At 41.0% G+C, this 123,478-nt stretch overlaps 1 protein-coding gene across 3 annotated transcripts; it reads right to left on the bottom strand.

The window, feature by feature from the left end:
- Positions 1 to 25,106: 25,106 nt before the first annotated feature.
- lhpp (phospholysine phosphohistidine inorganic pyrophosphate phosphatase) lies at positions 25,107 to 122,029 on the bottom strand. Of its 3 annotated transcripts, none has more exons than XM_068002726.1 (7): positions 121,889 to 122,029; positions 101,472 to 101,659; positions 97,592 to 97,745; positions 91,774 to 91,837; positions 87,381 to 87,473; positions 69,284 to 69,375; positions 25,107 to 25,520 (listed from the first exon to the last, which is right to left on the bottom strand). In XM_068002726.1, the coding sequence occupies exons 1-7, from the start codon at positions 122,014 to 122,016 to the stop codon at positions 25,424 to 25,426; spliced, it is 816 nt and encodes a 271-aa protein (XP_067858827.1). In that variant the 5' UTR covers positions 122,017 to 122,029; the 3' UTR covers positions 25,107 to 25,423. The 3 variants fall into 3 exon arrangements, with proteins under 3 accessions (XP_067858827.1, XP_067858828.1, XP_067858829.1); XM_068002727.1 differs by having other exon boundaries at positions 69,294 to 69,375; XM_068002728.1 differs by lacking the exon at positions 69,284 to 69,375 and having other exon boundaries at positions 25,429 to 25,520.
- Positions 122,030 to 123,478: the final 1,449 nt, after the last annotated feature.

The following is a 123,478-nucleotide window of genomic DNA, read 5'->3' as shown; positions in this document are numbered from 1 at the left end:
TACTTCTAATTTTACTTTCGGGTTTCGGGTTTCGGGTCTCCAATGTGCGACAGCGGGCGCGTTGCGAACCTGCATGACGCGATCTCAACTTGACTCTTTAAAGGCCCAATTCAATGATAGAATTTGGACGAGTTAGAAGTTTGTGCAAAGAGACGCCGAAGTCTAAAGATGGGCTCAGGACGGGCTGTGCCCTGGTTTAACGTAGCATCACCTGATGTACTGCTGGGGGCAGTGAGGAGCATGAAGGAGATAATCTTCCCCAGCAACAGGAGGAAGAAACCTGCTGCTGTCACCAAGAAGGCATGGTTGGAGGTGGCTGAGGAGTGAGCAGCAGGAGCACGGTGTCCAGGTCTTAGATGCAGTGCAGAAAGCGGCTTAATGACCTAACCACGTCAGGAAAATTGAGTACAGTTGCTGATTCACCTACATCCTGTAGTGCACACAACCACCCACCTCTCACTCTGTCTTGTCAAGCGTACTTCATCACATCACTCCTCACAGCCACTTAAGTTTCAAAAGCACCCATCGTTCACTTCCTATGCACTTTCTCACATCCCCAATTAGCCAATTCATCACTGCCACTCACCCCAATCCTTATGGATAATCACCCTCACCGAATGCACTGGATCCATTGGGTAAACACACGCCTTACAGGCACTCATAGGTGTGTTGTTTCCCTCGTTGCAGGAGAAGTGAGCACAAAACACAAGGGAGAGGAAGAGGACTGGAGGTGGCCTGCCATGGATTGTGCATCTGACAGGTGCAGAGGAAGAGGCCATCAGTGGCAGATCAGTGGCATTTCTGCAGCCCTAACCAACGGAGATGGAGAGACTGGGACTTCGCAGCTACTTGGTGACAGAATTAAATATCTCTGACCCACATTTCATACAAGACTATGTCATGTTGATTTGATCTCAGCAATGAGTGAAATATGATAAGCATAATTATGCTGAGTGGCAATATTCTTACATTGCCAGTATTAATTCTTTCTTCCATGGCCTTCATGCGTAGAGCAGTAGTCCACGGACTTTCCTGACGACAATTCCTCAGAGGCCGGGGGATGTGATAATTAACTGAACCTTTGATCTATTAGGGCATCACTGGCATCCCGAGCAGCAATGTGAGCAGCTGGTCTGGCGTTGGGTGCCCCATCTTCATCTTCCTCCTCCTCCTCTTCATTGGAATGGTCATCGGATGATGAGTGATGAGCGCCTTGTTCCTCCTCCAACTCTAGTCCTCGGTGTCAAATTTTGTTTGATAACGCTCCTGTGACGTGCCTTGCGATGTTTTACTACGTTAAAGGTGCTATATAAATGCAAGTTATTGTTGTTGATCTCCTCTCTGTTGCTCTCCTCTCTGTTGTCCAGCTGCAGTTCCCACCACAGCACGACCTTGCTGCCATGGATGCTGAGTGTCTTCCTCCAAACTAAAGCAGCCATGATGCCACCCATCCTAATGTTCTCTGTGTGAACACCTCCAAACTTTACCAATACGTCTGAAACCACATGAACTCTCAGCGAACCGTTTACCAGAGGGAACTGAGAAAGCAGCTGTGAGCACTGAGCTTTTATTCATATCGGGACTCCTGACCTTTAACCATCCCCAAGTGCTGCTCAATCTCGCCTCTGTTTTTCTCAAGCCCCGGAAAACCTGTACTGGGGGTGTTAATTTCAAATCGCTGCCAAAATCTCGTGAACATACTCTGATTAACATATTATAATCACTGACCTGCAAGTTACTTGGCCCATACCCAAACCCGTCTTGGTTAAACCTGAAGTGGGAGGTGGGTTGGTTTGGGTTTCCCATTTTTGAAATTTTAACCTACCCACCAGCCACTAACCCGCCCATCGTGGGTGGTTAAAATTCCCCCTTTAACACTGGCCTCTTACCCATCCCCCTCTCCCTCCCTTCAAGCCAATATTGGTGGTTGTGCCTTCAGCCATCTAGGCCCTAAGCTCTGGAATTCCCTCCCTAAACCTCTCTCTCCTTGTTTAAGCTTCTCCTTAAAACCTACCTCTTTGACCAAGTTTTTAGTTTCTTTAATATCTCCTTTGGCTCCGTGTCAATTTTTGTCTGATTACGCTTCTATGAAACATAGAAACATAGAAAATAGGAGCAACAGTAGGCCATTCGGCCCTTTGGGCCTGCTTCGCCATTCAAAATGATCATGTCTGATCGTCTAACTCAGTACCCTGTTCCCGCTTTTTCCCCATATCCCTTGATCCCTTTAGCGTGAAATGCCTTGGGATATTTTCCTGTGTTAAAGGCGCTATATAAACGCAAGCTGTTGTTGTTCTTAAGGTTTGGAAGCACTGGGAAGTAGGGTTGAATGACCTGGGAACATTGGTAGAAGGTCCAAGTGTCTGGGAACATTGGTGGGAGGAATCAAGGATTCTGGTCGCACTGGGAGGTTGATCCCTGGATTTGGGTTCAGTGTGAAGGAAGTCCAAAGGTCTGAGAGAATTGAAACAGGTGCAGGGATATGGCAGCATTGGGGTGGGGCAGGTCCAGAACAATGTGGCTCAACCTGCCTCCAATCCGATCCTGGTATTTGACTTGGGTTCTGGACTGAAACCGGTTTGTAAGTGCTAAATCCACCGATATTGTAAATACCAACTGTATGCCAGCATTAAATCAACAAATATAGTACTTAAGGTAGCTTTCACCATTAAACTAGGTTCAAGCCAGGATACAGACTGTCAGCCCAGGATCTCACGGGGAGGTGGGAGGAGGGAAGGGGAGCATCTGATACAGAGGAACAAGCTTGAGGGGCATTGGGAGGAGGAGGGTTGGGGGGAGGGGAGGTTGGTTGGAATGGATCAGGCATCTATGGGTTGGGATCCTATTGGGAGTGGGGAAGGGGGATGGTGGTGATAAGAGTCTGACATGTGGAAACAGATTGCAATAGGTCACACTCTTTTTCTTGCAAGCACGCACACTCACGTGCGCGCACACACTGTCCAACCCACTATCAGTGTCAACCTCTTTCTCTCTTCCTGTATCAGTCTTTCTCTGATCTCCTTCCTTTGTGTGTCTTTCTCTTCTATTTCTCTGCCTTTTTTATTTTCTCTCTATCCTCTTCTGCCTCTCTCTGTTCTCTTCTGCTTCTCTCCATTTTCTTACCTTTCCCTGTACTCTTTGGGTCACAGGGAGTAGAATGGAAGCTGGACATTGCAGCACACAGGAACAATCATAGGTATGGGGATCAGGCCAAGGGTGCACGTCAGTGGCACTAGAACGTAATGGACAGTGGGAAGATTGTGGTTAGAGTGGCAAGCCAATGTGGAAGGGAACTCTGAGTGGTTGTGGCCACTTATTCGTTGGGCAGAACAGTTATAAAAAAAAATTTAAATTAAAAAGGAAGGGATTCTGGAGGGAGTTGGAAGAAGTGAGACAACCCATTTCAGTAGGCCTCAGGCAGGTGCATGGCACCATCTATCTTGGATCTGGGAGAACTAAATCATAGGTAAGGATAGTTTAGACATGACTGGCAGGCATTACAGATGGAATTAGCATGACAGAAATAACATGATAGAAAAAACATGATGGAAATAGATGTGACAGGGAAAGTATTACAGGAAGTAAGTGCACCACTTACAGGAAGTGAGCACATACAGGACTTTGAACATGTAGATATGTAGATTATGTGCTAGTCCCAACAATATCAGTCCCTCCCTAGTTATATGGGCACAGTCTGTTCATGGGTGTTCAGAAGTTATATTTGCTGTAAGCACAGAGAAATTATCAGAGCTTTTGTTTCTTACACATTGACATTTACTAATAAGAACATAAGAAATAGGAGCAGGAGTAGGCCATACGGCCCCTCGAGCCTGCTCCGCCATTCAATCAGATCATTGGTGATCTTCAACCTCAACTCCACTTTCCTGCCCGATCCCCATATCCCTTGATCCCCCTAGAGTCCAAAAATCTATCTATCTCAGCCTTGAATATATTCAATGACTCAGCATCCACAGCCCTCTGGGGTAGAGAATTCCAATGATTCACAACCCTCTGAGTGAATAATTCCTCCTCATCTCAGTCTTAAATGGCCGACCCCTTATCCTGAGACTATGCCCCCTCATTCTAGACTTTCCAGCCAGGGGAAACAACCTCCCAGCATCTACCCTGTCAAGTCCCCTCAGAATCTTATAAGTTTCCTGAGATCTCCTCTCATTCTTCTAAACTCCAGAGAGTATAGGCCCATTCTACTCAACCTCTCCTCATAGGACAACCCTCTCATCTCAGGAATGAATCTAGTGAACCTTCATTGCACCGCCTCTTACACAAGTATATCCTTCCTTAGATAAGGAGACCAAAACTGTACACAGTACACCAGGTGAGGTCTCACCAAAGCCCTGTACAATTGTAGTAAGACTTCCTTACTCTTGAACTCCAACCCCTTTGCAATAAAGGTCAACATGCCATTTGCATTCCTAATTGCCTGCTGTACCTGCATGCTAACTTTCTGTGTTTCTTGTACCAGAACACCCAAGTCTCTCTGGACACCAACATTTAATAGTTTCTCATCATTTAAAAAATATTCTGTTTTTCTATTCTTCCTGCCAAAGTGAATAACCTCACATTTCCCCACATTATACTCCATCTGTCACCTTCTTGCCCACACACTTACCCTCTTTATATTCCTTTGCAGATTCGTTGTGTCCTCCTCATAGCTTACTTTCCCACCTAGCTTTGTATCGTCAGCAAACTTGGATACATTACATTCAGTCTCTTCATCTAAGTCATTAATGTAGATTGTAAATAGCTGAGGCCCAGCACCGATCCTTGCGGCACCCCACTAGTTACAGCCTGCCAACCTGAAAATGTCCCGTTTATCCCTACTCTCTGTTTTTTGTCCATTAGCCAATCCTCTATCCATACTAATATATTACCCTCAACCCATGCTCTCTTATGTTGTGTAACAACCTTTTATGTGGTATCTTATCGAATTTATTGTACTATCTTTATTGTACATGCATTTCATGTAAAACTGGTACTTTCCTTTCAGAGTCTATGGGCTCGATTTTCAGATGTCCGAGCAGGTGCGTTCGTGGCGGGAGGGGGGGCTCCAAAAATTGGGGATTTTCAGGGCGGGTCCGGAGCCCGGCTCCAACCCGCCCACTTCTGGGTTCCCCAATGACGCACTTTGATGCACGGGCAGCCCCCACATGCGGGACTCCCGCCGGCTGATCCCACTTAAAGCAATTAATTTGATTCTTCAAGTCATTAGGAGACCTGATTTGGAGGATATTTTAGGAGGGGTGGGATTTTCATCCAAACTGAGCGTCTTTCCCGTACTGGGTGAAACACTCCCAGTTGAAATGGACGTGTTATAGCCACCAGCCTGTGGCAGCTGCAAAGGTCCATTTGACAGGTGGGGGTTGAGACCCTCACACATTGCAGGAGGCTACTCTGTCACTTTGGACAAAGTTTGGCCTCCACCACCCTCCTCCTAACACAAAAAAATCACCAACTTGCAACCTCAACCCCGGTGTGCAGACACATTTACCTACCTTGTGGACCCCCTCAAACGTACATCTTCTGGATGGGGGCCGCCATAGCTGTAGTCATGACCTCCTCGGAGGACGAACTGCATCACCAGCCTCGCCGTCCACCTCTGGAGCTCCACAACACAGTACTGTGACAAATCCACCTGCACAGCAGGAGGGAGGGCAAATGCAGAGAGAGATGCATCGCAGAAGGCACTACCCTCGCCACAGGGTCCACAGACCAAAGCTCAGCTTCCTGGACCTCTCTGAGGAGCAGTGCACACGGAGGCTTAGAGTCACTAGACATGTAGTCTGCAGCCTCCTTGATGCCGAGCTGCTCCCGGCTGTCCCGAGCACCATCTTCTTACCTGTCGCTGTCAAAGTCACCACTGCCCTCAACAACTTCTCCTCCAGATCCTTCCAGGGTGCCACCAGGTCATCGCCGGCATCTCAGTCATCTGCACAAAAGAGCCCTGCAAATACACCTGCACCCACTCTGCAGTGACACAATGGGTGGCATCAGGTGTGGGTCTTCATAGTGATCCTCAGGAAAGGGCATTATTGCACAAGCCAGTCAAGAATGGCCAAGACGTGGCAGTAGTGGTGACAATATAATATGTAATGTGAGTTGATCAGAAATCAAATTTAAGTAAAAACCATGACAAACCCTCAAACACCCTTGTGCATCCCCTTCATGCTCACGACACATTTGCCTTATGCTTCCTACTACACATACGTGATGCATGCCCTGTGGCTGCAGCACAGGTAGTGGCAGATGGGGTGAGGCTGACCATGAAAGAAATGCATCAGAGGGTGAGTATGAGATAGAGCCATGAGATTGTATGAGGATTGGGTTGAGTGGTAGTGGCGGGATGAGTACTGGCGAGGTGAGTAAGTGCAGGTAAGATGAGGATGAGGGTTCAGTGGGTGTGAGGAGTGATGTGATAGAGTAGTGTTTGCAGTGCAGAAGGAGATGTGGGGTGGGGGCAGTGATGTGGCAGACGGAGTGTAGGGTAATGAGTAAGTGTACTCTCTTCAGCCGACCTACCTAGGTCATTGCAGCGCCTCCTGCACTGTATGCAGGTGTGTGATATGTTGGTGGTGCAGGTCACCTCCTCTGCCACCTCGAGCCAGGCCTTCTTGGTGGCAGAGGCAGGCCACTTCCTCCCGTCCACCGGGGAGGAGATCTCTGTCCTCCCCCTCCTCCTCACCCCATTGAGTAGAACCTGGAGTGAGGCATCATTAAACCTGGGAGCAGCCTTCCCCCTGGGCTGCTCCATGCTGTAATTTTGGCTCCTTTCTGCAGCATCACTCAGTGGAGGACTGCCCCTTTAAATAGGGCTCCTCCAGCTGACAGCCTGTGATGCGGGTGCGCAGTCCGCCCGCTGCGCAGCTTTCCAGCGGGAAACCCGGAAGCCAAGGCTTCAATTTACTTGCGATCGTGTGCGGAACACCCCGGATTCACTGGGCGGGTTACCCAAGCGCCCAGTCGACCCCCCGCTGCCAACCCGCCTCCCTCCTAATATCGGGCCCCATGTCATAGTACAGGTTCTAAGTATCTTAAAGCAGTGACACTCTTGGAGGGAAGGAAGCGTGGATCATAAATATTTTAGAAATATGTTTCAGAGGTGCCATTAAACATGCAAATGTATGGTAATTCCATGTAGAGTGAACTACATTTTAAATATATCCCCACATAAAGATAAGTTATTAATTCATTTTTGTCCTTCTCTTTAGACCCTACATACATTAGATTATTTCCCAGCCAGCAAGTGGGCAAATGACTTGCTCCCAGGCATTTCTCTTTGTTAGTGTCTTGGAGATGACTTGCTTTACTTGGCCTCCAGTTTTCTCTCCCTACCTCCCTCCAGAAAAGTGGCTTTCCTCTGCTTAACGATTAGCCCGAGTAGCTTGGTGGAGATTGGGAATTTTTCTTATGGTGTAATCTTAGACGCAAACCTGCAAGACAGACCAACACTTTAGGTTTCCATACTTGTTTCACTTAATCTGAATAAAGGAGGAAACAGGGATATCCAATGCCTGGAGTAGACTGGCAGTGAGATTGTGAAATGTAAGCAGCCATATTATACGTAATTCTACAGTCTAATAGGCATTTAGATATTCACTGTTTGAATACTGCAACATTTTGATTTGTGTCTAGACTACTGACTAGGGCCTGACTGAAATTATAAGGTTATTTCTTAGGCAAAGAATGAAATTGCAGCAGAATTTTGTTGGGCCACATAGACTCAAATCTAGAGTTGGAAGACAAGATGGTGAAAGTCTGAATTATATTTGTAAATTCTGGCTTCAGCAAGTTTATAGATCATCCATTTACATGCTGAATGGAAGTGATATGACTCAAATACAATCGAACCCGTTCAAAGTACAGTCTGATTACCATGGTAGTGAACTCAGGGACTGTACTGAAATTATATTGATACAGTTTACACGTATAGGGCATTGTGAGCACTAGTACCCATCATGATAAGAACAAAGGCTATTAATTGGTTTGATTTGCATCACATTTGTATTTAAGCTAATTTAATAACAAAAAAAAGACCAAAGAACTCATAAAGGTTCATTCTTAATTTGGATATCATCTGAACAAAGATAAGTTCCAAACTATCTGGTTAGATAATATTCACTCATTAAACAAATGCAGCTACAGAGTGGCATGTTGGCACCATATACTGGAGCTCCAGCTGTGGAATGGGAGAAAGTGGGTTTGCTTTGATCATCCTTCCCACACTGAGTTCCCAACTCAGCTTCTCCATTGTGGTGAGATAGCGAGTGGAGGAGACGGTTGTCTCTGCATAGGGAGGGTCAGATAGATCTGCCTGAAAGGCATCCTTGGATGTTCTCATACAGCCTTCAAACTCCAGAGCCCTATTCTGCTGCTCTCAGATGTCCATGGGGAAAGTGATGAAAGGATTTGCTGTATTAAACATGGCATCAGTCACCTACTTCAGTGTTGGCACTTCAGAGTGTTGCTGATGTCCCCTGTGGCAGCCTGAATGGAAGGGAGACAAAGAAGTTCAGAACTGCAGTGACTTTGACTGTGACAGGCAATGATGTGCTAGCTGTGGCAGTTGTTTGCAGGTCTTCTTACAGGAGATGAGACAATTCTGTGACAGCCTCCCTAGAGATGCGTAGGCTTCTTATGTACTGCTCCTCTGAGAACTGCAAGTATGCTGTACTGGGCCTGTACACTCTGTTAGGAAGGTAAGGATTTCTGCAGGCAAACCTCCTTCTATTTTCTCTTTGCAGCTTTGTTTGTCCTTTCCCCTCCTGCTGCACCTCCTTCTCCTCCTCTTACCAGAGTGGAATTGCCAGAAGGACCGCCATGAAGAATAAAGTGCGTTGCCAGAAGCAAAGTTGAGAACGATCTACAACCACTAAAAGCACTTGGAAATGGTCAAAATCCACAGTGTCATACAAGCAAAATTTCTCCCAAACTTTCCAATGTTTTACCAGGGAGCAGCTGAGGATCCCTTTAAACACATTGGGGATCTTGACAACATCATTTGCCCCCGATTTACATATAGTCATTAGGCCCCTTCCTGTTTAGGAGCTTTGGCCGCCTAAATTGAAGTCCGCCTGAAAATCAGAACGGGTGGATAACAACAATAACAACTTGCACTTATATAGCACCTTTAACATAGTAAACCATCCCAAGGTACTTCACAGGAGTGTTAACAGACAAAATTTGACACTGAGCCACAAAGAGATATTAGGACAGGTGACCAAACGAGGTAGGTTTGAAGGGCCGTCTAAAAGGAGGAGAGAGAGAGGTATAGAGGATGAGAGGTTTAAGGAGGGAATTCCAGAGCTTAGGGCCCAGGCAGCTAAAGGCATAGTCGGCAATGGTGGGGTGATGAAAATCGGGGATACACAAGAGGCCAGAATTGGAGGAACACAGAGATCTCGGAAGGTTGTAGGTAAGTTGGTGGGTCCATTATCCATGCGATTTTCATCTCACTACCACCCCATGTTTAAGTGTAAAGGGGTGGTAGTGAGATGAAAAGCTCCCCCGTGGTTTACATCCCTCTCCCTCAAAAACAACTGTCTCTCTTCTCTCCTCATTTCCTGTGCCCTTTCTGAAATCTATGTTCCCAGCCTTCGGCCTGTTTACAGCCTGCTGTTCTATAAACAAAGTTCAAAAGTAGTTGAAAAATACAAGTTTTGTTAATAAAAATGGAACATATGACAAAATGAATGCAATAAAAATATAACAGTCAAATCATAGCAAATAATTTCTGTATTTTCCAACTAGTTTAATATTTTCTTTCTGATTTCCATATTCTAGGTTCTCTTTCCCTTCTTCCTCTATTTCTAGTTTCTGTATTATTTTCTTCTTTATTGTTTCTCTATCCCTCTCTACAGTTTCTGTAATAATTTCTCTCTCTTTCTCCAGGTGCCTGTTTTGATCCCTCTTTCTGCAGATTCTGTGATGTTTACTCTCCTCTCCCTGGTTTCTATGTTGTTCTCTAATCCCTGTCACTTTATGCATTCAATCCCTGTAACTCCTTATTTCCTCTGTCTCTGTCTAACTGTAACTCACTACTGCTCTCCCTCCCTTCCAGACTCCTTCCCACCAGTCCCGCTGCTCGAGTACAATAAATTAAAAAGAAAAAAACCCCTGTCACTTCTATCCACTGTCTCACCTGCTAAAGGCACACGTTTTCAATCAAATGTCTCTCTCCTGCCAGTCTCTGCCTGAAATAAATAATGTTGTGAGTTCAGTCATTGGAGAAGCACATAACAGGTTCATTGTTGGTTATATGAAGAATGAAGCACATTCCTTTGCACGCATTTGAACCTTGGCAGCATGGTGGCATCTGGGAATTAGAGGGGATGCCTTTCTTGGCCCCCTCTTCCTTGGCTCTGAACAGGCAAGTGTACTTTAGGGATGCTGTGAAATCCTAGAGCTACATAAAGTGGACAAAGACCCAATGTAACGGGTCCCCACCCCCTTTTTCCTGACCTTTGCACCCAATGAACTGATGATCCCTGAGGACAAAGGCCAGGAAAATCGGCCCCATAGTCTTTTACATTTGAAATGGACTCCTATGATTGCACATTGTGGCCACTGCATCAAACCTCTGAATGTGGAGAGTCAGCTGGTTGGCTGGTGATTGTGATTTATGGGTGGAGGGGAGGAAGGTGTATCTGTAGTCCAGGATGTTCAGAGGCCCAGCTGGATGCATCATACTGTTTGTAGAAGGAGGGGGAAGTTATTTGTACCAAGTGTATGCTAAGTTTGAGATTATTTCATGAATATTTTTAGGGACCTTTATAATCAGTTTTAACTGATTTCCACTGATAAATTATTGGATTTTTTTTTGGATGGTGAATTAGTTCAAGATGATTTCTTTCTGACTTTGAGGTTTAGTGATTTTCTCTGAATCTACCCTGGTTTTTGGGCTCTAATTTTTCCACCTGTTTTTCTCTCAGTTTTTGATACAAAAAGTAAAAACTTGAAAAACACCTGAAAAGAGCTGAGTTTTAAAATCTGACTTTAAGGGCCCTTAAATATTTTTTGCTTGTTATGTGGTAGATGTTATTTTTAGAGATATATAATAGGGTAAGTGACACAATTTTTTTTCTGGAAATTCATTGGTTTAGCCACAAAAACAGCCAATCAGAAAGTACATTACAGAAATGATTGTGAGATCTGATTGGTTGAAGGAACAGTGGTCTCTGGGATTGATTAGTCAAAGTTTGTGATTTTTAAAAAAGGGTTAAGAACAAAAGAACATAAGAAATAGAAGCAGGAGTAGGCCATACGGCCCCTCAAGCCTGTGGCGCCATTCAGTAAGATCATGGCTGATTTTCAACCTCAGCTCCACTTTCCTGCCTGATCCCCATAGTCCTTGATTCCCCCACAGTCCAAAAATCTGTCTATCACAGCACTGAACATATTCAACGACTCAGCATCCACAGCCTCTGGGGTAGAGAATTCCAAAGATACACAACCCTCTGAGTCAAGAAATTGCTTTTCATCTCAGTCTTAAATGGCCGACCCCTTATCCTGAGACTATGCCCCCTAATTCTAGACTCTCCAGCTAGGGGAAATAACTTCACAGCATCTACCCTTTCAAACTCCCTCAGAATCTTATATGTTTCAATGAAATCACCTCTCATTCTTCTAAATTCCAGAGAGTATAGGCCCATTCTACTCAATCTCTCCTCATAGGACAACCCTCTCACCCCAGGAATTAATCTAATGAACCTTTGTTGCACCGCCTCTAAAGCAAGTATATCCTTCCTTAGATAAGGAGACCAAAACTGTACACAGTACTCCAGGTGTGGTCTCACCAAAGCCCTGTACAATTGTAGTAAGACTTCTTTACTCTTGTACTCCAACCCCCTTGCAATAAAGGCCAACATGCCATTTGCTTTCCTAATTGCCTGCTGTACCTGCATGCTTTTTGTGTTTCTGGTACGAGGACACCCAAATCCCTTTGAACACCAACATTTAATAGTTTTGCACCATTTAAAAATATTCTGTTTTTTTATTCTTCCTACCAAAGTGAATAACCTCACATTTCCCCACATTATACTCCATCTGCCACCTTCTTGCCCATTCACCTAACCTGTCAATATCCCTTTGCAGGCTCTTTGTGTCCTCCTCACTGCTTACTTTCCCACCTAGCATTGTATCATCAGCAAACTTGGATACATTACACTCAGTCCCTTCATCTAAGTCATTAACATAGATTGTAAATAGCTGAGGCCCAAGCACCGATCCTTGCGGCACCCCACTAGTTACAGCCTGCCAACCTGAAAATGACCCGTTTATTCCTACTCTGTTTTCTGTCCGTTAAGCAATCCTCTATCCATGCTAATATATTACCCCCAACCCCATGAGCCCTTATCTTCGTAACAACCATTTATGTGCCACCTTATCGAATGCCTTTTAAAATTCCAAATAAACTACTTGCCAGCACTTTAGCATAGGTTTTATAATCTATATTGTAGAGGTAAACTGATCTATATTTAGCATAGGTGGCAGCTGTTTCTTATGAATAATGGATATGGATTAATGTTGATGCAATTTTTTTCTGTTCTCCTTTTTGGATAAATCTCAATATCTCTAAAAGTAGTGGATAATGGTTTGTCGACAGTCTAGTGGTGCAACGCTTTTGCGTGCTGTGCTATACCATAGAGGGGCAGAATGTAAGTTTGCACTTATGATTCCCCGGAGTTCATCACTCAGCCGGCCTGCTGGGCAAGTGCTAAATGAAGGCAAGACAGGCATGAAGGGAAAGTTAAAGTATAAGTCAGCTCTCATCACTCTTGCACACCTCCCAGCGATCCCTTCAAGAGTTAGAACAGAGCCGTGAGCTGGGAGAAGGTCACCTGCCCACTCTCTAACCAAATTAATCATAATTCAGGGGGGTAGGGCAGCCTCCACACAGAAAAAATGGGAACATTTATATTATTAAAAGATTTTGTCTGTTTAAATGCAATAAATAATATGATAGAGTCCCTTTGACAAATCAGATTGCAGATGTTTAAAATTGTATACATATTAAGTGGTCTTTGATGCAAATAGGTTTTTGTTTTATTGTATCCAAAAGTACGGCTTCTAAATGTCAGCTACTTGGCAGTTGATCTGGGTGTGTCCATGACAACTCTCTGACCCTCCAAACAGAGAAAGCTCTTGACAGCGTAGAGTGGAAATATTTGTTTCACACTAACTGTAGATTTGATCTTGGTCTTTCCATCATAAAATGGATATCTATCGTATATAGTGAACACTCTGCGGCACTTATTTTTCAATCATACAGAAGAAAACTAAGTTATCCAACATCACCCTCATTTGTCCAAAACTGAGATAGACAGATAATAGTGGGGTCAAGGGATTTACTTTTTGTTACTAATATCCAGCTCACAGTCCTGTATCTTTTAATTCTCCTCTGCACTCGAGATACTGAATTAATTGGACAAATTGAATTAATTGACCTGATGCATCTTAATTATTGCTCAGCCTTGGTTAACCATTTAGCAATTACATAGGCCCACGAGTTAATGAGATGTCATGGTACATTGTTTCTTTTGGACCTAAAATACGACCCAGATCAATTTCTGGAGCAAAGATGAAAAAGTAAGATGGTTTTTTTAAACTTGAAAGCTTAGTGATCAAACAGTTAACGCATAAAAATTACCACTTTTTCTAAAGTTTGTTATTTATTTACTAAATATGCTTCAAAAATCCCTACTTATATGGCTCAGTGAATGTATTCAGTGAGTAGCTGAGAAGGGCCCCAGGTTTGATCCCTGGTCTGTGCTGAGTTCAGCTAGTGTGGGAGTAAAGGCAATATAATTGACCTCACCATCCCTAAGTTAGGGAAGAGAAAATTTGCCAGAGGTTCTGTTCCCGATCATATCTAGTGACACCTACTGGAAGCGCACATATGTGGATCTTGGATGAAGACAGGATCAGATTCACATGTGATGCCTCCTGCAGTCGAATAGCTTGACAACACTCATCATGAGGTAAAATAGTTTGCTAACACACACCATCAAGGCTTATACATGAATAATAGCCACTTGGGCAAATAAGCAGCATGTCCCCAACACCTTTACCCAATCAAGGAGTCAACTTCTTCAGGAGAGAAGAGAAAATTGGTAGAGAAAATTAATGAACAGAAGAACTAAAAAAAAAGCTGTTTACTATTCATTTGTGAAAACAAATGACCACATTTTATGCTGGATGCTGCCTAAAGATAGAGGTTGCTTACAGTACCCAGTTTAGATTGTTATCACTTAATATTTCCAACCCAACGAATGGTCCTGTGGTTACAACCAACCCAAAGCCTCTTACATACATGGGGACATAGGAACAGAGGCTTCTGTTCAAATATATTGGCCCAGAATTTGCTGGAGTGGGGCATCTCGTGGCATGCCCAGTTTGTTAGATTTTTTTCCTCACCCCTCATCTTGAAAATTTTTTGCGCCGCAAATTGCTGGAAATGTGAGCTAAGAACGGTCAACAGGACATCTGGGACCTTGGTGAACATCGGGATCAACTGTCTATCTCCTTAACCAATGAGATTTAAGGATAAAGAAACAGAGGAATGACAGAGAAGGAAACGGAGACTTAGAGTCAAATTTGGTACAGAAAGAGAAATAAAGAGAGGAAAAGAAAGATTGGATTAAGAGAGAGGAAAAAGAGACAGAAAGGAAAAGTAAGAAAACAATTTAAAAAATGAAAGTTTATAATTTTAAAAACCTCTAGGGGTCAATTTACTACCTGCAGGAATGAGACTCCACAGTTTCAATTATTCTCTTTCTGGGCCGGAGAGGTTGAGTGGCATTGCAGGAATATCAATCTCGTCATTAAAAGGGTCCTTACGTTATTAAGTACCAGCCCTAAGTTTCTGTGGCGAGTTTAATTCGTTTTTACAGTGCAAATGCAGCAACTCACAGCGTACCTCTTCCTCGCCACAAATCGCTGGGTTATTTACACACTAATAATGGTGTGCGCATTAAACTCGCTGTTATTTTCCCAGCAAATTCTGGGCCAACATTGTTTCCCTCTCAGTCATTAGGAGCGGTGTAATGAAGTCTCATAATGAACTAAGATGGGAAAATAGTTTTAGGATGACAGGAGATAGGTTTGTTCCTCGGATTTGAAGTCCATAAATACATCACATTGTTTTGAAAATTAAGCTATAATGCTCCTACATGTAGGGTATTGATGATCATTTTATATCTTCTGATCTAAAATATCAATAATATTGTATAAATGGAAGAGTTACTGTGAGCAGCCAAGTTTTCATAACTGACTGGAATATTACAAAAGAAATCAGGTTGGAACAGCATGCACCTGTAAAAATAAAAACTTGTTTAAGATAACGTTGACTCTGTCGAGCTCCCAGAATGCTGACTCAGCAGGTTTAACATAGATCTGTGTTGGTATTGTAAATCAGACATGACCATTGTAAATCATGTATGGCACTCTTGAATATTTTCTGGACATGCCCTGTGACAGGTATTTGTTTTTAAACGATTGTGTTAAGGTCTGCTGATTTTCAGATCCCTGCAGACCCATTGTTTGCCATCGCAGGTGATCTACTGCATAGGTTTACAAACTGGGGTCCTGTCCAAGCTTAGCCGATTTCTTCCCACAAAGCTGCCAGTGAAACTAAATAATGGCGGACCTCATTGAGAAGTGCTGCCAACTATGAATGAAAAGCGCTGCGGAATGTGGAAGGCGCTGAATGTAAAAGACATCTTTCACGGTCTTTTACATTCTGCAGGGCTTCTCGGCTCTCCAGGGATGCATCTGTTCCAGTTCTCTCCTCACACGGAAAACAAGTCGCACATCACCGTAACCATCCACGTAGGGGGAAAAAGCAGTAAGATCGGAGGAAGAGATTGAGAGAGATGAATAAAAAACAGGAGCAGAGTCAGCGACAGAGAAAATAGAGGGGCAATGGGAGAAGCAAGAGACAGTGTGATCAGAAAGACTGCAGCAGTGAGCGGCGCAAATGGCAGTCGATACACCCCAGAGTTCACAAGTATTTGCAATGCTCCTGCAACATCCTTCTTCCCAGCTGTCGACCCTGCCTCAATGGAGACTGGGGCTACATGTTCCTTCCGTCCACTTTTCCCAGGTCCCCCGACCTGTCAGATGTAGCTGGCGGGACGACCAGGTGTTGCCAGCTCCTCATGCCGTTGTCTACGACTGAGGAGGCGGGTGTGCCTGCTGCAGAGTGGGAGTTGGCAATAAGGCTGTGCTCACAGATGGGGAGCAAGGAAGGATGCTCTGGTTTCCCCGGTCTTCCACTTTAGCATCCTCACAGTGCCGTGTGGGGCTGGGAAGGCCTGTGTCCCTTCTTGCGAATTCCCTCTGGGCCACTCCACCTCCTCATCCTCCTCCCCGTCCTCCTCTTCCTCATTCTCCTGCTCTATCTCACACATAATGCCCTCTCCCCTCGTCTCCTCTGACCAGTGTGGGAAGGAAAGACAACAGGTTAGAATGGTGCAGCGTATAAGAACATAAAAAGAACATAAGAAATAGGAGAAGGAGTAGGCCATATGACCCCTCGAGCCTGCTCCGCCATTCAAGAGGATCATGGCTGATCTTCGATCTCGACTTCACTTTCCCGCCTGATCCCCATATCCTTTGATTCCCCTATAGTCCAAAAATCTATCGATCTTAGCCTTGAATATACTCAACGACTGAGCATCCACAGTCCTCTGGGGTACAGAATTCCAAAGATTCACAACCCTCTGAGTGAAGAAATTTCTCCTCATCTCAGTCCTAAATGGCCGACCCATTATCCTGAGACTATGCCCCCTAGTTCTAGACTCTCCAGCCAAGGGGAATAGCCACTCGCAATCTTACATGTTTCAATGAGATCACCTCTCATTCTTCTAAACTCCAGAGAGTATAGGCCCATTCCACTCAATCTCTCCTCAAGGACATGTCTCTCATCCCAGAAATCAATCTAGTGAACCTTTGTTGCACCGCCTCGAAGGCAAGTATATCTTTCCTTAGGTAAGGAGACCAAAACTGTGCACAGTACTCCAGGTGTGTCTCACCAAAGGCCTGTACAATTGTAGTAAGACTTCTTTACTCTTGTACTCCAACCCTCTTGCAATAAAGGCCAACATACCATTTGCCTTCTTGATTGCTTGCTGTACCCGCATGTTAACTTTCTGTGTTTCGTGTACCAGGACACCCAAATCTCTCAGAACTCCAACATTTAATAGTTTCTCACCATTTAAAAAATATTCTGCTTTTCTATTCTTCCTTCCAAAGTGAATAACCTCACATTTCCCCACATTACACTCCATCTGCCACCTTCTTGCCCACTCACTTGAACCACTCACTTTGCAGACTCTTTGTCCTCACAGCTTACTTTCCCACCTAGCTTTGTATCGTCAGCAAACTTGGATACATTACACATATCCAAGTCATTAATATAGATTGTAAACAGCTGAGGCCCAAGCACTGATCCTTGCGACACCCCACTAGTTACATCCTGCCAACCTGAAAATGAAAATATCCATCCTCAGATGCAGTCTTGGGGCGGTTGGGGACAAAACAAGGGCCTGTTTAACGCAGATGCCAGATACCTTGGCGCTTACACAGACAGGGCACCGTGGTATCATAGATTCGTAGAATTATATAGCACAAAAGGAGGCCATTCGGCCCATCATGGTCTTTGACGAGCTATTCAAATAGTCCAACTACCCTGCTCATTCACCATAGCCCTGCAAATTTCTTCTTTTCATATATATATCCAATTCCCTTTTGAAAGTTACCATTGAATCGGCTTCTACCACTTTCTTAGGTAATGCATTCCAGACCATATCAACTCGCTGCATAAAAAAGTTTCTCCACATCTCCCCCAGTTCTTTTGTCAATTATCTTCAATCTGCATTCTCTGGTTACTGACCCTCCTGCCAGTGGAAAAATTTTCTTCTTATCTACTCCATCAAAACCTTTCATAATTTTGAACACCACTATTAAATCTCCCCTTAACTTTCTCTGCTCTATGGAGAACAATCTCAACTTCTCTAGTCTCTCCGCATATCTGAAGTCCCTCATCCTGGTGCTTGAAGGCTATTTACTCGTGCTTTAAGAAAGACAGATTCTCCCCCACGCCACCCACCCCTCTTGTTTTCACGTGCTCACGCGCATTATGCACCAATTTACCCTACAAAGTGAAAATTGAACGTAGATAAGGTGCCCTGAACATTGACTTGGCGTGCACCAGTTGCAGGTATCAAAGTGCCAGCTTGCTTGGGGGTTTTGCTACTCATTTGCTGCTTTCTGAGAAGACTTTGCAGGCATTTCAATATGCCCTTGAGTGGAGACCTGAAGCTGCCTAATTCATCTGTAGCCCACTTTAAAAAACCTGTCTCCCCCAGCAACAGAGATACTAAAAGTTTGTCAGCATAGAGTTTGGACCTGAGTAAACAAATACATCGGAGCCTGAAAGCAGCTGCACCCACAACAAGATTCATGAATCTTCCACTGACTGATTAAGTATTCAGAACTGAGTTGTGTCTCAAAACATTGGAGCTGTTAAAGAACTCTGTGCCTTTAAATAGCGTGAAACAACACCGCAATATGCTGGAAACACACAGGAAAACAGGCGGCAACTGCAAAGACAGGAAAATCTACAGTCTTCTGATTTTGTTCCCTTTTATCCTTTGAGAGCATATGCTGAGCTTCTTACCTTGCCTACACTGTTCAGCTCATTGTACTTTTTGACCCACAGCGTCAGTGATAAGCAGCCCGCTTGATTGGCACCCCATCCACCACCCTAAACATTCACTCCCTTCACCACCGGCGCACTGTGGCTGCAGTGTGCACCATCCACAGGATGCACTGCAGCAACTCGCCAAGGCTTCTTCGACAGCACCTCCCAAACCCGCGACCTCTACCACCTAGAAGGACAAGGGCAGCAGGCGCATGGGAACAACACCACCTGCACGTTCCCCTCCAAGTCACACACCATCCCGACTTGGAAATATATCGCCGTTCCTTCATTGTCGCTGGGTCAAAATCCTGGAACTCCCTTCCTAACAGCACTGTGGGAGAACCGTCACCACACGGACTGCAGCGGTTCAAGAAGGCGGCTCACCACCACCTTCTCAAGGGCAATTAGGGATGGGCAATAAATGCCGGCCTTGCCAGCGACGCCCACATCCCGTGAACGAATTTTAAAAAAAGGTGGTGCTCAGGGCTGCTGCCATCTCCTTCCACGCTGCCTTGCTGACCTTGTGGGGAGCCTTCCCCCATCCCATCTCCAGCAGGCGCTCTCACTGCCATTCGACTTCATAAGGTGAGCCCTCAGGTCCTCGTCCCTGAAGTTCAAGGTCCTCTTTTTGGATTCTTCTTGCGACATATTTGTGGAAGTGGGGATGTGCAGGCACTGGAAATGACTATTAACAGGGTTTTACAGCAACTTGTAACTAAAATAAACCATTTTTAAGTGCTTTAAAATTATTTCAGACCAGACAGATAAATTATCTTGGCACTTACCTCCCAATGCCAAGCGTCACTCTGAGCTTTAGCATCTGCTCTGAGCTATTATAGTGCCACATGATTGGTTTGCAGGATAAGCTATTGGGTGCATTGATTCTGAGGTGCCTGATTCGCCATTAAGCTCACTACAGTCTATTCAAATAACTTTTCCAGGACATTTTGGCAACACAAGGATTGGAGGGTGCAATGGAGTAATTACCTATTTGCGCTATTCCAAGAAATTCCGGGTCATCAGTTTCTGTTGGTTGTGTGTAGCAAGATCCTACAAACAGCAATTAGTATGTGGTGTTGATTAAGGAAGGAATGGGCAGATCATTGGATGACTTTCCTCATGCCATGGGATTGTTAATGTTCACCTGAAAAGGGGCCTCAGTTTAAATATCTCATCCAAAGGATGACACCACTAACAGCAGGTATTTGCTCATAATACACTGGAGGATCAGAGGCGAGAGTACAATGATAGCTTGCATTTATATAGCGTAGGAAAATATCCCAAGGTTCTTCACAGAAGTGTAATCAGACAAAAATTGACATCGAGACAAAGGAGGAGATATTCGGAGGGGTCAATAAAAGCTTGCTCAAAGAGGTACGTTTTAAGGAGGGTCTTAAAGGATGAGAGAGAGATGGAGAGATATAAAGACAAGTAAAGGGATACAAAGAAAGTGTAAGAGCTTCAAAAAGGGAATACGAGAAAAAATTTGCGAGGTATATCAAGGTTGAAAATAAAAATTTTTACAACTATATTAAGAGAAAGAGCGTGGCTAAGGGTAATGTGGGCCCCTTAGAGATAGACGCAGGTGATATTGTAATTGAAAATAAGGAAATGGCAGACTTGCTAAATGATTACTTTGTATCGGTCTTCACAGTAGAGGAAGAGGATAAAGTACCAGAGTTACGAGGAAAACTAAAAATAAGGTGAGGAACTTACTAGATTTAATATATGTAAAAAAAATAATAATGGAGAAAATAATGAGACTGAAGATAGATAAATCTCAAGAACCTGATGGCTTCCACCTCAGGGTATTAAAAGAAGTAGGTGAGGAAATAGTAGATGCTTTAGTCATGATCATCCAAAACTCTCGATTCAGGAATTGTCACTTCATTATTTAAGAAGGATAGGAGAGATAAACCAGGAAATTATAGACCTATTAGTCTAACATCTGTTGTGGGGAAGTTATGAGATTATTAGGAAAAGAGTGCCGAGCACTTGAACAAATATGATCTGATTAGAGAGAGCCAGCATAGATTTGTAAAGGGTAGGTCATGTCTAACGAATCTAATTGAATTTTTTGAGGAAGTAACTAAAGTAGTAGACAGGGGAATGTCTATGGATGTAGTTTACATGGACTTCCAGAAGGCATTCGATAAAGTTCCACATAAGAGACTGTTAACTAAAATTAGAGCTCATGCAATTGAAGGCAAATTATTGACCTGGTTAGGAGATTGGTTGGGTGGTAGAAGACAGAATAGGGATAACGGGTATGTACGTGAATTGGAAGGAAGTGACCAGTGGTGTCCCACAAGGATCTGTGCTGGGGCATCAACTATTCACTATATTTATTGATGACTTAGATAACACAATAGAGAGTCATATATCCAAGTTTGCCTAAGACATAAAGATTGGTGGCGTACTAAGTAGTGTAGATGGGAGCACAAAATTACAAAGTGACATTGATAGATTAAGAGAGTGGGCAAAACTATGGCAGATGGATTTCAACGCAGGTAAGTGAGAGGGCATCTATTTTGGACCAAAAAAGGTTAGATCCAAGTATTTTTTAAATGGTGAAAAGCTAGGAACAGTCGAGGTCCAAAGAGATTTAGGGGTCTATGTACACAGATCACTAAAATGTAGTAGTCAGGTATAAAAAATAATCAAAAAGGCTAATGGAATGTTAGTTTTTATATCGAAAGGGCTAGAATATAAAAGGGAGGAAGTTTTGCTTCAGTTATACAAAGCCCTGGTTAGATCACATCTGGAATACTGTGTACAGTTCTGGGCACCGCACCTTAGAAAGGATATATTGGCCCTAGAAAGAGTGCAGCGCAGATTCACTGGAATGTTACCAGGGCTCTAAGGGTTAAATTATGAGGAGATTACATAAACAAGGCTTGTATTCTCTGAAATATGAAAGGTTAAGGGATGATTTGATTGAGGTTTTTTGGATTTTTAAACGATGGATAGGATAGATAGAGAGAATCTATTTCCTCTGGTGGGAGAGTCTAGGACAAGGGGACATAACCTTAAAATCAGAGCCAGGCCATTCAGGAGAGAAGCTCGGAAACACTTCTTCACACAATGGGTGATAGAAGTGTGGAACTCTCTCCCACAAAAAGCAGTAGATGCTGGCTCAATTAATAATTTTGAATCTGAGATCGATAGATTTTTGCCAGCCATGGGTATTAAGGGATATGGAGCCAAGGCAGGTAAATGGAGTTAGGATACAGATCAGCCATGATCTCACTGAATGGTAGAACTGGCTCGAGGCGCTGAATGGCTTACGTCTGTTCCTATGCCTAATGAACCTAGTTGAATTTTTGAGGAGGTCACTAACATGGTAGATAAGAGAGTGTCTATGGATGTTATTTATATCGACTTTCAGAAGGCATTCAATAAGGTTCCACATAAGAGACCACTAGGAAAAATGGAAGCACACGGAGCAACCTTTTGACAGGGGTAGGGAATTGGTTAGGAAGTAGGAGACAGAGAGTAGGGATAATGGGCATGTACTCTAATTGGCAGGATGAGACTAGTGGTGTCCCCCAGGGATCTGTACTGGGGGCCTCAGCTTTTCACTATATTTATAATTGACTTAGATGAAGGAATAGAGAGCCGTATATCCAAGTTTGCTGACGACACTAAGTTAGGTGGCACAGTAAGTAGTGTAGATGGGAGCAGAAAGTTGCAAATGGACATTGATAGATTAAGTGAGTGGGCAAAACTATGGCAGATGGAGTTCAACGTGAGGAACTGCGAGGTCATTCACTTTGGACCCAAGAAAGATAGATCAGAGTATTTTCTAAATGGTGAGAAGCTAGGAACTGTGGAGGAGCAGAGATTTAGGGGTCCATGTACAGAAATCACTAAAACTAGTGGACGGGTACAAAAAATAATTTAAAAGGCTAATGGAATGTTAGCCGTCATCTCAAGAGGGCTGGAATACAAAGCGGTAGAGGTTATGCTAGTTATATAAAGCTCCGAATGTAAATCTAACGTATTACACCCAGTCCGTTATGCAGTAAGCAATTTTTTAGGCACTGGATCAATTGAACTAATTGAAGCTATTAGCATGAAATCTCTCATGAATAATTTCCTAGCGCACAATGGGTTATTGGGTATGAAAGTGAATTGTCGGTACCAGCAGGCAGTAACTCAGAAGCTGCAAACTCTCACACTGTTACAAGACCCCTCCATCTTGGAGGTGGACTTGTTTGGATGTGTTAAGTGTTTGGGATGGTGTTGAAGAAACTATGAAGAATGACTTTACCAAAATAGTAACAGGCTAACACTTCTGAATGTGTATTATGATGGGTTCTCAACGGCAGTTCAATGTTATGGCCCCTCCACCTTCTATTTTTAGCTGTTATTGCTGGAGCATGACACATTCAGATTGTTACAAATTAAGGGATCAGTGTGTTTTCAATCCAGATCTTCAAACAGAGCGCCTGTATAGCTAAAACAAATTAGATCATATACAGTAATCTTTCTGCTGCAAATTTGCATTTGAAACTTTGGATTTCAGACTTGGAACAGTCAGTGTTGTGGAGTGACTCAACTCAAAAGAGTTGTTCATGTGCCAAAATCTTAATTTGAAAAAGGGCATGGGACAGAAAAGTGCATAATCAAACATAAACTACCATGTCATTGTATATGCATGTGTTTTTCTCTGAATATTCCCAGCATAGGGTGTGTTATGCAGTGAAAGGTCATGCATGGTCAGTTGGAATTTACAGTAACTGTTGATCATTATTCTCCCTTTACACTAGTTCAAAGACATCCTTAAATAACTGTGTATGGTTTTGAATATATAAATAAAAGCTTCTGTTTGAACACTACAATTGTACTGTTTTTGTTCTAAAGTATTTGTTTATTGCCATGGTACTATGCAAATCAAATGCCTGTGTGTGTATTCAAACAGATGACATAGACATTCCCACCACTGCTGATAGGAAAAGGCAGGGCAGTTATTTGGGGATTTAATTATCAAATACAGCCGTGGAAATCTTATCGTCTTGACAGCTGGTTAGAAAAACTTGAGCTAAATTCTACATATTTCCATAATTTATTCTAAACCAGACAACGTTATAAGTGAGTTAAAGCCATTTAATGATTGGAACTAATCAAATTACAAGGCTGTTGTTTAATAACCTATCTATAACACTAGCTTTAGAAGGATAATGTACTGTCCAGCTGCAGATTAAATTCGTGCAGATGGCCCTGAAATTCCACAGGGGTTCTTCCTGTCTCCCACTGAAGTTATGATGGGAGACCCATCGTGGATGGATGGTCTCCCTTTATGGAACATTATTCATATGGGGGGGGGGGGGGAGGGGGAGGGTGGCATAGAAGGTGGTGTAAAGTTGAGGTATGTCAGGGAAACCTATTGTGATATAGGGGAGGTTGTGGCTAGGCCAGTGGTAGCCAGGTTGGTGTTGCCTGTTTTTTTTTTTAACGGCTGCAGTGAAATCATAGGCCTAATTTTTGTAAATAAATTTCACTTGGGGTAGTTTTAATCTGTAAGTGTCCCTCTTAGAATTATAGACTGGTTACATCACAGAAGGAGGCCATTCGGCCCATCGAGCCCATGCCGGCTCTTCATAAGAGCAATCAAGTTAGTCCCATTCCCCTGCTCTTTCCCCGTAGCCCTGCAAATGTTTTCCTTTCAAGTATTTATCCAATTCCTTTTTGAAAGCCATGATTGAATCTGCTTCCACCACTCTTTCAGGCAGCGCATTCCAGCACTTCTCCTTCTGCTAGAGATCAAGAATGCCTGGCGAGCACCCCAATTGACACTGCCAGTCCAGTTCAGCAAACCACTAGTATTTAAGATTATACCACATCTAATGGTACTGGACTGGCAATGTTCAGGGTAATTCTACAACTTATAGTTTCAGTAATGTTTAAGTTAACATTCAAAATTACTACCTTGTAGCTTTACTTTGTATATTGAAGCTGAATATATGAAAATGAACAGATACAAATCCAAGCTGCACTAATGTCACTCATTCTAGCCCAGGGACATGGGCCTTCCGTACGAGATTGTGTGGTAAATTTAGTTTTGAGATTTGTGTATTCATGTTCCCTGGGGACTGGATTAGATTTTAACAAACTGAGTTTGTGATTCTTTTCTTCATCGTGTATCAACTTTTAGAGAGGGAATATAGTTATTCTAACTAGCTAGGCATAACTCAAAATGAGATCCACAAGTGAAATGACCCTGTTCTGGATCATACAGTGGCACTGAGCTCATGACACCACAGTATAATGGAAATCTTCAAAATAAATTTATACTTTCTCATTACTTTTACCATTTGACCTGATAGCAAGCTGTGGGTAATGTTCAGTGTATGAGAAAATCCTATTCAAATGACAAATCTCAATGTCAGATTTAAATTATGTTTATTCAAAGTATTGCAGTCTGATTTACAGGTAACCTGAGTTCGTCAGTGTCTACATAACTATACATAAGTACATTATTTAGGTTTATGTTAATAGTAAACAAACTTTCCACAATTCTTTAATCCAGTAACTACTGCTTTATAACAATCTACAAATCATAAAGAACAGTGCTAATTTTGAGAGGCCATGTAACCTCAAGGATTACAACCCACCTTAGCAGCCAGAGAGTCATTTGTAAATTTCTAATGACCTCACATCCTTTGTTCATCACCGTGTGTTTCTTAGATACCAATGTTCAGGTTATTGGTGTAGATGTTCTAGAAGGATTTTGGCTGCTTGTGCTAAATTGTCCACACACCCATCTGCCTTCACTGTTGGGTGCTTTTCATCACAGGGTCTGAAAATAAAGTCACAGAAAAATAATCCACTGACTGGACACATTGTCCCTTCAAAAATGACCCATCAGGCTTATATGGTTAATCATATGTTATATTCAGAATCCAAAATAGGCTATACTTGTTGATGGAGGTAAATCACAGCTAAGCAGGTAAGGGCTGAATTTTACAAAGCCAGTTTTACATCAAATACCATTATTTCTTTTTATTTGTTCATAAGGAAAGGAACTGTATCTCCAAATGAAATTTTACTATCCCTAGACTTTGTACAAAATGTTGCGAGAACTTTCTCCCAGGATTCTGCCAATGTGGTTCTGAGCCAGCCTCTAGAAGCCATGCAAGAGCTCTCTAAGATGACTCACTGGATTTTCCCTCTTTCTCTCCTCTCTTCCCTCCTTCCCCCACCTCCCCCCAACTGCCTGCAAATCAGGGAAGCATGTGCTTTCCAATTGACCTTTTCCTACAGCAACTGAAAGAAATTGGGAACTCAGCAGTGTGATGAAATCGGAAGCACAAATCCACATAAATAGTGCCACATATCAGTGCTCCAACACACCGCTAATATATGACATCTGCAATTTAGAAAAATCCAAGAGCACCCAAGATGTTGTGACAGCGGTGTATTCTCAACATATGCAGAGGTCTGGGACAACTTGTCTGCATGCTCGCTCAGCCTAGGTTCGCAGTTTGATGTGGGGAAATCTAAAGGTGAGGCAGCGGGCAGGGGAAATTAAAGAACACAAACAAAATGAGCATTCACATTGAGCAGTATGACAGGTGTTTGTTGGTGGAAGCAACTGTTGTCTTAAAAAGGCAAGTGAGTTTTAAATAAAAACTTTCTTTTTATAGAATTTGTTTCCATTTTCCTGACATGGTTAATCCTTAGTCTGGTGTGGCAGAAAACAAGAGAATTGCATGCTCATTCCATGAAGGGCTAACAGTGGTGTGCAAAGCTGTGCGAATGTGTTTCAGCCATTAGTATAAGTAATGGTCTTCACGCTGCTAGTATTTGAGATCTGGACACTCCTGCATAAGTGGCACTAAACACACAACCAGAGTTTGTGAAGAGAGTACAGGGAGCTTTACCTTGTACCTCAGATGCTAAAATGTATGAAGTTTCATTCTCCAGTTTTTTAAAACCAAAGACATGCAAAACAAAAATCCACCCATTCATAGTCAATGGGCACAAAATCTAGCCCCAATTACTGAGCAAAACTGAGCGAGGACGATTTAAAAAAATCATGGAAACAGTGTCATCTTTTAAGGAAGGAAGCACTGTCCTTGGAAATAGAATTCAACCTAATCTTTTAGCTGAATACCACACACAAGAACTTAAGTAACAATACAATTTTTTGTATATCGTAATCTACAATGGGTTGTACAGTAAATACTCATTACTGTGAGCACACTGCTGACTTAGTTCCACCACTTCAGAGAACTGAACATGTATCGAACACAGTGAGTGGTGAAGAGCTGCCAATTTGGTTCAACAACAAAAACTACCAGAAAGTGACAGTTTCGAGAAAACCAGCCAGATGGTAAAGGGAACCACAAAATGATACTATCTCAGAACATAATTAGCTCTCTTCTTACTTCCTTAAACAGTTAAATTGTAGATTAACACACAGTCTTACAAGCAGCACCATCTGTATACACCGTTACCAAATATCAGATAACAGAGTCTGGAATGGAATGCCAGTCAGCGACACATTGGAAGAGTTGAGATGACATTGCATGCCCCAAGAGCAAGCATCACACCACTTCCACTCTAAATAGTTGCACAACCAATTCCATTTGGAAAACAAATGCTGTGCCCATTTTACACCACCTTTCACTGTACAATTTCTTGGCCAACAGGGCAGATGCGCAACCAGACCTCTGACCATGCCTGTCATTTGACGAGCGCTTGGCAGTGCTTGTGAGGGCATGTTGGAGTCACTTCATTTACCTCCGTGTAGGAAGGCATTTGATAAAGTACCACATAATAGACTTGTTAGCAAAATTAAAGCTCATGAGATTAAAGGGATAGTGGCAGCGTGGATACAAAATTGGCTAAGGGAAAGAAAGCAGAGCGTATTGGTGAGCAGTTGTTTTTCAGAATAAAGTATACACCAGTGTTCCCCAAGGGTCAGTATTGGGACTACTGCTCTTTTTGATCAAAATTAATGATCTGGACTTGGGTACATAGGGCTTAATTTCAAAGTATGTAGATGACATGAAACTTGGAAATGTAGTAAACAATGTTAAGGAGAGTAACAGACTTCAGGAGGATACAGGCTAGTGAAATGGGCAGACACATGGCAGATGAAATTTAATGCAGAGAAGTGTGAAGTGGTGCATTTTGGTAGGAAGAATGAGAAGAGGCAATGTAAACTAAATGATGCAATTTTAAAGGGAGTGAAGGAACGGAGAGACCTGGGAGTGAATGAATCTTTGAAGGTGGCAGGCCAAGTTGAGAAGGCTGTTAAAAAAGCATATGAGATCCTTGGCTTTATTGATAGAGGCATAGAGTACAATAGAAAGGAAGTTATGCTAAACCTTTATAAAACACTGAGTAGGCCTGAGCTATTTAGGCCGTAACGCATTGTGTTCAATTCTGGGCACCATACTTTAGGAAGGATGTCAAGAACTTAGAGAGGGTGCAGAAGAGATTTACTAGAATGGTACCAGGCATAAGGGACTTCAGTTATGTGAAGAAATTGGAGAAATTGGGGTTGTTCTCCTTAGAGCAGAGAAGGTTAAGAGTTGTTCAAAATCATGAACGGTTTTGATAGCGTAAATAAGGAGAAACTGTTTCCAATGGCAGAAGGCTTGGTACTGGATACAGATTTAAGGTGATTGGCAAAAGAACCAGAGGCGACATAAGGGAACATTTTTTACGCAGTGAGTTGTTATGATCTGGAATGCACTGCCTGAAAGAGTGATGGAAGCAGATTCAATAATAACTTTCAAAAGGGAATTGGACAAATACTTGAAGGGAAAAAAATTACAGGGCTATGGGGAAAGAGCATGGGAGTGGGACTAATTCAATCGCTCTTTCAAAGAGCCAGCACAGGCACGATGGGCTGAATGGCCTCCTCCTGTGCTGTAGTATACTATGAAATGCCTGTTCTCCACAGTCAATGTAGGAAACCCTCTGTAAGGAGCCACAAATGCAAATTTCCAGCCTGCTTTTTGGTGGCATTGCATTTTGGTGCACCAGTCTTCAGCACCACTGCACTGCCATAATTAGGGTTGCCAACTCTGGTTGGATGTATACCTGGAGATTTTAATCACATGACCTCTCATTTCCAATCAAACAGCCTTTTTTCCCATCTCCAATATTTTTATAAGTAATAAATGAAAGTGTTCAAAGAAAATGCTCCTATGATTTTTTTTCCTGGATTGCTCACCAAAGTGTCCAGGAGATTAAACTTTAATTATTGGAGACTCTGGGAAATCTTGGGGGGTTAGCAACCTTAGCCACATTTCAACTTTACAGCCCAATAATGGGCGGGGGTGAAAAAGTTAAAGAAAGATCAGAGATTATGAGGGTTATATTGGGTAACCCCCGTAACCGGGCTACCTGCGCTGTTGAGTGGCTGCTCACCAGTAGGGGGCCCTCATATCGCGAGTGGCTAGTACCACTTAGAGGCAGCCTGCACCTCTTGAAAGGAAGGTGCATTGTGGCTGCAGGAAGTGGGGGAAGTCAATTGGGAAGTGAATCTGTGCTGCAATATAGTGCAGCTCGGTGATGATGGGAACTCTGGAATTTTTAACGAGCATGAACATTTTCAATGTTTGCGGGACTCTGATATTTGCAAAATATAAGATACAGCTCCGCACGGAGATCAGACATCAACACAGATGCAGGTCCCGTCCCTATGTTTACAAACTGTTGAGTTATTTTAAAACATTGAATAAAGGTTGCACACTACTAAATCCCACATAATTCAATCCGCACACTAGACCCCACTAATCTGCCGATCTGAGTTTGTACCGGGCCTGAGAGCGTGCACTATGGTTCTCTGATGATGCGCTCGAGGCCTTGGTGCAAAAGGTGGACAGAAGAAGTGGCACCCTATATCCGCAGTGGGGGGCAAGAGGCCCTCCAGACATATGCGACCGAGGCAGTGGGGGGCAGTAGGGGACGATGTCAATGCCAGGCGCATAGCAACACAAATATGGTTGAAGTGCAGGAAGAAGTTCAATGCTTTGACACGAATGATCAAGGTGAATGAGGTCAACTGTCAAGTGGCCTCTCCTACCAACTGCACCACTAGCCTCATCCACTGTTCAATGCACTACACTCCCCCATCACCCACATACCAACAAACTCTTTCAATCAGTACTTAGCTCTTACAATCAGATGCTTTCTCTCACCCTCACACATTACCACTATTGCAAGCCGCACACCCACAACTCACAGGTCACACATACTGGCAGCTATTCAATCATGACAGCCAAATCACCCAAACATCTTGCAGGACACTCACTGATACATGTCTCGCTTTCTTGCAGGAGCAAGTGGCAGTGGCTCCATGGAACATGAACCTGCTGTCCTCTCTTAGGGTGACAGAATTCCTGTCCCACCCCTGCCACTCTGCCAGTGCCCTTGCTGCTGCCTGTCAGCTAGTCAGCCCACTCCCCGTAGAGTATTGAAACTTTATTATAGGAACATAGGAACAGGAGTAGGCCATTTAGCCCCTCGAGCCTGTTCTGCCATTCAATGAGATCATGGCTGATCTGTGACCTAACTCCATATACCCTCCTTAACCAAAGGTATAAAGGGATATATGGAGCTAACAAAAATCTATCAATCTCAGATTTAAAATTAACAATTGAGCATCAACTGCCATTTGTGGAAAGGAGTTCCAAACTTCTACCACCCTTTGCATGTAGAAATATTTCCTAACTTCACTCCTGCAAGTCCTAGCTCTAATTTTTAGGCTACGTCCCCTCGTCCTAATATTCAAGTATAGGGGACCTCCAAAACAGGTACAAATGCATCAGCAGCCAGAAGCAATAATCCAGCAACTAACCTGCAACTCCTGCATGATCACTTTAAATAGCGCTGGTAGGGGGTCTGCCATGGTGTTTAAGACCTGTTCAGCTGTGTGAGGTTAAGACAGTGCGTTGGCTGGAGCATTGAGTTCCAAAATCGCATCTGTCCCTTTAAATTAGCATTGCACACTGACCTACTGCATTTTCTCCCTACTTAACATGGTGCCGGCGATCATTATCTGTGCGTGTGCGAATACCTTTACCAATATGGCATCCGGTGCACAGCACGCCAGAAGTGCACGCGTGCATCCTGGATGCCGTTTTGGGTTTTTAGGAGTCCGCGTAGCGCCTACATAACGGGTGCAACAGGGCCCTATTAAGACCCCCATTGATCTTGTGAACACTAATTGCAGTGTATGTATGTCACACCTTCCCAGCATCACCTGTCTCACACATGCTTGATTTACATAGGCACACGGGACAAGCTTCAGATCCACTGTCAAATCTGGGCTACCTGGAATCAGATCACTGCCAGGAAAGACAAAATTTGTTTTAAATTGAGTTATCTCTTATAGCATTAGAGGAAGAAAAATTATACTACTTGGACAGAACAAAAGTTACTCCAGGGCAGATTGCTTGCACACTGTAGTAATCCTTGGTCTTTAAATAACTCACTTCTGTCATCAGCACATTTCCCCCCAGCCACTCCATGCAAGTAGATGTAATGCTGTTTGTGCAATATCTTACCAAACTTGTACTTACAGTACCTGCATTGTGTTAACATATAATTTAGTTAAACCTAACCCTTTGTTTCCTGCTCACCAGCTGACTTTCTATCCATGCTTCTATATTTTCCCTTAATCTATTCACCTGAATGTTTGTGACAAACCTGCCGAGGCACACCTTATCGAATGCCTTCTGAAAATACATATATAATAAATCTACTGCATTCCCTTTATCTACATAATCCATCACCTCAGATAATTTAAATTTGTGAAATACAATTTGCCTTTAACAACCATGCTGGCTGTCCTTCACCAACCCATGCATCTCTACATGCTAACTAATTTTATTTCAAATTATGGATTCTAAGAATTTATCCTTAAATGTCTTTGGAATAACTGGTTTATAATGACCTGATCCATCTCTCTCACTTCTTGAGGGTTGTTACGCTGACTACCCTCTAGTCCCCTGGCACAATTTGGGAATTTGAGGATTGAAAAATTGTGCCATCTCTTCTCTGACTTGCTTCAACAGCCTTGGGTGCAAATCATCAGGACCTGGTGACATATCTACAATGAGTTTGGCTACTTGGTTCCATGACCAATCCCTTTTCTACAGTTATCTCTAACAATTGTTCTTCTAGTACACCTACATTCTCACTTCCATCATTTGGAAAAACATGCAAAACATTTAATATCTTCACTGTAACTTCATCCTCCAAAACTAAATACTCCCCTCATCCTAACCTCTAACTACTCTTTCAATTTTTATATGCTTTATAAAAGGAAATATGGATTTTTATCTGCTAATCTTTTCACATATTCCTTTTAGCTCGTCTGATTTCCTTTTTTCACCTCCCCAATACACTTTCTATATTTTTCCTGCTTATTTTTTAGTATTGTTAGCCCTAATTTTAACATTTGGCTCTATTTTAAATTTAGGTTCAATTTTAATCTCCACTCAACCAAGGAATTCTATACATTGAAGCACCCTATTTTCACCTTATAGGAATATATTTATTTTGTACATTATTCATTTAAAATTCCCCACTGCTAATCCATCACCCTGTTTGCTAACTTTTCCGCCCACTTTATTTGGGTCAGATCCCTTCTTATCTCACTGAACTTGGCTTTTTTCTGGTCTGGTATCCTAATTTTTGATACTTTATTATCCTGTTCCATTTTCATACTGAACCAAACAATGTTAGAACATAAGAAATAGGAGCAGGAGTAGGCCATATGGCCCTCAAGCCTGCTCCACCATTCAATCAGATCATGGCTGATCTTCAACCTCAACTCCACTTTCCTGCCCATTCTCCATGTCCCTTGATTTCCCCTAGAGTCCAAAAAACGATCTATCTCAGCCTTGTACATATTCAATGACTCAGCATCCACAGCCCTCTGGGGTAGAGAATTCCAAAGATTCACAACCCAATGAGTGAAGAAATTCCTCCTCATCTCAGTCTTAAATGGCCGACCCCTTATCCTGCGATTATGCCCTCTAGATATAGATTTTCCGGCCAGGGGAAACAACCTCTCAGCCTCTACCCTATCAAGCCCTCTCAGAATCTTATATGTTTCAATGAGATGTTGTGGTCACTGTTTTCCAACTGTTCTCTTCTCATCAATTAGTTGTTCCACTTTCTTTTCTGTTGGATGAAGAATATACTGATCTAGGAAACAGACTAAACCCCATATCCTCTCCATCAGAAAGATAGCTTACTTCCACCTCTACAACAATGCCCATTTCTGTCCCTACTTCATCCCCTCTGCCACTGAAACCTTCATACTGCCACTGAACCCCTACCCAAACAGACAAATTGCAGCAGTGACCAGAGCACAGGACAAGCCCACCTCAACATCTGGGACTAAATTTTAACCCCACGAGTGGGTGGGTTGGGGGAGAGTGGGAAGGTAAAAATTGTAAAAAACTAAAACCCGACCCCGAGTCGCCTCTAACCTGCCCACTCCCGGTTTTAACGGGACGAGGGGTGGGCGACCAACCTGCTCTTAGGAGGCAGGTCAGTCAGTGAAAGCTTTCAAGGAGGCTGCAGGCTTCCATTTTGACAGCTTTTTTATTTTCAACTCCTGGGGGCCGGGGTTCCTGGGCCTTCTGCTTCATGCCACATGAGAGGAGGAGGCAAGAAGGCCCAAAACAGCAGGTGAGTGCTTTTATCTCACTGCTTGTGGGCCCGGAGGAGCAGGAGTGCTTCCCTCAGGCCCAACAAGCCTACCTGCAGCGACCCCACCACCCCAACGACCTCTGACCCCACGATCTCCGACCACCCTGATTACTCCCGACCCCTCCGAGGACCAACCCCCCCCCCCAAATCTAAGACTTACCTTCTCGCATCTGCTTCTGTCCTCTTCTCTCGTCCGACTGACAGCTGGCCTGTCAATCAGGCTGGCCTGGTGGATGGGAACTCGACAAAAAAACACGTCTTTATGTCAAAATCGCAAGGACATCCGGGAAACCCGTACTTCTGGGTTTTCCATCAGGAATTTCCTCCCCACGGCCCCTCACCACCGGGTTAAAATTTACCCCGGGAGTTATCCGTGACATCAAACCTTCGTGTCCTACTCTGCTGTATCCGTAACCCGGTCTGGTACTCGATCCCTATAGCTAGACCAGAGTCCCTGGATCCACCTCTCTGTTGGCAAATGGCCAGCCCCAAATAAAACAGACTTTATAAAAAGGCACTTAGCCCCATCCTCCAAGCTTTTGTAGAATTTTATGAGGCACCCCCTACTTTCCATCATGGGTGGCCCTGTGGCTACTGAGGTTGAGGTGGGGGGGGGGGATTAAAAAGATAGAGGGGAGGAAGTTAATGGTGTTGGGGGTCATTCATCAGGCAGCCTGCACCCTTTTTTCTGCTTTACGACTTTCCTGCTCAGCTTCAAATTTTAAATGGGAAGGGAGGATGGGGGAGGCAAGAAATACACAAACCCCTGGGAGGGAGAGGCCAGGGTCTGATCACTGACTTACTGAGGCCAGGTACAGCAATTGCGAAAGGAGACTTTCATTTCTGCATTTCAATCAATTTGAATCAAGGTCCCAGAGCTGAAAGGACAATATTTTAACTCTCGCTGCCAGTCACCAATATTTGCTTAAACTGCAAAAGGCACATCAGTGGAATTACAACGCTGTTCTCTGGGACTGTAAATGGTAATGGCGTGTGCAGAGAAAAGTCTGCCCAGCAAGCACACATTCCTTTACCTTTGTCACCAAAAGGAAGATTCAGTTTGGGGCCGACATGGATTTACCATGGCTAAAACCAGAGACAAATCTGCTACCGTCTGCCCAGGGAAAAGTCACACCTACTGTCTCCTAAATCCTAAATGCAATACAACAAAGCAGCAATACATCTGAATACAAAGAGCTCATTTGTACAAAGAAATGTTACATACGAGTGAAATAGGAGGACACCACATACAGAGCTGAGATCATAGCCACATTCACAGCAGTGTGCCGCTTCGTCAGTTTTAGTTGCAGGCCAAAATAAGCTTTCCAACGGCTTTTATTCGCAGAAAGATGTCAACCGCATTTCAATTCACTGTACCACAGCATTTCAATTCTTTGAAAGTAAAACTGTCCAATCAGCCTTTAATTTGATTTACTTTATGTTCTCGGTGTTTATGAATTTCAACATACGATGATGCAACCCACAAGGTGTTTTCCATCCTGACAAACACATTCCATACTGTATATTTAAGAGAATGGCACAATGCCCAGCTTTGTCCTAGAGTCTAAGGTATTTGTGCCTGCACTCAATCATGAATTGACATTTTAATTGTCAATTTAAAGACAGATCAGTCACACCATGATGGTGGCACCTCACAAAAGTCAAATTAAAATGGCACTTTGAGAATGAAGATCAGATGAATGGATAGGACAACCTTTTCAAAAGTAAAACAGGAGCCCTATGTCCAAACTTGGTTATTATGCCAATTTACACAACCAGTTGAAAAATTAATAAGGGAATAATGCAGAATAACTCATGCCTGACTACATTTCTCCGCTCGAATTGCTAAGAAAAATCAGGTTATACAAATGTTTTATGTGAGGTGTGAGCCACTAGTAAAATGTAAGTAGGTTGGAGATTAGTTTGCCATTTTGTGCAGTCCATCTGCACGTGATTCTATTTACCCCGTGTTATTCTGTTGTGAAGAGAAATAAAGTGTATTTAGTTATTTCAACAATGATAAGTGTAGAAGCACATACTTAGGCAGCAAAGATAAATCTTTTACCTTGAATTGGGAACAATGAAAACTTTTAAAATATTATCATACCACAAGGTAGATAATGAGACATGTTTGAGTCACCTTACTGCCGTACTATGATTGGCTGTAGAGGACTGAACCCGAGATGGAGCTTAAGGTGAAATTAATAACTTGGATCTAGAGCCCTCTGGTCTGGAGTCCAACACCATTACCAGAACTACCAGGTTGACTCGTGATTTTGGTGGGGGGAGTTGTACAGAGCAAGACTCCTTCTACTGTACTGGGCAGAAATGCTTCAAAATGCCAAAAATGTGGACACAGCTTTGAAAAAGGAGTTTTTCAATCAATCCATGTTGTTTCATAAATAGTCACACTTTGCAGATAAGTATTCGTAACATAATTTGCCATTACTGGATAAAACACACTGCCATTGGGAAGATGCAACAGTTGCACGGTGACACATCATGTAGGTTCACCAACTTGAGGCATGAAGGGAGTACCAGGATGCAGGTTCAGTCTCCTGGCCAGCTCAGAATGGCAATGAAAACTTAAGAGTAGATTGTACACCAGGCTGGCAGAGCTGTCGACAGGTGAGATTTTCAGCTGTGAGTCAGCCAAATACTGGAGGCATCGCCTTGTGGCAAAAACAAATGGTTAAATGTGGCAAACTGCATCATCACATACATTTTAGGTGACGGCTTGTTTTCCTCCCCCACTCACCTTTCTTCCCCCCCCACCAATTTTCTCTCCGTTTGCTAGCAGTCTGGATGCCCTTCACTCAAGTGACCGTTCATCATTACATGTTATCGGGGTTTAAGTAGACAGTTTGCCTACATAACAGTCACTGAACCTCAAAGTAAACATTTGTATTTGAGGTGCTTTGAGATGTTTGTGGCGCATAGCAAAATGCTACAATGCGAACCCTTCTTTCTATGCATGCCCCGGGTATCTTTAAATTAGTGTTAGAATTATTAAAGTTCTAACATTAATCTAGTACCAATTGCCCCTCTGTCCACAAAAGCCCACCAACAACTTTGGATGCTATCAGGTTCCAGGGGTTTGGCAGACTCCTTCCTGTGTTAATGCATAAAAGCAGTAGGATGCAGTCATATACTTGCCAAGTTTGGCTTTTTCATTGGTTGGAGTCACAGACTTTATAGCTGGCATTAGGCCAATAGAAAACCCAAATTTTCTAAACTTTAATGGTGGGAAGGAGAAAAAAAGTAATTGAATAGTTTTTTTTCTGAAACAAGGTAGGATAGATCAGGCAGAAAAATTAAAGCTAATAAATATAGATTAGAACTGGGAAGGAGAGAGAACGGCACAAAAGAGGGTTGTTCCATCAGACACTTTTTTTTAAAGATTGTTAAAATTGTGTTTTGAATATAGGCTAGCTCGATAAGATTATTATATTAATAAAGCTGCTCTTGATTACAACAGCTGAGATACCGTAAGTGCTTGCTCGAGCATTGCAGTGTATGAACTAAAAACTAAACCAATCTGCCCTGGGATTTCCCTGGACCTGTCGGCAACCTTAGGGTTGAAGTGAAACAGCAAAAGAAAAAACCAACGCTGCTGAACGAAACAACAAAATGCAATTTCAGGGGATAGGGACAACGCTGATGAATTGGAAAACTTACATAAAGTCCAACATTTCTTTTATAGTTTCAAATGAAAATAAGAGATACTGAAAATACAGGATAGCAGCAGGTTCCAACAAAAGCACAAGCTTGGCAACATCATAGATTTTCTGGTTCTTCTCACGCATTAACTGAAAATACTATCAAGCTTTAGAACCACACCTGGCTGCCAATGACATGGAAATCTTCGCAGTTGAAAGATGAGAACCGTGAGCATTTAATCAGAACATCCATTTCATTTCATCCATTATTCAAACAAAAGTTGACTGGCAGTAATTTGTCTTTTTACTCGTAACATTGATAATTTGTTGAATATTGAAGTGCCAAGAAGCTCCTGGCAGTATTGTGATAAGCATCTCCCATTTATTACTTTCTCCCCTCTCCATCTACAAGTTGTACTTATACTGTGCCTTTAATGTAGAAAAGATGTTGCAAGATGCACAAAGGAAAAAAAATTGGAGGCGAAGCCAAAGGAAACATTAGGAGTGATCAAAAGTGGGATTTATGACAGGTTTTAAAGGGAGAGAGGGAGGTGGAGATGCAGAAGGGGTTTAGGGAGGGAATTCAGAGCATGGGACCAAGGTGGCTAAAGGAATAAGTACCAATGATGGGGCAGAGAGGGGTGGGGTTGCACAATAGGTTGGATTCAGGAATGAAAACATTTAGGGGGTGTGGTTGTAGAGCTGGAGGAGGTTAGAGATAGGGAGAGGCAAGGCCATGGAGGGGTTTAAATACTAGGAGGAGAATTTTAAATTTATGGGGTGGGGGAAGCCAATGTATGACAGTGAGGACATGAGTGATGGGGAAGAACAACAGAGTTGAAATTAATGCAAGGTGGAGGATGGGAGGCTGTCCAGGAGAGCACAGGCCTAGTCATGACAAAGGCGTGGATGAGGGCTTCAGCAGCAGATGAGCTAAGCATTCTTTGCAATAGAGGGGATATGGGTTTGGAAACTCAATTTGGAAATGAATAGGACTCCAAGGTTACGGACAGTTTGGTTCCCCCGAGACAGTAGCCAAGGAGGAGGATGGAGTCAGTGGCAATTACACAGAGTTTATAATGGGGGCTGAAGGCAATGGCTTTGGTCTTCCCAATGTTTAACTGGAGGAAATTAAGGTTCATCCAAGACTGGATGTCACAAAACCCCTCTGGGCCAACAGACAGGCCGACTAATGTTTCTGCATTTGTCATGTGATTCACGTGCAATTATCCACCCTTTCTGCCTCAGGTTTGTGATCTAATATATGCACTATGTTGGCAGTTCCAGATGCTTCTTTTGCTAGACCTTGACCACACCATCAACTCAGTAGTTGTGGCCCAGTTAGAGCGACGTTTGATTTGTTGTTTGTATAATTTGATTTTCAAATTGCATTTATGTAATACGATCACAAATACAGCACCAAATCCTTGTATAATATGGACATATGAAAGAGTCTGTCTGAGGTCTGCAACCATTCTACATTACACTGTCGCACATTCATCTAGTTGGAAATTCGATCATCACAAAGCAGGACTCAATCCAGCAGCAAAAATTTTTAAAATTAAAAAATACACAATATTTCCCAATATTGGGACTTATGTAAAAAATGTGTGATCAAATGTAAATTACCCCCTTCATCTGATAAATGGTCATATCCGAAACCCTTGCACAGGACCAGTTGCAGCAGTCCTCTTGTTACCATTCCAACTTCATGTCTGTACCATTTTTTCTTCTTGCCAATAGTCCCTTTTTGTAATTGCCCATTTCTCTGTAAGTTGCCTCCTCCTTGTCCGATAAAACTGACCTCTGCTCTGTTCCCACCATAAAGCTACGCTTTCTAAGCTATTGGAGCAGTAATTACCACCTGGATTGAAGTACTTGGGATCAAAATATGGCCATGATGAGCAGAATAGCCAGTGTTGCAGGTATTTTAATTAAATGAGTGAGTTTCGCGACCAAGGGTGGGGAGGCATTGTAGGGAGAGAAACGTCACATTGTGTGACTTTGTTACTGTGATTATTGTCAGTTTATGTGGAAAAAAGGGGCTTGTGAGAGGGGCCAAACCACTCAATTCAAATACACATATTCTGAGGGATTTCTCCAAGTATGTGTTTGAATGGCCGCTCTTTTTGAACTTATCATTTAAATTCATGAGGTCCTAGTAGTTATTCTGAGGGCATTAAAATGAGCGAGTCTATCTAGAGCCTTTTTGTCTATACTCTGCAAAGTGATTCTGCTTGTAAGAGCTAAGACAGAAATTCTGAAATTGATGAAAAAAAAATCTCAGCATCTAAAAATTATTTATAGTAGAGTCTTGGCATAGAAGTTGGAAACTATTATTTTCTACTATATGAAGAGTTAGCTAAGCTTACTGACTACTACAGAAATGTTGTATTTCTGCTACTATTCACTTACTCTGTTATAGTTTAATAAATGTATTTGGCAGTTAAAGGCTAACCATTCTAATCCCCTTTGAAAACAAAGAGAATTCTCATGAAGGCACAACACAGAACCAATAGTTGACATAGTGTGAAAAAGGGTTTCCTATTGATTTCCTGGGCACACAATGGGTTTTACCCAGGTATCAGGGCAAGTGAAAACACTCTCTAGAATGAAGGAGGCTGGATTCATTCAGCAGCATAGTCTGAAACACATTGCAAAATTATTTAGAGTAAAAAGAATAAAACGAAAAATGTAACAAATACCATTAAAATGTCTTGAGATTAAAGAGAATAGTTGCAATTTATCAACTTCATTATAACGATTATTCTTAAAAATGTTAGAAGTCTAGTTATATAGACAACCAAAATCTACACTGAGCAGGGTGTAACGAACATCAGAGTAAATAAAAAGGCATTACAGTGAAAAGGCATTTCTGTGTATGTGAAAGGGGATATTTCTGTAGGCCCAGTTGTAGAGAGCTGAAACAGGTATCAAGTTAATAAGTCTCAGCATGTCAGAACTTGAATTCAGCACAAACATGAAATAACGATGCTATAAATTCATCCTAGGCTGGTGTTAACACACCAACTAACAGACGACATCTGTGCTGAACACAACTGCTGTCCCCTTAATCTGGTTTATCAATTTAACAGGTTCAGTCCAAACACTGAGTTTAATTTTTAATTTTAGCCTCATGACTAATCTCTATCTCAAACTGTACTAATTTGAAAAAGTTCATAGTATTTGAATCAGTAAACAAGGATACCTTCCCTCAAAAATAAAATGGCAGTTTGAGTTGTTCTTACAATTAATCAGCTTTTTTAGAAAAATGCAAAAAAATACACAATATTGAGCAGTGCTCCTAGGAAGATGTTTATAGGCTGTAGCCAGATATGTTCCCTGCAGACATCAAACTCCATAACTCTGCTCCATAGCTGCAGCACAGGCTTACACACTGAAACCTTCAGAACCACACAGCTTAAGGCTTCTTTCAACAGAGAGGAACTGCAAACATTTGGTACAGCCTGCAGCACGTGGTTAGTTGAAACGTTCTACCAGCCCTCCACTTCTAAGGAGGGTGAAGGGTTTGTTTTTGCAGTGACTCTCAATAAAAAAGATGAAGACTGATGAGATTATTTTGGGGAAAATGAACGATCACACCAGGGATTAGTTTGATAAGGGCAAGCCTTGCTGAAGTAAACAAAGTACACTTCTAGAAGGAGCATTTCAAAATAACTGTACGGCCTGTTTTTCTAGGACCACACTTTGTGCCACTGCATTCTTTAAACTATATAGAAACATTTTATTTACTGTTACACTGAGCCCTTTAGAAGATGCTCTCTGATAACATCATGCCTTTCTTAAACTATATTTTTAAAGGGATACCATCTTTATACTGAGATTTATTTACATAACCGAGTGGATTCTTTATTTCTTCAGTTCACTTTATTCTGAATGCTTGCCATCTTAAGACCAGTGTTTAGAAATACACAGAACTCAATATTGTATTTAAGCAGAGTGTTACAGAGCTGTTTCTAACTGGTTATACTCAACTCCTTCAAGTCAATAACCTATTTGACTGCTAGATAACACACAATACCAGAGTATAGTGATCTTTATTCTATGTGTTATGCAATTATACCGAAGTCTTTACAGTCTTCATGAAAATGCTTGGAATTAAATTGGAAAGATTTGCGAAACACACAATGCTATTGTGTAAATTATATCGAATGCCTCGTGCATCATTTGTGTGTGAGGAGATTGGGGAGAAGAACCTTGCATCATATTGGTCACCAAAAATGGCTCACCAAACATTTTTTCACGAAGACAGTGGGATTTAACCTGTAATGGACATGACCATTTTCTTTTCTGATCAAATTTGACCACAGCTGAACTGGAGATGATTAGTATTTCCATGCTATCTACTGTCAGATTCTTGGAGGGGAGTATGGAAGCAGAAGAAGTGGGGGTTGACAGGAGGCTGAACTTGAACACTGAGTTGAAGACTGTTATATTTCAGCAGCCAATCCCACAAACACTGAAAAAATTGGCTACTTATTAGTAAACAGCAAGATATCACTTTAGATACTTTTACCTTAATAATCAGGCCCCAGAACAGCAATGCTCAAATGGAGAACTGCGTCCTCCATGTACACCAAACCCAATTTATATTGCAATCTGTCACTGACGTGGTCAATTTGCAAGAGATTTGGATGATGTACTGATATCAGTGTACAGCTGCAGACTACAGGCCAGGGGGGTAATTTTGACTTAGTGTGATTCATTGATGAAAATAAAAAAAAAAAATCGGGAGAGGTGTAAAATAGGCTGCCAATTCGTTATCACCTGTTTTACACTATTGCACAAAGTCAAAGTTACCCCCCAGGGATGCAATAATTTAAACTTTTCTGCACATGCATCATCATGGCAAGATCTAGGAACTGACAGAGCAGTTGTGTTTTTGTATGTTTGCATCAAGACACAAGTGTGCAGATGCACATCATCAGCTCTGGATGTTTAGCAAAGACAGGAAGCACTTAATCCGACAGATCACAAGACCCACAAAAATCTGGAGTTCCAGTGCCATCAGGGCTCCAGAGGTCAAGTCCTTTATATTGGTGAATGTCATCAACAGGAGGAAAGCCACATATCATCTCACAGTGGAACAGAGCCACTATGAGATGATCCTGTTGCGCATTAGTACCTGACTGCAGTCTGGCACTGATTATAATGGGAGTACCTGTGTGGAGATCAAGACCATAGGCTGATTACTGCTTTGTTAGTTATACCAACTCTATAAAGGCATGGATCTCAGTGGGAATAACTACTATTCTACTAATATCTGATAGCATTAAATACTACACAAATTGTTTTAGATTTGTGAAACTGACCAGAAATGGACATGTAGCCAGCCTATTGGAAACTGTAGCTCTAAAGGGGAAGGTAACCCTAAGGGTTGAGTAACATAACAGATAATTACTTCAACTATGGATTTATTTCCTGATCACTGCTAAATTATCTTCATTTACTGGATCCTTCATGGACATTTTTCAGGCAGCCAAAATGGAAGAGATATTTTGAGGTAACATCAACTAGGAATCTCTTTCACCAATCCTGTGGACTCATTTAAAAAAGAAGTCTTCAGTCCTTTTGATTCCTACGAATGATGCCAAAATTGATCAGGTGGCAGAGGCAGTAGGGTATATGCTTTCAGGCCTCTGTGCACTATCCACGAGGTGAGCAAGAGCAGTATGGGATAAACTGCACTCCAATTTTTTTCTTCTGCCTTAGGAGATAATTAGTTATTTAGATTTTTTTTAAAGCTTAGTCATAGAATGCGATTTTGGTAGGATAACGTCTTTGATACACATTTGTGCAAAATACAGTTCGTGGCTAGAGAGAGTAACAAATCTTCATAGGTCACTGGAATTAATTGGGCTTGACTTAAAATCTAATCACTGATAAGGATGAAGTAATAAGCATGGCAAAGGGTTAATATACTTGATTTAATGCATCTGTTTCATTTTTACACTGCAGGGTTTCACTGTATTTACAAGTGACACTTAAACTGAACTGAAAGGATTAAAGACAAGAGTGTGGTCTGCTGGCTCAGTCTATAAAAGTAATGGGTTGAAAGTAAAGGTCAGGATTGGTGACTCACTGTCTTTTGAAATCTTTTCCAATCGAGTTGAATCTTTTGTTTTTAGAATATACAACACACAAAAAAGTTGCTCGGCCTTCAGGATGTGGCAAAGCACCCCTTATTTGGTTATAATGTGTCCAAAAACAAGGCAGCTCGTTTATTTTCTTTATGTAGCATAGACCTCAACAAATTTGAAATAACCTCATTAAACTAGTCATAATTTCCCAAACTTATTTCCAGTGGCATGTTGAGTGGGTTGTGATAAATCGCAATATATTAGGTCTTTAAAGGAAACTTTATATACTCAGGACCCATAATACACTAAGATTCAGGAAACAACGGAAATAAGTATTAAAACTAGAGACTAAGCTTTCAAATGCTGATTGCAGCTTAGTTAAATTCATGATGCCATTAAATAAAAAAGTAAACAGAGCAGTGTTGAAACCAAGTCTATGACTGGGTTATTAAAAAAAAGCAATCCATTTCATATGATCCAAAACAGAACCACCATCCTTTTTACTCAGACTCGCAGATATCAGACCTCTGAACAAAGCTTCTGTTCTTTTCCCTGCTTTATTGATAGCAATCCATATGTCTAACACCGTATGTCTTTGTAAAAACAGCCAATCTCGCTGAAGATGGTAGCACAGCCTCGAGTGTTCTAGGCACCCTTTATTAAATTAAATGGCACATGGCCCAAAATCAGCACTGTGGTGTTGATTACATATGTTCTTACAAATAAAGAACATATAACAAATTGAAATCCATTTGCCACAGTTGTGCCCATTCACTTAATCTATTACTATCTCTCTGTAATTTTATGCTTCCATCTAGACTGCTTACAATGCTGCCTATCTTTGTCTCATCGGCAAACTTGGATATGTAGCTCTCTATCCTGTCATCTAAGTCGTTAATAAATACAGTGAATAGTTGAAGCTCCAACACAGATCCCGATGGGACACCACTAGTCACATCCTGCCAATTTGAGTACCTGCCCATAATCCCTACTCTCTGTCTCCTGCCGCTCAGCCAATTTCCTAACGCGGTCAATAATTTCCCCTCAATTCCATGAGCTTCAGTGTTAGCTGACAGTCTTTTATGAGGGACTTTATTGAATGCCTTCTGGAAGTCTATATAAACGATATCCATAGACACTCCCCGGTCCACTACTTTAGTCACCTCTCCAAAAAATTCCACCAGGTTCGCCAGGCATGACCTACCCTTTAAAATCCATGCTGGCTCTCTCCGATCAGCTGAAAATTTTCAAGGTGTTCAGTCATTCTATCCTTAATTATAGACTCTAATAATTTCCCGACAACAGATGTTAGGCTAACTGGTCTATAATTCCCTGGTTTCCCGCTCTCTCCTTTCTATAAATGTTTTTTTCAATAGCTTTGCAATATTTTTGGAATGGGGGTTAACTTTTTTTAACTTTATTTTCCATTTTCTGTTGACGTTCGTTCATTTTGATTTTACTCTTTTCTTCTGGTATATTCCGAAATATTTTGTCCTGAATGATTTTTCATTCTCCATTTGTTCCATATTTGTCTGTGTCAGTTTCCTTTCTCCCTGCCTTTATTCTTTCATTCCACTTACTATTTATTTCTAAAAAGTTGCAATTAATTGACAATAAATGTCCTATGATCGTAGACAAATTTCCCCCTCCCCCATTTTCTCCACTCACTGGTTTCCCCTCTGACAACACACCTCCTGCATATAAAGAATGGCATATAGTCTGATCAAACTGTCCATGAATCCACTCACAACCAGCTGCCAAGTGACATGTGCAACAGCATCCCAGTGGCACCTCACCATCACGATGTCCATTTCCTTGCAGAGCTATGCCAGTCATTTGACTTGGTATCTTTCCATGAAGTGATGAGATTGGAAATTCAGTGGTGTGGGAATTGAACCTGAATCTCACCATTTTATGGCACTGTGCACTTGCGTTCCAATGTGCACCACCCAGTCAATCCTACACTGATTTTTCTTTCTATTGAAGACTCTCACCGAGATGTTCCATTGCAATATCTGCACTTGCTAATCAAAGGTGTTTTAAGAAAAGAGATTATACTATATTAGGGCCTAGTTAAGACCTGCTCAAGGAAGCAATCAATGAGTAATTTATCTCCTTCAAGATGCTCTTGATGCATAGCCTGGTAGAAGAAATAGGAACACTGAAAGCGTGATTACATGAAAAGTTAGTTTCATTAAATTTATTGCCAGTGTACATCCAAAAACTAACCCTGAAATGCTGAGTCTAATTCACTATTACAGATTTATTCCATTTTGCACTCATGCCATGTAATGAAGCATATAGTCATAAGATCATAGGAATGTAGGGTATTTTCCAAACTTTCAGATTAGCCAAATGGACTACATTACTTAAAGTACTGAAATAATCATTAAAGTTTACTGGCCAGAACTAGTTCTCCTCCTCCCTCCCCCTCCCCCAACAGCTATTTGTAATATCTGAAATCCCCCCATGTAAAGATATCCCCCTACTTTAGGTTTAAATGTTCTTATCATAACCCAAGTCTGATAGCACTATCTTCTCAAGCCACAACAGAGTTCACAGAAAAAAAAGGTCAAAGATTAAAACGGAGTTTAAGACTATAATGGAATATAAAACACAAACTTTATTAGAAATCTTTGTTATTGATTGATGGTCTGTGCTTTTCATATCTGGGCTTCATTTGTTATTGTAAAGACCAGTACCCCTCATTGCTGTGGTTGGAACATCAATGTTTGATTTTTGACTATGCCAGCTGCACAATCTTGCCTTAAAGTTTCCCCTTATTAAGTTTCACAGCCATATTCTAACTGAAGGCTCAGATGACGACACGAGAAAATGCCGAGAAAAACAAAAGTGGTTTACATTATACAGCAGAGGACAAAACAATGAAAGACTCAAGTTATGGAAAAGAACGTTTAAACCTAAAGTAGGGAGATACCCTTACCTAGAAGAATTTCAAATATTACAAACAGCGATTTGGGGGGAGGGACTAGTCCTAGTTAGCAAAATATTCCATGGAAAAACATCAATTTTTTCCACACAAGTATTGCAAAAGGTCATCGGAGGTTAGATTACAATCTCCCCTGCCCCCCACCCCCCAAAACAATATGTGGCACTTCCATTTCTAATCACATTTTGATAACTTTTATTATGGCAGGGGAGAGGAGATATAGGGAAGGAGAATATTTTTGGTTGAGGGTTTCCTCCCATAGGATGCTCTTTTTGATATATATTAATGTCCTGGACTTGGGTTTACAGGGCATAATTTCAAAACTTGCAGATGACACAAAACTCAGAAATGTAGTAAACAATGAGGAGGATAATAATAGACTTCAGGAGGACATAGATTTCATCTGCCATGTGTCTGTCTAACGCAGAGAAGTGTGAAGTGATGCATTTTGGTAGGAAGAATGTGAAGAGGCAATATAAGCTAAATGGTACAATTTTAAAGGGGGTGCAGGAACAGAGAGATCTGGGGGTGTATGTACACAAATCTTTGAAAGTGACAGGACAAGTTGAGAAGGCGGTTAAAAAAGCATATGGGGTCCTTGGCTTAATAAATTTGAGTACAATAACAAGGAAGTTATGCTAAACCTTTATAAAACACTGGTTAGGCTCCAGCTGGAGTATTGTGTCCAATTCTGGGCACCACACTTTAGGATGGATGTCAAGGCCTTAGAGAGGATGCAGAAGAGATTTACAAGAATGGTACCAGGGATGAGGGACTTCAGTTACTTGGAGAGACTGGAGAAGCTGGGGACGTTTTCCTTAGAACAGAGAAGGTTAAGAGGAGATTTGGTAGAGTAAGTAAGGAGAAACTGTTTCCAGTGACAGAAGGGTTGGTAACCAGAGGACACAGATTTAAGGTAATTGGCAAAAGAACCAGAGGCGACATGAGGAAAAAAATGTTTACGCAGCGAATTGTTATGATCTGGAATGCCTAAAAGGGTGTGTGGAAGCAGATTAAATAGTAATCTTCAAAAGGGAACTGGACACATACTTGAAGGGGAAACATTTGCAGGGCTATGGGGAAAGAGCAGGGGTGCAGGACTAATTGGATAGCTCTTTCAAAGAGCTGGCACAGGCACGACAGGTCGAATAGACTCCTGCACTGTATCATTCTGTGATTCTATAACTGAACGAAAGAGAAATCCTCATTGATGGATTGAGCAGTTTTAGAGAAATCAGTTTTTAAAGTTACTTTGACAAGTTAAAAGAAAAATTCCCAAGTTGGCACATGTAAATGCACACTGTGGATTCTAGGAGTTGTAGTCTATTAGCAATTACAAGGTTTACTTGATAAAAAGTTACAATAATAACTTGTATTTATATAGCTTCTTTAACATACAAAAATGTCCCAAAAGCTTCACAAAGGCGCAATCAGACAAAAAGGGACACCAAGCCAAAAGAAGAGATACATGCATCCACTTCCTGGCAGGATAAGGTAGTATTGCACAATCGTAGCTACATTTCCATCGCTTACAAAATGTCATGCCCAGTATAGTCTCTACATCCTTCCTTTACTGATATGTTGCTGACAAATAAGTTTGCCCCCCAGATACTGCAGCTGAGGAACATTCTTTTCCATCTCATTCTCTTCTATCTCTCTTTTGCAGATGTATATCCCACTCTTTTTGCTCTCTGTCCCAAAAGTTCCACACACTATCTACAACTCCTGATCTCTCCAGTTTTCTCTCTTTCTCTCTCCTTGCCCTATTTAACTTATTTCTCTTTCTAATCAGTCTAACTGCCAGATCTTCAGTCATGACCATTTCCCCTACAACTAATTACCCAAAGCAGGAAACTGAGGTCTGATCAGTGTGCCTTATCAGGGCTGTATCAAATATCAGGTGTTTCTATACATCACACTTTCATCTTCAACATGTGCTGTTGAACCCACTGTGTAACACACAAGATATTCTAATAATAATGGACGTTTTCTCTGTATTTCTCTGTTCTGTCTTAAATTCTACTTTTCTGTCCTCGTGGTTTTTATACATAGTGGATTCTGTTTTGAATACAATTGCTACATTCCAGAGATGCTGTAAACTAGATTATAAAATAAAAACTTTTTCCCTCCTCAGACTTTCCTGATCCAAACATTATTTCCTAGACAAGAGGGCAGGCTGGTGACCTGTATTCAAGTGTCTGTTTCTCAAGTTTGCCTGTAGGATGTATGAGAATAATCTGCCCTCTAACCTCCATTCCTCCTGGAATACAGCTGGCCTCCGGTTGAACACATGAAACGAAAGGTGAGAAAAGATCAGTCAGGTCAATCCAAGCTCAACTTAAGATGGTGCAACCTCCCCAACTGCTAATAATAATTCTGGGAAGGCAAAAGAAACAGAACACCTGTAGCCAATTTCAGGAAAATCTCTGGGAAATTTCATCCTGGCAATCAAGTCAACGGGCCAGAAATCGCGCAGAACAGCAAGGCAACGCTTGCTGCAGCGCCTGCGAATTTACTGTGGGCTCTGTGGCGTCGAATTGCTTGAATTTGAACTTTAAACAAAATGTGTGCTCTCAACCCAGTCTTTCCGCAGCATGAGTTGCCATGTGGCTGGAGATGTTTGTGAGGAGAAGACATGCCCACAAAATCTGACAGGAAGAGAAGTCACGCCCACAGATTCAGGCTGCATTGCTCAGGCAGACAAGCAGACTTCATTCAGTTAAAGTTAGTATTCTGTATGTCATTGTAAATAAAAAATATAATTTTCTTTTAATAAAAAACCAAAGAAATAATTGAATTAAATTAAAGAGACAGAGGGAAAGTAAAGAAAAAGTTAAATTTTTAAATTTTTAATATAGTGGCCAAGAACTATTAAAATAAGGAGTAATATGAGACTCCACATTTTTAAAAGTTAATTTTTAGTTGTTTGACAGTTATTAAGACTTAAGAGTTAAAACTTAGTTTAGACCTGGTAAAGAAAGAAAGACTTGCATTTATATATCGCCTTTCATGACCTCAGGACGTTCTAAAGTGCTTTACAAACAATGAAGTACTTTTGAAGTGTAGTCATTGTTGTAGGAAATGTGGCAGCCAATTTACACACAGCAAGGTCCCACAATCAGCAATGTGATAATGACCAGATAATCTGTTTTAGTGACTTCTTTCAATTTAGTATACTGTATTCGCTGCTCACAATGCAGTCTCCTCTACACTGGGGAGACCAAACGCAGAGGGTGATCGCTTTGCTGAACACCTCCGCTCAATCCGGAAGCGTGACCTTGACCTGCCGGTCGCTTGCCATATTAATTCCCCGTCCCACTCCCACTCTGACCTCTCTGTCCTCGGCCTCTTACACTGTTCCAATGAAGCTCAATGTAAGCTTGAAGAACAGCACCTCATCTTTCGTTTAGGCACTTTACAACCTTCCGGGCTCAACACTGATTTCAATAACTTCAGATCAAAAACCACTGCTCCCATTTTTTCAGACAGCAAGTGCTGGTAATGGTTCTGCTGTTGCCATTCACAGTTACTCCTGACCAATCTTTTGCTTCTTAACCTGTTCCATTACCACCTTCCTTGCCTTGCACCATCATCCCTTTTGTCATTTAATCACTCCTACCCTCTACTCTATCACAGACCTTCTCTTTTGTTCTTTCCTCCCCTCCCTCTCCCCCTCTCCCCCTCCCCCCCCTTCCCCTGGCTCTGTACTTGCTTAAAAACTTTAACTCTTTAACATCTTCCAATTCTGATGAAAGGTCTTCGATCTGAAACGTTAATCCTGTTTCTTTCTCCGCAGATGCTGCCTCACTTGCTGAGCTTCTCCAGCATTTTCTGTTTTTATTTCAGATTTCCAGCATCTGCAGTATTTTGCTTTTGATCTGTTTTTAGTGATGTTAGTTGAGGGATAAATATTGGCCAGGACACTAGGGAGAACTCCCCTGATCTTCTTCAAGTAGTGCCATGGGATCTTTTATGTCCACCTGAGAAGGTAGACAGGGCCTCGGTATAACGTCTCATCCGAAAGACGGCACCTCTGACAGTCTAGCGCTGGAGTATCAGCCTGCATAATGTGCTCAAGTCTCTGGAGTGGGACTTGAACCCACAACCTTCTGACTCAGAGGCGAGAGTGCTACCAACTGAGCCCCAGCTGACAAAAAGCATACCTGTTTGGTGGCGTAATGAGTTACTTCCCAGCTGGGCGGATAAGCAAGTTTGCGCTTTTTCAATGATTTCTCTGATTGCAGCGTGCCATCGCCCTTTAATTTGAAGCTGTCATATTGCTGGTGAACCACTAGGAGTAAATTCATGATTGCCACCGTTTACTGAGCATGTGCAAACATGGGAACTTGCTCCATCAATTCACCGCTAAAAACTGAGTGCGCTGTTGAGCTCCTTCGTTATTTCGGGAGCGATTTCTGGCCCAACCTCCAGAAGACCTTGGTTACCTCTGCCACATGACTAACCCCATTCTCTCCCCCAGATGTCCAATTTATTTAGGAATGTAGACTACAGAGGACCAGAAATGTTCTTCTCCAGCCATCCATCACACTGATCCCAAATGTCACAGACCTTTTATCTCATTTTACCTCCGACAGCCCTGTCTGCCAAAATTAATCCATCACCATCTCAAAATATATATCCTCCACTTCCACAGCATTCCTGGGTTGGCTAATCTATACGTTTACCCCCCCCCCCCCCCGCCCAACCTTTATATGAAGAAGTTGTACCATAACTGTGTATTCAACTTTTCACAGCTGCAGATCAGAGTGGGACCTTGAATGGATTTCATGTCTCCTCCCAGAGAGTGGATAAATATTTTCTGATGGTCTTTATGGGGAGGAATGAGGGAAATGTACCTCTTTATACATACAAACAAATGAAAATGGCAGAAAATTGTAACTGACCTCTTTGCTGAAGCAACAGTTAAAGTCACATTTTAAGACTCCTTATGCTCAGTCTTGTTACCGGTGTGGCAATAACATTTTTCATCTTTACTATTATTTGGGTAATGGTGTTCAGTAAATGCTTAAGACAATCAATTTAAATGAATTGGTCAGTGTGACACATTTAGTGACTTGTTAAAACTTGGAATGCACATTAACCACTTTTTACAATTTTTGATTTGTTGCTTAAATAATTATAATAACTGAAAAGTTTAAGCTTAGCAGGCACAGCTTCAGTTAAATTGTTGAAAACAGAATTCTGCAATCAGGATACAGCTGCCATACCACCTTTAAATAAAAGATCTAATTCATCATCTGTCAGCTCTTTGCTAATACTTTCCAAAATAGCAGTCTTTATATTTACATTTTTAATTTGACAAGGGGCTTACTATTAAAAGTATAAAACATCATGGGAAAGGAGTCAGATTAAACGAAGTTTTCCAGATTGCACTGATCTGGGAGCAAACATTTCAGAAAAAAAATGCCTTAGTGTTGCTGTGATTGAAAGGACGGGTGGGTGGGTGGGGGTACTTTCTGTATAACGGTACTCCTCTCATGTGAAAAAAAACAAAAAGTAAATTTTCCGCTGTTTACTAATTTTAGAGAAAAGAAAACACAAATACAAAGTGGGTTCCATACTCGGTACCAGAGATAACTATTTTGTTTAAATTAACGGATGGTAGAAAATGTACTCCAAAAAACCTCCGACCTGTTAAAAGCTGTCTCGATTTAAGTGATATATTTGTGTCTCCAACCTTTGGTGTTTTGCTACCAAGGATTGAGTGCCTCAGAACCAACCTAAATCAGCAATTCTCATTAAAAATTAATTGAGCTGCTAGAATGGCTCAGCTGAGGAAGGAGGTAGCCTCCGAAAGCTTGTGAATTTAAAATAAAATTGCTGGACTATAACTTGGTGTTGTAAAATTGTTTACAATTGTCAACTCCAGTCCATCACCGGCATCTCCACATCATATCTGACATCAATAGAGCAATTTAGGACACAAGTGGAGAACCAAAATACAAAAGGCCTACATGAGGTCAAAATTACAAAACTTAATTCCGATATCCATTAAGTCATTTAAAAACAGAAAATAATGTACTTGTAGCTTTGTCTTCTCTTGTGAGGAGCATCCTGGGACATTTTATTACATTAAACAGCGCCATAAGGGGGGAATTTAGACTTTGTGCGATAGTTACCATGAGTGATAGCGAATCGACAGCCCGTTTTACATCTCTCATGATCAACGGAAAGAAAAAGATCAGGAGAGAAGTAAAACAGGCTGCTGATTCACTATCACCCATTTTATATTATTGCACAAAGTCAAAATTACCCCCAACTAGTTAATGTTATTATTAACAATACTACAACCTCTGACCTAGGTTTGGATCCAGCCCAGAGTAAATCAGATGAAAATTTCCCATCTCTAAGGGAGGAAAACAGTTCTACAGGAAAGAAGCTTGGGTATTTCAGTGTCTAGTGGACAAAGCTCAAAGCACACAGCACAATTTCACCGGAGTCAGCACAATTTTGCAGTCTTATTCAGAGATACCACATGGGTGTCTAGATTGGGAGGTATGTGAAATAGAGAAGTCACATCGCTGTGATAGTGGGTTTATGGCGTACCGAGGAGGCAGGGTAACAGGACCTCTATACCAGGCAATGAGTGCTTCATGCTAACATGAGTTGGAGGGGTGAATTAATTTTCTGAGTATGCACTGGTGGCGAAGAACCTCACCCTGTGACATGTGTTGAAACATCATCCGCATACTGCTTGCAATTTTCGGTTCACTGATTTTCACATGTATTTGGGAAGTTACCCCCAAGTATCAAAACTGAGGAAGTGTTCATTTCCCAGCATTGGCATCCCTGAACTTGACCAGCTCAAAAATTCAGCCAACACAGAACAGCTTTTCCCTCACTTAAGAAGGTGATCTGCGTTGTATTGACACCAGCAGATTCACAGTCTGAACCAGCAGGTTTTCTTGTGTTGTGAAACCTAGCTCTCAAGTCAAAAGAAAAAAATTCCACAATCAGGATTTCAGCAGAGTGCAGAAAATTCCACTCACCAATTATTTTCCAGTCTTGGTGAGCTAAGAAACAAAGCAATTGGCCAGTTTGGCAAACCCTAGTGTGTTATTCTCTGACCTTAAATGCTTCTCTCACTGCTTTCCTGCCACCCCTTATTTCCTGCTGCCCTGCCATCTTCAATATCCATCATAAATCCAGTGTACATTAATATTCAGGTTAAAGATTTTAGCAAACACCCAATTTTTTGTTTCATGAAGCAGGGAGCAACTTGCAAAGCAGCATTGTAGTACAGGAACAGTGCGGGCCGAGGGAGGGTAGGCAAGATGGCAGGGTTTGCACTGTGTTCCCACCCTCCCACCATTTGTAGTCACCTGACTTCAGGCATGGGAAGGCTGCCCTTCACAGAGGATTGGGGCCTAATTTAAATGGCAGTGTCACGTGTCGATGACTTCCTCGGGACGCGCGTGCCATTTTAACAGAGGGCCCGACTACAGCCAGCATGGTCTCTGGCCTGCCAGCGAAAGCTGGCAGCAGCAAGGTTCCAGGCCCAGGCAAGTGTTCTTTATAAAAACATTTTTTTTTTAAAAAAGGTTCCTTTTGGCCTAGGAGGAGCAGGCCCTTTAGCATTTTAAAATAATGACAAACGCTGACAGCACTGCGGAGCCAACAAAATGTTCCCACATATATAACTATCAAATCAGACATGGCTGAGTCAGGAATATTTCTAAATGCAAGTAACCAGAAACCCATTTGGCTTGATGTTATTGCAAATATACAAAGTATTTGAAGTCAGATTTCAATTTGATGTTATTGTAGGCTTTGATAGAAAGACTTGTTCGTAGCGTGGGAGGATACGAATAGCAAACAAAAAATAGTCACATTAAAATCTCAAGAGACGCCCCCAGAAAAAAAGCTAATTCTTATAAACTGCAAGCAAAATTCGATCACAATTACGACGGCTTATAGGCCAAGACTTCCATCCACCGTCCCCTGCCCTCTAATTGCCATATCTTTTGTGATTGAACCACCTTGGCTCAGATGACAAATTGTATTATATATTCTTTCTGTTATTCTTTAATTACATAATGCATACAGAATAGGTGAATGATTTTTTTCTCAACTGGCAAGTTAAAACTTGATGAAAACATCTATTGCCCTTTGAAACCACTAGCTAACAACAAAGCCACACTTGTTACAGAGCCAGGCCAAATGGTTTAATTTGGCAATTGGCCAGATAAGGAGATACCATGTTTGTATGATGAGGCAGGCGCATCTCATGTTAACATTAGCATTTCCTGATGGCTACACACATTGCTCGTCACTGCTCATTATCATTCCATTCTACCATTGTATCTTTGATTTTAATAGTCAGTTCCATTGCCAGAAGCTGCTTAAACCTGGGAATAAATATTACTACTGCTGGCAATTACTTTAGATCCAATAATTCAACAGTTTAGCTTCATATCACAAAGGTGAGCCAGTATTCCATGGTGCTTAGAGACCATTTTTTACTTATAACTTCAGTTAAAGAATTCTGATAAACGGACTCAAATGATCCACTATGTTGGACTCAAGATTAATAAACTTGCACATTAAAAAAAAAATTCATTCATTCATGGGACCTGGGCGTCGCTGGCAAGGCCAGCATTTATTGCCCATCCCTAATTGCCCTTGAGAAGGTGGTGGTGAGCCGCCTTCTTGAACCGCTGCAGTCCATGTGGTGAAGGTACTTCCACAGTGCTGTTAGGTAGGGAGTTCCAGGATTTCGACCCAGCAACAATGAAGCCTGGATGCTGTCCAGGTCTTGATGCATGTGGGCACTGATGTATAATCTACCTTAATCAATTTTTGTTTTTGTGTAATTTTACTTCTTAATAAACCTAACTAGTAGTTTAGCCTGAGCTACATGGTCTGTCAGTGTCATTTTTCTGTTTGTTGGAAGAGAACAGGAGGGTATGGTAGCTTTCCATACTATTTCTGGTACATACCCCAATAGTGAAAGATTTATGGTTATCTCTGTGACCCAATACTCTAAATATTTTGCACATAAGATCAAGTTTTGGTTTATAGGAAGCTTGAGTATGCAAACAGACGCTGCCTTTTGCAGAAAGCGTGAAGAAAGATTGAATTGTAGCATCTTTATTTCAGAAAATCACTGAAAGTGAAAGGCAACCCAAAGCACAAACTGAATTATTAATACTGTATTTGTTTAGTATAGTAGACATCATCAATCAAGTTCGTTATGCATGTAGTCTGACTGGTTTGCTGGCTGCACAGTCTTTACTGACAGTACTTTTCTACACCCCTGGTTTCTAAAATGCTTTATGAGCAGATGGCGTATGGAACATTATACTGTACCTTAACCACCTGTCTGAGTCTACTCTAACACTTCAGCGAACCACATAGCAATTCCACTTAGGTTAAGAAGAAGTTCACTGTGTCACTGACAACAATGAAGTACTTCAGTTGATTCTGTTGGATACGAACCATCCATTACAGACCCATAAATATTTAATACAAACAGTACTCGTAATTAAAAACAAACAGCATTACAGTTTACTTATAACAAGATAGGTTGCCATTTTACTACAATTTTGAGGGAATACTGCACTGTCAGAGGTGCTCCTTTAAGTGAGATATTAAACAAATGGTCCATGTTCCCATTTTGATGGTTCAGGCAGGTGGGAAAGATCCCAAAGTACTATTGAAGAGAAGAGCAAGGATCTCTCCTGGTATCCTGGCCAACATTGCTCCCTCAAGCACCAAGAAAACAGATAAACTTATTCATATCGTTTGCTATTTATGGGACCTTGCTGCACTTTATTATGCAGTCATAATAATGACTGCATAATAAAGTGCAGAAAGTAATTGATTGGATATGAAGCTCTTTGCGACACCGAGAGAAAATAAAGCACTAAATAAATGTGAGTTCTTCCTTTTTCTTCATAGGTTCAGATGAAGACGACCCTTTAACACATTTGATGCCATTGTTCCAGAATACCAATCCTTTCGTCTATCCCTTACAAAATTTAATGGTTTCTTAAGTGAGATCAATGGCCTGGCCAGAGATTCTCTGATAACCTATTCCAGCTGTATACCACATTAAAAATAATTACTGGTATATGAACTTATTCTTAGCCTTGAATCTGTACCTATGCTCTCTTGTCTCTGGTGTATCTGAAAATACTGTAACTCTCTCCCTAAACCCCTCCATTGCCTTCTTCCCCCATCAAAAACTTCCTTAAAACTCATCTTTTTGACCAAGTTTTTGGCCACCCCTTCAAATCTTTCCCTCCACAGCTTGGTGTCTGGTGCCCTAGTTACCTCCATTTCTGAAGTACTTCAAGAAAGTTTTATATTAAAAAGCACTATATAAATGCAAGTGGCTGTTCCAGGTTAACTTTTTGTATTCAACACTTTATATACCTCTACCACAATTCCCTGAAGGCTTAACAGCATCAACATGTGTATAATCAGCCCTTATAGTAAGGGACCTTAAAAAATAGTTTTTAAACCAATTTTCAGTGATAAATTGCTGGATTTTATTTCAGGTGATGAAACAGTAAAATATAATTTCCTCCCAAATTGGAGGAACCCACATCTCCCCCTAAAATTTCCCATTAGTTTCCTGCCAAAAAGCAAGTCCGGAGATGTGCTAACATTCCATCCGTAAAGTCAAAACGTACATTGAAGAGCCTTGATAAGATTGCTTGACAATATTTTCTAATACAAGTTTGCATGATCACATTACTTTTGGAATTGCTGATAAAAATGGAGTCTGTAAACCGTCTAAATAATTGTGGGTCGTCATTTAGTGTAACTGCAACTCGTTAGTCTCTAGCTGGTTTTCTTGGGGTTTAGGGAATTTCTCCATATTTACCTAAGTTTTTTGGGGCTCTAATTTCCCCCTCGCCTCGATTTTCTCCTAGGTTTTGATGCCAAAAATAAAAACTGAAAAACACCTGAAAATAAAACCTAAGGTTTTTAAAATCAGCAACAAAAAATAACTTTAAAAAGGTCCTAATTTACAGCTCATCCCTCCCACGCCAGGGATCAGTCCCGTTACTCTCTTGCACCACCTCTAGACCCAGATGTCAGCAACCAGGACTATATGCAAACATGTGGCTTGACCAAAACACTGTATAACTCCAGGATAGCTTCTGGGGATTTTAATTCAACTTATTTGGCCGCAAAGCCATTTTGCACTATTTGGATGTGGTTGTGAATGAGTCAACCAACACCCTTAAGCGTCTTTGAACTTCACCATCATCGCGCTCCCTGGGCAATTTTGTTCCACCCACAAAGCTCACATCTCTATATATTTTACTTTCAATGATGCAGCACTTTGCACTTGTCCATAATCAAATTAATTTGCCACTGATCAACCAAGATGTAAACCCTAGCAAGCATATTAAGATTTTGGCTGCCTCTTCAGATTCCAGCTTCCACCCTAACCACGTCAAAGAGGCCATCCCCTATGGACAGGCCCTGCGAATACACAGGATCTGCTCAGATGAGGAGGAACGCGATGGACACCTACAGACGCTGAAAGATGCCCTTGTAAGAACAGGATATGACGCTCGACTCGTCAATCGACAGTTCCGACGGGCCACAGCGAAAAATCGCATAGACCGCCTCAGAAGACAAACACGGGACGCAACCAACAGAGTACCCTTCGTCGTCCAGTACTTCCCCGGAGCGGAGAAACTACGCCATGTTCTCCGCAGCCTTCAACATTCATCGATGATGACGAACACCTCGTTAAGGCCATCCCCACACCTCCACTACTCGCCTTCAAACAGCCACCCAACCTCAAACAGACCATTGTTCGCAGCAAATTACCCAGCTTTCAGGAGAACAGCGTCCACGACACCACACAACCCTGCCACGGCAACCTCTGCAAGACGTGCCAGATCATCAACACAGATACCACCATCACACGAGAGGACACCACCCACCAGGTACATGGTTCATACTCCTGTGACTCGGCCAACGTTGCCTACCTCATACGTTGCAGGAAAGGATGTCGCAGTGTCTGCATGGTACATTGGCGAGACCATGCAGACACTGCGACAACGGATGAACGGACACTGCGCAACAATCGCCAGACAGGAGGGTTCCCTCCCAGTCGGGGAACACTTCAGCAGTCAAGGACATTCAGCCACCGATCTTCGGGTAAGCGTTCTGCAAGGCGGCCTACGAGACACACGACAACGCAAAATCGTCAAGCAGAAATTGATAGCCAAGTTCCGCACCCATGAGGACAGCCTCAACCGGGATCTTGGGTTCATGTCACGCTACACGTAACCCCACCAGCGAAAAAAAGAGTTATCTGTTTTTAATACAACTGATCATTCTCTCTCTTTCTCTTCCTTTCGGATGTTTCTCTCTCTCTCTCTCTCTCTCTCTCTGCCTTTGGGTTCTGACCGTTTGTGTATTCGGTGGTCCTGTGTGTGGTGTCTCTCTGTCTGAACACTATTCGACTCCTTTGATTGCCTTGACAACAGGCAGTTGGAAAGATTATCTGTAATCACCAGGCATTGTTCTCTGACTATATATGCAGTACCTTCCATGGAATCCCACACTCACCTGACGAAGGAGAAAGCCTCCGAAAGCTTGTGATTTTCAAATAAAACTGTTGGACTATAACCTGGTGTTGTAAGATTCCTTACATTTGTCCACCCCAGTCCATCACTGGCATCTCCACATCACATCTTCAGATTCCACAGTTTGCCTAGCTTGGCATCAGCACTGATTTTAGCCATCTTGCATTGTGAATCCAGGTCATTTAAGAATGCAAACAACAGGAAATCTCCCAGGACACACCTCTGGTGCATCCCACTCAATACCTTTTCATCTCAACCCAAGTCCCCTCACTGCTATCTTCTTCCATTTAGCTAGTCCACTCCTGAGGTGAGAGGAAGACAAAGGAGGAATGAAAAAATGTCCCATGTGAGAAAATGTAAAATGTTATCAAACCTGTATAATTCCATTAAGACTAATGGGGAAAAGGAAAAACATAGCACACATTATGTAAACAGAAGCCACATTGGGGAACGGAAATCAGTCCATTCATGAGTGTCAGCTTGGCTCAGTGGTGACACTCTTGCCTTTGAGTTGGAAGGTTGTGGGTTCAAGTTCCAAGTTTTCAGCACATAAAAATTGAGGTGGACCCTTCAATGCAGTGGTGAGGGAGTGCTGCATTGGCGGAGGTGTTATCTTTCAGATAGACGTTAAACTTAGGTCTTAGCTGCCTGTTCAGGTTGATGTAAAATGTCCCATGGCATCGGGAGTACACTTCAAAAGTATTTAATTGGCTGTGAGGTGCTGGGGGAGATCAGGAAAATGTTAAAGGCGCTATATTGATGCAAGTTCATTCTTTCTTCTGTATCCTAGACACCATGAATTGTGTCTTTTTTGTGTTAAGAAATACAGTGGCACTCCATTTCTACTCCTAGTATATCCACCATTAATTATGTAGTTTAGTCAATTCCTATTCGGATAGAATTTGCAGCGATCCCATTTACAGCATAAAAACATGGAACCGCTTGAATGTCTGCAGATCCACTCATTCATTTCTTCGACACAACCAGATTTACATTTAATATGAAATATATAGTAAGTGTGGAGCTGGACCAAAAATAGCAAGAGATTGCAGAATTCCCTACAGCTGGTTTGCCATGGGAAATGAATGTTCCTCTGCCTGCTGCCAAGTGTGCTATACGGCAATGAGAGCCACTAAAAAGGTGGAGTCTGCTTGGCTGCTCTGCAGGCTGGGGGAAGTGCTTTAGAGGTGATCAACTTCAAACAGAAGGCGGGGCAACAGAAGGGAAAATGCAGGTCATTAAACAAAGCTACTTTAAAAAAAAGTTAAACAAGAACTTGGGAAAGGTAAGGAGTAAATACGATATTCGACATTAAACTGTCTCACAAAGCAAAATCAGATATCAATTGTGAACCATTCCAATTAGGTTTGTTAGTAAGACTATATATTTATAATTTCTAAAATCATTTCCTGCGCTGAATGGCATTTTCGCTGAACGCTACTCCGCATGCTTCAAGGATAATGACATTATTTAGTTCTGAACCCATTTATAAAATTGGTACAGAGGTACAGGAAATCCCTTCTTAATTCAGAGAAAAAGGGTCTGTTGTGCGAGGTAAACTACAGCAAAACTAATTTGAAAAAGCTACTGACATATATTCTATTGGTTAGAACAGCATCTAACCTCTGAATAAAAGTGGAACTCAGTTCAATGACTGCGTGACAAATAACTATTAAATGTTTATGTAATAAACATTTTACAACAGCTTCTGCTTAGGGAAGGTCTTGGTTTCTCTTTTACTCTTAAAACAAAGAATGCCAGGGCAGGGCAGGGCTGGGCAAAGACATGTGGGTGCCTTAAAAGAGGCTAAATTGCTACTCATGACTTTACGCTGCAACAGTAGTGTTAGTGTGAAGCCATTTTGCTGTTCACTGATGCTGAAGTTGCAGTGGAAATGCCGAGTCAGGGCCTAACTTTAGGAGGGAATCTCACACTTCTTTGCTCCAGAGTCAGGCAAAGCCACAGCTCTGGATTTACACTATAAAACATTAGTGTTGGTGCAAAGTGAAACCAGATGCTATCACTACAGTGTAAATGCACATTTAAATAACCAACCTATTTTCCCTCCTGTTCATGGAAAGCAACACTAATATTGATAATGAAGACCTATTACAGAGGCCCATCAAATAAACTGCAACATACAACTTGAAATTTTTTGGCACATATCATGACTTGCCTTTCAAACAGGATAAAATGTTCAGAATTTAGGAATATATAAAATCACACACACACAAATATCGAACCTGTCTGTACTTTGACCTATTTTGCTTCACAAGCATTTGAAATGTACATTTGTTTTGTATCAGAACATTCACCAGAAAATTTCTGTAATTTTGCACCTTTGACATTATGTACCTATAATTACTAATTACCTTATGTAATCTATCTTGACATCATGCTAGAGAAAGATTATATTAAAAACAACAGGCAGCTTTAAAATTGTGTTTTATAAATGGACACCAGAAGAAAAAAAATTAAAAGGTACATGTGGTCTGTCACTGTTTGTGTGTTTACAAATGGATTCTGAATAGCCAGCATCCTTGTAATGGACCCAGACCAACCACTGCACAACCAACTCTATATACACTTGGAATATCCCAATTAAATATATTTGCTTGAAACAAAACAGACTAACCTCGCTTGTACTTTATGTTCTGCTCTCAGTCTACAGTTATTCTAAGTAAAGGCTACCTTTATGGCTACAGCAGGGCAGGCAGGCAGGAAGTGCAGCAATTAAGGGGCCTACTTCATCGTCCCATGGTTCCAGTAAAGGTCAATACTCCAACTGAACTCATTAAGCATGTCAGCGAACAAATCATTTCTCATCTAAGTGCCTAGACACACCAAGCCAGAAGAAGAATGAATACAAGCAGCAAACTACTTTTCCTAATTCACTGGCTGCTCTTTTGTATTCAGCAACAGTAGAATGATTTTAAACACAATGGCAGTAGCCAATTCACAAGAAAAGGTTTACAAAACAGATGTATTCAATTGCAAGTTATTTAATTAGATTTATCTATTCTCTGGGATGATAATTTAGACTGGCTCAACTTAACCTAGCTCTCACAGCCATGCACCAATTAACTAATTTTGACATACTAAATAATCCTGAAAAATTAAATCAATCTGCTAAAAAAAACTGCAAAAAAACGGAAGAGAGTGCAACCCATGTTATGTGGAGTTTTAAAGATAAAAGACCAGACTTAATCTGCAGCACATTCAAGTTTTATCTCGTTTACATGAAGGAGCCTTCATGGCTTGAATTCCAGTGTAACAGGGGCTGGATTATTCAAGAGCTAGGTGATCATTTTCTAAATTGACACTGGGGTAATACAGTGCAGAGAAAAGATGCTGTACTGGTTGCCACAACAGTGTTCATGTAATCTGGAATATCACAGCAACAACATATTTTTATGACCTAAATTGAGAACTACAATCGTTTGGGATATATTTGACTTTGTACACTTTGCATTTTAGATTAAGTTCTCTGATCATCTAAATAAAATCAGTAGGATTCTCATGGAGGTTGTTACAGTTCCCATGAAGCACAAAATTTTGGTGAAAAGATTTTATAGATATATATCTATATCTATCACTCATCTAGTAATTGGATCAGTAGTCTTAGGCATTGCTTATGCAATTGTTAACTATTCTGGGGCTGAATGGCTATTCAGATTTCCCAGATTCCCATGGTCTGCATTATTGCAAAATTACAGGACACCAAGATTATGATGTGATTAAAAATTAGTTGATAGGACAGTAGAGAGACAAAGTTAAACCTAGTTAGCTTAGTAAGTCAAATTGACTGGAGCAATACTAAAACCAAAGTAGGTGCCTCCACATAAACAAAGCTTTTCATGTTAACATTATGTTCACCCCATCAGATGTCTATTGGAATAGTTTTTTTTGTGTGCATTGTCACTTAGTGTAATAATAACTTCAACAGTGGATAAACTATTTGGCTATCAATTTGAGAGCCAAATGTACCCTGCTGTGAAGTGCTGCAGTACACTGGGCTTTTGGTAAATGGCAATCTGCTGTTGAGGGAATCCTCCCTAGCTGAAAGATACCATTCCGTACAAGACATCATGATGAGCATATGAAGATACAAACATAGAGGTCAGCAAACGTGAATGACACACACATATTGATGGCAATTAAGATGAGGTAATAGCAGAATATGGGATCCATCATCAACATCCTTCAGCTTCATGAGCACAAAGTGCAATCTAATATAAAATTAGTTTAAATAAATAGTTCCTGCCCCCATATGGCACAATCTATTGCATGTTACTGAACTACATACACCAGGAAGGTTCTAGGTTTGATTTCCACTCGGTACCGAGTTAGGCAACCTCAGCCAGGGCAACTGGTGTACCTGAGCTAGGAGGTAGGTTTGGGGAAGTGGAAGGGAAAATGAACTTAAACATGAACATGCAGTGATAATGCTATGGCCATACAGTCTGCACAATATTAAAAATTAGGAATGGGTAGTGTTTTTAAAATTAGATTTCAGAACATCAGATCTGTCATTGTTGCAACATGGCATGTGCAGTTGTAATTTAAAAAAATAGTATTTTCATTATATCCCAAACATCTGAACCAAAGGCAAACAATTAAATTACAGCAATAATTAAATAATCAAAACCCTTCCCTTCTCTCCTTGTACACCATTCTTCCCTCTTTTCCACATCTTTTGCCTGGGAAGATACCAGGAGGTTCATTAAAACAAAGAGACAATCCAGTAGCAACAAATTTCAAAATAAATCAGGGATTGTGTGCTAAATTGTGCCTTTATATTTGGTTCAATGCAAGTTCCCATTTTTCTTTATCCTCAAAATGAACTATGAAGTCTTAACTTTTGGATCTAATGGTACTGAGTTATGTTTTGATCAAATCCAGATACCCACCTCATTACAGACTAAACATTTTATAGCTTGCATGCAAAGTTCACTTAATTCTACAAACCAATATAAAATGTCCAACTACATTTTAACATCTTGGGAAGATGAAATGTCAAAAACCATATGCCCACAGTCGGGTGTTGGGGCTCTTCGTGGCCTATCTTTTTCTTCACTGACAGCACAAAGATCATCGACACCCTGGAAGGTCTGATGTATGATCCTTACAAAAATACATATGCTGCTCAGTTTGTTTTCTCTGTGTCAGATATTAATCTAATGTGCTGTAATGTCATGGAGTCATAGTGCACACACTAGCTGAATGACAGATAATGGATTCAACATGGAAATCGCCATGTAGGCCCGTCCGCAGAGCTAATCTAACTAAAAAATGGACTGATCTCAGGCCAAAAGAAAAATGAGGCAGACATGTTGCACAAAGTTTAAACTGCGTTAATTAAATCAGAGCCCTGAAACACCCAGGAACGTTCCTTTGCCACAAAAAGGTGAAAAAACACTTTTCTGTGGGAGGTCCATTTTTAATTATTCTATACAATATTAAAATTTTGAAATAGTGTGCAGTATATCATTCCATTCTGTGCTCAGAGATTTGAATTACTTGGTTTAAATTTAAATGTTGCACAGAATGAAAAGACAGATGATTCAAATCACTTGCAGTGAACTGGCCCAATCCCAGATCTGAAGCAGAAGCCTATGTCACGGCAAAGAGTCAGACATGATGTTGGGAAAAAAAGTATCTAACTGCACAAATGTCTAACACATGAGCTTTACAGTGCTGGGATTACAACAGGTTTAGGGCAGTGTTCCATATGTAGGAATTGAGATTATCTGAAGGATATATATATTTTTATTTGTTGTGTTATCTATATCAACTGTAACATATAAAAACATCCCAACACACTTCATAATCAAAAGATGCCTGTCAAACCAAAGGAGAAAATATTACAAGGGGTGATCAAAAGCTTGATTAAAGGAGAGAGTCTAAAAGGAGGGGAGGGAGGTGCAAACATGGACCAGTTTAGAGAGGAATTCCGGAGTGTGGAGCCTGGGCAACCAATGATGGGGTGAAAGGTTGGGGGTTGTACAAGAGGCTAGAGTCAGAGGGACGGAGAGTTTGAGGAGGAACGATTGTAAGGCTGGAGGAGTTTTGAGATAGGGAGGAAATGCCATGAAAGGATTTAAACATAGTGGACAAGAACTAGAGGGGAAATGAGGAGAAACTTTTTCACAGAGGGTTGTTAAGATCTGGAACGCTGTAGCTGAAAGGGTGGTGGAAGCAGATTCAATAGGACCTTTCAAAAAGCAATTGGACATGTACCTGAAGGGGACTAAATTGCAGGGTTATGGGGAAAAAGCTGGGGTGTGGGACTAAATTGGACAGCTCTTTCAAAGAGCCGGCACAGGCACATCTAGCCAAATGGCCTCCTTCTGCGCTGTTAGATTCTATGATTCTAAAATTATACACAAACAGTGCTTCTCAGTTGCACTTCATTTTAGTTATACTAATTAGATCAAAGAGTTGTAGTACAGATCTGTACGCTCTAAAAATGCTCAAAGTAGCAATTGTTTCAGCTCTATGCTACTACACAATAATATTGTATTTATAATCAGAGTTCTTATTGTCTGACTCGAATGGGTTGGAGTCCCAGGCCTGAGTTATTCACACCCACAAGTTAAAAAGTTTTATTTTTATTACTCCTTTCTGGAATTTCTTTTTAAATTAGAAGTACACATTAAATAAAGTGGAGACGAGCTGGCAGTGCAGTGAAGGAGCCAGGAAAAGAGGAATGTTGCTACCTCAGTGACAATGATTGATTCACCTTTAATATATATGAAAAATTCCAAAGCATTTCACAAATAGGTGTAATGAAAATGGATGTTGAGCCAGGATGGAAAAGATTAGGAGGGATGATAAAGATAGGTTGAAGAGATGAGTTTAAGAAGGTTTCTGTTTTAAAAAAAGGAGAAATATGAGACTGAGAAAAAGACAGATCAAGACAGACACAGGCAGAAGGTTTAGGGAAGTTGAGAGAGAGAGACCAAGGCAGAAAGAGGATGGGATACACAGAAGGCCAGGGCCAGAAGAATGGAGTGTTCATGAGGAGTTATGGAGGTAGAAGAGATAGGGTGGAACAAAGCAGTGAGGGGATTTATTCGATTAGGACAAGGCTATTGTATAACAGGTAAAAGACCATCTTTTTAATGTTTATTTGGTCATACGTTCAACTAATTACTAAGCAGGCCGAGACTAACTTCAAACAAGCCAAGGGAGACACCTAGTGCAATGTCAGCTCAGTAGCATTTGTGGCAATGAGAAATAACCAAACAGAACTGGGAACAGTGACAAACCCAGAGTATCAAGGAGGAATAGTCAACTCAGGCACATTTACAGTTCTCCAGGACAGTGCTGCTGATTAACCAGCCGACTGGCTCCCTAATGGAATCTGGAAAGTACACCCGTCACTGGGGGCTGGGTTTCTTCTTCTCCCCAGAAAACCCTGCAAGCCAAAGTGTTAATGAGTAGGAGGGTAGTGCTAGCTGGATAGGCAGCAGGAAGTTTACCAGTGCTTTGTACTCGTAGGCTGCAATGTTCTAACCAAGTTAAACTCCAGGAGTACATCTGCGTGCACTTAGGGAACACTGAGCCTGGGCTCTCCAAACTTAGGTAAATGTCTCTACGGAGAGTGAATGTACACTCAAAACAGAAATTCCACGTGTAGATTTGAGTAACTTGGTTCAGACACACAAACATGTCAGATACACAGCTGATTTAAAAAAAGAGAATTAACAGTTAGGATAAATCAGGGCTCCCACTTTGTTGGACTGAAGCAGTAAGTGAGAACCTTGATTTTGTGTTAACTTGCTCTGAATTCTGACTAACATCCACAGAGAGTGCCTTTTTCTGCGTAAATGTTAAATCTCACATTAATGACATTACTTCATTTAATTCTATATATTGCAGCCGTTCAAACACAAGTTTGAAGGATTTGTCTTGATTACCTCACGCCTATCATGATTCAAAATATCCCAATTACAGATATAGTTAGATGTAAGAGCTAATTTAGCATGAACAGGTTAGGACATAAATTAAGGGTGATGGTTTAATTATGGGCAATGTCATGAATTTATCGTATTATAGTTATTCAGGAATGTTTCACAGCAGCATATTTGCAGTTCACAGCACCACCTAGAGGTAGTCTAATATCTTCCAGTAGTTCAACAATAGCACAGAAACATAACTGTAAAAACAGGAAGACTTTAGGTTAAAACACAAACCAAATGGTTCAACAAACTGCAGTATCTGAAGCACAAACAGAAGTCACATCATTAGCAGATGAAAAATACTTAACAAAAATAGTCGCCCAGAATTTCCTGAAAACCTGCGCTGAAACAATGGTGTGAGTGCAGCGTAATGCTGATTTTCCCCTCAAAAGATTGAGGAAATTTGGGCATAAGTGACTTGCACCCACTGCTATGCTATGCCCGGTTTTCATCCATCTTTTACACCAATTCAGTGAAACCTCCGCTGAAAACTTCTGGCACTCATCAGAATGAGTTACATTAAAAATCAAAATCTTCCACGATTGCATTTTCTTAAACATGCTGTGCCTAATGTGCATAAAGGATGGTTTGATGGCTTCAAACTTTCGTTTTCATACGTTAAAAAAGGAATATAACATAAGTTCCAAGCTTTCCTCGGGTCCCGATTGTTTATGCTGATTCCTGCTTGTTTTAAGTTAGTTCCGGCGTACACTAATGAGATTCTCAAGAAATGTTAGCGTAAGTTGCCAATAGCAAGAGCAGCATAAATTTTGGTGTAACTTGTTGGTTACACCATTTGAGGAAATTCTGGGCCATTAAAGCCAATGTATTAACGTGCAGCAGCAGTACAGCCTCGCATCAGGAAAGCTATAGAGGAGGAACCAGGGCTTGTAAAGAGCAACTCCACTATAGAAAACTTGCTAGCTCAGAGCCACAAAACTTCTCCAGTAATCATTCTGATTAACTTTAAATAGTCTGCCAACAGGTCAACTACTGCAAATGTGAAATACTTAAGAATAGGGACTTACTGCATGGTTTAACTTAAAGTAGCTTAATTTGAATAATCTTAAATTCAAATCGAAATTGTGCAAATATAATTCTTGTGTTCTTTTATTTGAATTGCTTAATTCAAATTATTGGATAATTTGAGTTCCCCCTTCAAATAAAAGATGACTGAATTAACTGGAATAGCAGGTACACCCAAGTAGTCATTATTTGATTATCTGTGGTCTCAATTATACTGATCAATTCCCTCATTGCTTCCTGGAGTATCAGAATCCTGGACTAGATGTTAAACAGAATCATTCTTCAAAAAAAATTACCTTCTAATTAAATATGCTATATGCTTCTTTTTTTAAACCAAATTCTTCATTCAACCTGACAGCATGTTTACATACAAATTAAAAAGAATTCAGAAATGTGGCCTTTGGAGAGCAACAATTCCCAAATCCAGTCAAAATAATGCAAAATATGTCAAACAGCTTGCTCAGCTGTTAAAACTATCCACTGCAACATAATTAACCTATCTTTTTATAAATAGGCCAAAAGAAAAATTATTCTGTGCCCATATTTATATTTAAAGGTGCTCCGTGCATGCAGGTCAATTTGGTGTTGAGCTAGCCCGTGTACTGGGCCTTTGGCACTTTTGCACAAGGCATCACCAAACCACCTCGGGAAAGAGCACAAAAGGGGAACCTGCACACAACTGGAAGCAGTGCCGAAGAGGGTTACACGGCTGATCCCTGTTCTCAGAGGATGGAGTTATGAGGAAAGGAAGGACTAACTGGGACTCTTCAACCTTGAAAGGAGTCAAATGAAAGGGGACATTTAGGACGCATATGTAAAGATGCTAAGTGAAATAGAAAAGGTCAATACTGAGCACTATTTCAAGCCAAACCATAACTACAAAACAAAGGGATAAAAGTGTAAACTGGCAAAAGGCATGTTAAAGACTAATGTCAGAAAGTACTTGCACAAAGAATAAATAATACCCACGATGGCCTTCTGTGTAGCACAGTAGAGGCAAAATCTGGAGTTATTCAAGAGGCAGTTAGATGTTGTGATGGTTGGGGGGGCATAAATTGTAGGTTTTATAGGAGGATGAGCTCACTGGGTCAAATGGCCTCCCTTGTCTGTACTTATCTTCATGACATTTGTAATGCATAAACCACCTGTTGTCAGTATGCAGTTTTACAATGGTCTATACAGTCACCAGATGACTGCCAAATGTAAAAAAAGTGTTATCACTCCTCTATATTCCATTCCACATGACAGGACTGCACTATAATAACTGCCAACCTTTAAAAAGCTGATAGATGATTGCAATGGAATAGATATTAATAAAGGTTATTTCATTTTGCCTACAGTTTTTTTCTGATTTTCTCTGGTCCCATATCTATGATTCTAACACAGATTCTCCTTAATGACAAACAGTAGTCTGGGCTCTATGGAAAGTGCCAGTTTTCCCTCCTGCCTTCAATGAAGCTCCCCACCCACTGGTGTGGTTGAAATGGGGTGCGCTGCAGTGATTCTCTGCTGGCATTTAAACCCACAGAGGTGCAGCCATTCTTAATAGGTCTGTGGAGACTCCTACATAATGAAGGATAGATCTGTAAATCTACTAACCTGTACTTGCCTGTCCTTACTTGGACAGCCTTCAAGCCACACTGCTGGGCACCACCTACATCATTCACAATATCATCCCCGATCATGATGACCTGTCAGAAAAAGGAATGAAGTAATTGATGTCAGATTAGATTATTTTGATGTGTTTGCATTTCTCAACATATTAGATGTGAACTGTCACCAAGACGAATTGGCTGACATTGAACACTGTCATTGAACAAGATGATATTGGAATGTACAAGACACAAGGAAATGGCAGGTTACTAAAGGTGGGCTGTAAATGTACACTAAGCTTTTCAAAAGTTAAATTACAATTTTATTGTTTTGAAACCAAATCAGCACATGTACAGCAATCAAGTCAAAAATATGAATTTCAAAAGCTACATTATTTAAAAGTAAACTAATCTGAATTCTTAAAAGACATACAATTTCAAAATAAACCTTTCAAACCAAAAAATGTAGCAGTTTGAGGAAAGTTCAGGATTTCTGTGACTCTTTGCCAGACTGGGGTTACACATCACAAGCTGAGAAATCCAAGCAATGAGATGGCCTCCTGAAGGGGACTGACACCTCTTGGCTCTAGTGTGCTCAGGTGTCAGATTGCGAGTTGACAAGAGTTATATCTCCAATTTCTGTACCGATGTATACCTGAAACCACTTTGCATGAATGCAAAACATAGAAGTACAACTGTGCCCACTGGCACTTCAATCCGATGGCTAAAACGGAGAAAATACAATATCACTAGGTTTGGGCATTCATCTGTAAAGAGTGAAAAAAGTAGCCCTGATCTTCTTAGGAATTAAAAATAAGTTTTCTCAAAAATTCACTCGAATATAACTGTAGGATCCAGCAATTATTTAGAACAGTGTCTTTTGTCTAGGGAAAAACACAAATTTGAGATTTACTGTGGTGGTATTCTGAGGAAGGAAGTAGGCGAACAAAGAACAATCTCAACTGCATCACTTCTGGGTCACAGAGGCTTGATTTCAGTACCAACAGTCTTATTTAAATAATAGGTGTCAGCTACAGTATAACACAATAATCAGGGTTAGGAGTGGTGAATGGTAGCTACTTGGAAACATACATCCCTCCTCCAAACTGGAGGATGAGAACATTCAGGCTTGTTGACTTCTTTCTATTCCACTCCACCATTGGTTAGATGGACAATATGCTATATTTGTTTTACCCAATTACAATGAATGGGTGGGGAGAGAAGCTTGGCTAATTTGAGAATACAGAAAATATAAAAATCCAGAAGTCTAGCTGATATCTCCATTTCCATCTACGGTACACTGGGAAGCACTTTATCATACCTGCCCAGGACAGACAAAACTCAGCTAAGTTAGAGTGAAAGCAGTCCAACCTTCTGGTTGGGAATGGAAGTGCCAAAGAGCTTAACTATCAGGCTCATGCTATGCTGTCTGAATAGAACACTGACTGCAAAACTACATACACAGAGCAAATCTACACCTGAAATATGGGCAGTTATAATGTGTGTGCCCGTATGTGTGAGATAAGAGAAATCAAGAGGACTCAACAAAACAAGGAATTCCTAATCTTGTTTCAAAGATACTCCATGCAGTTTGCTCAACTGAATTTAAACCAAAGTTTCCACTTCCATGCAATTTCACACATTACAGTCAACTGGTGGGAAATCATTTTTGTTACATGAAACTGCATATAGGTCATACTCTTATTACATTTCTTCTCTAAAATGTCTGGGTAGGGAGAAGACTAAATTATGTTTATATTAAGACTTGATGCACAAACTTGGTGCAGACAAATTAGATCTATCCTGTTTACAGTCCTAGCTCTCCGCGGGCCCAAAATTTATTTTTGTGCACGTACGTTTGTAGAAAGCTTACATTTTTAAAAAAAGTGTAGGTTGAGAATCCAACTCTACTTTTCCTAGCACGTATTGGCAGAAGTACTAAAAAAAGCCTCAGGTGGGTCTGGTCTAAAGTGGCATGGGCTCAAAATACTTCAGTTTTCATTCCAAAAACAAATGTCATGTACATATCAAACATCAACATTACAAAAGAAAATGGAAACAGACAAGACTGTACGAAAAGCATTCCAAGCAAAGTGATCCAGTAGAGTCCCTGGAAGTGAGAGATGTTGCAAAGAAATACACACTGGGCATTGAAGAATTTCCTTAGCACCGAGGCTTGCATTTCCAAAGTCAACAGAAATGCTACACTCTTGGTTTAACCAAATTGCAACTGCATACTGAGTGTTCAAGGCACATTACTTTAACTAACTGCAGCAGCCAACTATGAAGCCAAATGTCATTAGAGCCTCATTCACAAAGGAGCTGGAAGCTATGGGAGTATAGGGTTAAATCTTGGATTTTACTTGGGATGTGGACTGTGGCTCAAAGAATAGTGCAAGGGTGGATGAGAGACTCAATGAACCGTTTTCTTGAAATAGAAATTAGAGATTATTATACACAAGCATCCACCTTACTTGATGTCTTCAATATAGTGCATGACCTTGTAAAGGATGGACCTGGAATGTCTGTTGTAAGAGTTTTTGAAAGTCTTGCATTATTCCTTCTTGCAGATATCGTATTAACAAATTCACCTGGGGACTTATTCTATCCTACCTATCAGTTGACTAAACATTGGAATATGGTGGCGTGTGTCCCCCAAGTGGTATCATAGCTTTGTGTGGCCTAAAAAGGCATTGGTTGGAAGATGTAAGAGTTATCTATTCCAACTTTTGATTTATATCAGTAGCTGGGGGCTCTGATAGTTGCCAACGTCAGCCTGAACATAGTCCTTCAGGTCCATGTTGAGGAAGGGCAAGAGGCACTTGGGTATTTCTCAATTTTCTTCAATGACAGCAAAATCCCATAATACATGTCCAAAACAGTTCTCTTACCGACACTTATTTGGGTTGCAGAAAGGCAGGCTGCTACTGCTGAAGCTCCACACCACCAACTGGTGAAACCAATATTCCATAGGGTATGGTGTGTATCCAGCCTTGGTCAGGCAGATGGTGGCCAAGCACTCATTTATTCTTAGTCGTGCTGCTTATCATGCCATTCGTGAGGAGCTCCTACTATCCACCTATTGAGGGCTTCAATTAGTGCCGGTCAGTTGCTTAACCAATGAGCGACTATCCTTCTTGGCGATGGGTTGGGGTGGGTAAGCAGGGTTTCTTTAGAGTTGACTTTGAATAGTACCATGGGATATTTTACATCTATCTGTAAGGTCAGATGGGGCCTCGATTTAATGTTTCATCTGAAACACCGCACCTCCGACAATGCAGCACTCCCTCAGTACTGCACTGAAATGTCAGCCTAAATTATGCGCTCAAGTCCTGGAGTAGGGTCTGACCCCACGTCCTTTAGCCTTCACGTCAATGGTGCTACCACTGAGCTAAGGCAGATCCATGTTCATCTCTCCCTGTTTAAAACCCTGCAATCAAGTTTGCACCCCTCCTTCAGCACCAAAGACCCCGAAATTTACAGGGAGGCGGGGGGGGGGGGGGGCGGAAATAGCAGCCGGGAAACCTGGAAATGCAGGTAACGCAGAGGTCCTGCCGAATTTAATGGCAGGACCTCATTTAAATTTTTTATCTCCGTTTCCACAGCCAGCCAGATACAAGTGATTTATTTTTTAGAATTTTGCAAAAAAATACTTTAAAATGCATTATGCAATTCCCACAGCAGCCTTTTGAATAATATTTAGGTGATCTTTTAATTCATGAAAATCACTAAAAACTATTCATGACACAAGTACACTAATCCACTGATGCTAGTGCCATTAGATACTAAAGATTAAGTCTAATTCAATCACAAACACCGGGGGAGCAATTTGAATGGTATCTTTTTTATATTCTGTATATCAGTTGGTCTGTTCCACAGTATTGTGTCTTAATTTAAAGGATCATAATTGTACATTTAGACCTTTTGTTAAGCAAGTGAGAACCTATTTTAGGAGTTTCAGACGCAAGATGTCATGAAGACTGTTACTATGTAATTTTCCATGGATTTGCATATCCTATGCCCAAACCAAGAAAATTGCAGAATTGATTAGATAATGCATTTTATTTTTAGGACAGTTACATGCAGCAAGCTAGTGTAAACTTAGCAGTTTTCAGCAAAATTTGAAAAGGAGACAATTTGTGAAAAGCATCTTCCATCAGTTTAGATTTTCAAGACAACAAGTAGAAATATCAGCAGTTTGGCTCTTAATTTCTTTTGACGTAGCATTTATTTTGTACGTACTCATCATATTAGACCGCAGATCACAGTTTTTTGTTTAAAAAGACTGAATCAGAGGTACTTGCTTTCTTAAGTGCTCTGGTAAGAATTTTGTGGAGAATCAGCCAAAATCTTTATTCACTGCATTGTAAAGACTTTGAAAAATTTGAAAGCTGAATTTTGAAAAGAAACCTTTTGTAACAGATCACGATACTGGAGTAGATGAAGTTATGAAAAGTAGTCGGAAAGAAAATTAGAACCACTCGCAGCCAGCCAGCCGACCAATCCACTGGTCAGGAGGAAAGGCCAACGTGTGGTTTGTCCCCAGTTAGGGGGTCTCTTTTAAGTGGATAGTGGACACCAAGGAAAGACAGTGATCACTCAGCTGGGATGAACTTACAGTTAAAAACAAGTCAAACCTCAGACATGAAGAACGGCCACTTGGATGAGTTACTAGAAGGTCACCACCATTCTTAGTAATTCATCCAAGTACGGTTATATTGTACCCAGTCAGGAGTTGCCACCATCAGGAGGAGTAGAGCAGTAGAGGAGTGGCATAGGAAGGAAAACCAAAACCATAAAGCTGCAGATGTTGACTAAATAAAGTTCTTTCTTTAAAGCCCCCAACCAGCTCACAAGTTATTGTAGTCATATCAGGGTGGTTCCAGATTCAGTCACTGGTCTGTACTGAGTTAGCCGGTCAGTTTGGTGGGGGGGGGGGGCATTATATAATTGGCTTTTGTACCTCTGGGTCAAGGAGGGAAAATGTGGGCAGAGCTTCTCATCCCAATTACTATTCAGCAATTCCTGTTGGAAGTTCATGCATGTAAACATGAGGTGAGGAGAGGATCTAACGCAGCTATGATGCCTTCTGCAGTTGAATATTTACCAGCACTCACCATCAAAGCTCACATATCAATAAAGGTCATTTGGGCAAAGTCCGGAAGACAATGTCTGTGGAACCAAAGTTGCAAGTAGCCAATACCGACCAGCCAGAAAAAAAGGTATTCACTGAAGGTGTTGGGGGAGAATTTCGATGGGGTTCCCCTGATCTCCCACCATAATTTGGGAGGAAACTCCAGAGAAATGGCAGAAGTAGCCATTTATGCTGTTTCTCCAGGGTTTCAGCCATCTTCTGCTGAAGTTACGCTGGTAAATCAGGAGAGCCTTCAGAGAAATTCTACTCCTTTGTCTTGAAATACAGTTTTGATATAACAGATTGAAGTGCAAATAAGGTAGTCAGTTAACTACATGTTCAGACTGGTTTCCCCACTTTACCAATATCACCTTTAACTTATGAACAGCAGCAGTAGCAGCATTTTAATTTCAGATATTTCATCCCATGCGCCTACCCAAAAAAGGAAGGACAGATACATGCAGATGCTGCTTAAAATACAGCTGCATGTGAGCAGTGGTGCTTGCCGAAACAGACAGTGGCAGACGTGTACAAAAATGGACTCTGGCCTCAGGGGAGTTCAGTGATTTACTATCAGTGAAGGGTAATAATCACTAAAGGCACTGCAATTATTCCCAAATCATTTAGGATTTAAAAAATCATTGGTGAGAAGATAGAGGTCGAAAGGTCTTATGTCAGGGGAAATAAAAAGCTCTGGTCATCAAAAGTAAGGTATAAAATACGTTTTTAGGCTGACAGGGTAGGTAGGAATATCTAACGGGATGAACATCTGTGACAGGCAGTGTGACCAGCCTATAATAAAAGTAGGAAATGGGAAAAGTAAACAGCAGCTTCTTGATTAATAGGGAAGCAGGACTGGTCACTCTAGGAGTTAAGAAGTAATGTTCTGTGGCTAGTACTCTGGATGTCAGAAATTTATTAGCTGTTCTTGCTAAATTTAGTCACATAGAAATGTACAGCAAACAAAGTCCAATAAAATAAATTGAGCTTGTGAATAAAATACCTTTAGATAAAAGGCAACTAAAAGGAACTGTAGCTTACAACTAGTTCATCCTTCAAGGGAACAAATGTTCCAAGTTAAATTACATTTTTCTTATATAGGTTACCAGTGACAGTGAGTTACAGCAGTTTGTTAAGAAGTCTGAAAAATCCACAACTCATGTCCGTTGCGGCAACGAGCGAATTATGACTGCCTTTTGCACTCATGACAGAGCACCTAGAACTCCTTGTCACTGATGAAATATTTAGCTTATTCTATGTGTGGATGTCTCCTGAGGGATTTTCAACCACTTCAAGTCATATCTCAAATACCGTTGGACATTAAATGATAATTCCCACATGCGATCTGTTGTTCTGATGTACAGATAAGTGTGAATTATCCATCAGTAAAATGAAAGCTCGGCCTCACCAGTACTCAAAGATTCCACACCAAACAGAAAACATGATTGCTAACGTTACAGCATTTTCTAGCCTGTAAGGCAATTCACTAATTATAGAAGTAACGATGCTTGATACTGTTTAGGCCTTCAACCAACCTTCTGTTATCTACTTTCTTTCCAACAAAGACACTCATTTACCTTGCTGGCAAACAGTACATATTTGATAAATAAGAGAACGATCCTACAAGGACAAAAATGCAGCCATATAATCTAATGAATTAAAATCAGGCAAACTCTTTCTCATAAGCTCCTCATAAAAAAATGTTCCTCTCCCCATGCTTTTCCCATCCAAGGAAGAGTGGGTGGGCAAGCAGGCAGCCTGCTATTAGACCTCAGCCGATGTCTCAGTTTTCATGGGAAAAGTTGCAGAATCACATATGACTCCCAAAAGAATGATAAGCGCCCCTGAATATTCTGTAATCCCATACAATTATTGTCATCAATAATCCAGTGGCCCCAATTATAAATTAATAAATACAGAATTGTGGAATGTGAGCCCCAAAATATGGTGAAAATTCCAGAATCTCATTTAGCAGCAGAATTTGATTTAGTCAATCACCATAATCTAGCGGCCCTGTCCATGCATAGTACAGTAAATTGGAGTGATTGGTAGTATTACTTCCAGTGGGAAAATGACACTTTCCAAAAGCAAGTTCAGGTTTGGAAACATCTGGTTCTGAGCTCACTTACTACAGTCTTTAAAGTAGTATATTGATGCCCAATCATTAGCGTAGTATATTGATGCCCAATCATTAGCGTAGTATATTGATGGCCAATCATTAGCGTAGTATATTGATGGCCAATCATTAGCGTAGTATATTGATGGCCAATCATTAGCGTAGTATATTGTTACACATCTTTCCCATAGTGGATTGGTGCGCCATCTTTAGCGGAGTATATTGGTGCGCCATCTTTAGCGGAGTATATTGGTGCGCCATCTTTAGCGGAGTATATTGGTGCGCCATCTTTAGCGGAGTATATTGGTGCGCCATCTTTAGCGGAGTATATTGGTGCGCCATCTTTAGCGGAGTATATTGGTGCGCCATCTTTAGCGGAGTATATTGGTGCGCCATCTTTAGCGGAGTATATTGGTGCTCCATCTTTAGCGGAGTATATTGGTGCGCCATCTTTAGCGGAGTATATTGGTGCGCCATCTTTAGCGGAGTATATTGGTGCGCCATCTTTAGCGGAGTATATTGGTGCGCCATCTTTAGCGGAGTATATTGGTGCACCATCTTTAGCAGAGTATATTGGTGCTCCCTCATTGGCGCAGTATATTGATGCACCATCTTTAGCGGAGTATATTGGTGCACCATCTTTAGCGGAGTATATTGGTGCACCATCTTTAGCGGAGTATATTGGTGCACCATCTTTAGCGGAGTATATTGGTGCACCATCTTTAGCGGAGTATATTGGTGCACCATCTTTAGCGGAGTATATTGGTGCACCATCTTTAGCGGAGTATATTGGTGCACCATCTTTAGCGGAGTATATTGGTGCACCATCTTTAGCGGAGTATATTGGTGCACCATCTTTAGCAAAGTATATTGGTGCACCATCTTTAGCGGAGTATATTGGTGCACCATCTTTAGCGGAGTATATTGGTGCACCATCTTTAGCGGAGTATATTGGTGCACCATCTTTAGCGGAGTATATTGGTGCACCATCTTTAGCGGAGTATATTGGTGCACCATCTTTAGCGGAGTATATTGGTGCACCATCTTTAGCGGAGTATATTGGTGCACCATCTTTAGCGGAGTATATTGGTGCACCATCTTTAGCGGAGTATATTGGTGCACCATCTTTAGCGGAGTATATTGATGCACCATCTTTAGCGGAGTATATTGATGCACCATCTTTAGCGGAGTATATTGGTGCACCATCTTTAGCGGAGTATATTGGTGCACCATCTTTAGCGGAGTATATTGGTGCACCATCTTTAGCGGAATATATTGGTGCACCATCTTTAGCGGAGTATATTGGTGCACCATCTTTAGCGGAGTATATTGGTGCACCATCTTTAGCGGAGTATATTGGTGCACCATCTTTAGCGGAGTATATTGGTGCACCATCTTTAGCGGAGTATATTGGTGCACCATCTTTAGCGGAGTATATTGGTGCACCATCTTTAGCGGAGTATATTGGTGCACCATCTTTAGCGGAGTATATTGGTGCACCATCTTTAGCGGAGTATATTGGTGCACCATCTTTAGCGGAGTATATTGGTGCACCATCTTTAGCGGAGTATATTGGTGCACCATCTTTAGCGGAGTATATTGGTGCACCATCTTTAGCGGAGTATATTGGTGCACCATCTTTAGCAGAGTATATTGGTGCTCCCTCATTGGCGCAGTATATTGATGCACCATCTTTAACAGAGTATATTGGTGCACCAAGAACTTACTGGAGAACATATGAAAAGACCACTGAAATAGTACAGTAATTTATTACAATACGACTGTTCTAAGGTAGTATTCTTCTGACCAATGAAACTCTGAACTCTCTATGAATATCAATGGGAGCTAACTTTTAACAAAAGCATCTGAAAATATAGTCATACTAATAAACAAGCTTTTTATTCAACTTTGTTTGTAGTGCAGTCAGTTTAAACTATAATAACTTCAAGCAATTTTTGTGCATTTGCAGCAAGTGAAGAATGATGATACAATGGAGTACATTCCCACTTTCCACTCAGTGATGCGATCCAGCGTTTCCAGGTTAATACCGTATGGAGTTGGCGCAAAGTTGTTCCTATAGCAAAGTATAACAATGTAGGATTGAGGCCTCTCAGACCTCAGGCAAAAGTAACTGATTGTAATCAGCAGTTTCTCAAAACCAGATGTGGTTCAAGTTGACCTTGTGCATTTTTCAGCATTCTATAGATTAAGTTCATCCACAGCATAATTTAACGATCTTACTCCATTCAGTTGAAGTCATTCCCTGGTGTCCCTCTGTCAATATTACATTATTCACCAACAGTAATTTTCAGACTGCTTACTGTTGAAATGTAATCATGCAATTAAAATGTGGCAAGTTTCAGCAAATTTTTTTGAATGCTCCTATGAACTAAACCAGGCTGCAGACACAAGCTGAAAGCAGAAAGAAAGTGCCAGAGAGTGCAAAAAAAATCATATAACATCATGTGGAAAAATAGCAGGTTTAATTGTAATGGTCTGTACTACTGGTTTTACAATGCACCTGTGAAATTGCACCAAAATTACATCGACTCCCCACAGCCACAATGTAAACAAGTCAAATCTACCAGAAAAAAACAAATTGTTTCCTAACAAATATGCCAAACCAGAAAAGTTCTAACCAAGACTGAGTGTTCAGCAGAAACTCCTTGTTCATTGTTACGCATAACTGGTCAAACATTCTGGTGTTGATGACCACTTTACATTAAGAGATTATTGTGGTTTCAGATGCTTAAGTGCCCATTTCAACCAAAATGAAAAATGTCCACTGTTTATCAAAACTAAGCTTCACCAACTAATAAAGACAACCTGTAGGAGAAAGGAATTATGGAGTTTTCAGTTTAAAAAAAACAAGACCTTGCATAAGCTGTGTTCTTCCTATTTCACTGTATTGTTGATTTTAATTTCATCACAAAAGCACAGACGAAAGGCCATTCAACCCATCTAGGTCATCCTTTCTCCGCAGTATTTAACTGCCTCTTAAATGATCCCAGAATTTCTGCCTCCAATATCTGGAGTTGGCTTCTGAGTAATCATTCGTTGCATAAAAGAAGTGCTTCCCCACATCAGTCCTGAACATGCTTTTTACTGGTTTGTATCTACACCCCTTGCCCTGCAATTATGGTTTAACTTTAAATAGTGCTCTGGATTAAACAGCTTCTTCCACTTAGTACCACCTATGCCTATAAAAGGTCTGTTCTCATTTACCTCCTTTCAAGGTAGGAAAGTCTGCATTTTGCTAACCTTGCCTCGTAATTCAGTCCTGACAATAGGGCTCACTGTCGTGACCCTTCCCTTCCCTTCACTGGGCTTGCAGCTTTCTCTGAATTATGGGAATTCTCCCAGTTGTCCCTTTGTTCAACAGCAATTCGCAATTAGCAATTCTCTTCCATTTGTGCTGCACACGAACTGATGGTTTTTCATCAAAGTTAAATCTCCTGTTAATAAAATTGGGAAGAGTGGTTGCAGTGCTGGTAAAGGAAGATCTGAAAGTTATTCCTAATCTGCCTTCAAAGCATTTACATGTTCTTTGAGCACTTCCTACACAAAATCAATGTGACTTTTCCTTCCCCTCCCCCCCCCCCCCCCTAAACAGCTTACTTATAGCTTCTCTAAGCAAGCTTGACAAAATTAGTACCAGTTGTGACAAAACTGGGTAGGGGGAGGAGGAGAAGAAGAGAAAGAATTTTGCACCATGTGGCAATGGGTTGGAAAAATGACTCAATTCATTTCACTTAGAACAGTCAGGGGAAGAAACTATGATCTAATGTGACTGAGTTATGTTCAAACACAGATCTCAGAGATGAAAAAAGACTGAGTTCCGTTCTTAGTTACGCACTTATCAATGTGCTAGGCGAAACCTAAAGCTTTCACAATTAAGTTGGCAGGAACTATTTTAACATGCTCAACACAGGTTGTAATCGTGTCACACCAAGCGGTGCTACATCAACATAATGGGCATGATTTTTACTCGGAGCTGGATACCCCATGCTTCTGCAGATATTCGCGTGGGAAACCCGGAAGCGAATTGAGTGCATCACAATCTGTGATTGCAACTCAATTGAAGGTGAATATTTGAGCTTCCGGGTTTCCCATGTGCCAGGCAGCCAGATTGGAAGGCTGGCTGCCTGACAGCAGTGAAAGGAGAATGCAAATCAGAGAGTGGGGCGGGAGAGGGATCATCGGCACTGCAAAAAAAATCGCAAGGGGTGAGGGGAGGGGGAGGTGGAGGGACATGGACAACATTGGGGGTTCCAGCCAACATCGGGGATTGGGGTCAGCCAGCATCGGAGATCGGGAGGAGTCAGCCAGCACCAGAGACCGGGGACGGTTAGCCAGCGACGACACAAGGTGGGGGCAGTGGTGGCCGATCATGGGGTCCCTGTCGGCCAAGTGAGCTCGTTGGGCCTGGGTGAAGCACTCCTGCTCCTCTAGGCCCATAAGCAATGCATTAAAGGCATTCACCTCATGGATCTGGCCCTTTCCGCCTGTTTTCACCTGATGTGAATCGGAAACCCAAACAGGTAAGGTTAAGTTCATTTAAGTTTTCCAATACACAAAATATTAAGTACCTCAAGTATTTCAATGAAGTACATTGCCCATTTAAGTATCATCCCGTCGGCTTTAAGTGGGGGCGGAACTTCCTTGTCTCAAATGGGCGTGTTGGAGCCAGGATGCGGTCCCACTCCAAGATGTTATTATTTTAACCTCCCACCCGTCCCCAACCCACCCGTTCTTGGAGGTTAAAATTACTCCCAGTGTCACAGGGGAGCCACATGAATTGAAATGTCTGTTTTCCTCTTGGATCAAGATGTTGATGGAGGCCTGGTAGAGGGTCACCTGTTACTCTGTCAGACACAGGTAATGGACACCCCAGGGAGAAAACTGGGGGGTTTATATCCTAACACATATTAAAAGGGATCACCATATGCTTTCAGTATGTAAAACATTTGCAAATACACTTAAGGTTCTGTAAAGAATTGTTGCCCAAAAATAATTTCATAAGGTAATAAACTTGACTCCATTACTGGGACAAATATCACAATATGCAAGTACTGTTCAAATGCTTTAGTTATCGGAAGGAAAGACTATATTATTCCAAGCCCACAGAGAAAAGACTGAAATGAAAAATAGACTTTAGGGAGTTCCCCTTTATATTGTGTGCAACAAGACTGCATTCATAATAGAATGTACAATTAGTACTTATTCAAAAACATTTAACAGCAGAAATGACTGATGACAACTTTACTGATTAAAGCAGCTTTAAACAGAAAGCTTCTCTTCATAAATATGAAACTAAATTCAAATGACCATTTGTTCCATTATGAAAAGAGTATTTGAGGAAAAAAAGCTGATTAAGTTTTAGGGGATGCATTGAAGTGGGTGTTGTAGCTTTGATGAGCTATTACAAACTTATGTTATGAACAGCACTTACTGAAGAGCCATCAGGATCAGATTAGTGCTGGGTTGGCAGCACCTTCACTCACAATCAAACACAAGTTGACAAAAAAATGTTTATTGCATTGAATAGGTTATTTATCTAATTTCTTCTTGTGATTCTGCTGCAGGTTTTTCCTCCCATTAGGCCATCCAACACACTTTCAAAGTTGCTCTGCATGTGAAAGTCAGGTTATTACACTGATACCAGGTAAGGGAAAATGAAAAAAATGCCAATAAAAAGGAAAACAAAATGTTTAAAAGGGGCACTGAAGCTGCAGATTCTCTCAATACTGGCACACCTTTAAACATTACTAAAGTCTTCAGAAGTGAGGATTGTTGGAATGATTGAAGTAGCATGGAGAGATTCCAAATGGTCTTGCTTTAAATTCAACCCCCAGTCAGAGACCCCAGCACCATCAGTTGACCAAGGAGACAATAGCTTCCAACGGCAAGAACCAGTGCTCCAAGGTTACATACGGCCCAAATCCCACTCTTACCCAGAGCTCGGCGAGCTGTTTAATGCACTCTTCATACATCCCATGCTCTCTTGCATCAAGGAAAATACTGACCATCGACCCTCAATACCTAATGCTAAAGTATACAGAGATTTGCATACCCTCACTGTATGTAAATTAAAGAACCATGCAAGGTAACCCAAGAAATAATGTAAATATTGCTAATTCAATAAAAACAAAACAAAAAAACGCCTCCACCAGCTGACTCGCCATAAAGTTCCATCAATAATGTGCTTGACCCAACTACTGAGGGAGATGATATTTAATCATGGAGTTGGGAAGCAGAAAAACTTGTGTCTTACTCCTCTCTGCTGCAGCTAGCTCATGCACCAACATGCTGTGCAATTTGGTTTCCTACCAAGAATCCAGGTTTGACCCTCAGTAACAATAACTCGGTTGCTTTGATCCTGACTCACTTCTAATTGGGAAGTAGGCTTGGCATTAAGTCAGAGCACCAATGGAAAATGTAGCGAGAAGTTCTGTGTTTCAACTCACTGCCAGTTATTCTCAAGGTACCACTGGAACGGTAATTTTCACAATCAAGAAGTAATTTGCTACGAGTAAGCCCAAAAACATCAAACAGAGATTGTCAAACATTAAATATCTTTAAAATAAGTTGGTATTCCATTTTGGGTAAACAACAAAAAGAACTTCACTTTAATATTCACTTACTCAGCTCACTGTTTATTATTGCAGATTGATTCAGTTGGGCAGAAATGCATTTTACAAATAAATACAGCAGCTGTAAAGATTTGTTTTTTTTTTAAGAAGTCTTCTTGGGATGTGGGTGATGTTGGCAAGGCCATATTTATTGCTCACTCCGAGTTGCCTTGACAAGTTGGTAAGAGGCCTTCTTGAGCTACTGCAGTCTGTGTAGTGATAGCACCATGATGGGAGATTGGGAATTCCAGGATATTGAACATGTAATGAAGGGGCAGCAAAATATGTAAAATCAGGTGCATGACTTTCAGGGGAACTTGGAAGTGACGGGAGTCCCACGACATCGCTGGTTTTGACCTTCTCTGTAGTAGAGGTCAGGTAGAAGAAAGTGCTGTCGAAGTAACCTTGGCACGTTGTTGCAGTGCATCCTGCATAAACTGCAACCACAGTGCGCCAGTGATGGAGGAGGTGGATATGGAGTCCAGTATCAAGGCATTGATCAAGCAAACTGCTCTGTCCTAGAAAGAGTTAAGGTTCTTGAGAGTTGTTGTGGTTGAACTCATCCAGGCGAGTGGTGAGAATTCCATCATACTCCTAACTTGAGCCTTGTAGATGTTGGAAAGGCTTTCAGGAGTCAGGAGGCAAGAGTATCCAGCCTTTGCCCTGCTCTTGTAGTCATGGTGTTATGCCTGATGGGTTCAGCTTCTGGTCCAATTGAGCCCCTAAAGTGGTGATGGTGGGGTCCTGGATGATAGTCGTGCCAGTGAAGGTCAGGAGGGGGTTGGGCTACTTCTTGTTGGAGATAGTCATTGGCTAGCAATTATGTGGCACAAATGTAACATACCACTTGGAGCCCAAGACTGGATGTTGTCCAAGTCCTGTTGTAAGTATGGCCTCTTTCATCAAGAGTCATGAATGGAGCTGAACACTGACAACAGCTAACAGCCCCACTCTGGTCCTTATGATGGAAGGGAGGTCATTGATGAAGCAGCTGAAAATGGCTAGCTAAGGATACTGCCCTCTTGGCTAAAGACACATGCAAACACTTCATTCTGGTCTCTTGTACTTTTGTTACTTGGCTCTGCCATGGTTGTGGATGACGATGTTCAAGAACCCTCTTCCTCCAGTTAGTGGCCTGATTGTCCACCATTCTCAAATGGATGTGGTGGCGCTAGAGACTTTGCTCTGATTTATTGGGTGTGGGACTACTTAGCTCGGTCTATAGCCTATTGCTTTTGGTATTTAGCATTCAGGTAGCTCTGGGTTGTAGCTTCGCAAGGTTGGTGCCTCGTTCTAAAAGGTATGCCTATTGCTGCACCTGACATGCCCTCCCACACTCTGCAGTGAAACAAGTTGGTCACCTGGTTTGAGAGAAATGGAAGAGTGGGGACATGCTGGGCCATGAGGTTGCAGATTATGGTGGGATACAATTCAGCTGCTGCTGCTACTAGAGGCTCACAGAACCAACTGTATGTTGAGTTTTGGGCTTATTCTGTCCCACTTAGAATGACAGTAGTGCCACACTACATGATGGAGGATGTCCTCCATTGTAGAGAGGAGTCTCTTCCTTCAGTGGACCTGTGCGGTGGTCACTCCTAGTAGTTATTGCTATGCCTGCCCTCTGCCCTTTTTTGGGGACGGGGGAAGGAAGAAAAGAGATGAAGTTTTCTGCCCAAAGTATGCTCATCAATGGAATACTTGTCCACTTTGGACACCCAATGTCAGTGATAAGCACTCAGGTCAAGCACAGAATGGACCAGATAGAGCAAGGCTCTCTCCGCTGTCCCCAATATTTGCCGTGACCCCAATTCCTCCAACACTAGCATGAATATTTCCATTTCCAACACCAACTTCAAGTGAGCTTGCAAATTTGTCCTTATTACATGCAGTGACTTGTAGGGAACTGGAATTAAGATTGATCAAGCTCATTTATCTACATTCACCCCACAAAAACAGCAAAGTACATTACATTTGCATGTTTCCTTCAAGTGTCCATACATCTTCCCTACTCCTTTAGCCACCTGTTGGCCCTCGGCTCTTTTCTGATGTATGTACTGTTCTCTGCAATGGTTCATTCAATAAACTTGCATTAAAATGTTAAGTTGCCATTCAATTGGCTAATCAGCTCATGGGCATGGCCAACAGAACGATCTCTCCATTCTACTGGACACTCAGTCCATAATATTGTGAGCACAATGGCCATTAGAATGCCCTTCCATTGATTTGTGCCAGCTTTTTGAAGGTTCAACTGCCACCCTCCAATATCCTCAAAAGGATTAAGGCTAATGCCAGGCATCACGATAAAAAAAAACAATTTTAATGATTTCGGGTTACTTAAATAATTTTTCAAGTACTATTAAACAAGACTGAGGCCTCCATATCGAGGCAGTAGTTCTATGTGATCCCACATTTTATCAACAGTTCATAAGACTTGCAAACAATTAAACAAGTAAAGAATCATTTTCGACACAAATAGATATATCAAATGATTCAGATTAATCTCCAGATGATATACTGGAAACACTCATTTCGAAGTTTTACTTCACATGGAAATCTAGATGAGAATCTAGGACTGGCAGCAGGGATTATCAAGTGAGGAGAGGTGGGGAACGAGGAGGAGAGGTGGGGAACGAGGAGGAGAGGTGGGGAACGAGGAGGAGAGGCGGGGAACGAGGAGGAGAGGCGGGGAACGAGGAGGAGAGGCGGGGAACGAGGAGGAGAGGCGGGGAACGAGGAGGAGAGGCGGGGAACGAGGAGGAGAGGCGGGGAACGAGGAGGAGAGGCGGGGAACGAGGAGGAGAGGCGGGGAACGAGGAGGAGAGGCGGGGAACGAGGAGGAGAGGTGGGGAACGAGGGACAGAATTAGATTCAGTCTGAGGGCTGCGGCACGGATTGCACTTGGAACACAAGTAGCTTCGTTTTACAATTAAAAATTTCCCTCATCATTTCTTCTTCCATTTACAAGAAAAAAGAGATTGAGTGCCTGGGCTCACCTCTAGAAGTTCCAATTTTTTTTTTTTTTTTAAAAAGCTAGATAAAAAAATTACTTTCTACTCTGACAAAATCCATCCACACAGTTCTGGGTCATTTGCCCAGACCAATGGCTGGAGTATACTTTGAAAAGTCAAAGTTCACTTTTCCAGGGAAGGCAAGGCAAAAGTACAAGACTGTTCGCATCGCCTTTGTACAAACATTTCTACTGTCATGTAATCATAAACAGACGAGAGGTCCAAAGACTGATTCAAGCAGCCTTCCATTTGAAGTCATGGCAGAACAGACTAAAAACCAAAATTAAATAAATCAAATATTCTGACTCATCAACATCTAACAGTGTCTACAGTGTAACTTTAGTGTCTGAAACAGCATTGTCACTGCCTGAATACTGTGCTTTGAAAAAGCACTGATACCAGCTAAACACAGTTGAAAATACCCTTCCAAGATATCACTGTTCAGCATTAACTCTTCAAGAGTGCACCACTGAATATTAGACGGAAATTGAAGAAACATTAATTTTCCATCAACAAGGGAAGGAAAAACAAATAACTTCTGTATTTATACTTCTCACTCATTATGGGGCTCTAGCTGAGGCATTCATCTATAGAACCCCATTTGTAAATTGAAAGCGAGACCCAGAGCTGGTCTAACCACTATATTTGTAAACAGAAAAAAACAACTTTTATGCAGAAGATAAACTGCAAGTTACAAATTTCTAGTTATAAATTACTCTAACTGTTCATTGACTATTGCCTCAGGGTTACCTGGTTACACAAGAATCTAAACTTATATTGGCTACACAATTATATAGCATTCTCTGGGTTTCTGTACTAGATGAAGTTAAAACACAGCTGATGTTTATGTTAGGAGCTAAGGTTTTGGTATTCATAATTTATATTGTTAAACATCTCATCTACATGGATTTGAAGGCATTAGAATTGGCTAGTTTTTTGTATCCAAGTTATCAGAAAGAAAAAGTCTCTCTGTTGTATATTTTGTATCCCTTATAAATACTAAACACTTAGCATATTCAATTGTTGCTCCAAACACAAGGTCAATCCAGTTGTGCCTACAATTCACTAAAATTGAAGTTTACCAACTATTCATGGAAGAAAAATCTGTATCCATTTGGCAGATCAAAAGAACCAAAACTACAAGAAACAGTCCAAACAAGTTTTTATTAAACAGGTGACAGTACAAGTATCTAGTATTAAAGACTAGCCCTTACCTGATCTGGCTCCAAGCCCATGTCGGATAAAGCAGACAAGAAAAACATTTTTGCCGGCTTTCCTACAACTTCAGCTTCAATATCACAGGCATACTGGGGGGAGGAATGAAAAAAATTCACATGTACTTCTTGACAGAGAAAGACACCTGAAACAAAGCTGCAAGAAAATTATAGATTTACATTAAAGTCAACAAAGAATATTTGGTAAAGTAAGAGAAATAACAAAATTGTGGATTATTTAAGTGCTTCATTTGTCAAATGTGCAGCAGGCAATAGGTGATGATTAAATGAATAAATATTTGTGCTGAAATATTTGATGCATTTTTCAGGAGAAATTTCTTTTTTTTGGGCGAAGCAATAACATTACATCACAAACTAGGTTACTATGCATTTTTTTGTTTGGAAACTGGATTAAAAAATGAATGCCAATGGCTCATTTTATCAGGGTGATGATGCTTCTTGCTACAGATATTGTGTATAGCAAAGGCAGGTCACATGATGTTTCATGTATCACAGAAGCAAACGGAAGTACGAAAAGGGAGTCTCCCAGTTTTTAACCTTTTTTATCCTGATGTTCAATCCATTTGCAGGCATGGCTTTTCTTATAATCATCTCAGTTTATAAGTTATTCAATAACTCAAATTTTAATTCAAATAAAAAGTACTTAATGTTGTTTCTGTCAAGACCATTCACATCAGTGTCGTGCTTTAGACTATATTGTGCAATTCCATATGCATCCAGCAGAGGGAGCCTAGTTCTGGGGGTGATGCTTTTACTAATTTGACAAACTCCTGGCTGAGATGTATTGGAAAGGTAATCAATGGCTACTGCAGGAATAAGCACATATATTGATCTTATGAAAGAAATGGTTTCTCCAATTTTATTAAAACCTAGTTACACACACACCATAATGCTATGTTCTTGAATTAGACTAATCAGTTTATTCTCAAGTACGAGGTCAAAAATAAGTGAGAAACCAAAAAGTGAAGACTCTGCTGCCCCTTTAAGCCATCTTCATAGAAATTTACCCAAGCAAGTCGGTCTCCATACTCCCACCTCTTTTCTCAGTGCTCTTGCTGATGCTAAGATGCCTCCCCTCCTCCACAAAAAGGGTGCTCCCCTCCATGATGGCCAGCCCAGATCTACTTTTTGTAGGAAGCATATGAGTACTGCCCTATTTGTGTAGTGACAGCTTCTTTCTGTTAAGTCTTGTACTTTCTCTCTTCCCTCTCTCCACAAGCTCTTACCGTGCTTCAGAAGCCCACAGTGGCTTCCTGGCAAGCAGATTTCAAAATTGCAAAGGAGGTTGTGGCTTCCAGTCCTGCTACTTCAAATTAACTCCATTAATCTGGTATATTGAAAGGACAGTGCTGTTTCAAACCCCATTAGATTTATGGGCAGAGACCTATGGTCTATTTTATTCCCATAATCACGATCTACTAACTAAATACTAGCCTTGAATCTTCTGGATGCCACAAAGCATTTCAGATTAAAGCTTGGCCTTTGAAAATGAGATGCCCACCAGTCGGGTACGTATCTGGATAGCCCGAAGAAAACGGGCAGTTCATGTTGCCGATTTATAGCTATTGCACACAATGCTTGTTGTATTAAATTTCCATCATTAATATTCCAGATCCCAGTTGGGTCTCGCGTACACGCTGTTCCATTCAAAAATGATACCATGCGTTACATATCCCTCTTCTGTTTTGAGTTCCTACTAGGAAAGTTGTCCCATCAACAAGCAGAATTGCTGCCATCTGGTAAGAAGTGCAGCTGCTCCTCTGGATGTGTCTGTTTTTCAGTGATTGATATCTGTTCAGCTTCAAATTTTACTCAGTTAACTTTGACTGCTAAATTTCACTCCACTTTTATTATTAGTAACATTCACCCAAGTTTTCAATGAAGCTACAACTGCAATTCCCAATGGTGTGGTGCAAGGAATAGTACATATTTTATGTTCCAGTCAGTACATCAATGCTAAGAAGTGATAGATTCATCTCTTGTGCCTCGAGGTCTCAAAAAAATAAGCCCTGCCACGAAGTATCACCCCTTACACCTATGTCTTTTCAACATCTTACTCGCATAGATTTTGACCATAATTAAGATGCATGCACGCAAACGCAAGCATAGACTGTCCTAACAACATAACACATCCCCTTTTAAATAAATTAAATGGTGCTCCAATCAAGACTCTCCCATTGAGAGTTTATCTAGGAGTAGCTGAGCTGCACTGATTGGGAAAGTGCCAGATTCCACCCTCAGTCAATGCTGAGTGAGCTGACCTCAGTCAGGATGGTGGCAGGGGTACTACTGGTGTTGGGGGGGGGGAGGAAAAGGAGAAGAACCCAGGGCTCCCACTTCTGACTGCTATGCACATCTCTGGATGCCAGCTGAGGACACAAATGGGCTGAACTGTGATATACCACACAGTTAAATAGCTTGGCAATCCTCACACATGAACGAAGGCAGAGGTACTCGAGGGGATCTGTGACACCATACCTCAAAAGGTTCAACACACTGGAGAGAGGGGAGAGAAAATTTGGAATAAAGGCAACAAGAAAAAAAAATGAACATTTCACAAAATATATAAGCAGGCTAAACGTGTAATTAATACGTGCATTAAGAACATTCTCACTTCAACTACAGAAATTGGCCTCAAATTTTAAAAGAGCTTTCAATAAATTCAAAGTTTTGCAAGTCATTACTCACTTCAAATAGCTTTACCAGAAACGAATAGCTACCGGCCAACCAGAATAGTGATCACATGACACTGCAAAAATCAAATTCTCAGAATTGCCAACTTTAGTTTGAGGTACTCCTGGGTTTTCATCACATGACCTCCTGCCTCCAACAGTCCCACCTAGTCAAACAGCCTTTTTTCACCATCTCCAATATTGGGCCGAAATTTGCTGAAAAAATAATGGCGTGTGAATGACACACACTGTTATCAATGTGCAAATCGGCCAGCAACTTGTGGAGAGGAAGAGCCACCCCGTGAATTGTGAATCACGAATCGCCACAAGTTGCTGGATGATTTGCGCCATTCCGCTGTTAGCTTCGCAAAAACAGCATCTCGCACTTAATCACCTGGTGAGTATCATGAAGTTGATGCATTTACAGATTAAGTGCCCATTAAACTCGCCACAGAACATTAAGTTTAGTGACTAGTGTAAGTACCCTTTTAACAACATGTTAATTGTTAATGACTGCCAATCAACCTCTCTGGCCCAGAAAGTGAACAATTAAAAGTGTAGAGTCTCATTCCTTCAGGTAGTGAATTGTTGTTGGAGATTTTAAAAATGTCAAGTTTTTAATTTTTAAACTTATTTTCTTATCTGTCTCTTTTTTTTCTCGCTCTCATATTCCAATCTTTCTTTCCCTCTCTTTATTTCTCTTTCTGTACCTTATTTGACATTAAATTCACCCACTCTAATTCGCTCTCCTTCTCAGTCCTTCCTCTGTTTATTTCTTAATCCTTAAATTTCACTGGTTAAGGAGCTACACTGTTGTTCACCAAGGTCCCAGATGTCCTGTTGCCATCGCTGCGCCATTATCAGCTCGAACTTCCAGCAACTTACAGGAGGAGAAAATTTTGAGCTGAAGGGTGCAGGAAAAAGTCTAACTAACCGGGCATGCTGTGAAATTCCAACCCATTTTATAACTAATAAATGAAGTTGTGCAAAGAAAATGAGAAACACACAGAATTTTTTTTTTAATGCCCCTATGATTTGTACATATTGTTCGCAGCAGTGTCCAGGAGATTAATTTTTCAATCCTGGAGATACCAGGACAATCCTGGAGGATTGGCAACACGAGGATAAATCCATTAAAAAAAGTGACATATAAAGCACTGCACAGCAATTATTTCATTAGAAGATTTTAGGTACAATATTTACTTCAATAAAATGTCATGATTTTTTGAACTAGCTGAAGGCTGAAATGTTTTGAAACAAAGTCCTACATTTCTGATATTGTTTTTGTATATTGTTTATTTTGCACTTGAAGGAAACTGTACATTCCATGATATTGTTAGTTCAACCTGACAAAGTTAGAGGCAGTGTGAGAATATGTAGAAAAGGGAATAGAAAGGGCCACAAACCACTCAAAATGGAACCAGTTTCTAAATACTGAACGTTTTAGAAGGTATGAGTAAAGCCTTTTCTGGTAATTTATGGAACACTATCCATTCTTCATATTTTGTATGGACATTTTCTAATTTTGGAGTTGTAGAGTTTGTTGAATATTACATGTCTGTTTCCACTTGATGGAATTTTAATTTAATACTAGAACACTAATCAAAAAATGTAATATTACAGCTCAAAAATATTACATCAGCCAATGCAGCAATATTCTCAGAATAGAAACAAAGATTTAGTATAAAAATTCTTAGTACCTCTAAGGCCTTCATGTAAACTCCAACATCAAGTTTCATTCCATCTGTTTCCTTATAATATCGCCTACAGTATGGAAACATGAAGAAATGTGGCGATGAGTATATTCAAAAATATATAGAAAGGCCCCTCTGCAAGCTGGTCTTTAGGAGGCATACAGAAAGCTTGGCTATTGCATCTAGCATGTTAGACAGGGCATCTTGCGTAGTTTCCCCATTAGTGAGGAAGCTGAATAATAGGTTACAGCTACAATGGATATAATCAGATAGCATTATAGTGAGGGGCTACCACACTTCAATCTTACAGACCTCATTGAAGCAGAGAATTTTTTTTTTGACAGCAGAAAATAATTCCTTCCTATTGTTTTAGCTCCAATATGGAGCTAGCCCCAGCAGAGACACAATGGGCCAAATGGCCTCCTCCTTTATGCGAATTTAAAAAAACTGAAAGTGATCAAACATTTCATTGCCAATATGAAGAGCAAAGCACATTGTTCTGTAAAGTCTTTCAAAATTATCCTGCATTAGAGACAAAAACATTAGGAAAATCTGTAGATTAATGAAGTGGGGATAAAATATTAAATGTCTCTCAATCTATTGCAAGCTAAAATAAACTTCTAAAAATAATTCATATTGTCCTCTCACTTAAATGTAATTCACCTTCACTCAAGCAGATAATGTCAGCTGAGTGACAGAATTATTGAGCAAATCATTTTTTCAGAACTATTTCTGCTCCATGCCAGATGGACTGCATTAAGATCTCCGACAGCAGATGAGAAATGCGTAACATGGTCGGACATGGTTTTATGGTTTATCTTTCTGCCATTTTCAATTATACACCAAAGCCTCTCTCTCAAATGACCACTTGACCTCTGCTTGAGCAACCATTAACCTTCCATAGGCTAGCGTAAACAGCTTAATTTTCTGACACTGGCATGACTGGAGAAATTACACTGCCAATTCCATATCCCATCTAAAATAGATGCTGAATGTAAATCATTACATTTACAGGAGCCTTCTTGAGTAATTCTGTCATGCTGGCATAACTTTTTAACTTCTCATTTTCTGACTAAAGTATAGATCTGCCTTGCCAATTGTGACTTCATTCTGGAGTCACATTGTATTTTTATCAATCTAGATGTATACCGTAACCATGTGTGTGCAAACTATCTGATTTTAAAGGGGATGATTATGTTTGTGCCTGTGATAATAGAATTTTGAATTATGCATTTTTAAAAAAATTTCCACAATGGAATATTTTTGTGGGCATTTTTCGACCCCTTCTTGTAATTTTTCTCCCTTTTTATCCTTGTCCACCTGGCTTAACAACTTGCAGCTGAGTGGGTAGACACAGATCTTATTTCCAGGTTGCTGCCAGTGCTCTCTGTAACTGGTCACTAGGACACTTCCCTTCCCTACGGTTGAGGATTATTCTAGCCTTCACTCAGTGCCTCCCTGCTTACAAGCCACAGATCAATAACCGAGCAGATCATGACTTCAACCTGCATCCATCCTTCCTCTGTGGCACTGAGTGTTGATGCATTAACGCTCAGTCCCTTTCTGCACATAATTTTATGCATTTGAATGTATAGCCGAATCCCTTGTGCAAGACACAAAGTTGTATTAGTTAATTTGCCATTCTCTGACGCTATATTGACAGTATTTGTGGTTTAATTCGGGTTGCAAGAAAAACATTGTTTTTTCTCTCCTTTCTTTCCCCCGTTCTATTTATCTGATCTTGCAACTTTCATACTGCATTCCTATGGGAGGAGCAATGTTTGAACAATGGTGGTACCTCCTCTCGTCAAAACTAGAGTTTTCCTCCCAACTTTTATTTGTGTTCATAATTTCATGCAGTTTCCACAGGCTCACCCATAGTTTTCACAATCAGAAATTCACCCTCATTAACAGAACATGTAAGGGTTTAATGTACCACAGCATTAACAATGACCTCATACAGAGATAATTTGCACCAAAAGGTGGAAAACCAAATAATTCAGGCTAAAACTAATGATTGAATTTATTTACATGACCTTGAATTACACAGAATAAGAAAAGCAGATAATTCACAATACAATGCTTTGCTTACTTTGAAGCAGTTTTGAAATCAAAATACTAAGTGTCCAAAATTTTACTCCAATTTAGATTTTTTTTTAAGTAGAGGTTTTGACGATCAGAACATGGGTCTTTCTCTGCCCCACAGAGTTTCATCTCATCATCATGGTGTGGGAACAGATGATTGAAACAAGGGAACTGCAGAACATAAAATGCCAGAGACACATGCACTGTTCTACAAAGGGGTTTTCATCCCAGAACAAAGAAAAATTATTAATTAATTTTACCTTAACAGTAGCCCCCCCTCTGATTATTAGATCACTCTGGTGTGTTTTTCCATGGACAGTCAGACTTACAGATCAAATAACTTGGCTTTTCTCAAACCAATAACTTGGCACTGATGAGCAACTGTAACCAAGGATTTAGTATTTCAAAAGACCTGAAGTAATTGCAGATGCAATTAATATATATTGCTGCAGTCTTCATATTCCCATATATAGAGACATGACGATTTACACAACTAGCATCAGGCAGATATTGTGATGCTATGGATGATGTATTGCAAATGAGAGCTCCTGCTCTTCGTCCTCTTCACGCTGCCCAGGTGGTGGTCAGGGCTGGTCCCTCAGTATCGCAAAGTTACGCGGAATGCAGCACATGACCAACAAATACCAGGGCTTAAAGGGTTAAATTATGAGGACAGGTTGCATAAATTTGGCTTGTATTCCTCTGAGTTTGGAGGGTTAAGGGGTGATCTAATGGAGGTTTTAAAAAGATTAAAGGATTTGATAGGGTAGATACAGAAGAAATTATTTCCTCTGGTGCGGGAATCCAGAACAAAGGGGCAGAACCGTAAAATTAGAGCTAGGCCATTTGGGATTGAAATCAGGAAGCACTTTTCACTCAAAGGTAGTGGAAATCTGGAATTCACTGCCCCAAAAGGCTGTGGATTCTGGGTCAATTGAAACTTTCAAGACTGAGATCGATAGATTTTTGTTAGGTAAGTGTATCGAGGGAGTTAAAACAAAGGTGGTTAAACTCCTGATCCTATGTTTCTAAATCTGTAAACACAGTCAGGGGTGTACTGCAAAGTCCCTCCCGAACAGGCAGCGAAAGCGTTGCTTGAGCACACCGATTGTTTGCTTGATTGTATTTTTGGTGGCGGCATGGTTCTCATTGTAGGCCACCTCAGTGGCTATGCCCCGGTTCCTGACAGGAGTCATGAGCCATGTCTGGAGGGGACATCTTTTGTCACCCAGTAGCCAGCTTGTGACTTGACGACCTGGTTGAAATAAAGGCGGCACAGAGCACTGGCGCAGGATGTATGAATCATGGCCCATGCCAGGAAACCGGGCACAGACCTGTATGATGTGCTGCTTGTGGTCCCAAACATGCTGGACATTGATGGAGTGGAATCTATTTCTATTGAGAAAGATGCCAGGTTGGTGATGGGGAACACGCAAGGCAATGTGGATTCAGTCTATGGCACCTTGCACCCTGGGGAAGTCTACAATGCGAGCAAAGCTTAGTGCTCTCTAGTCCTGCTTTGCTCTGACCATTGGGAAAGTAACGTAGCTGTTCCATCTGGTATTGAGAGTCTCGGTGACCTCTCTGATACCGCAGTGAACAGCAAACTGGGAGATGTCACCTGCTGCAGCCTGGGAGGAGCCCGTTGTATAAACGTTATGGGCCATGATGACTTTGACAGCCACAGGCAGTGCTGTGTATACCCTGGTTTGAGGCTCCAGTTGTGGCTGCAGCAGGTAACATAGCTCAGTGTTAGGCCCTTTCACTTCACCAAAGAGGCTAACACATTAATCCTCAATGAAGTTCAGTTAGAAGAAGTGCTCCCTGACAACCTGCTGTGGGTACGGCCTCCTGCGCGGTGCGCTCCTCCTCCCTAGGAGGAGGGAACAGAATCGTTACAGAAAGCGGGATGGGAAGGAATGTAACCAGGGAGTTGGTGGGTTTGTAATAGTTGTCAGGAAAAAGGAGAAAGGGAGAAAGAAAAGGAGGAAAAGTCCAGGAAGGGAAGAGTCAGAGATGGACCATGTAACGGTAAGGGAGGAGTGGAAATCCGGGAACAGAAGTTTGTGACTGAAAAACAAACAAAAAAGCCTGTGACTGTGCAGTTCCCTCTTGGAAAACCTGGTTTGAGCCTCCTTGCAATTCTGTATTCTGGCCACTGGGCAGCTCTACACTAATTTGAGTTCTAAACTCCTGTGTCAAAGGTGAGTTTTTAACCTTTTCCAAATGGTAACGATTTTATAACACCTTAAGATCATTAATTTTGTTTAATTTCTGCCCAACAGACAACCAGTGACCAGAAATTCAATCTCCTCAGGCAGTAAAGATTTCAGGATGCTGGCCTTGCTCAGCTGACTGGTGCCTCTCCCCTCCCCCGACAGTCTCCAACTCCGCCAGAAACAAACCATGTTCAGCCGATTTTCCAGTCAGGTCATTCTCACGGCCTCATTCATTCACTACACGCCATGACTCAAGGCACTGTTAATGCATCCACAAGAACAATGCAGAGGGCCTACACCAGCAAATCTGACCAAATGCACTTTACCAGTTCAAATAATGAATTGATGATTTCATCCCAAATTGTAGAACTCAAAGTCACCGAATCTTAGTGCCAACTAGAATCCCCCATGTATACAGGCCTACAATTCCCTCTGAGATCTTTCATCAGCCCTCCTCCCTCAACTTAGTTGTCTTCCTTACTGTGGTAGTTTTCTTGCCAACTGAAGTAGTTAGTTTTCTGGTCTCACTGGGCTATCCCCACCCTCCCACTGAGGTATCCACTCTCCCCTTATCACCCCCCCCCCCTCCTCTACTTGGTCCAATTGTCCTCCTGCTCGACAGCACTTGGTCTTGACTCCCCATGTGAAAATCATGGGAGATTGACTAGAAAGTTGCAATACCCCACATTTCAAAAACCTCAGGGTGACTGCATTGATATCCCAAGAAGAAAAATCATAGTTGACAGCAGGTTCACTTTTATGACAAAATGGACAACCAAACAAAATAACAATTGAATTAAAATATGAAGACATCCTGTCTTTGCAGTGTGAACGTACATTTCAAGTAGTATTATGGTATGTTACAACTTTACAATCCTGTTCCTTGCATAATGACAAAGCCAAAGCCAAACTGAAACCTTTTACAAATAACAATAATTGTCCAATGCATAAATTGCAGCTTCAGGCAAGATTTTAGGATCTTCAAACTTGGGTGCGCATCTTGAGATGTGAGATTGACCTTTTTCTTTTACAAAAGTGTGAGGAATACTTCAAATTTTACTCAAATTTGTTACAGTTCCATACACCCATTTTGAATATTTCCATATTTCAATATTATAAATGAAGTAATTTCCATTTAAGATTCAGTTATTCCTTGTAGAGCTACAACAGGCAAATCAGTTGAGAAATGCAATGGGAACCAAAAATTTGATCTTTTAGGTCATGACTGTGGGTTCACAATACTTAAATGCCTTTATGTCAACATTATAAAACAATAGTTTTGTGCTATGAACTAGGTTACTGCAGCAAAAATGTTACGATTTATCCTACCTAAGATCCTTAATGGCTTTTAGCTATTGAGCTTTGTTGCAAAAACCTTTGGTTAATCCCTCAGCACAGATCTCGTGAGGGGAGACCCATTGATTTGTCTTCCTCCTACATAATTTAAAACTGGATTATCCACATGGCAAAACAGTTTGCAGATTTTAAAGCTTTCGTATCTGACAATAAAAGCCTCTTACCCTCTGCCAAGAGATAGCAGGATAGGTTTTTCCAGTCCTATCAGAACTTGAAAAGCCTCATTCAGGTTCTTGTAAGAAAAATTTTCTGCAGCATCTCCAATCACTACACAGTTAGGATTCGATTGGTCAATCTGGTTAAACTCTGGCAGAAGATCTGAAATTAAATTGAAGGATAGGACCACATTAAGTGCTGTACTCCCAGTTTTACCAGGTCAATTTTCAAATACTAAGAGTTAACGGTTACAATGTAAAGTCTACTGTAGCAGATTTAATAACACATCATGTTAACCATTTGTTCTCACCTTACCAATACCTCTTTGGTAACATATCTGGCAATGCTGAAGGGGAAAAAGGCATAATCTTGACTGCAAATGATCTGAAAGAGGCTGAGACACACACACACACACACACAAACAAAAAATTTCAAAACTGCAGACAATCTTGGCATGTTTATTGAGCAAGTTTCTCAAAACAAGAAATGGATTATTTGAAAGTGAAGGTGCCCATGCTAGCCTACAGCAGGACTTGCACAACATACAAGCTTTGGCTGAATAGGGCCAGGCAATGATCATCTGCAACAACAAAAAGTCCAACCACCTCTCGTTGACTATCAAAGGCACCACCACTGCCCAATTCCTCACCATCAATATCTTGGTGGTTGCCATTGACCAGAATGGAACTGGACCAAACAAATCAATAAATCAAAAGTGCAGGGCTGCGATAAGTGGCTCATTTCCTGACCCTTCAATGCCTCTGTGCTTTCTACAAGGCTCAAATCAGAATTGTGATGGAATAATCACCACTCGCCTGGATGGGTGCAGCTGTAGCATTCAAGAAGTTTGACACCATTGCAGTTCATTCCATTGTCATCCCTGCCACTGGACTCAATATTCATCCCCCCAGGGCACTGTGGCTACAATATATACTATCTGCAGAATGCACTGCAGTAACCCACCAGGCTTACTTCAACAGCAACTTCCAGTTCCATGACTTCTACCACCAAGAAGGACAAAAGCAGTGATCTCCCACTACAACTGCCAACTTCCCTTCTGAGCACACAACATTCTGAATTAGATATATTTTTGGAGTATTGTGGACAGTTCTGGTCTCCATGTTATAGAGAGGATATAGAGGCATTGGAGAGGGTGCAAAAAAGATTCACAAGGATGATACCAGAACTGAGAGGATATCCTTGTCAGGAAAGGCTGAACAGGCTGGGGCTCTTTTCTCTAGAAAAGAGAAGGCTGAGCAGTGACCTGATAGAGGTCTTTAAGATTATAGAAGAGTTTCATAGGGTAGACGTAGTGAAGATGTTTCCACTTGTGGCGGAGTCCAAAACTAGAGATCATAAATATTTAATAGTTGCTAATAAATCCAATAGGGAATTCAGAAGAAACTTCTTTACCCAAAGAGTGGTGAGAATGTAGAACGCACTACCACAAGGAGTAGTCTTAAATGGTCGACCCCTTATCCTGCGACTATGCCCCCCTAGTTCTGGACTCTCTAGTCAGGGGAAACAATCTCTCAGCATCTATCCTGTCAAGCCCCCTCATAATCTTATATATTTCAATGAGATCAACTCTCATTCTTCTAAACTCGAGAGTATAGGCCCACTCTATTCAACCTCTCTTCATAGGACCACCCTCTCATCCCAGGAATTAATCTAGTGAACCTTCGTTGCACTGCCTCCAAGGCAAGTATATCCTTCCTTAGTTAAGGAAACCAAAATTGTACGCAGTACTCCAGGTGAGGTCTCACCAATGTCCTGTACAGCTGTAGTAAGACTTCCTTACTCTTGTACTCCAACACCCTTGCAATAAAAGGCCAACATGCTATTTGCCTTCCTAATTGCTTGCTGTACCTGCATACTAACTTTTTGTGTTTCTTGTACGAGGACACCCAAGTCTATCTGAACACCAACATTTAATAGTTTCTCACCATTTAAAAAATATTCTGTTTTTCTATTCTTCCTACCAAAGTGAATAACCTCACATTATATTCCATCTGCCACCTTCTTGCCCACTCACTTAACCTGTCTATATCCCTTTGCAGACTCTGTGTCCTCCTCACAGCTTACTTTCCCACTTAACTTTGTATCATCAGCAAACTTGGATACATTACACTCGGTCCCTTCATCTAAGTCATTAATATAGATTGTACATAGCTGAGGCCCAAGCACCAATCCTTGTGGCACCCCACTAGTTACAGCCAGGGAAGGGGAAGCTAGATAAGCAGATAAAGGAGAAAGGAATAGAAGGGTATCCTGATTGGGTTAGATAAAGTAGGGAGGGAGGAGACTCGTGTGGAGCATAAATGGCGGCACAGGCTAGTTGGGACGAATGGCCTGTTTCTGTGCTGTAGTTTCGATGTAACTCGATATATATTGTCGCTTCTTTATCACTGGGACAAAATCCTGGAATTCCATACCCAACAGCATTGCGGAAACACCATCAGCGCAAGTACTGCAGTGGCTAGAAACGACAGCCCATCACCACCTTTTCAGGGCAACTAATGGTACACAATGAATGCAGGCTTGCCAGCATTGCCCACATCCCAAAAAACAAATCAAAAATAAATGATGGTCCAACACTGGTACAATCAATTGAAAATGGATCACAGATCACAGTTGTTCACAACAGAAATGTTTGCACCGAATGTCACCAAAGAAGGTCCAGAGATTTTTCAGCATGACTAATCGTGCAAAGTTAAAAGTGGAAAATTTTAAACCTAAAACTCTTGCTCTGTAAATACTGCACTAAGCCACATCCTTTCTGAATGTACACCCAGAATGTTCTACTTTAGCTCTATGCAAGCAGTTAACATTTCATGTACTGCTTTCAGCTGACAGAAAAACCTGACAACTTAGGCAGGATTGATCTGTATTCAATATTTGAAAAATATTCTCTTGCTCCTTAATGTTCAAATTCCAGAAGCACTTCAAAATATTTTAAAAGCAAGGCTTAGTACCCAGAGAATAACAATGAGAGGGCTTGGAGTGACAGTGAACCAACAGATGAGATAATAACAACTTCAAATGGCGAGCGGTGAATGCTTGGAATGAATTGCCCAGGAAGGCTATTGACGCTGATAACATCAACAATTTTACAAGGTGGGGGTGGGGGGGGGGGGGGGGGGGGGTGGTGGTAGGCATTTGGTGAGAAAATCAATCAAATTATATAGGTAGTGAACTGTCTTCAGGGTAGATGGACCAAATTGGTCTTTTCTGGTCTTGCACATTCCCATGTTCCTAGTATCTTACTTCTCTATGGATGCAGAGCTCCTGGTCATTAATAATAGGAGTGCGTATATAAATATGCTTTTTGCAATACAGTGGTAGACTGCCTTAGTGTCTTTAGATATTAGTACTTATAAAATGATCTGGCTTTCACAATCCTGAATATTTTCACCACTTATCCAGCCTTATTATAATATTCCTAATTCACCAAACAAATTATCTTGTTCATACTATACACAATTCAGCCATTAAGGAAATTGTTAGGGACAACTATCCTTAAAGAAGAACTGTTTCATCTTTGCACCACATAATTTTTGCCTTTCAATAAAAAGGACTCAGCAAAAACATTAATCTGTCTTTTCCAGCTTGCAGCGGTGAGATGCCATAAAATGGAGGGCAAAAAGCCCTATTATCAAGTAAGCTCTCATAGGAACAGGCTAAGCCCGTTGAGCCTGTTCTGCCATTCAGTTAGATCATGGCTGATCTTGCCACAAAAAAAATAGAATTTTCATTATTATAAAACAAAAAAATGTATCAAATTTCATGACAAATAATTTCATGACAATAAAGTTTAGTTATTTGATTAGAACCATGCTGAGCGCAATAAATTCAGCAGCAACACAAAAGAAACATTTGAACACTAACCATCATGTACAAGGAGATGTGGTCTAAGTCCACGTTCCTTCAAAACTTGACAAACAGCAGGGGCAGGAGCAAAGACTTCAGCGACAGTGATATCAAACCCCAAGTTCTGCAACTTCTTCACAAACTTCTCCCGGGTAGCCTGGGTTTCGTTGGTACAAAAACGTACCTTCAAATTGGCCTCCTTGATTCTGTACCAGAAAAAATAAACTGTTTATCTTTAATAATGCTTTAAATTAATGCTGGCATTCACTAGAGTTAGAAAAAAAATGACTTGAGTGTTACAAATAATCTTCTTTGGAGTAATATGCAAGATACCTTACATCATCACTGTTTCGGCACTCTGAACAGAACTAGGTAGACTAGAGAACATTTCTAGTTGAGCTTTTAACTTGTGCGCCACACTGGCAGGTTTTCAGCAACTGAATGAAAGGAATGTAAATAGAAATACTTGCATTTATGTAACATCTTATGCTATATTGAAATTTCTCAAAGCCCTTCACACATCGCACTCCAAAAGTAGCTCATCAACTGTCATGCAAAAGCACCATGTTCCAAAGTCACCACTAAGTTTAACAAAAGAAACTGATCAATAAAATTAATGACAAGTCCTGTCTTTCATTAATTATTGCACTAGGAATTGCATTTTCACACCAGTGATAAGACTAGGGAAAATTCTTTATAACTATGGGCATAATGCACTGGCATTGTATATGGCAAGACCTATGAAGAGATCATTATCTGCATTGAAATTACTAAGAAAGTACAACCAGACTCAACATCAGAAGTTCAGCAAGAAATATACCATAGCTAAGTCTACAAAACAGTTGTGGAAAGTAGAATACAGGAAGCAAGCTCAATCTTCAAAGATTATCATCAAGCACCCCTAAACAATAATACTATATTGCAAAATGGCCACCAAGAACTGACCAAGTACCTTCAATTTAGCAAATAAGAAGACAAGAGGTCAAAACCTCTGACAAATACATTTGTGTTATTCATATCAATTGTGCTGGAGGCCATCAATGGCTTGGGTTACACTTGGAAGTTGTGACCCATCACCCTTGACCTCAAGAACCTCCAATGTAGCATTATTCCAGTTCAGCTAATGTCGGGTGGATCCTCTGACCATTTATATTGCACAATAAACATGTACCAAAAAGGTGTAGCTTAATTATTAGGCATTCCATCATCATTACATGTCCTTTTGAAAGGCTGGCATGAGATTCATGTCATTCACATCCCCGATTAGATTACTACTTTTAAAGGAAGCTCACAATACACAAGCTATTTTAACAACTGCAAATAAAACAATTAAATCTAGTTCACAGCTGAAACTCAATATTTATGAATTTCTAGGGAGTGGTACAGCCATTTGCATCAGAGTTTTCCTTATAAAAGTTTGAGCCTGTTTATCAAGTACAAATGGAAGAATCAGATAAATTTGTTCACTAAGAGATTTCTAAGGAACTGAACTCTTTTTAAAACGTTGCCAATCATATTAAAATATTCCATTACAGCAAATGCAGCCTGCGAACATAAAACAACCCCAAAGATAATGAAACCATTGAGTTTTATCAATGTTTGTGTTAGAAAGCACATCAGTCTACACTCTGAGCAACAAAAAAAGGTGTACGACTTAACAGGTCTTTCTTAATGAGACTGATGATCAGTTTCTTTAGCACTATTTATCTTAGCTAATTACAGTTAGTGTGAATTATCAATTACAGTTAGAGGTAATTGCCCTTCATACAGAAAGCTTTTTTAGTTCATTCAGGGCCATTAATATAATGCTACAATTAACAGTCACATTTACATTACCAATATATCTCCATTGTTCTAAATTGTGAAGTAATTTCATTTTTCACAGGAGAGCCGCTCATAATTTACTGATGCAATTGACTGAATAACTAGAGAGACTGTCATGGGGCTAATCAGTGATAATGAATTATCATTTGACCTTGTGAGGGTAATGCACAACACATGCTCCCTTTGAATAACTACAGATGACATCTGCTGCAACTTGCACTTCAGTAAAGTTTGTGTTCACATGTGAAATCAAAGACAGCTAATTATTTAGAATGCATAGCATTCTGATAGTCTAGGGCAAAATAATCTCACTAACATAATCAAACTCAATAAAACACAACAAAAAAGTAAAATAAAAGAAATTCAGTAGAAGTTAAAACTAGAGACTGCAAATCCCTTGGTTATGAAAGTGAAAAGAAAGTTTAGCCTTTTAGGTGGAGCCCAAAGTTTATCCTCTTTCAGATGACAACTATTTTTAAACACAATAATAAGTTAGCTATAGTATGTACTTCGCAGACCATGGGGCTCAGAAAAAAAAATGGTAATTATCTGTAAAGTAGAATACTATTACTCTCACCAAATTGCACAGACCTTTGATAACACACCCAGTGAAAGCATCGACTGCTACACCAGCATCACTTTTTCCATTTCCCATCCTTAAGGGTTCCATGCAAGAGCAATCCAGCTAGTCCCATTCCCCCGCTCTTTCCCCGTAGCCCTGCAAATTTTTTCCTTTCAAGCACTTATCCAGTTCCCTTTTGAAGGCCATGATTGAATCTGCCTCCACCACCCACTCGGGCAGTGCATTCCAGCTCCTAACCACTCGCTGTGTAAAAAAGTTTTTCCTCATGTCACCTTTGGTTCTTTTGCCAATCACCTTAAATCTATGTCCTCTGGTCCTTGACCCTTCCGCCAATGGGAAAAGTTTCTCTCTATCTTAATTCTACTTAAATGTTATGTTATCAAAAGATAATAGAAAGCAAGTTCTGAAAATAAGGAATGGATTATATCCACACCCAGTGAAAGCATCGACTGCTACACCAGTATCACTTTTTCCATTTCCCATCCTTAAGGGTTCCAAGTAAGACTACCAATTGCATACCGTGGGCAATTGGGTATTGTCTGCAATCTCAAGAACTGTAGTTTAGGCTCTCCCCAGCTCATTTCAGAGAGGGTCCTTACTGCCAGCAGAGACAGAAAAATATTGTCCCTCTTCATTGGATTCAAATCCAGGCCTGAGAGGTGAAAGGAGTGTTAGATAATCCAAGGCATCACCCAATCCATTTGGCATGTTTTTTTTTTGTTGTGATGGTGGCTTTCATTCTTTTTCTCCTTCTGGTATCTTCAGGCCACACACACCCTGCAAGTCAGGGAGGAAGCTAATGTTTCATGGACCTCCACCGATGCTTCTCTATAACTGGTCAGTAGGAGGTGCTAGACTGTGGCTTAAGAATGACAGTACCAGGGAACTAAGTGCTGCAGTGGGTCAGACGTTGGCCTTTCAGCTCTGGGCCGTGGGTTCAAATCCAGCCCACACTGATAGGATGGAAATCTCCTCTGTATGCTGTCTACAAGAGTACTTTGTGAATTACTTTAGGCAGTCTCCATCCAGTTCCCAGCAAGCACGTGCCCATAACTTTCCCTAATCTGGCAATCTCACTCAGAGCCACAGTGGAAAAGCAAAAAGATGTTACACTGGTACAGTAGGGGTGCACTTTAGAGGTGGGGGCTGAGGCATGCTGTTGGTGCACAGTAGTGGGAGTTTTGGATCTGGCTGTGCTAGGAATGCTTAATTCTGACACAGGGTGCCTGAAATGGGAAAAGTTCCATTGCTCAGCACGAACAATCCTCATTTTGATGAGCCCAAAAAATTACAGTCCTTCCATTTTTCCTCTCTTCCCCTTGTAGAGGTGTTTGTCCTCTGCTCACCCACTTATGCCGTTCATTGTAGTGATGACACCTGGATCAGCAATTCAGATGGGGTTTTGGTGGAGGGGGGGGGGAGCAACAGCAGTGATGCCACTTGTTGTTACTCACATGGACTGTAACATCACAGTACAGTCTTTCACAAATGTGTCATAATTCACACTTGATTTCTGAACTCAAATGGTTGTGAAGAACCGAATATATAAATATCCTTTCTCCAGACTTACTTCTGAAGGGCCATTTCTCCTTTTATTTAGATTCCCTATACCCACATGGTTCCCTTTCCTGTCTGACAGGGTGATTAAGAATCCTGTTCACAGGTCCTCAACCATATTATTCTATAACTAAACCACATTATTCTGGAACTAGTCAGTAGAAGATGGACAAAAGTGAAGTGGGTTCACTTCAGTCTCTAGTTATCTGCACCTTCCCAAGGCTGTCACAGAGCCAGACTTGTTCAGTGCATGAGGGAAACAGAAAAAGTGCGCCATTCCATCTCAAACCATGCTGCACACAGCTTGCTAATCTATTGAAATGCTGCAGTACCTGCCTATACAGACACTCATCATTATGAGATGAAATGCAGGACTGTCAGAGGAGTTAAAGTTGGTTGAAGATCTGTCGCTTAGCTACTACAAGGCTGCTTTGAACTGACCTTTACCTCACCCTAACAGGTCAACAGTCTGATGATGTCCCACAATGCAATTACTGAACGTCAGATGTGCAACTCCTTACAAATCACCCAGAATTCTACACATCTGCTGGCTGTCAGCATCTGCCACGCTCAGTCATGTGCAAATAATGAAAAGCATTTGTTATTGCCCCAGAACAGGTAAGCATTATGACAATTACTGTACTATCCCAACTGACCTTGTGTAAATCTAAATTCCATGACCCCTTTATGCCATGGGTATGTGGGTGTTGAAAGTGATCTACATCAGTGAATGAGGTTTGGACAAATTCATTCATTTTCAGATGCAAACTGGAAGAGACAGAAGAGTTGCTCACGCTTTGCTAGATGCTAAAGAATATAAATGTTCTCCATTTGGAACATTTGACCAGGTAGCACTACTTGGTATAAACCTCAGAATAAAATTCCTTTAAACTTGTGTGGCAAACTAGAATTGTGTCATTACTTACTGCTGCTGGCCAAGTCCAGAGGCTCTCAATTTTATTAATGGTAAATTATCACATCTAAAATCTGGTGAGGGAATTGGATGGATCCAGTTCAGACTGATGGGATGAAAAGTCACCTCCGTCTGCGATGGACTTATGTGAAATCAGTTCTTGGCAAGCATGGGCCCAAAGCACAAAATCATCTCCGATTTGATAACCTCACTCAGAAATCCCACAGAAATGGAAAAAAATGCCATATTGATGCAGCAAGGGGTTTTCCAAGGATGGGGAAGACTGGAAGAAGCTATTCACTGCTACGTCTCACTTGGAAGCACTTGATCCTCACACAAGGTGCCAGATATGGGTAAAATGTTCCATTTCTTAGCAATTGTAAACAATTTTACAACACCAAGTTATAGTCCAACAATTTTATTTTAAAATCCACAAGCTTTCGGAGGCTTCCTCCTTCCTCAGGTGAATGTGGAACTGAAACCCTCGAACCTATCGCATTTATAAATCACAGAACAATGCCTGGTGATTACAGAGAGTCTTTTCAACTGCCCGTTGCCAAGGCAACCAAAGTGTTCAGACAGATAGGCGTTACCTACAGGCCCACCGAATATACAAATGGCCAGAACTAAAAAAACAGATGATGTGGAGATGCCAATTAAAAAAAGAGCGAGAGAGGTAGAAACATAGAAACATCCGGAAGGAAAAGACAGCAATTGACCCGTTATATTAAAAACAGATAACATTTGTTCGCTGGTGGGGTAACGTGTAGCGTGACATGAACCCAAGAAAGAAACTGGTTATCAAAGGTGAAGACATTGTGATCCAGGATGAAGCGGATGAGTTGTAGGATGGCGTCTAGAGATTGGCTGTTGTTGGTGTTGAGTATTGATGCTGTCGCAGCGATACCATCATCGTGGGGGATACTGGTGTAGAGTGCCGAGACGTCCATCGTGGTGAGAAGTGTTCCTGGTTCAACTGGTTCACCTTCGATAACCAGTTCTTTACCGAAACACACGGAACAGCCATGGGGACCAAATTCGCACCCCAATACGCCAACATTTTCATGCACAAGTTCGAGCAGGACTTCTTCACTGCACAGGACCTCCAACCAACGCTATACACCAGATACATCGACGACATTTTCTTTCTATGGACCCACGGCGAAGAATCACTAAAGAGACTACACGATAACATTAACAAGTTCCATCCCACCATCAAGCTCACCATGGACTACTCCTCAGAATCAGTTTCTTTCTTGGACACACGAATCTCCATCAAAGACGGGCACCTCAGCACCTCACTCTACCGCAAGCCCACGGACAACCTCACGATGCTCCACTTTTCCAGCTTCCACCCTAACCACGTCAAAGAGGCTATCCCCTATGGACAGGCCCTGCGAATACACAGGGTCTGCTCAGACGAGGAGGAACGCGATGGACACCTACAGACGCTGAAAGACGCCCTAGTAAGAACGGGATATGACGCTCGACTCATCGATCGACAGTTCCGACGGGCCACAGCGAAAAATCGCATAGACCTCCTCAGAAGACTAACACGGGACACAACCAACAGAGTACCCTTCGTCGTCCAGTACTTCCCCGGAGCGGAGAAACTACGCCATGTTCTCCGCAGCCTTCAACATGTCATCAATGACGACGAACACCTCGCTATGGCCATCCCCACACCTCCACTACTCGCCTTTAAACAGCCACCCAACCTCAAACAGACCATCGTTTGCAGCAAATTACCCAGCTTTCAGGAGAACAGCATCCACGACACCACACAACCCTGCCACAGTAACCTCTGCAAGACATGCCAGATCATTGACACAGATACCACCATCACACGAGAGGACACCACCCACCAGGTGCATGGTTCATGCTCCTGTGACTCGGCCAACGTTGTCTACCTCATACGTTGCAGGAAAGGATGCCCCAGAGCATGGTACATTGGCGAGACCATGCAGACACTGCGACAACGGATGAACGGACACCGCGCAACAATCGCCAGACAGGAGGGTTCCCTCCCAATCGGGGAACACTTCAGCAGTCAAGGACATTCAGCCACCGACCTTTGGGTAAGCGTACTCCAAGGCGGCCTTCGAGACACTCGACAGTGCAAAATGGTCGAGCAGAAATTGATAGCCAAGTTCCGCACCCATGAGGACGGCCTCAACCGGGATCTTGGGTTCATGTCACGCTACACGTTAGCCCACCAGCGAACAAATGTTATCTGTTTTTAATATAACAGGTCAATTGCTGTCTTTTCCTTCCGGATGTTTCTATGTTTCTACCTCTCTCGCTCTGTTTTTTTAATTGGCATCTCCACATCATCTGTTTTTTTAGTTCTGGACATTTGTATATTCGGTGGGCCTGTAGGTAACACCTATCTGTCTGAACACTTTGGTTGCCTTGGCAACGGGCAGTTGAAAAGACTCTCTGTAATCACCAGGCATTGTTCTGTGATTTATAAATGCGATAGGTTCGAGGGTTTCAGTTCCACATTCACCTGAGGAAGGAGGAAGCCTCCGAAAGCTTGTGGATTTTAAAATAAAATTGTTGGACTATAACTTGGTGTTGTAAAATAGTTTACAATTGTCAACCCCAGTCCATCACCGGCATCTCCACATCATTTCTTAGCACTAAGATCTCTTACCTTGTAAAGCAAAAATAAATAAATTTGGGAAATTGTACATCAAACTGTGCAATTTTGATCCATGAAAGCGGTAGCTATGAACGCAAGTATCTAAACACAGTGATTTAGAAACTGGTTTAGATCATATTAAATCCAATTTCACTTGGCATAATTCATGCAGAAAACTGGGTTCCACAATCATTTGTGCAGCCGATTCCAACTGACTTACAAGCCTAAACACACCAGGCTGTGGTCCATGCCCAGTCAAATGTTCTTTGGTGGATCTGTGCCAATGCAGAGAACAAAGTGTAACACCCTGGATTCTGACATTTGATTTGATAACCGCTCATGAAATCAATATTCAATTGAAAATCAGGTTTGAGTGAAATGCTTAATGAGTGAAAAGTGGGAGAATTACACTTCCGCAATTGCTTCCCAAGGAACAGATTTCAAATGTATCTACTCCACACCTCATAACACAAATGGGCTTCAAGTTATGCAGACTATAGGTCCTCCTATTTCTGACCAAACCAGTTTCTACTAAATATTCACAGCTGTGAAAATAAGAGTGCTCGAGATATTTTCACACAAGAAAATATTACTCACTGATGTAAATGCTGCATTTCACATACACTCAACTGGGAAGTCAGAACGACAGAGTTGCAGCCCAAATATCAAGGCCTGGAGTTTCCTCCGGAGGTTGCACCCAAAATTGCACCTGAAGCTGTGCCCATTTCACCGATGTCAAAAAACTCCCAAGTATCCTCCCAATCTTATTAGAATATGCCCAAACTCAAAATGGGCGTAAACTGGCATAAATCAGTGTAAACAACTGGGGCCCCAAGGAAACATTGTACCCACACCAGTATATTTCTTCTTTGAGTCTTAAAATGTAAAATTTCAACCCATTTAACCATCACGGCATTTTTAAGAACCTGCAATCGTGGAAACTTTTCAATTTTTAATGTGACTTATACATAACCATAAAAACACATTGAAACAGAAAATACAGAGCAAGTCTCAGTAAGGATAAAAAAAATTTTTAAACCGCTCACAAATTGCAATTAAAAGACCAGAAAAATGACTTTGTTCCTGCTGCGAACTCTCTGAACAAGCGCAATTGGAGGATTCTCACATTTGAGAGTCGGGGGCCTGGCCAGCTTCATGGATGGAGATTCATTTGGACGGAGAGTTGGACGGATGGATCTAAATGATCGAGGAGACTTGGGCGTATTGTAGTTGTGCGCGTAACTCACTTATGCCCAAAATTCTGCGATCTTTTAAGGCACGTAATTGGTTTGCGCCCAGATTACGTGCGTATCTGGACACAAATATGGAGGAAACTCCTGGCCCAAAACCTCAACCTACACAAAGCATTGCTCACTTAAAAAGAAAAGTGCACAAACAAGACAAGCAACAAATTATTCAAATATGGAACTAAATTTACAACCATTTTGGAAAGAAGAATATAAGTGCTTTACAGCATTAAGTGAGGAGCAAGTGTTCAATTTTCTTAATGAAATAACAAATGGAAACAAAATAAAAGATTACACATGAAAGTTACAATGAAATAAAACTCTAACAAGTCATACCCCTATTTGAGCTTAGCTCTTCAGTAAACCTCTAAATCACACCCTTATATATTTAGAGAATCTAAAATGTTTGAAGTGCAACTTATACAAAGACTTAGAGTACACAGAATACTATTCTAAGAGCAATGCATTTCTAGGTTTATTTCGCTTGAGAAACACCCAATTCATTCCTACCCGTGGTGCTCATGAATACAGAAATGTTATACATTTCTAAAACAAACACATGTAATGCATCCTGCTCCTACTTGTGTTCTTTAGATTTGAGGTTAGGATCAGATCAGCCATGATCTTATTGAATGGCGGAGCAGGCTCGAGGGGCCGATTGGCCTACTCCTGCTCCTATTTCTTATGTTCTTATCCCTACTAGTAGTAGTGCAATATTCTCTCCAGCTTTAAATCAGGTGGCATTTTAGGAACTGGTTTCAGTTACACATCAGGTGGATTGTATTTCACTGTTTAAAGCATAAATTTAGAGCCATGACATAATGTACCATAAATAAGACACGTGTATCTTTTGTTAAATGAACAGGTTTAGTACAAAAAACTTTTTCCATCCAAAGGAAAAAACAGGTTATAGTATATTTCCACTCCAAAAACATTATCGGCTTATTCTGCTCGTGCTTTACCCAGTACATTCCTGACAGATTATTAGTTCTTAGATTTGTTTTCAACGTGTTTAACTCTTTTAGGCAGATTAATAGTTTTCAGTTAGGTATACAAAGCATTTAGAAGGTACAATTTACAATACTCATTGGCTACAATTGCAATGCAAAGTGTAAGACAGAACAAATGCTCATAAGTGCACAACTATTCTTGAAAACAGGTCCAGGTAAAGAAAGTTACCACAAATATAATTTGTATCCATTGTCCCATTAAATAAACATGAACTAATACATCAAAAGTCATATTTAGAAAAGGCATTTCCGACAGAAGCACCATCTAAAAACAAATGAGTTAAGGTGATTGGCAAAATTTTCATAAACCGTGGCATGTAGCTAACAGTGCATGAAAGCACTGTGACGGGGAAGGGGGGCTTCAAAGGGTTAATTCTTCCCATCCACGGAATAAGGCTTTTGCTGTTGCCTATTGTGGCTCTCAGTTGGTAGCTACTGGTTGCTAGTGTTTGGCTTAGATCTTTTAATTTTTGGTGAAATTGAATATCCCACCCACAAAAACATTAAACTCATTTATTATTTCCGCTGCCAAGTACACGTTATCCCTCCTATAATTAGTAACCAGACATCTGGCAAGGGAGAAACATTAACCCTGAAGAATGCAAAGGTTTGGAGGAGCACCTGCTCACTGTTACAGATGGTGAAGTACACTTTCTTCATAGCTTTTAGGTCTCCAGAATAGTTGGTCATATAATTCAAATAGTACAACAACTAATAAAAAGAGACTGGGTTCGGGGGGAGGGATGGAAAGTGTTCAAAAAGTGGCTATTAACTTGTGGCTTTCGTGAAAAAATTATAATGCATTTAATGGTTAAAATAAATTCCTGTCCTGGATAAATAAAATTTGTTTCAACCTCTACTTGGGGAGGGGGCTTGCTATTGATTTGACTGATATTTACTTTTTGCTGATGGAGGCTATGTTGAGCGATAGTCAATGTTGTGTGGCTATTATGCACAAGGCAGTCTATTATGCACAAGGCAGTCTGCACTTCTTTTTGGTTATGGAAACTCTTCAGTTAAAAACAATACAAATAAAGGAGGCAAAATAAGGCAGTCGATTCAAGTGAACATAAAAAAAATGACACAAGGATGAAAACAAAAGCATTTAGATACAGAATTTGTTACTTAGGAGGAAGTACTACATTTGCAGGGGGAGAGGGGGTTGATAAACTGCAAGAGAATCTAGAGCAGTTATGGATCTCACTACAGGAGTTTATATAATCTCACATGGACCCCAAGAATACAAAAAGGTTACAAGTTTATACTCTACCGTCCACATGTAGTATAGATCTCCTGGATATGAAAAGAACAAGTGGATACATTTGTACATCTTTGCAGAACTATTACAGAAGATGGGCGGTACAACGATGAAAATCAAAACTATACACTAGCAGCTGTTACTTGCCGCAAGCTGAAAATGATACAGAAGACACAGTCACAGAGAGACTATCCAACAACATTCGCTGGAAGTATGTACACACACACCTTCTGGCGAGGACAGAATCAGGATCAGCTTTGATATTGCCATATTCCACTAGCCTGCTAACGCTCATTATCAATGCTCAGAAATGAATAGTGAAAAGTAGAAAAAAATTCTCAAAGACCTTCAGAGTCGTAATCAGATAACATAAGCAAAAAAATTCAAATTTAAATTGATTAGTCTTGGAGGGGAGGGGGAATGAGTGAGACTGCCTCCTGGAATCATATGACTATAGGGGGGAGGATGAGCATGTTAAATCACTGATATGCAGCTATATCAAAACATCAAGGCTTTCTGTAAGAAATGCATTTGTTTTGCAGTGTGTTACTTTTATTATATGCATGCAACTTTTTAATTCTACAAAAACAGTATTTGATTCAAACCTACCCAACTCCACTATACTGTTCCATCTGGACTTCCATTTAAGATTATATTTTATGATGTATAGTTTACTTCCTAAAAAGCTTCTAAGAACAGCTGCCATTTAGGATTTTGACACCGATATCGCAGAACTGCCTGCCTTCATGAGTCAGTGAGTTTCGCTATAAATAGGATGTAAAAAATTCCAATCCAAACTGAGTTCTTTCTCCCACCCTCAAAAGCAAAAATCGGATTTGTTGTGAAGTGACGGATTGCTCAATAATTACAACTAAACCAGCCTATGCCAGGCTTACCCTAGTATAACTTCTGGTTTGGATATGGGGGTGGAATATGATTTGAGTTCTGTCGGTCGGGGTCAGCTTGGGTTAAACAGAGCCAAGGCAGATTCACTCATCTTTTCTTACCAGAAAGAATGTTTCAGACTTGGCAGATAATTAACAAATGTGGGGCTCCCTGGTGGTAGATTGCTTTATGGGTGTATTTGTGTAACCAACAAGCCCCTTGCTGGTTTTCCTGTGATCTCGGCACTATTACGGCTCTACAGGGTTTTGTCTGGCCACATATTGGCCAGCTGCTCATACTGCCTTCACGTGGATAGGACTTGCTGGTCTTTTGTTAATATCCCATGTTCCTTGTTTAAAGTTCTGCTAACAGATGCACTATACCAAACCAACAACAGGATGTTGTAAAATTCCAACATTTCTTTGCTTTTCATATGGAATCACTCTCAATGGGTAGGCTATCAGGATACAAATGTAAAATACTGGTAAATAGAGCTATGACTGAATAGGGATTTCAGACAGTTCACCTTCCACAAAGCAATGATTCACTACAGCAGCATCCTGCTGTTAATGAAAAATGTATGCTTCCGGTAGCTAAACTCAAGGTGGTACTGTTGTTAATTACTTTGAGTTATAAATTTTAAACTACAGCCTATATTATATATGGTGAGTGGTTGAGGCAGAGACCATTGCATCTGTTTGGAAAATAAGATAAATATTTGATGTAGACCAAGATACAAGGCTATAGGAAGAAACCAAGGCAGTGGGATTAGTTTTGGATTGCTCTAGCAAAAAGCTGGCATAGACACTGTGGGCTGAATGGCCCTCTCGTTGCTGCAAACTTCTATAGTTCTATGGATATACTGTTTCCCTATAGATTTACTGCAATGAGATTGCAACCACTTAATATTCTTCTGTTAACTGTCATTTCAGATGAACTTGGAAGTAACATTAAAAAGAATTTAAGTATTTATGTAGTAGTAGAATCACAACACAAACAATATTTCTACAGGGCCCCCTAGATGTAGGAAAACATCTCAAACAGCTTTATATTAGGGAGCGCAAAATAGCAAATACTGAGCAAAAAGGGAAAAAGAGAGAGGGCTAGGATGGAAGACTAAAGACATGGTCAAAGAAAAGAGTTTTATGGAATTAAGGAACTGGTCAAAGAGTTCCAAAGGACAGGAATGTCGCAGTTGAATGAGTAGCCACCGATGGTAGAGGGTGTGTGCACAGGGATGTAATGTAGGAGGATATCACTAATGCCAAGATTTGAAAATGAAAATGAGAATTTTGAAGTCAGCTCATTGCAGCGAGGAGAACTCGGAAAGGATGAAGGCAAAGGGAGTACTGAGAGTGTGTGAGGATGTTTGCTGCAGCATTTTGGATGAGTTGAGCTTGTGGAGGTTGGGAGGCCAGCTTTGAGAGTGTTAGAAGTTGAACTTTGAGGCAATGAATCCATGGACAAGGGTTTTGGCAAGAGAAGAAGTAGGAGCAGAACTGCGTAATGTTGCAGAGGTAGAAAAAAGCTAATGGAGTGGATGAGGGTTCGGGGTAAGAGAAGAAGGAAACAGAGCTGGGGGTTCAAGCAGGTTAAGGTTCCACACCTCCCACCTCAGCTTGCTGCAGCAGCCAGAGAGCTTGATGCAGCTAAGGCCAGAGGTGCTAGTAGGCACCCAAAGTGAAGGCTTGAGTATTGTCAACATTAAGCTGGAAGAAAATGCTATTGAATTTTAAATTTCTATTTAGTTATCCAGTGTTCACAGAAGTAGAGTGAAGCTTACTTTCTAATAATGATAAATGACATATTATTGTATCACTTTAGCACCATGTTGTGAAATATTGTCCAGAACAAAAGCACTTTTAGTTATTGAGTTGTGTTAATGTGAACAATTTCAAAATAACTTTTCCCTTCTCATAGACGTTGATCATTTTTCCATGTAAATTTTCTTTGTGTGGTCAGTTCTGTATCATTTCACTCTTTCCATATCCACAATGCTACAATACTCTCAAGTTTCTGTATAATTGGATATTCAAATAAATACAGTGAGTACAGCTACATGTACAATAGTACTTGAATTCCTTTTAGGTTTCTTTTTTCTTTGTTCTGGGTTACAGAAAATTCAGTTTTCATTGGTATTATAAAATCATCATTTCCCAAAGACAATAAAATTATTTACACTGCACTGGAGATCCATGGCGCTCTACAACCTGTCTAGTCATTCACTGCCAGAGTCTGCTCTACTATGTTGAGCACTACCATCCCTTGCCCTTTGCTGCCAAAACTTCTTACTATTCCAAGATCATTCTTGAGGGAAGGATCCTTTTCTCCACAACCCAATGCCTCCTTAAACCTTTCTTCTCCCCCCATCCTCACCTCTAACAGTAAGTGCAAAGAGCGCAGATGTCTTCATCTTCAGGGTTGACGATCACCCACACAGCTGCCTATGCAGTTACCATCCTTTCTTCTCCCAAAACCCAACCTTTCCTAGTCTCCTAACCATTCCAGTCCCAATCCCCCATTACTCTACAGTTTATCTTCCATGTCTTTCCCCCCACACCCTTGCCAAACTTATCTCCTCCCCAAGACCAAGCTTCTGCTCTACTGATCCCCTCTCATGACGACTCAACTAGCCCTACTGACTCCCACCTAGCTGACATCAATGGTTCCATTTGCTCAGGCACTGTCATATGCCCTTTTAAAACCAGTATCATCACACCCCCTTCAAAAAAGCCACCGTCAACCTATCCATCATTGCCAACTACTGCCTCTAATCTCTTTCCTCTCTAAAAAAGTCCTCAAATGAGTCAGTCACCTACCTCTGCTCCCACAGTTCCCAGAACTCCATTTGAATCCCTTCAGTCTAGCTTCTGCCCATCTTGCAGCACTAAGACTTCCCTTGTCAAAGTCCTAAATGGCATCCTCTATTACTGTGATTGTGGTGCTTCATCTGTCAATGTCCTTGACTTCTGCACTGCATTTGGTATTGGTCCACTCTAACCTCTTTCATTGCTTTTCCTTCATTGACCAGCTCCGTAGAACTGCCCTTAGTTGGTTCCACTTCATCTGTGGTAACACAGTCAGCCCATCTCCAGCAATTACTTTTCTTCCTGCTGTCACCTCTAGAGTTCTTCAAGGTTCTATCCTTAGGCACCCTCCTCTTCCTCATCTACACGTTGCTGCTTGCTGACACCATACACTGGCATGAAGTCAGATCTCATGTGTACACTTGCAACACCCAACTCTGCCCCTCACCATCTTCTTCAACCCCAAGACCATGTTGTTAGACTGCCTATGAAATATCAAGTCATGGATGCATCAATACTTCCTCAATTCAGAATCGGGAAGACTGATGCCATGTTTACAGCTCCTACCATAAACTCGACTCCCCTGCCACTCAGTAGGGCTGAACCAGACTTTGCTAAACTTTGGCATCCTGTTCCACCCACAGCTGAGTTTCAAATACCACATCCTATCCATCACCAAGACCGTTATTTCCACTTCTGTATCATTGCCTGCCTCTGCCTCAGTTCTTCCGCTGCTGAAGCCTTTAGTCACATTTATGTCACCTCCAGACTTGGTTCCTCCAATGTGCTCCTTGGCTGCCCTCTCATCTTCCACCCACCATACACTCCAATTTATCCAAAATTCAGCTGCCTATGCCCAGTACCACACCAAGTCCTGTGCTTCCATCTCCTCCATCTTCACTGACCTGCATTGGCTCCCTGATCCCCCAACACATTTGATTTAAAATTCCTGTCCCCAACTCAAACCCCTCCATGACCACTCCATCCTCTGCAACCTCCTCCAGCACCTTGTGGTTCTCTGACTATGTTAAATTTGTATGCAAATCACAGTAATCTGAAAGTGCCTCTTGTACAGGTAGTTTATAGAATGCACTTTCATCTGTGATCTGGGTTTAGACTCATAACAGGATGGTGTTCTCCTTACCTCCGCTCTCCTGCTAGTGAGGTATCTTTTCAAAGTAACATTTCATCCCATCTATTATTCTTGATAAGTCTGCTAGTGAGCTATTCCACCACAGATCACATTACATTTTTGCAATATTTGCATATCATTTTTGCAGTTCCAGAAAAGGCCACCAGACACTGATCAGATGCAGGAATCCTGGCTGATTTTCCTTTAGTAGATGATAAACTGGGTTTTGGCCTTATATTTCCAATGTTCTTTCAGAACATTTTACTCACTACATCAAGTGGTCTACAACTTCTGACCAGCTTTTAATCCAGTCAGGTTGAAATCAGTTAAAGCCAAGAAGATGCATGAGAAAGTTCAGAAAGGATTTCCAAATAAGGCAGGAACCCAATTTATTCTGTATTTTACACACTTATTTTCAATACATTGATTTTTATGTGCAAAGGCCACTGCTGGTTGCAGAACGAAAATTCATAGAACTGAAACACATCCTGGTGTTGTAACTATTATTGAATTGGATGAAAGAAATGAGTGCAATGCTTGGAAAAATTAAGCTACAATAGACTCAAAAAGATATTTTATCAATCTAAAATAGGAAAAAGGAAGCACAAATTACATCCTGCAGCAGTATTAAAACTCTGGCAATTTAACAGAACAATTTCACGTTACTGATTATTAACCTTTTGAGGATTACAGTAGCAATTCTGCCCCAAAGATAAAATTTAGCAAGATTACTCCACAAGGTTTAGTTTAATTAAATACTCTATGAATTGGTAAAAGGTACATTTCTTCAATTTTGACCGTACAATATTAATTACAGAAAAGGGCAGTCCAATTTGCTAATTGGCCAAGGGAGCAAGCAGCAGCACGTGGCGCATGACCCATGCTGAAAAGGAACCTGGCAGATCACAAACAACACACCCTGTACTGCTATATACCCATAATTTGCATGAAAATCATTTCAATTAGTATTGGCTATCATGAAAATTCCAATATGGTTTGTGCCGGTGTTGGGGGAAGGGGGGAGGGGAGGGAAAGAAAGTGGAGCTAATTAAAGCAGAAGGCTGTGATTAGTCCTTTAATCAGCTCAAGGCTCCCACTGTAACATACAAAGTACTGGAATGTTGCAACTATGGAAAAATGAACAGTTTCGTGCTCCTTTGTGAATGTTTTGGTTTTAATATATGTACTTACATTTATATAGCGCCTTTCATAACCTCAGGACGTCTCAAAGCACTTTACAGCCAATTAAGTACTTTTTGAAGCATAGTCACTGTTGTAATGTAGGAAAAGAAGCAGCCAATTTGCGCACAGCAAGATCCTACAAACAGCAATGTGATAATGACCAGATAACCTATTTTAGTGGATTTTGGTTGAAGGATAAATATTGGCCAGGGCATCAGTGAAAACTATACTGCTCTTCTTCAAAATGGTGCCATGGGATCTTTTACTTCCACCTGAGAATGCAGAAAGGGCCTCGATTTAACATCTCATCCAAATGATGGCACTTTCAACAGTGCAGCATTCCCTCGGTACTGCACTGAAGTGTCAGCCTAGATTTTGTGCTCAAGTCTCTGGAGTAGGACTTGATCCCATGACCTTCTGACTCATTAGCAAGAGTGCTACCAACCGAGCCATGGCTGACCGGCCAGGTACTGCAGTGGGTGCAGTGATTTTCTGTAGAGTCAGCCATGCAGTCATAAAATATCCATCTCTCTTAATTAAATAATAGCTTCCTTAATAGTTACTTCAATCATTATAGAAAAACTAAAGTTGAAGTTCAATAAATATAAGAGGTAAAATACATCAAAACATTGTTCAAAACCACTCACACTGAACTAATGACATTTATATGCAGGAACTGAGAAGTTGTTTCAGTGCTCAACATGAACATTCCAACAGTATGTTAAGCTTCTTACTGCATCCTGAAGCAACTTTGGAAATAATCCTTCCCCTTCTGACAGGTGCTATTATTGTTGGATAAACTACTTGTATAATTTATTATAGTTTTGTGCTCATTATTAATGTCTTTTAATTAAAAACATAGATACCGTTCTCATTTCTTTAAAATAAATGCTCCTTTCTCATTACTTTCCATTTCAGTAATTCATTAAAGTGGTCTCCTTAACATAAAATATGAAAAAATAAAGCCAATTGAAATTCTGCACTTATAACACTTTAGAGGTGTCAGCCTTGGCTCAGTTGTCACAATCTCACCTCTGAGTCAGAGACTTGAGCACTTAATCTAGGCTGACACTTCAGTGCATTACTGAGGGAGTGCTGCACTGTTGGAGGTTAAACGAGGCCTTGTCTGCTCTCTCAGATGGACATAAAAGATCCCATGACACTATTAGGAAATCAGCTGAGCTCTCTCTGGCCAATATTTATCCCTCAATCAACATGACTAAAGCAGATGATCTGGTGATTAGCTCATTGCTGTTTATGGGACCTTGCTGTGTGCAAATTGGCTACTGAGTTCCCTGCAAAAAAGTACTTAATTGGCTGTGAAGCGTTTTAGGACATCCTGAGGTCATGAAAGGCGCTAGATAAATGCAAGTTCAGTCTTTCTTTCTTTACAAAGATCACCAAAGTACTGGAGCATTTTCTAAACATCAGAAAAAAGAATTACTGTGTTTGTCACCGCTTTTTTGGCTCCACACTTAACGTAGACAAGTTTGGGGAATGAGCCAGTGTATGGCCGATGTCCTTCAGTGTGGATAGATGTTGGATCATTCGAGGTTGGGAAACTCCAGGCATGTTTACATCATGCTTGGGGTACACGCCAAGGACAACAAATGGAAAAGCACATGGGTTGATATTGGTCATTCACTAAAGTTACACAAGCTGTGTGAGGAGGCTATTGGGAAAGAAAATAGGATTTTAGGTTGTACAGCTAGGATTGTCAGGTATAAAGCAAAGAGTACTAGACTTACACTATATATGAAGGCATCCGTACGTTCACACTTGAAAGTGTCCAGTTTTGGCCCTTGCACATAGCGAGGATATTGAGGTTCCTGAGAGGGTGCAAAGGAGGGGGACCAGAATGACAGCTAACCCAGGAGTTCTTAGTTTATAACAATAGCCTCTATGAGTTAGGGCTATGTAGCTTAGAGAAAAGACTTAGATATGATATGCTAGAAGTTTTTTAAATCATGGAGATTGAACTCAGGTTGCAAATAAGTTATTTGAGATGGATAAGGATATTAGAACTAGAGGACATGCATGTAAAACATGCAGGCAAAGCCTTAAGTTAGATGTCAGGAAATATTTATTTCCAGAGAGTTGTCACACTCTGGAATAGACTACCTGAATACTTTGTGGGTATGGATATGCTGCAGTCCTTTCAAAGCATGAATGAAGCAGACATTTCAGGTTATTGAGAGCAAGTTACTACTAGTTGTGATTTACAGGAACCACACTCTCCTGGCATTTTACCTTAGGGAATCGGACAGAAGTTTCTGAGTGTTTCCTGGATTGAGTACAGGCTTTTTCCACTTGTTTTTTGCTTCTTCCAAGAAATTACATGATTAGAGGATGGATCAGTGCTGTGTGTAGTTGCACCATATTGGACGGGGCAGGCTTAATAGGGCTGATGGCCTTTCCTCACCCTTTTATATGTTTGCATGTTTCCTCTGTAACATTTGCTGCTTTGAAGCTACCCATGAGCAGATATTAAGTAGAAACATTAATCAGTAGGGGTTTTATATGTAGAGAACCATCCACTGTCTTCAATTAATACTACTAGTGTAGCAACACAGTCTATAAAAATGTATACTCACAGGCAATCTCATAGAAACAGTTTTATAGTTTACAACTTGGAGGTGGAAACCTTAAAAAAATAATTCCATATAGCTCTGTCTTTATTCACACAAGCTTTAAAAGTAAATGTGGACTCCTGACCAACTTTGCCCTCCCTAACCTACAATGCTGAAGCCACTTGCCTACTATCGTTTAGGTCACATGGAGTAATTTTCTGAAATTATGGAGTTTCCTTTCAATCCCCCAATGTGTAACCCAATGAATTTTGGCCGACTTGTTGGTATGTGACCAGCACACAATTTTTTTTTAAGTTTTGTTTTTTTAAACCTTTGGAATTGTTCAATTAATTTCAACCACAACAAAATTGCGGAGGCTTGTAGTACTAAATGAGAAACGAACATGTTATCATTGCAGTTTGGATTCAGACGGTTTTCCACAGGCACTCCCACCTGAATACCACTATAGCTGCTAAGTGTGGGGATATTTAAAGAAATCAATCGGAAGGTAGCAGACAGATTGGTTTTCAAAAGGCGGAGCTTAGAAAAACACATTGGATGTTTCAGCCAGAAATAGTAGATACTACTTGGCAGATCCAGTACTTGTAGTTTACTAATAAACTACTAAAAAGGTGGAGACAGCTTGCCATCCCATCCCAAGAGGGTTAGCAGTACATAGACTATCCTCACAAGACTCATGTTTGATCATTGCGTATCTGACAAAGACCCAAAGCCGTGTCACCTAACATCAGTCACATACAGTGCCGGGGAGTTTTTCTCTCCCACTGAGCACACAGACTTCTAACGCAGCTTTAACACTCACCTTTTCACCGCTTCGGCGGAGCCGGGGATTGGAACCCCGCCTCCTTCCCCACTATCATACAGAACCCCGCTAATATCTAACAGCACTCCTCTCACTCTGCCTGCAGGCTCACACCATTCAGCCATCATGGAAATGAAAGACGTTGCATTGCGGGAGTTGCAGTTTGTAAAGTGTTGCTAGTTATTCCAGTAAAGAAGAAATGGACTACAGATACCAGTGCACCATGCGTTCACGCTACCTCCCAAAGCCCCTATCAATAATTGGTGCACAACCATAACTGTGCTCAGTGTCCAATCACACCGTTCCATGGCGGTGGGCTGTGTAATATAATACAGGAATCTGCAATGTGTGCTAAAAGTAGCGATAATATTGCACAATTTTTTTCTGCGTGTGATTACAGAATTTAGTAAGGAAAGCTGTATTGTACACTATTTCACAGACTGAATTAGGTGTAGAGCATTTATACTGCTGGCGCATTAAAATTAATCCGATTGTAATTCATAATAGTTTATGACAGATGATATTTTCGTTTCAGTGTTAAACAGAGAAATGTATATTTAATGCTGTTTAGAGGTTACATCGCTGCTACGAGGTGCTTTAAGAATGATCGTATCGTATGTGCATATATACTTCTAAACTTTCAACAAACTCCGAATAACAAATATTTGGTGTTTATAACATTTAAAACAATGAAACGACAATGCAATATATAACCTATTTAATATATTCCTTTGGCAAACAGGCAGAACACCAGGACCACGAATTCACGAGGCAATTGGCGAGGGCGTTATATTTGTACTATGATAAGGAAATATGTAAATTATATGCTATATGTTATGATAAAGAAAATAGGTAAGCTATATATTACGCAAGACGCCTGTCAAGATAGAAGGGAACAGACTTTAATTATTTTCCCCATGAATGCTCAATTAATCACCCTTTATGGTAATTAGCAAGATAACGTTTCTTACCTATCTGTATACAGTAACTAACGATTTTTGTCCGGAATCAGCAAACAACCCTTTACAGCTAATAAATAAAGGGTCAATAATCACTGTATGCCTCATTCTAATTGTGCTGTCTCAATACTGCATTGTATTTTCTCTCTTTCTGAACAATTTCTTTGAAAATCTGAATATCATCATTTCCAACTGTATTTTGCGTATTGCTGTTTGTAATGGTTCCATCTTCTCCTTGCAGATTAATATCTATACCGTAAAACTCATTAACTAGAATAAGAGATTGAACAAGTTATTTAAAACAACATCACTAATAGTGTAATATCTCAGCTGTCTACTTTGATAGTGAACATTGTCTTGGACAGTCTTATCAGCAGAGGACACCCGCTGTGAATATTGATTCTAGCTTGTTTCAAGCCATCAGCTGCCATCAGGACAGGTCAGGTCTGAATCCCACCTGGCGTCAAAGCAATTTAAAGACAGCACTCACATTGAATTCTAATCCTTTGCCCTGGCAGAGCCACTTAAAACTGCCAAAAGGCAGGACATTTCACCACAACAAAATTAACCATTTGAGGACTGTAGTAGCATTATCGCAGCACACTAAAAGTAATCTGGTCAGTAACTAAAC

Source organism: Heptranchias perlo, chromosome 21, assembly GCF_035084215.1.
Source record: "Heptranchias perlo isolate sHepPer1 chromosome 21, sHepPer1.hap1, whole genome shotgun sequence".
Classification (NCBI taxonomy): domain Eukaryota; kingdom Metazoa; phylum Chordata; class Chondrichthyes; order Hexanchiformes; family Hexanchidae; genus Heptranchias; species Heptranchias perlo.
This window is presented reverse-complemented; position numbering and strand designations above follow the sequence as displayed.

What these genes read in the sequence shown, in the direction of transcription:
- lhpp (XM_068002726.1), bottom strand. Translation starts at nt 122,016, where the DNA reads ATGATGGCTGAATGGTGTGAGCCTGCAGGCAGAGTGAGAGGAGTGCTG. An exon ending in ACATCTCCTTGTACATGATG is followed by an intron (nt 97,746 to 101,471) that starts GTTAGTGTTCAA and finishes ATTTAATTTCAG; the next exon opens with ATCTTCTGCCAGAGTTTAAC. An exon ending in TGGGCTTGGAGCCAGATCAG is followed by an intron (nt 69,376 to 87,380) that starts GTAAGGGCTAGT and finishes TTTTTCTGACAG; the next exon opens with GTCATCATGATCGGGGATGA.